Genomic DNA, 130672 nt, shown 5'->3' on the forward strand with positions numbered 1-130672 from the left:
CCCCTGATAAATGGACTGATAAAAACCAGAGAAAAAGCCCGAGAAGTTACCTGAGAAGCCAGTGGACAAACAGTCCGAGAGATCTGCTTGCAGCGTCTGCAAGATTTCCAACCGGGTAAGAGAGGCCAGGCCGGTTTCCTGAGTGAAAATCTGAGGAATTATTCATTGTATCTTTGTACGTTTGCAGATTGAGCATGAGGTCAACCATCAAGGTCGTCTGCACAGACTCTGTAGTAACGCCTGTTTTGTAACATGGCGCAAGATTCGGCAGTTGGCCATGAACTGCTGCGAAGGCTGCGGCCTTTATTGCAATAGCAACTCGGGGTCCTGTCAGACGCTCACAATTGAACGAACAGAGCTGAACTTCTGTGGTCCCACATGCGTCAGTACATACAAACAGGTTTGTCTCAAAGCATTCCCTCTCACATGTTTGCTCACCGACGACACGGCAGGATAAACTATAAAACGCTGAGAAAATATGCAGCAACATTAAATCCAGATCCAGGTTCGTCAAGCGTTGAAATGTGTTATTATCCAGACATGCAGGAAGATGGTGGAGTGTGCCAACTGTCACAAGGCGGCGATCGTGGCGTCCACCCTCATTGAGCGAGATCAAAAGGGCAAAATTCAACTCTACTGTTCGAGCGCTTGCGTGGAACAAAGTCGACCAGCCCAACACATCCTTAGTGGTGAGTGACGCAGTGAGAGTCCATTATTATTAATAAATTTGATTGTAGCATGCATGAAACAATCTCTTCTGTGTCAATGTAAGTGCAGGACTGTGATACTGGAAAGTCCAGTTTGATCAGACGTACACAGATCACATGACCTTTGTTAAAGCGTGCTTTAGAACCCACAGCGCTGGTTAGTACTTGCGTTCTAAGGTGTCTTCATTTCCCGCAGGTGCTGCGTTTCCCTGCTGCCACTGTAAGGTTTCAGCCGTTCCTCAGTACCACCTGGCCATGGTCGACGGCACCATTCGCAATTTCTGCTCCTATGAATGTGTTCTGACATACAGGGTATGTTAGACGGGCCTTTTTGATGCGCAATTCCAAATGGTGCAATGTCTGTTTTCATGTTTCTGATATTCTTGTCAATTTTCCTTGGTGTTTGAACAGAAATCCGGACACACTCAAATTCAGACCTGGTGAATGGAATCTCCCCTTGCAGGGACCATTCTGTACTCAGACAAGGATCCCCTGCCAACTCACTCCCCCCGTCCCCCAGGACTTGTCTTCAACCCCCACCAGGGTCACCATCCCAATCACACCTCGGTGCCCCCACTGGTCCCGTCCTGCACGGCCCTGTCTTTTCCCTCCCTCCCAGGCCAAGCTCAGGCCAAAGCACCTGCAGACGTGCTGCAGAAACCAGCAGAGGGTGGGGCCAGTGACCTTTCCAAGCTGACCTGCCACCAGTGCAACAAACAATTCACCATTAAACCAGTGCTTTTCAGTCACCAAGTAAGGAAATAACGGGGGCGTAGTTGAACTGAAGCCCACACAGCTAACGGCATCATCTCTTTCCGTTCTGCAGGGTCGCATCTCTATGTTCTGTAGTCGGACATGCTGTGACCAATATAAAACCCAGAGGAACATCTTGGCCACGTGTGAGCACTGTAAACAGGAAAAGGTGTTGTTTGACACCATCAGCTATAACCAACAGGACCTAATGTTCTGCAGTGAAAGTGAGTAAACATCAGTTTTGGCTAATGCACCTGTTGAATTATGTCTTAATAGTGGGACAGATATTTGAGCAAAACATTCACCACAGCGACACATCGTGGGCTGTAAGGAGAGGGTTCTCCATCTCATTCTCGGGACATGGCACCAGATAAAGTGACTTCTTAAATTTTTAACTGTTTTTATTCTGGGGAAACTAGTTTTTGAGGGTTTTTTTCCTTGAAATTTAAGAAAATTTTGGCTTCAAAGGATTTTAGTCTGAGCTTAGTTCCTCTTTGAGCTCCAGCTCTTGCTGATGTCCTTTTCCCAAACATGGCCCATTTAGTAAATTCAAGCAATTTAACAATTGAAAATGGTGAATTTAAGATGCAGACTCCAGGCTCCCTGCTGGATAAAAATGCATGTTGAAAAGGTCATTTGACTTGGATTTTCCTCCGCATCTCAAGTTGGAATTTTTTTATTAGTCTGACATTCCTTGTCACATTTTGCAGTCTGTGTGCGGAATTTTGCTAGTTTATACGATGACATGAGGATACAATAATAGCTCTGTAACTACCGTATGTTGAGTTTGTCCCCTTAACTTGTGTTCCAGACTGTAAGCTGCTCTTTAGGTATGAGCTAACATCTCGTAATAACGCCCATCCCTGGCGTCCCTGCACTTACTGCTCTGGCTTCAGCCTGAAGATGCTCCACAGCCACTATGGAGGCAGAATGGAGGAGTTCTGTAAACCCCACTGCATGTCCCAGTACACTGTGTTGTATTATGGGGTAAGGAGTCTCAACACAAGTTGGCATGTAGTTGAACTGGTGTGTGTTGACTGTCTATTCCTAATCTTTCTTTCCCTTCTCATGGCGCGCCCCATTCAGATGGCGAGATGCGACGGCTGCAGGAAGCAGGGCTACATGACCGAGAAGCTGCAGTGTTTGGGGTCTGTCCGTAATTTCTGCAACCTGTCCTGCATGCTGCACTACTGCTACATGCATTTTGAGAAAAGCCGCCACAGCAACGGTATTGGAACGGAGCAACAGACTCCAGCAGGTGAACCGTTGCGTCACACCGGGCTTGGGCCAAGCAACTACTGCTAGAAACCGCAAATTCAGTTTGGGTACAAATTAAAACGGCAATCTGTTCAGCCGAAGTGTACACCCAGGACATGTAATGACGATACAAGCCAGTTTAAAAAAAATTCCGCAACAAAATAAAACAAAACAAAATTGGTTCTAACTTAGGTGTGCTCATCATTTTTTCCAGCTCCAGTCCACTCTAACCATTCCTCAAAGATGAATCCTGTCATAGCTGATGTGGTGTCACTGGCCAACGGCTCTGCCGCTCAGCCCAGTGTGTCAGCAGATACTGCTTTGACTGGTTAGTTCATACACGTAACCACGTGGGGCGTTCTAGAACACCAAGTGTTCCGTATTTAGACAGCAAGACTTTTCTTTCACTTTTGCCACCTTAGCACAGTGGATGTAAAATGAGGATTTGCAGAGATCGGGTTGGTCAATGTCTACTTAAAAACAAGTGAAACCTTTGCGTTTCCCTTTCTCAAAAGCAATTAAAAACATTATTATATGTTTGTTCAGTGAACTCCGTTTATACTATCAGATTCTTGTTCTTTTTAGGGGCCCTTCCATCCGCCAACGATGGCAAGAACCTCGACCATGTGAGTATATACACGGTACTAACCCTGACTCCAAAAGATGACTACGAAGCTGGTCTTGGATGGACTTAGAATCGCTGTATTTTCGTTGGCTGTGTGCAGGGCCAGCACCCAGACCGATGCTATGCTAGTGCCTATATCCCGCCGACGTCAAATGAAGAACAAGTCGGTTTTGTGTCGGCCCTTCACGACAGACCAGGAAAACCTTTTGCCAGTTGTCAGAGAACTTCGATTGAATCGTCCAGGTACTACTACCATCAATACAGATGTTTGAAACAAAATGATTTTCTGCTGCGTTGAATCAATTAAGGGGCAGCGGGACACGGCAATGATGTTCCACTCACAATAAAGAAATTAGGCTTATGATGACACACATATAATGCACCCAGATTTCTCTTTACCTTTCACTTGAAATATACAACTGAATAAAAAAGTTAGGCTTAAGTGCACGGCGTGTAAACCTTTTAAGTGAGCGGACTGATTTTGCTGTGTGTTCAAACGGCGCTCAACCAGACAAGTTGCTGATTGTGGTGTGGGTTAGCCCAGATGTTTAGCTTGTTAGCGGAAGGTGTGCCTTTCGCCAGGAATGGAGTGAGTCGTGAGGCTAGGTTCTCTTCAGGTGTGCTGGCTGCTTAAAGAGGCTTCAAAAGCTCTTTGTAACACTTTGTCTTGAGCGTATCTCAACTCCAGGTGTTAAAAAAGGCAACTGTTTAAAAGGTATCATTTTGCTAAGAAAACATGATTTTTCGAATACATTTATACATGCACTAGTAACAAATTTGCATGATTACTGAATTCACAGCACGCAGTAACATACCAATAATCCTCTTGAGCTGTAGTAGCATTTCTAGTAGCCATTCTTTTCTTTTTTTTTTAACGCCATGATGGTGTGTGCTTTTGTACACACCGTCAAATCCATTCATTCATTTTCTTTTGGTTCATTCCGTTATTCATTTTTCACAACCAGCTCTTTCAATAAGTGCACCAGCTCAGCTAGATAGCTCCTCGAACCTCAGCCGGACGTCTGCAGAAGCATCCACAGCCCCAGCCACATCGCCAAACCCACCTGCGCGCCTAACAGGACGCCATTTTCTCGGGAAGCGGGAGAGCGGCTCTGACTGTAAGGTGTGCTGCCATCACAAGAGGAAAACGGCGGCGGAAGAGGAGCAGGAGCAAAAGAAACAAAAGATGGAGGAGGCTGGCAGAACCTCGGATGAGGAAGAGACAAATGGACTAAACCTGGATAAAGTGAATGGTGGAGACAAAGAGAACTGGGAGAGGAGTGAGAAACAAGGGAATCAGACTTTGTATTACTGTAAAACATGTTCAGGAGAGCCCAGCCTCTGTCCTGTGCCCTGTTTTGAAGTCTACCACACCAGACTGATCTACAGAACAGCACCTGAACTGGAAACAAAAGGTAAGTCCTCGCAGTATCACAGCCCACTAAGACTTGCTTATTTAATGTGGAACGTGCTAAATCCCCCCCAAAAAAGTGCCAGCTAGCATCGCGTTGATATTGAGCAACATTAGAAAAACTCACATCGGTGCTTCTGAATGAATTGAAAGCACTTGTTAGGAGGTGAAGCGCATCACACATTTTTCTTTCCACAGCCTGCTGATCTGGGGACAAGTTCTGCCGCACCTCCCCCCAGCTCAGAGACCACCAGGACGACTGCTGCTAATCATCACTACAACATCCAGCTCACTGTGTTTTCGTGGTTATCCGTACAGGCTGAAGTCAGAACCTCCGCTTAAATCAGACAGAATTAGACCCAGCTGTATCTGCACGCCATCGCCATGGAAACGACATAAAGATACGAATCACGTGCAGATTAAAAATTTCCCAAAATGTGCCGTTCGTGATGATAAATATGGGTCGGCTCAAACTAATTTGGACAATGCAGGGCCAGAGGGTTTGTGGTCCAGGAGGCGGACTCCCACGAGCAGCGAGGAGGTCACTGCAGTGACAAAGCTTCAGGAGGGAAGCTCACGCGGACTGAAATTGAGCTCATCCAAGAATGTTATTCAGGAGGTGTTCTGGATACAAAGCTGCATCATTTTATTAAAGAGCAACTGTGTTTCCGTGCCACTGTGGAAAATCTGCACACGAGATACGCAAATGCAATATAACCAGTTTTACCTCACCGATTCCTGTCAATCACCCCAAGCTTTTCCTGTTATGCTGCTTTTATCATGTGTTTTTAAAAGCACATTTCAAAATGGTGGTTGGTGCTATGGGACACCATCAACCTTCAGTTGTTTTATCCTAACAGTTGCTGGTAAATAACCTTTTCCAGCATGGCCGATTCTTTCCAGACATTCCCAGAATCTTTGAGCTATGACTGAGCTCCCTTTACAAGAGTTGGGTCTCTTTCTAACAGTGTCGATCTAAAAGCACAGGTTTTAAACTTTATTATAGGTTTTTTTGCTGGAGGGTGACCCACATGTTCAGTTAGAAAGTCTGCAACAAATTGTTTCTGTGATGCAAGCAGAAATTATGGGGGCTGATTGTTTATAAAATCACTTTTGGAGTCACATTTATGACTCCTCCATGTTTACATTTTTAAGTTATTTCTGCTGCCTGAGGAAGTCAGCTGTCTGTTTACATTTATTTGTCATCTTTTTGCATTTCCGGTGCTTTATTATTTCTGTAGGTAAGAGCCTAAAACTGCATGTTTGTGTGTCCTTGTTCTATTGGAAGAAAATTTGGTTATTGTTGGATAGCAGCTTTCATTTTTAAATAATGGCGGATAATGAAATGGAACTGAGGAGACTGTAAGAAAACAGACACACGACCGGTTGTTTGTTTTAATCTATGCAATTTCTGGATAACAGGCAATAAATATTTTCCACATAAGGATGAATTTGATTTTTTTGTTTTGTATAAGCAACATATGGGCCAGCAGAGGAGGACCATTCTGAAACATGTCTTCTCAGATCCAAAAATGTCTTCTGTTTGCCTCAGGAAAGTCACACCATGAGTCAATAAGCTACCCCTTGATGCTTCTCCAGTAGCAACAGGAATTTACACTGGTGCCATTAAACAGCTCTTACAAAGCAACATTGAAGGGCAGCTTATTTTTTACATAAAGATGTGTCAGCGTTGCCTACCAGCATGGCTGCTCACCACTCGTCTTGTCCACGTCTACCTCTGTGTGTCTCCCTCGTGCAGCATTGTCTCAGCCCTCAGGTAGCTCTGCAGAAGGAGAGGAGAAAGTGAAGGTGGTAGTGGTGCCAGTCCCAGTGCCGGTCTTCATCCCAGTGCCTATGAACCTGTATTCCCAGCACACACCTGTTCCAGTGGCGATGCCCGTACCCGTATGTTTCAGTACTTGTGCGAGTTTGCTGGGCCACAATAATGAACTTGTTTAAAGTTTTCATCTACCGTTGTGTTTATTTTTGTTGTTTTCTTACAGGTTCCAGTACCCATGGTGGTTTCACCGCTGGTCAAGGACATGCAAGGACGCAGCGGTCCAGTTTGAGCCTTATCAGCGAGGGAGGAAAAAGCTATACAAGTGCCTGCTTCCACTGCAGGTTGGGTCTCGTTCTTGACTACTTGGCGGTTCACACTTTAATAAATTTTTTGGTTTTTTTCCCCATCCTATTGGTGCTCAAAAAGAAAACTTTGGGATCAGAATGTCCGGTAGAAATGTAGTATTAAGAAGCATGTTGCATGTTTCCTTCCTCCTTCTAGATTTTATATTTTGAGTGGTAGCTCAGGCTGTTGGAGACTGGGTTGAGAATCAGAGGGTTCTAGGTTTGAGCCCCCAGTGCAGACAAAACAAGGAAGGTGCCAGAACACCTTCATAGCACTGCTGCGGTACCCTTGAGCAAGGTACCAAACCCACAATTGCTCATATTGGGCTCTGCGATGACCTGGCGACTAATCCAGGGGTGAGCCCTGCATTGTGTACCCTCCCTGTGACCCCGAAAGGTTAAAGTGGTTAAGAAGACAACAACCATGCTGATTCAAGATTTTAAAGGTTTTCACTTTAATGAGCAGAATTTAAGCTCCTTGTTCTTTTTCCTGAACAGCTGAAACAGACCAGATGGGTCTGATATTGGAAGATCAGAGGCCGTGGGCGCCGATAACCAATGAAAGCGTCAGGCGCGCTGAAGCCGGCCCGCCAGTTGCTACAAGTTCAGAGGGCAACACGGAGATGAGCGATGCCAGAGCTAACGCCAGGCTGAAGGAGAGCGCCACGACGAGTGAGCCACCTGCCAACAGCACCTCCCATCAACCCCGTCCTCTCCAATGATGGACTTGGAGACTGATTTCCCATCTGGTGAGACCTCACGCAAACTGAAGTCTGCTGCAGATCTCCATTGTTGTATTCGTCCACCTCTTCACCACCCACTTTAGTAGTATTCATACACATGCGGCTACTCTGTCTGTCTGTGAGCGTGCACAGAATCGTTTGAATCAGAAGCCGCCGGCACCACAGCGGGGAGTAAAGAGACCCAGAGACTGTTTCACCAGCAGGAAACGGGTACGACCACGCTCACACCCCTTAACCTTGGGAACCTTTTCCTTCTCTAGTTTAATTACCGTGAACACGCTTCTCCCTCCATTATTATACCGTTTATACACCGAACTGCATTCCACTGCAGTAGGATATAGGCGCAATCCTCAAGAGCCCAATTTTGGACCCTAGCAGCTTTGCCACAGCGCCATCTACTCAATTGAACAACTAAGGACACATTTCTTTAGCAAGTCCTCAGCACACTTGTGAGTATTGACTAGAAAACAGTTTTATTTATTTGTCTATGAAAGTGGAACAGTAATTCCGAAGCATGTCATTTTTCATGACATAAACAACAGTTATGGGAGCGTATTTAATCTATTTTTGGATATTTATTCAGCTAAGCTTAACTTTGAGTATGTGAGAGCAGGTTGTTATATGTACTGTAGCTATAAAGTCTATGAAGTCAACGTATCTTCCAGATTTACCACTTTATCCACAGTTACAAATGAAACATGTGACACTGACTAAGGTGTTTACGTTTGCATGTAAATGCATGCTTTATGTGTGTATTAAAGTGATTTAGGGGATGCACACTTCTTTTAATCCAGAACATTATATTCCAGATGTATTTTATTTTGTATTTTGTCTGACATTCTATCTCCTTTTTTTAGAAGCACCATCCAAGAGAGGCTTTGCGTCACCACCAAGGAGATGATTGCTGAGTAAAGACGTAACTTTATATACATGAACACCCATTTATTAAAGGCACTTTTGTTAAATTTTGTTAGTTAAAATATGCAGATGAAAATTAAAAGTAGAAATGAATGTGATTCATGTTACCAAGTATTGGATTAAATGTTATGATGCTGATATAACATGTTATGTTATATAACCCACTGCTGTGTGTAACGCTGTTAATGTTGGTGTTTCCATTGCTGTCAGCTGCCTGAAACAAACCAAGCATAAACTTCTGCCTCTCCTTTGACGTTGGCATTGTTCATTTTCGCTATTTGTTTTAAACCTTTACATCTGTTATTGACGGGTCAAATTACTTATTGCTTAAGGTTCGTTTTTCACTTTTCTAAGACTCACATCAGATATTTTTGTCTCTTCAGGTAGTTTTCATATTGACGAGATTGTATTCACTTAATTAAAGGACCTAAATTGTGTTCAAAGGTTCTAAAACTGGTTAAAACACTTAATTTTTTTAGAATAATCTCTACCTGTAAGATACAACACTTTGTTTGGCCTGGTAATCTTGTTTTTCAAGTTTTTATTTCCAAGAACTCATAAATGAATCACACGTAGACTTAATTGCACCTATCCCTCCAAACACGTTAATATCCATAAATGTGAAGTAGTCCTATAAAATGATGATTGATGTGGATTGTTTAACTTGAATTGTACCATTAGTAGAAATAATTAACTGTAAAGTCGTGATTTCATTGATTCTAAATACATTTTTGAATGTGTGCTTGATGCTGTATTAATTTCTAAAAGGATTTTTAGAATTTAGTGTCCTATTAAGTGTTTTGGGTTAATTTGCTGCTTCTGTTAAAAACCGATAAGGCTTTTTATAAGCAAGATCTAAAGTATTTAAAGATTCAATATTTTATTTTTGTAATATATTTGCTTTCACATTAGTGTTGCTTATGCTTTGAACTTGGTTTACTATGGAGGTCCATGTTTACAGATGTAGATGGTTTGATGTCATCACTGATTTTGATTACATGTATTTTGAAAAAAAATCTCTCCCTATATATATATATATATATATATATATATTACTGTGAATAATCACAGACAAGCCTTTGGCTTATTTTTTATTCTGTCTATCCAGAGTCGAAGGCGGACCGGTCTGTCGGACCGCACCGCCACGTCGAGTCCAACCGCCTCCAAAGTGAACCACCTGTATGGGGTTAAAGCCTGGAAGAGCTGGGTCCAACAGCGGGACAAACAGCAGCCGCAGAGTGAGTCTGCTTTCTACTTCCTGTCCCTGCTTGGCTTCTCTCTTTCCAACTCGCTGACTGTTCACCATTATTACGGTCTGGTCCATCCAGTAGATGTTAAAGAAGATATCCTTGAGTGCAATTCTGTGGAACTAAGCTTCGCACTAGCTCGATTCATCCAGGAGGTTAGGCGGCCGAACGGGGAGACGTACAGCCCAGACAGCATCTTCTACCTGTGTCTGGGGATTCAGCAGGTACCAACACTCATTTACATCCGGAAATTGGCTCTATTGCTGTGACTGTGCGTCGATTCCTCACCTGCTCTGCCTGGCTTTAATTGGACAGTACCTGTTTATGCAAGGCCGGATAGAGAACATCTTCACCGATCCACTCTACAACCAGTTCACTGTTGAGATCACACAGATGCTGCGAGTCTGGAGGCCTAAATTATTACCTGGTGGTATGAATCTTAACCAAATGACACATTTCCATTCAAATTCTATCAGCCAACCATTGTTGTATTCATGCTTCAAAGCTTTAAATCTCTTTATAGCTATAATTAAGGTCCACATCTAAAGGGATTGTCATGGTGACAATCTTCCATTGTCTCTATGGAACATTTATCAGTTACCTTTGTTCCCTCTTAAACTTATATTTAACAATGGTTTTCTCTTAACACCTGTTTGTGAATATGGACACATACCCTACATACCCTGGACCATCAGTATTTATTTCTTCCTCAAGGCGGTGTTGTCTCATCTCGTGTTGCCGAATCCCACCTGTGGGAGTGTAAGCAGTTGGGCGCCTACTCCCCCATCGTGCTGCTCAACACGTTGCTTTTCTTCTGCACTAAAAAGTTTGGTTACACCACCCTGGAGCATCACCAAAGGCTTTCTTTTACCAACTTCACCCGCTGCTCCAAAGCCTGCAGCCGAACAGGCAAAGCGAACTACCTCCTCCACAGAAGCAGCACCGCCACACCACACAGACAGGAGACGGGTACGGAGGGTAACACAAATGCCTTTTTGCTCGTCCAAAATCAAAGTCAGGGTCTTAAACCTCCTTTTCCTTGTTTGCAGAACATTTGAGAAAGCGGCAGACGGCAGAGGAGCTGGAAATGCATCAAAATGTGACCAACCCCCTGCAATGTCCTGTCAGACTGTACGAGTTCTACCTCTCTAGATGGTGAGGAGTACACACAAGCATTCAAATTTAGGCTGCTTACGCCTCTGAAAAAAGCATCCAGTATCTGTAATGTATGGGAGTGAATGCCTCTCCTTCATGGTTGTCTTCTCTGTAACAGTCCAGAGTCAGTCAAGAAGAGAACTGATGTGTTTTACCTCCAGCCTGAACAGAATGTGCACACGCACAGGTCAGTCCACACATTGTTTACAGCGAGTGATGAATGACTATTGTTGGCATGTACAGTAGATGGTTGTTCTGGTAGATTGGAGAAAGTGCTGCAATAGTGTAGACAATAACAAGGCTCCTCAATGAACAGATCACCTGAAAATTAAAGCCTGTTATCTACTTCACCTTCACACGTTTCGCTCTCCATTAAAGCTGGAATCCGTGATTTGGTTTGCAACAAAAATTGCTCACTTACAGGAGATCTTGCCTCACAAACTGATAGCATCACGAGCGGAAGGTGAAAAAACTCCAGTCACTGTAGGACACCTACTGTCCATCACAGCTCAGAGAATCAAGAGTAAACCTACCTGCTCCCTGATCCCAATCATTGGGCAGGACTAGGGTTCTGCACTAGTAATGCTTCAAGCATGCTCTGAAGTAACCATTTCCATTTCTTTTCAAATACATGAACAAAAAATAGTGACTGTATTCTCTTTAGTGTAATTTTTTTAATGTGTTTATTTATATTTTATATTCATTTCTTGACCTCAACAGCTCCCACTGGTTCACTTCCCAGCCTCTAGAGGGCGCCACTCTAGAGAGCATGCTCACCCGTATCCTGGCTGTCAGAGAAGTTCTGACAGAAGTGTCCAAGCGTCGATCTTCAGCCACCACCGGCGGGGAGAGTTTACAATGAGACGGACTAGTGCCCATGCACATTCACTTTATTATCTTTTCTGCAGGAGAAAGGTGGCTTCACTACAATGAAAGGACATTTTGTCACAACGCGGACAATTGCAACAACTTTCTGACCCTTTGAACTGCGTTGGTGGTACAGAATCTTCATTTCATGCCCGCCTGTGCCACATCGGTGTGGTGCGCTCGCCTTTGTGGCCTGTGGCAGGTTTATTCATCATGAACATCAGTTTTTATGTGAGAACAGGCAGTTCTGACAGATGAGCACTTATATCCAACAGGCACAGTCAGATCACCTCATTAACAAGCCTGACCTGTTTTTAAATTTCCCATGAGTCTGAATTATAATCAAGTTAGTATTTATTGTTATTGGTTACAGGTTTTAAAGGGTGTTTTAAACATTTAAACTGCCTTCAGCAGATATAATGTGCTTTTGAATATGACCAAATCCTTTATTTATATATGGTACCATTTAGAATTTGGAATCTGGCAGGGAATAGCCCCATCTCACCACCGGAACCCTTCATCCAGACAAAGAGAAATGATAATCCATTATTACTTTGAGACAGGAAGCTCAGTTTTACGAGAAAGAAAAACTTTAAATGTATCCTAACGTGCGAATTGAAAGTTTTTGGTTCCACCTGCGGTGTGAAGAACATGCTGTAACCTGAGACCACACTGTCACAGCAGCCTCTATTGGACTTTGTGACATCCTCAAGCCAAAATAATGCACAAGTCAGCCAAGATTATTCCCTTTTATTGTGTTTTTACTCTACATAGCAATAGAAAATATGGAGTAATATTCCTATTTTTCCTTCTATTTCCTGTTTATCACGTGTCTCTCTTCTCTTTTCTGGTCCAAGTTCTCTCACCCTCCCTGATTCTTTTCATCTCGGTGTTGAGAACTGTTGAAACAGTTGAAGCTGGGCTTCATTTCTTAACATGGATAGATTTCAGAGTATAATAATGTATATCAATTTTACTGTTTTTAGAAATGCATCAGACTTTTGCTTCTTCCATGTTTGGCAATGTCTTCAGCACTTTTTACATTTTTGTCAGTCTCTCTGTCTGTCCCCCCCCCCCCCTTTTTTTTCTTTTTGCCATCGGCAGCGATAATAAGTGCTCTGATGCCGTGCCTAACACATAAGCCACTGTATGAGCAGCGGTGGTAAGGTTCACGTTTACTGCTGCCAAATATCTGTAGCCGGTGGTAAAAACTGTAGCCGCGGTGATGCAGAACTGGTGATAAATGGAACGTCCAGTTGGGCTGTGAGACAACCGTTACAACACAGTCTTCTTTTTTTAATACAACTGTCCATCTGAGTTCAACCAGGATATAAAAACAAATATGCGTTTAGTCAGAGATATACAGTGAGATTTAAATTTATCATGTACTGAAAACATTACTGTTGTGTTAAGGGAATAAAGGACCACGTGGATCAATCACAGAGGTGCTTCATTGTCTTCACAGCTGTTTGTTTCATGGGTTATCATTTAATTTGTTACTATGTTGTCAATGTGACATTGACCCTAGAATCCTGTTTTATGTCTATGTTGTACACTTTAAACTACTTGTTGGTGGCCCAGTCCAGAAGTTGGCGGTGAGTCGTGCCGAGATAAAGCCTTAACCGGAATCGCCACCGTCCAGACATCTGTAAGAAGACTGATGTCTCGAAACAGCGCTGTGTTGTACACTGGTGCAAATCCAATCCTTGTTGTTATCACTTTTCCTGCTGTAATCACACATAAAGCTCTTCAGACAGAAGGTGGCTGAAGTCAGTCACAAACTGCATATACGTCCATTTAGTTAATATAATAAGTCTCCTATTCTTTGTTTATCTCTTCGCTTGCAGGGAGATAAAATTTAACAGGTAAAACTGAAAGAAAATGTGATCATGGGAGTGTAACTGAAGTATGTGCAGTTTTCTAAACGGATTAATAAACTTCAGTTATTTGTGTGAACGCTCTGTTTCTCTAATATTCAAACGCTCAGTTTAGGCTTCTATGGAGAAGCGATACTGCAACTAAAATCCTAATTTCACTGTCATAAACTATCAGCACTGTGTGCGTTTTGACTCCTAAAAGGCATAAACGAGGACTTTACTGTTCTTTCTGTTTTGTAGCCCAACCTGGCCTTGACTGCATGATATAAACTCCAAAAATCGATTGTTAAATTTCACGGGACCATTAAAAGGGAGTCTTTAATTGTTGCACGAGTCTCAACTGTTAATGTTAAGTGCTCACTTGACATCCTGCAGATTGTTCATTAATTCTCACGTTGCGTTCACGGACCCCGATAAAACGTGCGTTTTTCAAACTGCGACGGCAGAAAGGTGAGTAATTGGGCGCCGCCGCCCTTATTAACTCCCCGTGGTTACATTTGAACGTCGCATCCCCGCCCACATCATTAGTTAGCTCAGGTATCAGAGCGGGTACGTTTTCTCTCGTTTCCGCTTTTCTGGTTAATTAATTAATTGATTGACTTCTGCATACTGAAAATTCCCGTTTACGGTCACCTTTTGTGTAATATTAGTAGCAGAGTTAGCTTAACCTTGGCTAAAGCTCAAAAGTGTTAGCTGGCTCACCCTTCCGATAAATCCCTCCTAGTTATCAATCGATAATTTAATGTGTTTGATCTTACAAAAACGATAGATTCATATGTAGATATTAGACGTAATTTCTGCAAACTGAACGCTGGTCTTTGTTTAGCCTTTGCAGCCAGATGTCTACTTAAAACGCGTCTTAGATGGAGCCACCAGCGCCATCGAACCCAGATTAGAGAAGTTCTCACCAACTAATTAATTCGTAAGTGCGAGTCTGTACTTTAAGCGTTCTTGTCCTGTTAATTCCGGTCAAAATTCAAACTCACGCCTAAAAGGCGACTAATTTGTGTGGCCTTAATGTCAAATACACACTGTCTCTACAGAGAAATGAGCAAAAAAAAACAGTGTCTGTTTCCACAACGCTAAAGAAGACTGGTTAAAATCTATATTCTTTTTGTTTCAGTTCACAACATGGCAGGACACTGGCACTATGGAGATGTGCCTTCAAAGTGGAGGGATAATGGGTCCAGGATGCCTTTCAGGTTAAAGTGGGACCAGGTTCAAAATCAAGGCCGTGCTCCAGGAATAAAAACCAGATTCACCTTTGACCCCTTGGACGCAGCTGATGAGTGTGCGTCTCAAAGCTGGGGTCCATTTCAGCCCATCTTACCCCCAGTACCGCCCAGGCAAGCCGTGAGAAGAGTAAAACCAAAAGAAAAGTGTGTCAGTTGGAGAGATCTGGAAGAGGATGAGGGTTATTTCTCACCCTTCAACAAAGATTTTAATGCTTGGAATAAAACCTCCCGCTGTGTTTTCTCTGGATCTTCCTCCAGCCCTCTACTCAACCATAAAACCTGCTTCCGGCCTGGAAGTTCAGAGTCGGAAAGTCATGGGCAAACACCACCGTCTCGCCTAGACGAGTTCTTGGCAGACGATGGTCACATAGTAAGTGGGTCGATTTTGCAGCCCCTGAATGCTGCTGTTGGCTCTCTAGATGATGACCGATCCGATACAGGCCTCCCAGTGCTGCAATCCTCAATGTGTGCCAGTGTCCGAGTAGAATTAAATTGTGGTAGGGAGCAAAAGAGGCAGGTGTCAGTGGAGGTGCAGGAACACATGTTGGAGACTGTCCATGGGGATTGGACCACGCTTGTTGAGCAGGACTCCACTCTGGACACCAGTTATGAGGCCACATTTCGTCTACAAGTGAAGGTAACTTGTCATTTTCAGTTTTTACAGATAACTGTGCACAGTATTGTATTCAGGTGCAACTTTTGTATTATTGAAGGTAAAATCTGTCGACTTGCTTCCTGATCAACCGACTAATTCATCAGGAAATCCTTCACGAGATACCATGGACCGACGGTAATACGCCATCTCGCCACTAGGGGGTTTCTGCCACTCCCTTGAGTGGTAATACGCTGTCCCGCCACTAGGTGGAAATACAGCACCATTATAACGGTATTGAAGGCATGACAAACCGGTGGAACTCAGAGAAATTAGGCAACTAATATACTTTAATTATTCAATGTTTTCCTTATTCAGCAGCGAAATGGACTGGGCACATGAGAAACGCGTCTATCTTGATTCAGTCAAAAAACACGTCAGTGGCAATCAAGGAGGGCGCAAGGGTAGGATTTTGTCTCAGCTCTGTGCTTTTTACCCAGAATATTCCTGTTCTTCCACAAAGATAAGGTGATTTGGCAACATGACGACTCATTAGCGGAGCTCAATTAATGACTGCTTCAGTTGCTCATTGGGCTTGTGTGTAACTCGGTGTTGAAGTTCTTAAAGGAAATTTTTTTCCTGGATATTTGAGTGAAAACAAACATTCTTTTACTACATTAATATTCTAATTTTAACTTGTTTTGTCAAACTTGTTTTCCAAAATACCCCCCAGCTTTCTGTATTTGAGAACAGCTAGTGAGTGTTTTAATATGTATTTTTAAGTGTTTTGATATTTTTTCCAGTTAAAAGCTCTTTTATCTGCTAGATGTGATGACCGAGCTGCTGGACCTAATGACTGAGACCAACTGCCCTCCAGGCAGCAGCACTTCCCAGCCGCAGCATCCCTCTGACCTCACATCCAGGTACACGGCTGTCGCGGCGTCGAAAGTTGTGTTTTTTGTCATAATCTTACTTACGGAATTGTCTGATTTGGCACTTGTTTGTAGGAACTACCAACGACGTTTTCGATACCTGAGACCGTCGGTGACTCTGCAGGAGTGGCAGCTCAATAACTGCCGGACAGGGAAGCGCTTCGCCAACGTCTTGAAAGACTTTCGGAGTCATTGTAGTTATTCCTGATTACCAGCTCATGCTTTTGCTATATGAGCAGCCAAAGCACTGTTTAAGCTCTTTTTGTGTGTGTTTGTTGTTGTTGTTGTTGTTGTTGTTGTTGTTGGAATAATCATGTTTTTTCTAATGTGCTTGTTTATTCTTCACGAATGGTTTGGTTGTTTTTTGCATATAGAAGCTCTGCTGGAGGTCAGACGTTGGGTCACATTCCACAGCGGACACGCTACAGTTCTGTAGCTGTATGCTGTGAATCAAGAGACGCTTTTGGAATTTGAGAGAAGTCAAATCTGTTTTGCTATTTAGAATTGACACAATGGTTCCAAAATTCTTTTATTTTTTGGTCTCAGAAACTGGCAAGATCTTTTGTTTTCTGGTCAAATTTAAGAAATGCTCAAAATAAAGCCCTGCCTGTTCCACCAGTTTTTACTGTGGCCACTTTGTTGCTGTTTGCAGAGTCTTGGTAGAACGTCGGCGCTGCACAGGTGCAGATGGGCAGACGTATGGAAACCCACTTTCCAGCACGGCTCTCATCCACTGAATAATTCAGGCTCTTAAAGTATGCATGCAAAGCACTCCTGTCTGCACATAACGTGGGGGAAGCCTGTTTCCAGCCTTAGGAGGAACATAAGCGAGTGAAAGCCCGATGACACGTTCTGTGACGGGTCTCGCAGGACCTCCGGGTGCGGGTGGGTTGGCCTTTTTCCTAATGCGCCCATTTGCTCTTTATGATCATCGAAGATCTACAGCGCAGACTGAAGAAGTCAAGAGCTTAAAAACAGCTGTGGAAAATAGTTTTATTGTTTTGAAGCATACACAAGTAAGCGTACACCACATCCTTCATAATAAGCAGAATCTTGTGCATAATGGTTAAACCATGCTAGCCCTCTTGAAGCAACTGCGGTACGGTGAATATAAACACGGCACCAGTCATTTTTCTGTAATTCCTCCTTCCTTTTGTTCACCTGTCTATCATGGGATAGTCCAACCCCTCAGTAATAAAAGACATCGAGTTTCTCAGTATGATTCTGGTGGAAATCTGCATGTTTCTAGAACTGGAACGGAACTTGTCTGTGAGTAACAGTCGGTAAAACCAAACGAGGCTGCCTTTTTTTGTCACTGCAGTGTATAAAACAGTCATGTATAGATGCTGAACTGGTTTAATAGTCTTAAATGAAATTGGTGGCCCCGTTATGGGGTTTAGAAAACATGTTCTGGAAGCTAGAAATGACTCAAACGAGGGCGATTTCCACAGTTCTCCAGCATCAGAGTTGGGTGATATTAAACTGCAGGAGTGTCCGCACCATTAAAGGCTTCATGGACATTTTTTGGAAGAAGTTTGCACTTGTGCCAAGAGCTTTAAAAAGGACTGACAGGATGCTGAAGGCCACAACCGTTAAGGGGTTGGGATTTGGACGGATACCAGGATAATCAATCTGCCTGCAGTGATGTCGGGGGACAGATGGTGATGACAACATCTGGAGCAGCTTCATATTTCCCCAGAGGACCTTGTCAGTCTTGTCAAATGTCCCTGTCAGAATGAGTGAATGGATGCGTTTCAGGGCGCTACGCAAAAGGTGAGAACTGGACAATTAGCTATAAAAACAGGATGTTCAGCGCTGCACATTAAAATAGATCACTGGCAACACAATGGGTGGAAAGTGAATATTTTAGAATACAACAGAATGAAGTTGCTTTGACAGTTTTAACATTTAAATTCTTTTTATTTGAAGTATGTTTTGCAAATGTAGCTCCTGAGAGATTTACTGTTTTTCCATTCCTTTGGGGAATGACGGTGAGAATTACTTTTACTGGAAATTGTCGGTATAGAAATCATCCAGAAATGTATTTGGACTTTTGTTGCTGAAGGTCTTAGAGAAGTACTGAACAGTGCATCATGTGGCAGAGCACAAAAGCATAACTACGCAATGAATATATTTTGTTTTCCATCATTAAGCATCGTATGAATTGCTCCAGGCAGGGGGGGCCCGATCCAGTCCTCGAGGGAAACAGAAGAGCCGGGTTTTACTCCTACCAGGTAGAAAAAGCTTCCTCTAGGAACTTGGTAGAAGACAAAACCCAGCTTGTCTGTGGCCCTCGAGGACTGGATCGGGCCCCCCCTGCCTGGAGGCTGCCCACAGCGTTCATTACGTTTTACTTGACTGGCCTTTGCTGGAAATATGGCCACCATAGACAGGTCTACTCTCTTCAGATCATTACACATCGCAAAGTCTTACCTTAAAAATGACAGCACAGTGCTATGAGACGGCTCCTCTATGAAAGCGACGTAATAAAATCGGGTTTAAATAAGTCGTATTCTATGTTAGCGCTCAATACATATGAGGCTCCTCAACAAAATGTATTTACACATTGAATGTCGCAGCTCGCGTATTCACACATCTGGACGTATGAAAGCTAAGGAGTTATGGCCGGTTACGTTGAGTGTTTCCCTTTTATCCCACAATGACTGAAGATAAACTGTCGTTAAGGCAGCACTACTGAGATTGAATGGGCCCTCAAACACACCCTTTACCGTCCACAAATCCACCTCGGCCACAGTGGACCGTGCTGGTCACTTTTATTTTGCCATCTTCAGTACAAATGTTGGCTTTGTGGTTTATAAAGTCTTGATAGAAGCCCTTCTGTTCATGCCATGAGGATAAAAGTCAGGGTGGAGTTAAAGTTTTTCAAAAGCATTGACATTTTTTTTTAAATTTAAATTTCTTTTCCTCAGACGGAGTAAATGTGCGCTCTGTTCGTGTTTTCATTGCATGCTGGCAGGTCTGCCTCCAAGAATTTCCCGTTATTGCTGAGCTACCTTCACCGGCCACTTTATTAGGTTCAGCTTAAAGAAGGTTGGACTCACTTTGACCTTCAGAACTGCCTGAATTCTTCATGGCACGATGGGAATCTCCTGGGCCACCACATCCCAGTGGTGCTCTAGTGGACAGAGATCTGGTGACTGTGTCATGTTCCAGAAACCAGTTTGAGATGATCTGAGCTTTGTGACATGGTTCATTATCCCCCTGGAAGCAGCCATCAGAAGATGGTCCACTGTGGTCATAAAGGGAGGAGGATGCTCAGGAACGATACTCAGGTAGGCTGAGGTGCTGAAACAATGCTCAGTTGGTGCGGAGGGGCCCAAAATGTACCAAGAAAATCCCCCCACCCTGAATTATGCTGTCCTGTTCTTGGCTGACAGGAGGGGAACCATCTTCTGCTGCTGTAGCCCATCTGCTTCAGCATGTTGTTCCTTCAGAGATGCTGCTCTTCACTCCTTGGTTGGAACCAGGGGTTGTTTGAGTGGCTGTTACCTTTCTATCATCATGAACCAGTCTGCCCAGTCTCCTCTCATCCCTTTTCCTCAACACAACTGATTTTGGGACCATTCTCTGTAAATCTGGAGATGGTTGAGGGTGAAAATCCCAGCAGATCAGCAGGTTCTGAACTACTCTAAACAGACCATCTCTTTTTTTCACCATCCTGCTGCTAGTTTGAACTTCAGCAAGTTGTCTTGACCTTGTCTACATGCCTCCATGCATTGATCTAAAGATGTGATTGGCTGATTCGCTGTTTGTGTTAGCAAACAATTGAACTGGTACCTAATAAAGTGGCTCCGACAAGCTCTTCAGCGACTCCACAGAAAAGAATCCTTCTCCTGTAAATGTCCACGAAGTCCAGCCTCATCCGAGCAAAGCCGTCCATTATCATTGCTTCTGAGATTGTCCTGATCGTCATCGAACAAACCCGCTCGGCTTGTCTCAGTCTATATCTACGCGCAGATTACAGATGCCCTCAAGTATAAATGGATGAAATTGATCATGAAGCGTTTCTCCTCGAAAAGTGTAGAAAATTGCATGTGAAGCGAATATGCAGAAGAGATGAATGTACAGTTTTGTCACGTGTTCGGGTGCGACCCAGCAGCTGGAAACCCCTGGGTTTGGGGTCAGTTTTCACAGGAAGCCTATCTACAGATCCCCCGCCACTGCAGCCATCCGGCCCTAATACCTGCTGCCTGCGGCGGTGTGTGGCAGCTGCGGCCCACATGGCGGCCGCGCTGAAGTTTCGCCACAGTGCTGCAGACTCTCTGAAAGATGGGACGGACCCCTGGAGATGAGCCGTAGCGCTGGCCCTCGTCCTGATAAAACAGGTGGGACCTAAACATGGGCCTGGACGCTTGTGAGAACAGTTTGGGTTCACAAAGATCCATCCTGGCAATCACACCCTCGATGACGTTGACAGACGTTATCCTGCTGTTGTTGTTGTTGTTGTTCTTGGGCATCTGCAAGAGGGAGAATGTATGAGGTCCAAAAATGACCCCCACGCCATCACCGAAATGCTTCTGCGGTCATGTGTCGTGAATACAGTGTTGCGATTGGTTGACTATACCTTGCTGCGCAACAGGCCCCTGTCGGATGCTCAGGTGTACTGCACTCAGAAGAGTTTTTGGCTTTGTCCTTGTTGTTGTTGGGTTCGTTGTCTTTGATGATGTCGTACTGGCGACAAAAGAGAGCGATCACGCCTGTGAGGAGAGGCAGAGTTAGACTGCTTTGACACAGAAATCCTCCCTGCGATGGGACTTTGGTGCATTTTCCTTGATGTGTCCTCACCTGCCCACATAATGAGCACCACAACGATGATGATGAGCTCCCCTGCCCTCAACTGGGTGGTCTGGCCCACTTCCTCCATTGTCACTTCGTCTGAAGAAGTCAACACAATGTCGTTCAAAATACACTTATACTACTTAAATGTTCTTTTCATGGAAATGTAATTGAAATATAACACAAAACCAAAACACTTCAGGTCAGCTCAGATCTTCTTTTAACATCAATCATCACAATTACTGTAATTGGCTCTTATAAATATGCTCTTATCTTGCCAAAGCTTCTTCCAAACTCTGTTTTTGTATGTACCACCTTAAATGTTGCCTTCAGGTGCAGATGGCAGTGTGTCCTAATGTGTCCTCACACTGTAATAAACCAGGTGCTGGATTTTGCCCCGTGACCTTCCTACAAGCTGGATGTTCTCTCCTCTGCAGGAGGGTGGATGAATTGTCGAAAACTAGAATTTTAATCTGACCTCCGACCACGGTGCATATTGCTAAAGCCCATCGTGAATGATTTAAGACCAAAGAAGAAGCAAGCGGGGATATAATGAAGTGAAATTGTAGGAGCCTTGCTCTTTTATGCTTTCACCTTTTTCAAGCGTCTGAACTCCGGACCCTGGCTCATCTTTATCTCTAAAAGCTTCGCAAAATGTTGTAGTTTGTTGACAGTAACGTCGAAATAGAGTGATTCACAGTTAATGTCTGTTGACCTTCCTGACCTGACGTTCGGAGCACGAGGAGCAGGAAACTCACCGAGTGACGCGCTATTGCTGTTAAAATGGGTTTTTGCGATATGAACAGCATTTCCTGGGTAAAATAGACTGACACAGAGCTTGGCGGAAGATCGGAGCCGTTATCGAATAAGACAGAGCTGCCTTGTAAAAAGCATGTGCACATTATGCTGCCTCAGCTGAGCTGAAACAGGCAACACAGCAACAATTTTATATAACAGCAGATGTTGCACATTAGTTACAAGTGGTACTGTTTCCATCTTCATTATTAAAGGTCAAAGACATTCTGCCATTTTTCTCTGCAGATGTTCTCCGGCTCTGATAGGTTTGATGACATCATCAGTGGACGGCCATTTCCAAGGCTGTCTAGAGATGATGGACTGGACTCCTGCGCTGACCTTCACCCCAGCCTGAGGTCCTGAGCTCTGTGGATCAGGACATCACTCAGGACATCTCTGTAGTGCTGCTGTGAGGGCTGACCTTCTGAACATTCTCCCGTCTGCACAGAGGCTCTGTGGAGCTCCGCTCCACTCAGCTCAGGGTGACTATTGAGTTTTTAGTCAATCTGTTTCCAAGAAGAAAATCAAACAAAAAAAACCCCTCATGATAACAAGAATTAATCACTGATGGTTTTAACTATACAGTAATATCCTACTTAGTCAAATTTAAGGGCTGATGGACAATTTTAAAGAAAGAAAATATCAGCCATGCCGTGACTAAAGTCCATTTACCTTGGTTTTTGTTCAGGACTTTCCTGTATTGTCCACACGGTTTAAAGTCATCCTTTCGCCAGCAGTTCTCTGCACCCTCCTATCTTTTTCGGTTTATCCTCTGCAGACACGGAGCTGCTGAGCACCCACGGCTGCCTCAACACTCCGTCCATTCACAGGTCGCCGATGTCGTCTGACACGGCACGCACATTTGCACTTTCAGAGATCCAAAGTACTTCAGCTTACTGAAGCTTTTTTTCAAATGATTTTTTTTTATATTTCATTGATGCAGTATTCCTCTGATCTAAATCTTTATTCAGCATCTTTATGTGGCTACTTATCTGGCTACCGTTATGTCGAATAAAGGCAAAGATTAGAATTTTAATCAGCCCGCAACCCATCCGTATGCATCTGTGCTGATTTGTTTGATCGAGACTTGGTCTGATTTCTGCTGTGTTCTACAGTTAAAAGATCAGGAGGGGGGGGGGGGGGGGGGGGGGGGGGGGGGGGGGGGGGTGCTGTGATTGAAGGCTCCTTATAGGCCAACCGGCGATCCTTATACTCAAGTGGGATGCGGAGATAAAAGGGGATCAACGCAGAAGTGATCAACACACATCAGCAACGATAAAACACCATCAGCAGTTTTGGAGTTGTGGGGATTTATCAGAGAGCATCGTTCCGCCTGATGACGCCTGCAGACCAGAGAGCCTGGACACGTTCAAAGGTTCTCCACAGCAGAGAGATCTCGTCTGTCCTTTAATTAAATGCAGTGGGTGATATTTGGAGGGCGCCCAGAGTGGCAGGAGCCCCACGCTCCAGCAGCCTGTAGCAATAAGCAATTCCACCGATCGTTCAACCCCTCTCGCCCAGTATTAAAATCAGCTTACTATTGAGCCAATACACAAAAGCATCGCATCGCCATTTGAATGAAACTGCTGCAGACATATTTTATTTAGGAAAAACTGAATTCTGAAAGGTGGGATCATCTCCTGATAAAAAGTCACATGTTCTCATTTGAGATGTACTAGATTTACGGGCTGCTTCCGTTCTTCCCTGGATTCCCTCTCTCTTTCTTGTCTATTCCCATCCCTCCCTCTATTCTCTGACTGTTCGCACCTCTCGTTTACAACTTCGACACCCAACGTGTCTCATCAGATCCCCCTGAAACATTGAACGAGACGATGGGAAGACCTGTAGGTCAGCATGACAGGAAGGATTAGGAAGGCTGCGCAGCGGAAGGAAGGACGTCGCCCTTCTTTCAATACTGGCATTTAAGGACTGTCCGTGCGAATTTATGCCACGTGAAAGGCAAATTTATATGCCTCTTTTCAACATTTACAAGTTTATTTTCCTGTTAATGAAAAAACAAATACTCACATGTCAATTAATCACCCTTCTGCAAAAACAATAACGTCACATTAATGAGACCATAACTAAATCACATGATGGCGACAATCACCATCCCTCATTTGAAGGGGCGCGCATATTTCCGTACTTCGAAATGTCGCCTGAGGAACAGCAGGTCCGCTGCTTCATCAGGTCTCATTGTTAGGATAATTAAATAAGCGATGCTTGAGAAGCTGCCCTCATTCTTGATTGCATGACGGAATCGCGATTAGACTCAGATGTGCAGGAGAGTGTGAGCGTGTGTTGAGTGTCTGGCAAATTTGAAAAAGAAAAAATCTGGTTTTAGTACAGTGAATCAGCGTGTTGAGGTGAGAGCAATCGTCTTCTGTGGGAAGAGAGGAGCAGCCGCTCAGGAGCCGCAACCACCGCAGATGACTTAAAACGATGTTAATAAAAACATACTGGATGCTCTTGTTCGGGATTGGACTGCTAAAGCATCGATTGGCTTCAATGCAAACTCAGGCTAAATTTAAAACACAAAAAGTCCCCTCATATTTTCTCCAAACATCTCTAGATCTCTATTGGTCAAGAGGCCACAAGTTTTTTTTAGACTGGTTCATTGTTAGTTGTCTTAACCCTTGTGTGTGTTCGGAGTCTGTGGGACCGTTTTTTCACCTTTTATTGAAGAAAAATGATAAAATTAATTAATTTTTCAAACTGAGACTCACTGACTTTGGCTCATTTTCTGTGAAGAACATATATCACCTCTCATTTTGTTGTGCACCTGAATGGGTTAAATTTCAAGTTCAAAGAAATAAAAGTCAGTAGTTTTGAAAAACCTTGCTTCACTTGTAAATTGGTTTCCACTCATATCTTGTTTTTAATTGATTTTCTTTATTATGTTTTAAATAATAAGTTATAAATGTGACCTAACAAAGGTAAAGGGCAAATATTAACCATATATATTGTTTATACTGCTTGTAATTGGGATAAGGTAAACATCTGTTCAGTATTTTAACATAAAAGTGTTTGATTGTGAGGCATTAAAAGCCACAAAATGCAACGGGTCCATCAGACCCACAAACGCTGGATGAGTAACAACAATATGAACATTACACAAGGGTTAAATGCTGAAATGTTAAAGCAGAGCTCTGCTCCACTGTTGCAGCCTCTCTCGCTGCAGTTCCACCAGCAGACCCATCGACCACCTCAACTGTAGCTGAGGTGGTCGATGGGTCTATCCAGTAACACAAAGGTTATTGGTTGGATCCCAGTTTTACAAGGAGAACAATCACACTTCGAGGGATGAAATAATACTCGTCATTTGTTTTGCAAAGAGAAAATATACATGTTGACTTTTATGAGACAGAAAATACATGCGGCAGTTAAATCTGCATCATGGAACTTTTGAGGCTGATGTAACGCTGATGTAACGAGGTACAACAGCTTTCCATAATTGTAGATCCCTATCCCGAGAGAACAAAAACAGTCGTTGTTATGACAAAATGTATTCTTTTTTAATCCTGAGATAATGGAATAATGAGGAAATTATCAGAAAATTGAGCTGTTATTTGAGGTAAGGAAAATTAGTACAAGAAAACTGACACTGTTATCTTTTTATTACAAAATAATAACTTGTAATCAAGAGAAGACTGACATTGTTATCATAAGATAAGAAAATAATATGTCGTTATTACGGGGAAAAGAACTTTGCTACTCCAATATAACAAAAGAACAAGGCTTTATTGTGAGATCATGATTGTGATATTGTGAAAACACTGCTATCTTGAGGAAATAAGTCACTATCGCAACCTGTTTCGTCCAAATATATTAGAATAATGAGTTCGGTATCACAGCAAAAGCAACATCATCATCCCAAGATATCGTAAGAATGTCTTTATCTCGGGAAAATGGACTTTGTTATCCAATGATAGCAAAATAGCCCCTCATCATCATGACAAAGATATGATGAAGAGGGACTATCTAAACAGGTCATTTCATTTACTTGAAAGTCTACTTTCTGGCAGGTGACGCTCTGGTCTATGAGTGTTACATCTGAGGCCATGAACAAATCTGTAAATGAGTGTAGCATCATATACAAGTCCTGCACTGCCCGACAATGCTTGTATTTTCCTGCGTGCCTAGCTCGCTCCCATAACAGCGGCTCAGACTCCTTCTGGCAACACAACCTTAGAAGTATTAAAGTATTACTGGAGCTCACATGAGAGATGAGTGTAAATGTGAGGGAGACTAGATGCAGCAGGTTTTCAGCCAGAAGCACATTGATTTGCCACAGGGACAGAGCGCCTCCTGTCCGTGCGATAAATGCCTTTTATCATTCTGGTTTACTGGCAGGTTGTCCCAGATGCATGCAGGGTGAGGCACACTAACGCACCGTGAAGTGTGCAACACCCCCCCCTACACACACACACACACACCGATTTTATTCTCGAGTGGTGGTCAGCAGTTGCGAGCCTGTAGAAGCGCTTCATTGTGAAATTTCATTTCACGCTTTGTCTGTCTATTGATTTTATTGAGTCTTTAGAAAGAATCAGTCAAGATATTGTCGAAGAGCCAAGTCGGCTCTGCGCCCCACATGCCTTCTGTTGGATATAGTGCTGGAAGTAGAATTCATCCTGCATGCTGTGCATTACCTTTGCTCTTAGAAGCCTGCGTCTCGGCTTCCTTCGGTGTACGGAAGCGCAGGGGTTCGCTCACCGGGCTTGTCCCGGACATGCTGATGGATTGGACGTGCACGATATAGTCTGTCTCTTCCTCCAAGTCCCATAATGCACAGGATCGCGTGGTAGTGTTGACTTCCTGGATGAATCGAAGCATGCGCACGTCTTTCTTCTGTTGGGGGGGACGACATGGGATCAGTGTCATTGTCGCGGCCGCTGGGTTAGAATTACAAATATAAGAACAATAAACCATTTGATACCACTCGTCCATATTACTGGCAGTTATTGAGTAATAACAATGTCCAGATAGGGGTGGGGGTAGCTCAGTCTGCAGGGGACTGGGTTGAGGAGGGTTCCTGGTTTCAACTCCTGAGTGGACCAAACAAGGAAAGTGTTCTGGTAGCAGAGTGAGCACTGCTGAGGTACCCTTGAGCAAGGTACCGAACCCCCAGAGTCTGCCTGCCTTCCCCCATATGCCTTCCCATAAGGGATGGGCCCCTGCACCCTCCCTATGACCCCAAAAAGGAATAAAGCAGTCAAAAAACAATGTCAAAATAGTAAATAATAGAGTTTATCTGTCTTTTAAACTGATGTTTTTAGTAAGAAATGGTGGTGATACTGGATTATTGCGTTTTGTAACTATTTCAAACCATATATGTTCTGTATAGCTGAGCCGACGATCTGCATTCTGATATTAAACCACTGCATCACGTAACACTGTCAGAACACATTACAAGGTGTCCAACAGCGCGTACGAGTGTACGCACGCTTGTGTTCCCATTACTGTAGATGCGTGTGAGTTTATGTTTGTGTCAGGATTAATGGAGGAGTTCATGCACAATGTGCCCGTTTTCACAGGGCCGTCAGAGTCTGTCAAAGAGGACAGTTCAGCAGCGTCCAGGACAGCGCGGCAGCTAGCATTACTGCTGAATTATTAATCCAATAAAAGCAACACGTGCACAAGTACGGCTCACCTGCTGTGTGATGGCAAAGCCGATGACGGGGTCTCCCTCAGGGATGTCCCATGTCACCACAGCAGAGTTTGCTTTCACCGCGGTGATGGTCACATTGACGGGAGGCGATAAGCTATCTGCAAACAGAGGGAAGGAGAAAATCTTCTTATCACCCACAGTGTCTGAAGCGCACGAGGCGTTTCTGTCTGCCATTCTAAATACCAGCCCCGTCTACCTCCGTGCACGGACCAGAAGCACACTTCTGCATGAAATCAACTTTTTTGCATCCCCAACTCATTAGTGGATCATTTATATAAGTACTAAAGCATATCATTACTCATGGCCTCTTGTTTATGTTTAGATTAGGCTGATATTAAGATTATATTAATGTTGCAATATATCATAGCTGCACTGAAAGTGCAGGAGCTGGCAGTGCACCAGCAAAATACCACCTTTGTGTTTTTATGGGCTCAAGATTTCCCCTTTAGTGGACATTCTTAATATGAACAAACCTTTTACAGTCATTATTTTAAATATTAACGGCTCCTTATCTTCGAGGGCTGCATTTTAATGACCCTTTCTGCCACACAAAGAGCCACTGGTGCAAACAGCACAGACCAGACCATGTCCAGGACGTAGGATTGCATCTGATGTGGTTCATTATGCTGGGTGATGCCATAGAACGAGCCAGGATCCATCCTGAATGTTATAGTAATTAGAGTTTAAGTATATAGTGTATCGTGTAAGTATAGTGTTATTTTAAAGAACGCTGGACTCTGTTCAGGCACAATCCTCCTAAGGATTACTCCTAAGGGCTTTTAGGAGTAACTGATAATCACAATATGAGAAAGATGGATGCTGGTGACCGTCGATGATGCGACCTCTCTCCCCAGCGGGATATAAATCTAATTCAAGCTCCAGCGATCGCGCTCAGTCAGTTACAGACCAGATTAACGCTCGCTTGCCTTTGACGGACTGTACAAATCACGCAGTCGGTAATTACAGGATGATCGGCTGCTGAGGCGCTTGTGCACACGCTGGCTCGCTGGAGCGCGCCGTATTCGGAGAAAAGGGCCCTGCGTAATATTTCCAGCCGGTTGCGGCTGACGTTTTGAAGAACGAGCGGGCTAACGGCAGACGACAGGACGGAGACCTGCGGCCTCTCTTCATCATTGGACTCTCACGCGTCTGAAATTGCTTGTTTTTTTCGCTTACCATGGGTGTTTGTTCGCTGCTCCTCAGATGCCCCAGAAGCACTTACGTGTTATGCAGAGGGGGCTGCAGCATTTGCAAATAAAACCCTGTTTGCCGAGCAAACCTCTGACTTCTATTTAAATCTCTGTGACATGAGCCGTTCATTTTGTGCTTACTTTTTTTTTATGTATGCATGTTTTGCATATTTCAGGACATGCAGTAGCGTAGTTCAAACCGAATCATCTTTTCCAATGGAAATGTTTGACCAGTAAACACTTTTAACATGAATATATGATCTTAGAGCGAGTGGCCCCTATCAATTAATGGCACTTTGATCCGCGTGCTGGATAATGGAAACCAGAGTGTCGGCGCTCTCTTGTCTCCAGCCTTTGGAGTTCATCCATTGTTGCGTTTAAAGTCACTTAAATCCTCCGTAAATGTCAAGATTAATGACAAAATGCACCGTTGCAGATGGCTGACAGGTAGTGACTCCTTCCAGTCCGAGTTAATCCCCAGAGTTCCGTGCCCCGGAGTTTTTGCTCATTCATCCCCGTGCTGTAGTTGGCGCCGTTGGCCTACAGACGTGTGCGTAAGAGATAGCACTCATTAAACAGCAGACAGATGTCTTCATCAACTCGCTCCCGCCCCGGTGGAAACCACCCTGAGAGGTGAGGGGTGACTTTGAGCCATGACGCATGTCCCTGGTGTGAAGAGTGACAGAGAGTTGCTTCTCAGGTTGAGGATCAGGAAACGTGACAGCTCCCTAATATCCTCATTCATTACAGAACACACTGTGTTTTGTGTGGTGTGTGTGTGTGTGTGTGTGGTGTGTGTGTGTGTGTGTGTGTGCGTGTGCGTGTCTCTGTGTGCAGTCAAGGGGAGTAGAAGGGGAAGAGCAGGAACATGCAAGAAGTCTTGAACACACACACATGCAGACACACACACACGCACACACACACACACCATGGTGCATGAAGCCTGTCATCGCTAAATAAAAGGCTTACCGTCGCTCCAAACTCTAAAAGAGACAGGATCAGGACACCCACAACCTCCTCCAGCCATTCAAAACCAGAGAAGTTTGCAGCCTGCGGCATCACATCTTTTAGTAGATGTTTTGACTCTAGAAATTATGTGAAAGTGGAACGCTGAAAACTTTTAGCAACACAGTAAATCCAGCTTTGAGGGAGTTAGAACTGAGGCAGACGTGTTCTTCAGAGCAGGAAGATGGCGGTGGATGCAAAAGTGATAGCCTGGATGTCCAGATCTGCCCCGGAAGGGTTCAGAATTAAGTATTGAACACTCGTAGTGTGCTCACGTGTGTTTCAGAGAGGCCGCTTTTTCTTTTCTTTCTGCATGTTTTTCTGTGTACAACAGAGGCATCACATAATCACACCCAAGGGTCTTTTACACCACTGCAGAAAAATGAGCTCTGAACACACAGGAAGTGAATTATCTCACCCCAGCTGGACAGTTTTGCTGGGGTGTACAGACATATTTTACCCTAATTAAATGTCAAAAGACCTTGTTTAAGGATCAATTTAGCGTTGTGCACACCAAGAGTGTAAGCTTGCTAAATCAAAAGTCAATAGAAGAATGAATTAGGCTGTATATTGGAGAAGCCGGCCAGCTCATGCTTTCATCTCATACATAATTCTGCTTCAAAACAAGACAGAGGGACGGGGCAATGCAAATTTAATTCTTTAATTTCACAAACGATCATTAAAAGCAAGTGAAAAAGTGAAATGCAACCTCTCCTCTGGAGCCCACGACAGCTTGTAAAATAGTGCATGTCAGACACTGGTGGCGGACATGAATATGACTTGCTGTGTCTCTTCCCATATTGGAAGCATTGTGTTAGGTGACTCACAACAGCACTACTGGGTATTAAACACTTATCTCCACGCACAGCAGTTTTAGTTTTTGCTGCCCCCTTAAAATCACCCCACCTCATTCAGTCCATTCTCAGTATCCACCGCTATAAAGAAGGTGGCATATTCCAATTATGCAGCTTCTGGCACTTTATTCCTATAGATAACAGAACAAGAGTGACAATAACTCGTGTTATTATATATACAATGTAATTAAATGGAAATGAAAATGTCATTTTAGAGCATGACGATGCTAAATGTCTGAACCACAACGTGGTGATGTATTCGCTGGCATGGTCACCCCCACATAGCAACAAGGTTCTGGATTTGATTCCAGCAACAATCTGCATGCACCTGTGTGGGTTTTGTCTTGGTTGAATGAACATTCTAATTTGCCCATCATCACGAACGCGAGTGAACGACGCGCGTGCGTGCACGACCAGAGAAGTGGCCCACCCTCTAACCTGGTAGCCGGACTATGCATGTGGTGTGTGTGCATTTGGTGGGGGCAGGGGTACTGTGAGACTGAGAACAGTGATCAAGCAAAGGGGAGAGCATGAACTCCACACAGAAATGCCAACCTCCGTCCCAAACCTTGCTGGGAGGCAACAGCACTAACCACTGCACCACTGGGCTGCCTCCCTATTCTGAGATTTATTTGTTTTACACGTATAAACATATCAAGCATTCTGTGTTTCTCTGCGACTCCCTCAGCTTTTCAAGAATCTAAACACCGTTTTAATGCCTCGGATGGCTAACCTTGACCCGACTCCTGTTTTACATTCCTGTCATCTATGTAGCTGGTGTCAATGTGCGTTTTTTTATAGCATTCCACAACACTGTCAACATCAACAATATTTGAATTCCAGACGAGCCAACACCAGCAGCCGCTCTCGAAGAATGGCATCACCCACGTTCGCCTTTTTGACAGCTGAAAACCCACACTTGCATGTAAACAAATGAATCTGTGCTGCTGAATGAAGCAAAAATGCTTTGGCATCTCTGGTACTGATTTATTTTTTCAAACAGCACCTCAGACGTCTACCTGCACACATTTATTCATCCGTCCTCTATAATGTTTTATTATAGCAATCTTTGTAGTTCTGCTCAGAATCGAAGCTAATATCACTGAATGCGAGCCTTGAATGCAAAGTGAAATCAACACATTTTTGTGGAGCTCCGGGAGAGTAGTGTTGCCAGGAGAACGGAACGCTTTAGCTTTGTTCTGTCTGTGCTTTTTCTTCATTGAGAAACTCAAAGAAGCAATTTGAAATGGCGAAAAGGCAGAGAGGTGACATTAGGTGGTATCTGAGCAGCAGAGCAGTGCTGCTGCTCAGATACACATGTGACAGTAAATAAATGAAAGAAAAAAGATAGAGGAGCTTTAAATCAGCAGTGATTTTAAAGGGAGGATGGGATTTTGTTAAATGGTTTTACTGGTTACTGACATTTTTGGGGTCATTCCAGATCCAAAACTCTCTAAAAGTCTGATGAAACATTATTCAAAGGAGAAAAGTGCTGCCTAAGGGGAAACAAAATAAGAAAATCCAAGCATGCAAAACAATCTTTGATGTTATTATCTGGGATTTACTTTTAATTGTCTTTGTTCTTTAGCAGTATCCTGCCTTTAAAAAAATCTCACTTCTACAATGCCGATCAAATGCCGTTTGTGGCAAAACAGGTTGAGGAAGCTGCCGTTTCCCATCCAAAGAGATTTCATTTGTTTGGTTGAATTCTAACTCTGACAACAGTGGTGGACTAAAGGGAAGAACTCAAGATAAGGGAAAGCACATCCTGATCATTTTGTACATAAAATTGATTTATTTATTTTTTTAAATTAGAGTTCTGACAGGTATTGACAAAAGAGATCACATTACTCCTGTACTGGCGTCGCTTCATTGGCTGCCCGTTAAATTTAGAATAATTTTTAAAACCCCTTCTTTTGACCTACAAGGTCCTCAGAGGCCTAGCTCCACCCTACCTGGAGGAGCTAGTGATACCTTACCAGCCCAATAGACCGCTCCGCTCTGAGAATGCTGGTCTACTTGTGGTTCCCAGAGTTTCCAGGAGTAGAATGGGGGGCCGGGCATTTAGCTACCAGGCCCCCCTGCTATGGAACCATCTCCCTGTCCAGGTACGGGAGGCTGACTCCATCGCTACTTTTAAGATCAGACTCAAAACCTTCCTCTTTGAAAAAGCTTATTGTTACTAATTCAGTAGTTCCAGTTACTATCATAGACAGACAAACTATCATACTTAGGGGGGTCGTCTAATCGTTAGGTCACATCTTAGCTATGCTGTTATAGGCCAAGGCTGCCGGGGTCCGGAAACATGATCACCTGACAGGCCTCTGTCACTCCACTGGGTCATGGTTTCCTCTCCTTTCCTCTCCTCATCAAGCAGACTAGTTATGCTGATTCTTGTGTAGTTTTTCTGCTTCTCCCCCCCCCCCCCCCCCTTCTATTTATTTACAGGTATCGTCACCCTCGGAGCTGCATAATGACCTCCGGCCCCGCTGAAGTGATTGTATATCATATTTTTTGTGTGTGTTTCTGTGCTCTGTGCCTCTCCTCTCCTCTCCTCTCCTCTCCTCCTCCTCTCCTCTCCTCTCCTCTCCCCTCCTTCTCCTTTTCCTCTCCTCTCCTTTCCTCTCCTCTTTCCCCTCCTCCTCCTTCGCCTTCTCCTCTCCTCTACCTCCCCTGCACTCTACTTCTCCTCTCCTCTACCCCTCTCCTCTCCTCTCCTCTCCTACCTATCCTATCCTCTACCTGTCCTCCCTCCTCTCCTCTCTCTTTACCCAGCCGGCCATCAGCAGGAGGGTCCCCCTACATGAGCCTGGTCCTGCTCAAGGTTTCTTCCTGTTAAAGGGGAGTTTTTCCTTGCCACTGTTGCTTGTCTGGGGTCAGGCCCTGGGATTCTGGAAAGCGCCTTGAAACAATTTTGATTGTATAAGACGCTATATAAATAAAGATTGATTGATTGATTGACTGTATGGGTCAATTCATTGATTTTCTTTATGTTAATATTCCCTTCTCCAAGCTCAAACCTCTTAGGCCTACTGGGGAATTGCCTGCTGTTATTAATGACATCATTCAGATGGATGTTTGAGTGCTGGTTTACATTTTAAATGGAAACATGAGATCAACTGACCACTTTGAGTGGTCATTTACACAAGACATAGTAAAGACTTCACCAGAACATTGATTTTACAATGTTGGAGACACCCGCCCGTGTGGACATCGATTTGGCCCAGTTTTTTTTTTTTTTTTTTTTTACAGTGCAGGTGTTTGGCAGCATCTTAAAATGAACTGGCAGACAACGGAAAGAATTGTGTGGATGCCAAAACAAACACTTTAAACTTCTGCCTCTGTAGTAGCCCCAGCGTGCCTCACTGAATTACAGTTCTGGCATCTATAAGAAGCATATTTCAGAGTGTAAAATAATCCAGAATGTCTTGGGCTTATGGTGACACTTCAGTGATGCATCTATAGGGTGAAAACCAAAGCAAGGTGCTTCAACTGTATTTAATATTTAACTAACTAAATTATAGATTATATTATAATTGCTGGAAAGAGAGATGCTCTTCTTTGTATTTAACATATTAAAGTGATTTATATAAAACGGGCAACTGATTAGTTCAATTTCCACAAATCATGCAGGTTTATACTGTATCTAAGTTTTAAAAAAAACGTTTTACATAAATTACTAAAGAAGCTGATGTCATCACATCGTAATCTTTGGTTTAATTACTCTATATCTTTCTGTCTTATTAAGCAATCAGCTGCATGGGTGCTTCATAAAAGGCCCGAGATTTTAATTTTAGCTGAGAGAATTATTAAAGATGTTAATGTGCAGTTGAATGTGTGTTATGAGGGACCATGATGTGTGTGTGAGAGAGAGAGAGCGGGAGAGAGGAGGAAGAGAGAGAGAGACAGAGAGAGAGAGAGAGAGGTCCCTCATCAGTGAAAAGGTTGAGGAGTGGGAGGATGCCAAGCAAAGCAGAGGTGCATTTTAATGGAAGGAGTGTGTCAGGGGCGAAGCGTGCTGTGCGAGTGGGTGTGCATGCTAGAGTTGGTATTGTAGGTCCTATAGGTATAGAAGGATATACTGTATATTGTTATTCAGCACAGAAATCAGGCATCTGTGATGTGAATGGGCGCCATTCCTCAGAAATCCTGTTTCCAGCAGGAATGGGATGGATAAATCATATTTGGAAGATGATGAGGAGCACACAGGTGTTGTGCTGACTGTGTTACAGTCACCTTGGATATGTGCGTTTACCTGTAGGGAATGAGATTCAAAGGTCAATTAGTCACACGTTTTACACAGAGGAACACGCGAGAACAATGTAGCCGTTGCTCCATCAATGCAAAGACAAGTCTTGCTCAAATACACCAGGCTCCCGTGTTCATCTGCACACACACACACACCACACACACACACACACACACACACACACACACCACACACACACACACACACACACTCAGCCGCCAACAAGAACATCAGACTACGTAACGTCTCCCATCAATTCATGCCTAAAACCAACACAAAGCTGTGCTCCACACACCTGCTTCGCTCCTGTTCACCCTACAGCCGGATCAGCCGCTCACCTCCTCATCTACTATTGATGGATGCGTCTCCCCCTAATTGCACGAATGCAAACTTACCCGCTGTGACTCCGTAGACGCAGAAACAACCGAGGACGAGCAGCGAAAATCTCTCCATCGTTCGAACGCTCGGACGACGTGCGGTCCCATCTACTCCGACCGGGGGTGTTAACTGGTGCGCCGTGGTGTGCAGCTCGGCATTCGGTCCGTGCGTATCGTCGCGACTTGCAAAATTGGGGAACGGTGACGGCTCCAGCTCATTCAACACCCTCCAAGCCCCCGATGTGCCGAAACCCAGCCGCCAAAACGGGCGTAACGACACGCTGGAGCTCCGGAGCTCCCGGATCCTTCTGCTGACGGTGCTGTGGAGGCTTCCTGCTGCTGCAGAGTGAAACGTGCTGGCTTTGAATATAAGACTTTCCCTGTCTGCTACTGACTCCCTAAGTCTTGACAGTCAGTGAGAGAGAGAGAGTGAGACAGAGTCTCTAATGCTTTAAAAATCAATCATCAGATGTCAAAACACAAATTAAAGGAGGACCAAATAGAAATACCCGATTCATCTACTTTTGACCATAAAAATTATGTTTCCTCTGATGGAATTGCTCCGTCTCATCCTCCGGCTGTGCTGCCCATTTGCAGCCCACTAAGATGAACAAAGTGGCCCACGCAAGACAAGACAATTAAAGGACAATGCTCAGCTTCTAGCCACTTTCCCAGGATATGTTGCGACTTTACCGCCTGTGCGTGCAAAGTCTGCATACTGTACCAGCTGCTGTGGTGGTGAAGTCATTCGGGGTTGGTTTGTTGTCGATCCAAGAGCCAGCTCTGTCCCCTGATGCGTCACCCAGCAGTTAACGTCAATCCAACCTGCCGCCTCTGGCATGCTTTAGAGAACTGCTTGGTCTCTCCCCCCTCTACTTCTCCCCCTCTACTTCTCCTCTACTTACCCCTGTATCAACATGGGTCCATGTGATAGAGAGGGAAGGACAAAATATCATCTATCCACCATCTACATAGAAAATACATCTTAGTGTCAAAGTCCTACAGGTAAAAGAGCACTCAGAAATCAGTGAAACAACGTCAATTACATATTTGCAAATGTGAAGGCATTCTCTGGCCTTGATGAGGCTGATTTTTACCCGAAGGAAAGAATCTTCCAGCATTTGTATTGAAAGAGGAACAATGAATGCCAAGAACTTACACTCCAAACCTTCCTCACAAACATTTAGCATGGCTGTTCCTGCCGCCGAGGTCGGGTTTTTCACATTTCTGCTGCCCCAGTTAAAAACTATGAATAAAATGTGCCACTTCGACTCCTCAAATACAGCCTGCTTTCAAAGACCTTCAAAACTGTATTGCTTGGAACTAATTTTTCCTCAAGTGTAATTAACAACGGTCCCAAACTGCCGTCGCTGAGGCAGTTTTACAGCGTGACCTTTGACAAATGTAATGAAATAATCATAGATCAAACTTTTTTTTTTGTGGTTTTACATTTCCATAGATCTGTTTGACCAAGAGGGTAAGCTCTAGAATCCTGTTGACATTCACTTATTTATTTTAATTGTATAAAATTAATGAGCTCTGCAGCGACAGACAAATGCGCAGCTCTGATTAAGTATCATTTATTTCAACTAAAAATGAATTAAACACACTTCCACATTCAAGGGTAGAAATTATCATAATTAAAAGTAATTTTTATAAAACATTTTTTTGCACTCTCTTGCTCCCCACTTTATCAGTTTAATACAGCTTAAACAGGTAAATAGTGCCAGAGACAAATATGCTGTGCCAGACTGTGTCGGAGGGAAGACTTGATGGCTCCACAGAGGTTGCAGGCCTGCTCTATGCTCTATTCCATGAGGAGGGTAAGGTGTCATAGGTTGCCCTGATTACAATACTGAGTTGGGCCTGTGGTGGCTTCCAATGTGCCCAGCTCACTAGCCGACTCATTGATGCCCTTGTGCCACCTCCTTTACCCTGTAACCTTCATCAGTCATCTTAGTATCCTGACATGATAAGATCCTTCTTTAACTTCTCACTGGCTCTGGACCACAGGATGGACAGGTTACCCTATCCAACGGCGGGACTCTGCTGACAACCTCCTGGCACTGCCACCTTCCCACTACTTTCTTCACTTCCTCTTCTGCCCTCCACTTCCTTCCTGTCACAAGGCACCCATGTCTCTCACAATGTTGTCTATGCAGTCCTACAGCTCCATTGCTAGCCTCACCTCCTCCTGCCTGAATTCTGTTAGGATACACTTTAAAAGAAGCCGGAGAGTGTTTACCATAAAGACTTGCTGGTAACAGGCATCTTTCAGTCCCAGCAATTTACAGATGAATGAGTTGGTCTACTGATGGCTTTTGAGGTAACTTCACACAGCTTCACTTTTCTGGCAACATGCTTGAGTCAATCATGGCCAGGCCCTCTGAGAGCTGCTAAAGATGGCCTTTCCCATGTCCTTGTCTGAGAGGCTTGAGTCGTACTGCCTTCCTAGACTTTGATGGGCTGCTCTACAATGCGGGGGATGACATCTCAGCCAATGGTGAAATGTGACGTTTAGTACCAAATACAATGATTTTGGTTTTGTCCAAAATCAAAAGAAATTTGAGCTCATCCAAGACTTTATGATGTTAAGACAAGCCTGGAGTTTTACTCACTGCTCCATGATCTCTGGTTTCATAGATACATGAAGATCAGTGTCATCGTCATTGCAATGAAAATTTGTTCTACGCTGCCGAATAATGTTTCCTAAGGGAAGCGTGTACAAATTGTACAGAACTGGTCCAGGTACAGTACCTTGTGGAACTTTAGAACCCTTCTGTATGAAAAGGAAACATCATCAGCGAACTGGTACCTATTTGATCAATATGACCTATGATCTAGTCTTGTTCCTCTAATTCAAAGGACATTATCAGTCTATCAAAATCAAACATATCAAAAAATGCTCCAATGTTCAAAGATGCAATGATCAAATTTATCAATAGCAGCACTGAAGTCCAGTAGAACCAATATAGAAGCAGTTCAAGGTATAAGATAATTGGTAATTTCATGTTCCAAAAACTATATTTATGAGGATCTGAGCTTTGTGACATGGTGCATTACTGTCCTGTTCTTAGCTGACAGAAGAGGAACCAGCTGTGGTCTTCTGCTGCTGTAGCCCATCTTCTTCAGCATGTAGGTCCTTCAGAGATGCTAGCTGCATTAACACGTTATTGAAATGATACCTAATAAAGTGGTTGGTGAGTGTATATACGCACATTTATGTGTCTATCCATATATTTATCTCCCAACAGTATACAAAAGAATGTTGTAAAGCCCTGGAATATGCACCGGCACCTTCCCCTCTATCCTGCAAGGAAAAGATCAGTCAAGAAAAAATTTAAATAAACAAAACAAAACAAAGGTGAATATAAACTTTGAACTGTCAATATGTAATGCATTCAACTTGATCAAAGATTTAAAGTCTTTTATTTGCTTTGATCCTTTAGTTGCAAAATTTCAAGTGAACTACAATTTATATAATTATGTTTTAGTAATTTGTTAATAATACAGCTGGGGGTAATAATAATAATAATAATACAGCCTATTGTCTATTAATCACGACAACCAAAAATAACAGAACACATGATAACCACCTCCAATTAGGTGTAAGTGAAGGCAACCAGTGAACAAGGTGTCCATTTTATATAAAAAAGAAGGACAAGAAAGTCAAGAAATAAAGAGGGAGGAAGAGGAAAAGCCAGACAAGCTAAAGAAGAAGAGAAGAAAACGGGCACAAACAAGTCTTCTTTCTAAACAAGCCGCCATGAATGAGACGAGACAAGAGATGCAACAGGTTGCCTATGATCACCTGGCAGAAATAAGGAAGGAGGAGAAAAACCAAATAGCTGAGTTGGAGCAAACCAGACATGCCCTGAATGTGGAACGGGAAAAGGCTCTAGCAATTGAGAATACGAAGCAAGAAGACGAGAAGGGTGCTGCATTGATGAAGAACAGAGACTATAACATCTGTTTGAGGAAGGAAAAGAGTCAACGTGACCTGCTGGAAAAGAAAATGAGACGTGCCTGGGTTGTGGAAAAGGACGATGCTCTAGAAGCGGGGAAGATGCAGGAAGAATTGAGGAAACCATATCAGGGCAGAGACCTTAAGGAATACCAAGAAAGCACTTCCAAAGCTGACAAAAATAAAAAAACAGGACAAGAAAGAGAAGAAATAAAGAGAGAGGAGAAAAAAGCCAGACAACCTAAAGAAGAAGAGAAGAAACGGCTACAAAAAATTCTTGCCACCAAACAAGATCCCAAGTGTGACAGGAGACTAGAGATGCAACAGATTGCTTTTGATCACCTGGCAGAAATAATGAAGGAGGAGGAAAATTATATAGTTGAGCTGGAGCAAAGCAGATATACCCGGAATCTAGACAACGACAAGACTGCAGAAGCTGCGAAAAAGAAGCGAGACGATGAGAGGAGGGCTGCAATGGTTAGCAACAGAGACTATAATGTCTACCTGAGGGAGGAAAAGGGTCAACGAGACCTCCAGGAAACGAAAACAAGACGTGCCTGGGTTGTGGATAAGGATGAGTTTCTAGAAGCTGAGAAGATGGAGGAAAATCTGTGGAAAAAAGTCAAACAGTTTCCATGGCGAGACAGTAAGAGATACCAAGAAATTGTCTCCACAGTTCACATTCCAACTAAAGAGCAGCAACGACTGGCACAAGAAAAGGAAAAAATGAGAGAGGAAGAGAAGAAAGCCAGGGAGGCTAAAGAAGAAGAAGAGAAGAAACAGATGCAAAATAGAAATGTCAACAAACAAATTTCAAAAATAGAGAGATAATGCAACAGATTGCTTTTGATCACCTGCAGCAATAAGGAAGGAAGAGGAAATCCAACTGGCTCAAATGGAGCAAAGCAGACATGTCCGGAATCTAGAAAAGGTCAAGGCTGCAGAAGCTGAGAAGAGGAAGGAAGAGGAAGAGAAAAGGGGCGCCTTGGTTAAGAACAGAAAATATAATGTGTTCTTGAGAGAGGAAAAGAACCAGCAAAACCTCCAGGAAAAAATAAGGAGACGTAACTGGGCTATGGAAGAGGACAAGGTTGGAGAAGCTGAGAAGCTAGAGGAAGAATTGAGGGAAAAAGGAAAAGTCAATTCAGTACCAAGACAGTAAGAGATACCAAAAAATCAGCCCTAAAGCTTCCGTTCCATGTAAAGATCAGGAACGGCAGGAAAGGGGGAAAAAAAACGAGAGCGGAAGAGAAGAAAGTCAGACAGATTCAAGAAGAAGAGAGTAAGCCGACACCAATTGGTCTTACCAGCAAACAACTTGTCAAGAAGCGACAGGAGATACAACAGATTGCTTTTAATCAACTGTCAGCAATAAGGAAGGAAGAGGAAATCCAAATGGCTCAGCTGGAGCAAAGCAGACATGTCCGGAATCTAGAAAAAGTCAAGGCTGCAGAAGCTGAGAAGAGGAAGGAAGAGGAAGAGAAGAGGGCCGCAATGGTCAAAACCAGGAAGTATAATATATTCCTGAGGGAGGAAAAGAGACAAAGAGGGCACCAGAAGATGCCTTAAAATCTTTTTTCATACTGTTTTGGTAAGAGACGATGCTTAGTTATGCTCAAGTGTAATAGGCTTTTAATTGGTGCCAGACTGTCAATGTGTTTATCATTAGCTTTTGGTGGACTCCATGAGTAACAACCCCACACCTGCAGGTGCATTGTTATAAGAAGGCAAATAATTTCTTTCTGCCTTCTGTATGTTCATCTGGTAAACCATTATCTGGTACATAAATATGCAGAATAACAATAAAAACAACCCTATAAACTTATTTTACTGGCATGTTATGAGACTGAAATCACTTCTGTTTTTCTTGTAAACGAGTGCTTTGACTGCTAGCTGAAGTATAAATGTGACAATAGACATTACATATTAACAGGTTAATTAACCCAGTCCTATTAGACCTGTAATACAGCTGGGTTTTCTGTCCTACCAGGTAGACAATTCATGTACTTGAACCATCATCCACTGTTGGCTTACCCCATTTTATCAAGTATGTATCAAACATACCTGCCAGCATTGGGTTGCAAAAGACAGATTTTCTGGAATTGTGCTCAGACTGGTCTACACACAACATCCCTGTCCCATATAACCCTACACTACAAACTATTAATGAGCTTTAAATCCATAGCTTCAATGAAATGTGCCACAAAATGATGTGCATGTCCAAAAATCGTGAGGGTATGTGAGCATCTGTGTTGCGGTGCAATCGGGAATACCCTAAGCAGGAAGTTCAGGAAGTGTCACAGTCCAGTCATCCAGCTCTCAGCATATTTCCATTGATCCCACCCCGCTCTGCCTGCCAGCCTCGCCCACCTTGCCTCAACTCACCTGTGCACACAGCTGCCTCTCCTCACATGCAACCAGCCCAGAATAAACTCACAACTCCATTACCTTCCCAGTACCAACCTCGGCTCTCCCCAATTCGCAGCCTTGTGTCCCTTACCAGGATTTCAGCCTCTATTCTCCTGGTTCATATTTGAAACTTTCTGACAGATCACCTGGTCCTGCCTGTGCCATCCTCTTCAGGTAAGCTTTGAACTCTCTCCATTGCTGCCGGGTTCATAATTGTCATTAGAAGAACTATAAAGTCTCCTTGGAGCTAAATATTCACAACAAAAACATTGCGGTTAACACCTCATGTAAGACATGCATCCAGGCTCCAGACAAAAGTGAAATGGGAATAGATAAGAGAGAAAATAGATAAGGAGTGAATATAACTGTCTTTTGGAGAACTATTGTTCCTGGTAAGAGAGGAAAACCCTACTGATTGCTGGGTTCATAGGACTGGGTTAATGGATATATTCAGTAAAATAGCCCCTTCAATTATACACAGCGCTACCTGCTGGTCGTTGTTTACCAGTAGGTGGCGCTGTGAGTTTAATCGTGAGTACTATGCGTGACGCTTGTATGATTGCTCACCTGAGCAGTGCTTCAGGTGAACGCTGTGCCCCCACTGTACCAGCCAGAATCCCAGGGCTTGACCCCAGACAAGCAACAGTGGCAAGGAAAAACTCCCCTTTAACAGGAAGAAACCTTGAGCAGGACCAGGCTCATGTAGGGGGACCCTCCTGCTGATGGCTGCTAACTACAGACTAATCTGTTACAACCTTCAATTGACACTATTCCCTAACAGTGACATCATCATCTGCATATATTTTGATATATAAGGCTGCTCAGATGGGACACAATTGATGGGTTTATAAACTGATTGTTAATGTCAGCTGGTCCTTAACCTCTTTTATGGCGCCTGTCTTCATTTTCGGAAAGTATAATTTAAAACCTCAGTTATTTGAGCCACCTCAGACTTTTAATAGTCCGTATAATTTAAAATTAGTGAGGCATGACGCTCAGCCATTATCACCTTCATTCACATGTCCATACCTCATCTGACTTTGCACCATGACCACATTTATTCTAAACTGTCCAACCAGCAGTTATTACCAACAGCCTGTTTTCATTTGCAGACAACGGGTGGATCGAACCATCCTCAGAAGTGCCTGTATTGTTTTTGAAAGAGACTGTGCGTTATGAAATGCATGTCGCTCACTGGTGAAGACTGGGACCAAACAGGATGTTGCCAGTGCAGGGATGAAGGGTGAAGAGGTAAAGTACAGGACTTTGTTCCTGTTTCAGCTTGATAGGATTGGAAGTGGCCGAGGGAGAGGAGATAAACCAAAACGTCAGCAGAAAGTGCTGGGAAATGCATGATAAAACTGTGAGAACTTTTGTTCTCGCCGCTTCTTCTGCTGCGTGAAAGCCTTTGCTGACAAGATATAGGAGGAGCTCGCTCATGAAGCAAACAGATGTCTGGCTTCATCCTTTTAATCCCATTACACCGCTGAAGATTTAGAGTTCATTTGTTCATTTTTAGCTTTGTGTGGAAAGGCACCCGCATTGGAAAATGGGGCAAATCTGAACTGGCAGCATCCGAGTAAATGAAAGCCTCTTATGGCAGCGCAGAAAAAAAAAAAAAAATCCAATACATTTTAGCAGAAAATATAGCTCTGTGTGACAAGCCAAGTGTTTGTCACTTTTAGCTTTGATGGATGAAAGCAAATTCTGCCTGTGTGCTTTGTTGATGCCCCCTATAAAAGCTGAGCTGTGCAGGTTCAGACAGTTTATATTTGTATTATTTTGACGTGGATCCCTCACGCGCTTTGTGATTACTTTGATTATTTACACCTTGTTAATTGTGAAAGTGGGCCGGCTTCTTCAAGGTCTGCTGAACAAGGTTGTTTGGGTCTTCACACAGGAAATCGGGCTGTCTTGAGTAATGAACATCCTAGATCCAACTGTGAATCAAGTGTTGTCTTTACAGCACAGCCACCACCGTAACCTTTAAAGAACGCTGTGAACAGGCCGGCTGTGATCATATCAGTCTGTGTTTGTTCAGCCGAATGCTTTCGTTAGTTACAGTGGAGGGCGAATGTGCCTCCCTTGAGATAGGAGTCAATTTAAATGATCGTGTTTTGCATCTAAGACAACAACTTCACCCCACCCCCACCCCCCCTCCTAGTCAATTCTGTTGCAGCATGTAAAAAGAAGTAAGACGAGTTTGAGTTTGAAAGGGGAAATGTTGTTTGTGGCACAGTCCAGTTAAAATGGGATGTCTAGAGTTGCATTTGTCTTGAAACGGAGCCATCAACAGTTGCCATTTTATCAGGAAAACTGCCAGCATTAAAGCAACACATTTGTCTTCTCTTTAAACCTTTTAAAAGATTCCAAATTCCATCTAAACCTGAGTCTTTTTCATCATTTATTGGTAAATGTCCATTATATTGCATTTTGTCAGATAATGGCTCAGTAATATGCATTATTTATTATAAAACACAATAATTTACAGATAATATAGAGCATTTTTTTTATATTTGATTATTCTAACAAAATAGCAGCTCAGACATGATTTATTAGGGATTGGTCTGATTCTCAATATTGCCACAGTCATCTTCCCCAGCCATCTGCTGTATGATCTTTGCACACTTTATTTTTATTCCTTTTTACTATCTCACCATACTGTTAGGAGTTTTCCCTCCGTACCTGCTCATTCAGATGCCTGTGCCGCCCAGCCTGCTCTGAGGAAGAGTTGTTCTAACTTTTAGTCTTTTAGTGGGATTCTACTGGCAGCTTTCAGTAAAGTCTGGTCAAATCTACGATCCTGCGTGTCTCTGCTTTTTGGGGTTCAGTTCCCGTCTGCCGCTTTTAAACACATACAGTGTAACTAAAAGCTATCCTTGTGTTTTGTGGGTCGGGGGGTGGTGCTGTGACATGTCACAGTTCTGTCATATCAGTGAGTTGGCCTTTGGTTTGGCTTTTACATTTGCCAGACTGACTCTGATCTCGGAGCATCGCGCCTTTCGTGGGCTTATCAAGTAAGTCGGAAGCAGGGAGAGCCCACCTAGCTGACCTTCCTGTCCAAACCAGAATCTCTTGCTATTTGGACATGCTGCATGATTTATTTTGTTCTTTGCAACAGCCTTTTAACTCGATGCAATCCTGGCTCCTGCTAAGTGGTTTCTGCAGTGCAGTTTTTTTGAAGTCTGTCAAATTATTCCGCTCTAATCCGATTATTCACAGGGTATCTGGATTAATCATGCTTTAATCATAATCGTGCCAGATAAATTTCAGTTTTCTCGGTTTTATAGGATAAAATGTGATGCATACGTTTATCCAGCTGTTGCACCCAAACCTAAAGCCCTGACAGGCACTTGATAATAGTGCTTTGATAAAATGAAAGGCTCTCCTGCTAATGTGAGGAAATCACTATGTACTGATTAATAGTTTCCAATTTCTCCTCCCCCACTTGCGGCCCTACAGCCACCAAGCTCCACTGGCCATCAGCATTAGTACAACGGGCTGCGCACGTATTAATTGTTGCAAAATAAAAGATTCCAAAAATGAATCATCCCACATTAGCTTTAACAGCTGTACTATTACGTGTTTTTCCTGCCTCGTCTAATTGATCGGTGGTTTCAATGCTGTAGGCGGCCCTTTATTGATTTGTTGGTCCCCTTTGAACTATTTTTTCATGATGTGGTTTGTTTGTGGACGTCTAACTTTGTGTTGGCTTGAAACCCTTATCAACGCAATGGGCCCAAAATGCTGTACCCAGGAAAGTGTTTTGGTTATAGTTTTGCTAGCTTTAGTCTACACAATATGAATATTCTCAGCATGTGAGCACCATTAATAACAAAAGCACTGGCCTCTCACCATGCAAGAGCCTGGAGAACACTCTGTTTATTGAGTGCCCTGATTTATAACCCAATAAAGTCAAACCTCTCATTTTCTGCTCTCCCAAATGATATACTACATATATTTAGCCCTGCCAATGACCAAAGTTCAAAAAAATAAATTCTGATGGTAAAAACACATTTGCATATTCCTTCTTGTGTTGATCAAACTAAACTGCTATAGACTGAAATTGCTCAGATTTAGGAGATTGATGAAAAATCTCTTAATGCTTTCTGGCTTTTGATGTGCACTGTCACTGAAGTTCCGGGGTATGAAAAAAATCACTTAAAAAGCAGGCATCAGTTGATGAGCGATTTTCCTATCTGTCATTTCCATGCAATAAACACTTTTGTCCCACTGTCAGATCCTGTCCCTGTTGGTCTGTGGCACCAGTAACACCTCCAAGAGTACACACCCATGCCAATAAAACCATGAGAATGAAACCCAGATTTTGCTCAACAGTAATGTAATATTGTAGTACACATCTTGAGAATGAAGGGTAGCCCTATTGAACTTACACAGGAGACAGAAACACCAATAAAAGCAACAGGAGAATAGAAATGTGCCCTCCGTGCTGCACAGTGAGCTTGTGTGGGTGGACTCAGTAATTATTGACAAGCCAGTGATGTGTTTCTTTCTAGAACAGCGTAGTCCTGTGTATCTCTTAAAAATGGCCCTTGTCTTGATAACGTTCTCCAAAGAGCGCTGACTTTGGTGTCTTCAGTGTTCTGCACAGCCTGTACCCGTTCAGGCCGATGTACGACCCGCCACACTTTGAATGCAAAATGTATACTTTTATTATTTACATATGCAAAACAGTTGATGATACAGATGATTTAATGACTAACAAGGTTCTGTGACAGCTGCTGACTGTGTGTCTGCGAAATAACTCAAAGGTTTGAAAATATTTTAATAAAAAAAAGTGTTGATAAGGCAACAAGGAACAAGGATGATTAAAATTCACTTATGTTCCGGATACTGGAGGGACTTTGACCTTTGATCTTCCAAAGATCTTTCAAAGATCAAAACCAAGGGCTGCTGATCATAAGGCAAACTACTGTGTAGTTTATTTCCATTTCCCCCTCATCTTTTGGCTCTTCCATAGTGGAGCGCGATCATTGCTAGTGCTATTCCTAAGTTGCTATAGTTACACATGCTATCATCCAGACAGTGAAATACTACAGGCTGCTCTAATAGATGTTCCTGTAGTTTATTAAAATGTGCAGTTAAATTCCTCAAAGTACAGAATACTGCAGCACTGTGAGTCTCACAAAAGCAACATAGTGTTTGCAAAAACGCCATTATTACCTGCACTGTAGCTGTGTCTGCAGCAGGTCTTTAAATGACGTGACTTTATGCAGAGCAGGATCCCTGCACATCCCAGCTGACTCTGGCAGCAGCTCCCTCATCACCACTCTCACCTGTCACTCACTGCCTCTCTCAATTATATGGCCTGCTAAGCACCGGAGATTTCCTACAAGGTGAGGAAGTGCAGTCACAACCGGCATAGCTGAATAACGCCCGGACGTACGTGCAGCATCTTCGAAAAAACTTTTTAGGGAGGCATGAAAGAAACGATGATGTGCAAAGAAATGGATCACAAAGGAGTTTCTCGTTGGGCCTCCTCTTCCTTTAACCCTCTTCTGCCCTTCCTTCCACACTATTCAGCAGATAAGTCACCTGTTTTCCCTTTGCTTTTATATGGGAAATACCAGTGTAGCCATGGCGCGTGTAACCACACTTTTTTTCCCTCCAATGTGCGATTATAGTGGAGAGAGTGGGATAGTTTGTTATTTAGGAAGGATGCCTCACTGGGGAACTGCAGCGGGCAAAGCATCAGCGCTCACTTTCAAGTGCGAGTTGAACCTGTAATCGAAAGGCTCGCTCCATCCAAACACCCCCTCAGTCCATTGGCTGATGTAACAGGTCACTCTTGAACACCTACTCTCTTTAGAACATTCCGATGTTCATCTTTTATTGAACTTGTGTTGCCCACAGGAGTAGTAGTAGTGGCATTAGGGGCTCTTCTCCTGGATGTGTCCTGACATCATGGTGGGATTCCAGCAGCGCTCAACACCAGAAATACAGTATAGCAAGATAACAGCTGGTGACAGCTGCATCTACCCCCCCAATGTCAGGGTTAAACCCCCAGGGGAGGGACCTTGAATTGCAGGTATGTGAAAGCTGAAGTCTTAACCTTTCACCTCTGCTGTTGTTCTCTGATTCCTTCGCTCTTTCAAAGAATCTGTCATTGACAAACCAACCAACTGATGGGCTGCTCTTCCCTTTTGGTGGCACAGGCTTATGGGGGGGGGGGGGGGGGGGGGGGGTTTGATTCCCCCCCCACGTAAAGGTCGGTGCTCGCCATCAACCTTTTAGAGCTGGAGAAAACGTTCAGAAGAGAGTTGAAATGTCTTTAAAATGCTCTGTTCCTTTTATTTAAACCTTTGACCTGCAGTCAAATCAATGATATTTACGTCTTTACATAGTGTCTAGTATGATTTCAATCACAAACGCAGCACAGGAATGTTCATCTACAGCCTACAACATATTGATGTTGACTAAAATTGTAGATCAATGGGTAAGGCCTCATAAACTATTTATTCCTCGTGTTGTAAATCCCTCCAGCTATTGACGATTTCGACTTTCTGCGGGCGCAGCTCACTTGCATGTGTAACATTTAAAATAGTCAATGTCAATGTTTCCTATAGCCACATATTGGAGATCAATGTTTACTGCTGATGTTCAGAAAATAATCCCAGTCAGCCGTGTAAGCACAAATCCATTTACCGTATTTTCCTGACTATAAGTCACACTTTTTTCATAGTTTGTCAGGGGGGGCGACTTGTACCCCGGAGCGACTTATATAAATACATTATTACAGAATTTCACACGTTCGTTATTTTCACACTGACAACAAGAGGGCGCTCTAGGGGCGTGTACCCGAGGAACGAGTTCCTTTAGTGACGCAGAAGAAGAAGCGGTGCTTCGTCTATGGAGTTAGACTTGATTGTTTGGTAAACTTGCTCGGATGTTCTTTATGCTATAGTTATCTGAATAACTGTTAATATTTTACGTTAACAAAGCAGACACGTACTCAATTCATTGTGGGTCATGTAGCTGAATTTGTTACGTTAGCATTCCGTAACCCTATTGCTAATCCATGCTAATGGTTTGCTAATTGCCTTTCAAGATGAAATGTATGTTCTTGGTCTCGGATTTTATCAAATAAGTTTTCCGCCAAAATGCGACTTATTGTCCAGTGTGACTTATATATCTATTTTTCTTCTTTATTATGCATTTTTTGGCTAGTGCGACTTAAACTCCGGAGCGACATATAGTCCAGAAAATACGGTACATGCCTTTAATGGTGCATTTCTCAGCTTTTCCATTTCAATTCTGGGCCACTTACACACATAAATGTAAAGCTTAAACACTTTTAGGAGTGTAATCTTTCTTTTGTTCTCTATGCTGTTCTTTGTCCTTTAGTGTCACTGTTGTTGTGACAAAAAGACATTCTTCATACCAGGAATTGTCTTTGCATGAAGACAAAGGAGAACAGAGGAGACGGGCGAAGAAAAGGGGGGAAAGTTAGCTGTTGAGACAGGCGAAGGGTCGCCGACAGTGATGAATGAACACAGGCGGCAGAGAAAAATGAGAGTGCAGGAATAATTATTAGAGTGACACAAACTCATGACGGCGGTTTCGTGGCAAGAAAGGACAAGGCAAGAGCGGGAATGGTGACGCTGGGCCGTCAGGTGAAGGGAAGTCAGTTTGACACTGCAAGCAGGCTAACAGTGTGTCACACAGAGGTGAGAGCAAGGCCCTCTCTCAGCATCACCGTGCTGAAAGGAGGCGTTCGGAAGTAACAGATGGTGGAAATATGTGAGCTTTTGTCACCAGGTCCCAGTGTTGTTAATGGCCCGAGTCGAACAGTTCCCAGTACAGTCAAATAAAATGATGCCGCAGCATTTTTGGATGGCAACAGAAGAGCCCGTGGATGCCATCCCCGTCATTGGTTGGGAAATAATTCATTCATATCTGGGAAAGTAATTTAATACCTGTAAAGGTGCAAAGCATTCATGTGTAATGGGACATGCATTTGCAGTGACACTTTCAACGATTTGCAACCACTCCACAAAAAATGTAATACAGAAATAAATAAAGTGTTACTTAGTTAAATGTAGGAATTAAAAATGTGAGTATGCTCAGGGGCTGCTGAAAACCTACTTTACTGATTGGAGTCTCTTTGGCACAGGGGCACAGTGCTTTTAATACAAATGAAAGCTGATGCTGATTTGCTTATACAGTATGTATATTTATAGTGTGTATATATAGAGTCATAAACACCCTTGAGTCCATGAATTGGAGACATATCCTTCAGAAACATGCAACTAATATGAGAGGGGCAATTAGGTAAACAGCTGTTTTTCCTATTGATCGGAGTAAATAGTCAGTCATTATTCGGCGTGTCCAAGCGTGATAAAAAGCTCATCAGCAGCTGATGGATAACAAAGCTATTCTTAACCAGCACCACTACTGTACATGTCACTTTGGAACCAGTCATAAACAACATACTCTATGAATTTGACATCCACCGGGCAGTCAACAATTAAACTGTCATTCGCATGAGGAAGGATTCAAAGCCACATTAAATGCTGTGCCAAGCTGTCATCCTGTCAGTGCCGGGTAGTGCACGCTGTGTGAGTGATGACAAGCATAAACAAACAGTCAGATTTGGCAACCGGCCGTGTTTCCTCTTTGCCTGACCTTGTTTACCCCTTAGAACTGCCGCTTGGGAAAAAAAAAAGAGTCTGAATGGACTCGAAGCTCTGCATCAAGGCAGACGACAGGAGGGACTAGAATATTAGTAAAAGATACATCAATATATTGATGGCAGAGGTGTCCTGAGTTTATGCTCATTGGTGTAAAAGTGTTGGACTAAAGTTGGTTCCTTTATACTCAACATCTTGCCTCGGGTGTGGCACGCCTCCGATGGCCTTCTGCACATCCTCGTCCTTTTGTCCTGTTTTCCCACGTCTCAATTTATGTCCCTCAGTCACTTTGGTTAAATTCAGTAGGACTGAGGTTGCAGGAAGGTTTAAGTCAGCCAAACTCGGGTCGAGGGAATGGGTCAGGGAGATCTTGGAGGTTGGCGAGGACAAGAAGGAGGACAGGGCATTTGTCCTCATTCTCCATGTGTATGTCTGTCTGCCATCATGTTGCGTTGTCATCTTCTCTGCCGGCCCTCCTGTCCGCTCCAATTTTGCACAACTTTCTGTGTTTAATTTACCATTAAAACCAAAGTGTATGTGTAACCATTATTGACCAAAGCACATTGCATTAAAAAAAATGCAAAAAAAGATGACAATTTAACCTTTTATTCAAACATATCCTGCGCTCTAATAACAACAATAGGCTCCGTTAAAATGTGCTTCACTGTCTGTACTTGAAGAACTATTATTCAGCAAGCTCTTAAATTGGCTGGTATCCAACCACGTTGCTCCTTCAGCGATCATCACACCTGTGTGAGAAGCTTGTAGCACCTGGTGTGGACCCTTCCAGCCATTCCTTTTCCTGGTGCTCAGAACCTTCACCATGATCCAGTCACCTGGCACAATGTCATGCAGCGGTTTGGATGCAGGCGATCGGACCTCTGCCTGAGATAGGTCAGAAGACAAATTTTTATCATGTTTATCTTCACAAACTGTAAAGGCGTAAAGGGTGGAAATAATGATGAATGTTGTCTCTATTTAAACGCTGGGATTTCCTGAAGCCATACAAATTTAGCTGTCGTGTAAAACTTGAGAATTTGGAGGTTTTGAAGCCATTTGAAGACAAGAACTCATTTTCTATTAATTTCCCATTGACGATGATTCCCTCTCCTTGGTGGTTCCAGATGATGGTATTAATTTTGCTGTCATTAATCAATTGCCACAACTTTGTAGGGAATTTTTCATTCAGTGAAACTCCCAGTGTTTGCATTTTTGATCTGTAAAAAGATAAAATGTCGCAATGATAGAAAAGAAACATATACTGTATAGATTTAAACTGCAAGATTTGACTTGTTTGGTGTGTTCTCTCACCTTAGGTGCACATTATTTGTTTGATCAACTGTTTCTTTCATCTAACTTCAAAGAAACATCAAAGAATCAAAGGCATCTTGCACATTCTTTAATCTTCTTTAATGGACCCCTCAGGCTTCCGTTTTTGGGAAACCTCTTGAACAGGGGTCGACAACCCATGGCTCTGGAGCCGCATGCGGCTCTTTGACGCCGCCCTAGTCGCTCCCCGGAGCTTTTTCAAAAATATGAAAATCGAAATTGTTTTAATATAATTTCTGTAGGAGGAAAAACGTGACAAACATTCTTACATTTTTCCAATGCTGTATAAATGTGTATAATAAATATTTATTATTTTTATTTCAACATTCATTCATTTATATTTCAACATCTCATTATAATGGAAGTTAAACTTAAAGCGTCATCTACAGCAGAGTGGTCACGTGATGCCTCATTCTCTCCAGGATGCTGCAGGGAACATAAACATTTCATCATGAATGCTCATTATGTATTCGTAGCCTGCTTATTATTTGGAAAGTAGGCTAATACAGCTAATATAGACACTTACAGCATATGTTGCCTTTATTATAAGGCCTATATAAGGCTTTTAATTTTTTGCGGCTCCAGACAGATTTGTTTCTTGTTTTTTTGGTCCAATATGGCTCTTCCAACATTTTGGGTTGCCAACCCCTGGATTAAAGAATGGGGGAGGCATCGGTCTGGTGAGAAAGGAAAAGGAAGGATAACAACGGACAGTGTTTCTACCATCCCAACACTGAAGAACAACAAACACAAACTTGTAAATGGTCAAGCGCTGCATTCTTTCTCTCCTCAGGGAGGTGTATCCTATCATATCCCAATAAGCATATATCATATTGTAATAAGCATTGCTCTCTTCTTTACAACTAGCTCGTTACACTAGGGAACAATTTAAAAAAAAAAATCTGTTGAGTTATATTTTGGCACTAAAATTGGCATGCTGATTCTGAAAATGAAATCAGTTTTTTTTCTCCACAGCTTCCTCTCCAGATTAGCAAAATTCCAGTGATTAGTTGTTGTACGACTTGTCAGCTGATTACCATTCGACTCATCTACAGCTTCTTGGCATCTTGTTTGTGCAGTTACAATTAAGCCGATGACAGCTGTGTGCAGCTCCCAATAGGTCAGTACTACAGTCCTACAGTTCAACAACTGAGATCAGTTTTGGATTCTGCAACCAAAAATTAGTTCAAAACAGCTGTCAGACCCAACTCAACAAAAATGGTGTTCCCCAGTGTGATTCCAAACACACGCACGTTCCTTCTCATAGGGAAGACCTCTGCACTGACAAGCAGCACTATGTTCCTAAACACAAAACACCATATGATTCAGTATCAGCCTCATTTCTGTTTTAGTTTTAGAGAATTGTTCTGCCCACTGACTTCAAGTGTCACTGTGATGGACCAGAGACAGAAGAGCAGAAAAACTGTAGGAGAGCTTTGGTTCTGCATGTAATGGATGGCTGGGGAGGATTCGTAGGAGCTACCTCGAGTTTCCCGTCCACTTTTACAGACATTTACAATTAGGTTTTGTCCGTGAGGCTTTAAAGTAAAAGTTGCAGCCAGTAGCTTTGACTGATAAATTAGCCACAGAAAGCGATTAGCCGAGATGTTTATCTATTTAAATAAAAATGAAATGGCGAAAAACCCACAGAGAAGGGGCCCAAGAAAATGACTTGCACAGTTTTAATGTTAAAATCAATGTTGTAATTGAGCATATTAATCATGTCTCCAGCTCCCCCATGGACCACAGACCCTGCTGTACCTTGTGCCAGATTGAGGCTCTAAATATACTCCTGTTCTCCTCCTCAGCACACACAGTAACTCACTTGTAACACTTTCTATATCTGTGTGTTATACCTCTGACTGAACCCCCCCATAGATTATTCATTCAAGCTCTGACAGATGGTAGAACATTCAGGCTGGTCTTTGCACGTTGCCATTTCACAGTATTTGCAGAACACTACAAATCTAGATGATGTTGGCTCCTGTTTAATAGTCATTTTATGTAGTTATTCTAGAAAAAAGTTGTTTTTAAAAAAAAAATGCATTTCCATTTAAAGGTGTTTGTGCCAGTAGATATGTTACAATGAATGATTTATGAGAAGGAGGAACATGCCAGGATAAATTGTGTGTGTTTGTGTGTGTGTGTGTGTGTGTGTGTGTGTGTGTGTGTGTGTGATAGAGAGCGAGATAATAAAGTTTTTGCTTGGTTAAAGGGTTTAACAAGATGTTTCTTAGAATGACAAACTGCAGGTAATGCAAATTACTATGGAAAGAAAAGGTTTTGCATCCTATAATAATTAACGAGCAGGTCCTTCATGATTGTATAAGAACCATTATTACTAACCCACCTTTCTTGGACAAAACTATGTACCAGTGCAACAGCAGAGTCGTCATATAAGTATAGCCAAAATGCTTCAACAGAAGTGCCCTCTTCAATGTGCCCTGGCCAATCTGCTGGTGTCTTCCGGCTATTGTGCCTCATTAGCAGGCAGAATGGAGCAGGATATTCTCCATCTGGCAGCCTTCACGATTGCACATAGCAAAAGCTCACACCGAATGCAACCAGGAGCAACGTGCAGCACAATTTGACACAGATTCTTGAGCCGAAAAGGCCGCAGTTCGACTGCTGCTCCCATTGAGTGCTTCTAACTCTGGTTGGAGGCGATGCTGCACCCAACAGGACACGCTTCTCGCTTTGTGCGCATTTTACACTTGCAAATGAGCTTTTTGTGAGTGTGTAGAATACATTGCCTTAGCCTCCCCTTTAAATAGAAACTCTGAATGACAGACTCAGCTGCTCACAGTCCTGCTGCCTTCAGCCGGAAGATACAGCATTTATCACTAATGAGACAGACAAATGAGCCATTCTTTTTGCAGTTCCATGAAAAGAATCTCAAAGATTAACTAGAAAACAAGTAATATGTCAAGGGGGCCCAGTTCTAGCCCCGGTGCTGACAAAAATTGTGGAATGTTCTGGTAGCACCACCAAGGTACCCTTGAGCAACGTACCAAACCCCCAAATGCTCACATTTGGGGGGATGAGCTGGAGATCACCCTGGAGTGTTCCCAGCCTGCACCCATATGCATCTGAGATAAGCTCCAGCACCCTTTCTGTGACTCCGAAAGGGATAAAGCGGTCAAGAAGAAGAAGAAGAAGATGATGTGTTCTGTCAATGTTTGCCTACTTTCTGTTGCCCAATCAGTCCATTGCTTTGTTGAGAGTTAAATATTCAGGTTTTGTGGCGCATTTGGTGCTGGTGTACTACAGGAACTGTTTATTATTAGCACAATTATTACAGATTGATTTGCCAAAACAAGAACAGGTTTGAAAGTTTCGCAAAAAAAAAAGGCAAAGACAGGGACACACACTTACACACTGCAAAAACACAATTTATTATGGTCGGTGTTAACAGACTATAATATCAACAGCATTAATTTGGGAACTACTGTAGAATCAAGAAATTATAGAATTGTTGCAGATTTGCTATGGTTAAGTGGTTCTTTCATGGCTTTTGATTCTGTGTGGAGTAACAGTTTTGCCTCTACTGTAGCTTAATTCAATGGTCTTTCATTGCATCACAGTTCAGATATGAGAGTTTGGGACACGAGCCCTAATTTTCCCACCAAAGTTAAACCATCTAGTGCTCATGATCAAGATCAATAATAAACTTTCATTAGCTACGCTGCCTTAAGCAACAAGCAGCGATCGTTTTTGAAGTATTTTGCACAAACACTACACATTTATGTAGACTTCAGCATTCCGAACAACCGCGAGACAAGAAAAATGGGGCAGAACATGCGACTGTATGGACGATTCCCTGTGTGGCACAGATGCTGGATTAGTGCTTTTCCATTCACTGGAGGGATTACACGGAGGGGGCGGTGAGGGCCGTATCTATCTGCACCGTGGCTGAGACATTCAAAATGATTTATGTTAGAGAAAAGATTGGACTACAGTGAGAGAGTGAGTCAGAGAGGCCACGCGGAAAAGAGTCTAGGGAATAAGAGGAAAGTTTATAATAAGGTTGACTTGAGTGACTGGGAAGTGGATCGGGTCCAGAATGGACAATTATTTGTTGAATTTGTACCTTGAATGATTTCTGGTTATACCTCTTTTTTTGCTTTATAAAATGAGTTGAAGGGATTCTTTTTATTTGGTTGCAACTAGTGTGATAGATAAAATGCAACTAATATGAGAGGTGCAATTAGGTAATAAAATTCTCCAAAATACAGAATCTCAACATGAAGCTCTAGAGAGGACAGTTACCTGGGACACCAGGAGATCGAATTCTCGATGGTCGTCCTCAACTTGTTTAAATAATGGGCTCCAAGGCTTGCTGATGCTAACACCACATTTATGTGATGATTTAACACAAAGAGAATCCCAGACTACACAAAGCGGTTGTAATTACAAATCGATTTCTTGCCAAAATGGCAGCCGCGGAAATGGTTTGAAGTGGAGAAAGGATGGGGAAGAATGGCTGGAACCATCATGGGAGGACAAGCTCCTGCTGGGGGTGTACCACACTGTGGTGGTGGGTTAGTGGAAGATATTTCTGCCCAAACACAACCATTGATTCTATATGTGACACAGGAGACAGCAAACAAGATGCACAGCCACAGATGTCTGAAGCCCTCTGTCCTTTTAAAGTTTAGGAATTCTTCGGGGATTGGTTAACTATTGATGTGACTCTGCCAAGTGGAGCCACTTTCACCACATCTGTTACAGCTGACCTAGACGGGTCAGAACTGAGTAATGGTAACAGTTGGGTAATAGATGTTAACAGCGGGCGAAATAGCGCAGTAACCCTCAAATCTCCTCGTCTGCGGGCAAAGAGGGCACACGATGATTTTAAAATTGGTACGTAGGAATAAATGATATTTGGGGAATAGCAGGGGTTTGTGAGTGTGAGTGTGTGTGTGTGGGGAAGGGGGGGGGTGGAGATGCCAGTGGTCCCCGCGATCATCAGAGCACTTTGCCGTATGACGCTCAAGCTAGAGAAGGGGGCTCCAGCAAATCCTAGGAACATCTGGGACCTCAGTGATAGGGACAGCTAAGGTTCTGTGTAGGACCAGGGAAAATGGATGAGCAGGAAAGTTTAATTTAGATGAGACACATTTCCACTGACTACGGGGTGAATTTACAGGGCTGTGGCAGGTGGCGCATTTTTCCACTGCAGGAACCACCCCAGAACGGCCAGTTATAGGAACATTTACATTGCCCTTGAGTCACTTGAACTCCTTTTCCTGCATTCTGGGAGGGATTGCTGGTACAGCCAAAGCATCTTTTGCAGTGGCACCACTGAAAATGGCAGCTCTAAAAAGTTACCCCATATGAGAAAAATACCCCCCAGGGAAACTCAAGATGTGAGCAGAAGGGAAACAAATTTGTTTTCATATCATCACCCAATACGTTCCAGGACTTGGATCCAGTGTGGGAACATAGATAACGCTGGGCCACAGGATCCTCTAAGGCAGTGAAGTACAGTGTATTAATAATGAAGGACGGCTATCTAAAATTCATATAGATGGACCAAAATAAAGTCTGCTGTTGAGCTCAGTGCAAGAATTACAAGAAAAAGTCAAAGCAGGATCACATAAATCATGATGGCCTGGTTTCCCTTCCGACGCCAGATCTTTTGAAAGCCTGCAAAAGAGAAATGCAGGTCAGTGGTGGTTTACATGGATGGAAGTCAGGAGGTTTGGAGGGTGGTGGGGAGGGGCTGTGTGACCATGATCAACACCAGCCCAGGCAACAATGAAGTATCTGGCACTAATTAATGAGTCTTCTTTTCTTCTCCACATAAAGGCCACTAAACCTGATGGGTAGACCCCTATTGATTAGGCTCCATCCACCAGGGAAATGGATTGAGAATGAAAGACCAAAGTGAACTTGGAATGGATTTTTACAGCTTTGCTGCAGTCCACCCTGTCACCAAGGAGTTCATTACAATGCACATTATCTTGATATTTACTCGCCGCCATGAATGTGTACAGTATAAAATGTTACAGCCTCCTGTTCCTTTGCCTCTGACATTTAAGTGGAAGCAAAGCTTTTTGATACAGGAACAGTTAGAGGAGGGCAGCTGTAATGTGTGGAGGATCACGAATGACAGAAGCACAAATTAATTAACAAATACAAGGGATATTTGGGCTGTTTATGCATATGGCATTTCATTTATTTTGTGGCAGGATAAGAAACAAACCTGTAAATGCAGGTGAGGCAAGTTTCTACCTTGACCTGACATAAGAATACAGAAGAGGAACAAGTAAAATGACACCAAAACGCTGGGTGGCGAACAAGCCCCCCAACCCCTGATCCTCCTGGGCGAGACATACCCCCACCAACTCTTTTTACTTTATTTATTTTTTAAATTTTATTATATCATGTATTTATGATTTTATCCATCCAGTTCTTTACTTGTGCATTTCTGTATTTCAATATTTATTTCTGTTTTTCTGTCACTTTATGCTAATTCGTTGGTTGATTTCTAGGCTGGATTATTATTTCTTCCAGTGCATTTAGCTACCAGCTAAAGACCCCCCCCATCAAATTATTGCTACACTTTGGTGCAGGACTGTGATACTGCAATTTTCCATGAGCTGCTGCTTGTCAGCTAAGATCATTTGCGCATGAGTTTGAGTGTGCATAGATAGCCATGATCTATGCTCACAAGAAATAAATTTGATAGGAATAAATTGGTTGGATGACCGACAGCTCGTCACTCCTGCTTTAAATTTACTTTAGCTCTGCCGGCCACATTAACATATGGCAACACAGAAATACATTTTTATTATGTATGTATTTATGTATATTTGGCTGTAAAGGATGGCACTGATGTTCTTACAAATATAGACAGTAGCGATGTTTATATAATTGGATTATTCTGTTCAGTGGGATTATGAGACAGATATTTTTACTCTGTATATATTTCTGACCATGTAAAACTTTAATTAGAAATGTTGCTTTTCTGTCACTGCTAAATAAGTAGCGTAAAGAATATAGAATTAGATTATCAATCAAAACCATAATTACTTTCTTTTTAAAACTGTGTATGCAGCTTTTTGAAAGAGTGAGTGTAGTAACTGCAGGTAAGACTCGTAATGATTATATTATTTTACTAATAGTTATGACAAGAATACTGTCATTTCATTTAAAAAAATGTATTTATCCAATATTTCGATTAACAATTCACAATATTTTTTAAATTTTTTGTTAGTTTATGTTCCACAGTAATAGCAGGAAAAATATAGAAAACCATCTCAATGTTGAAAGCAAATAAAAGCATCAACATACAAAACAATAAAAAAAAATCCAGTGTAGTAAAAAAATAAGTAAACAAAGACATCAATGCACAGAAGAACTAAGAGATCAGGTTAATGAGTTTGTTGTATCTTCTGCAATATCAACTGTTGACATGTCCCCAGGCCCTTCCATCACATGACAAATCTGTCCTCAATACATGACAAACGAAGAGATCTCAGATCTGGTGCTGATCATGTTTATGTTTATTGTATAGAATAGATCATCTCCTCTAAGGGGACAGTTCCAGATATCTCGCACAAACACCTTCTGACAGTTGGATTTCTGGTGTTTTTACTCTCTTTTCCAGTAACACACTTTCGTCTATAAATATTTGTTGACATTTTTTGATCTTCAACTCATCTGGATATAGATGAACATTTACAGTATAATAGGTATAAACAAATGTGGGACTAAGAGTTTTGAATCTCTTCAATATTTTTAATTGCGGTGTTTAATTTCCTGCCAGAACTATCGTATTATGGTAGGTTGCCAAATACATTTTTCCTTCTCACATTTAATACAACTATCAGTTCTATCTCTATTATATCAGTTTTCTGGAGCGATATATGTTCCTTTCAGGTAGTTCTCGACATGCCTCCTGTAACTTTTCTATTGAGCCGTCCTCCTGTAGAGCCTCTTTCCAGCTGTCCTGCAGATGTTTCTGTTCTTTGTCTACATGGCGTCTGTAAATCTTCCATATTAAATCCCTCCCTAAACAATCATGTTGAGTAATTGTCCTGTATTTGACATTTTTTGGGATGATCACTGTTTGATTTAGTGGGTTCTAATGAAGCTTCCCAGCTGTAGGTATATTGTTAAAAAGGCTATGGACCCTGCCGTCGCCCATTGTGTACCCTTCCTGTGTCACCAAAAGGGATGAAGCGGTTAAGATGATGAAGGGTCATGTTGGCATTTTACTATAATTACAAGATTCCTCTTTATTGAGATGCCAAAAAGTGAAAATATAAACAAATCTGTTTTGCGCATGGAAGCGGAAATCAACACATAATTTGGATCATGGAGAACAGCCACGTTTAAATGCACGTGTCTGTGCTTCTGAGGTGTGAGCTCAGTTGGTAAATTAACCCCGGCAGCAAATTTAAATCGCTTCCTCCCTTTTGTGCACACGTCTCTGGAACAGAGTAAATATATGTCCCGAGGCTCTGGGCACATGTTTGTGTTGAGCTGGTGTACCTAACACAACACATGCAGAGATGCAGAAGTGTGTTTGTAAAATAGTCTCGTATAATAAATGGAATTCCTTCTGTTGTGTAGTAATAACTGTGGAATCGTTTGGGAAACGGGAACGTTCATTCAGGAAGAATTATCGATCCCACACATTCATATTCTGCCGGTGCTACTTAAATTATTCCTGTCCTACCATCGTCAGTCCTGCAAGCCACCTCCAACACTAACTACTGTCAACGTTGAACAGGAATACTAATGTTCCCAGTGACGGGAGGACTCTGACACATTTCCAAAATAATAACCGCTTGTGACTTTATCTGGGCCTGACAGTGAAGCAGTGGAGATGGCGCCATTCTGGAGTCACACTTATTACAACAGCGGTGATAAAGGAGCCTTCACCAGGCGGTCAGAGGGGCTCATCACAATGCATCATTAATGCTGATGATGACTTAATTAACCTTGAGGGCAAAGCTAACCACTGTCTTTTTTTTTTTTTTTAATCAATGACACTACAATATATGCTGTATATTCTGTCTGGGGCTGTTTATCCAGATGTGTTCAGGCGCCACTGACTCCAGTGTGGAAGCGTCAACACTTGGTCGTTAGTGCTGTAGTCGTTCATCTCAGGGAAGTAAATCTGTGTTATAAGCAGAAATATATATTTTAATAGACTTATAATGAACCCTGTGAATCGAAACAATGAGGAAAAAGAGCACAGTGTGTGTGTAAGGAGACGTGTTTGAAAGAGATTGCGTAAGATTCACTGGATGAGTGTGTGTGAATGAATGAGAAAATAAATCCTTTCTGTTTTCATTGAATTTCTTCCTCTTACTCGAGTTATTAATGTCTGGGCCTTAATTACTTTGTGGACCATGTTGAGTCAACACTTTTATCCTGAGAAGGACTCTTTTCTCTCTCTCCCTCTCTCTTTTCTCTCCCTCTCTTTTTTCTCTCTCTCCCTCTCCCTTTTTTCTCTCTCTCCCTCTCTCTTTTCTCTCTCTCTCCCTCTCTCTTTTCTCTCTCTCTCTCCCTCTCTCTTTTCTCTCTCTCTCTCTCTCTTTCTCTCTCTCTCCCTCTCTCTTTTCTCTCTCTCTCTTTTCTCTCTCTCTCCCTCTCTCTTTTCTCTCTCTCCCTCTCTCTTTTCTCTCTCTCCCAGTCTTTAACAGTGAAACAAGTTCTTCACATGCGCTGTCGAGCATAATTTACAGGCGAGGTGCAAAGCATGAATAACAATGGAGGAAATACATCATTTTTTAAAATGTCACAGCCTCTGCCACCTCATTTCTTTCTTCGGGGAGCACATGCAGCATTTGATGGTTGAGGTGATTCATTTGAAAAAAGGAATGGAGGCAGTTTTTAAAAATGGCTGTGTTTAACTGTGAAGCGCCATTTGAGATCATTCTTCTTAAAACAGACTCAATGCATTACCACAAGCTGTACAACTCCACACTGGGTGTTAAGACATCATCTTATTAAATCCATGAATGACTGCCTTCAGCTTCCTGAGAACTGTATTTCACATTAGAAATGGCTCTTAGGAACACCTGTTTGCAAGCCAAACGCTCACGCGACACCCCATTCCCCTGAATCTTAACAACAGTGAACCTTTAAGCTGTGTTCTAGCAACCATTCAGTTTCCTAAATTAAGTTTGTTTAACATAGAAATAATTCAGAAAGATTTCAGTGAAGGCCAAACTGTTTTTTGCTCCACTACGAAGCTGTTAGGGCAAAGTAATGCTAAATCTTCCCTAGTCAAACAATTGTTGCCTCTTGCAGCCCCTTTTGGATTTTTAGTCCTTTTGTCATCAGTTAGTGGCATTACTATAAAAATGTAGTTATCTTTAGTTATCTATAAATATTTAGTTACCTAATGGCATCAGTGACATGCCACTGTATTAGTTTAGATGCCGTCTAGTAATCAGATCTCTTTTCTAAAAGGCTGATGATGTGACCTGTCCCTTCTGAGGTTCCCCTGGGATCTGTTTTGGGTCCCTTCCTGTATATCACTTCAGTAAAATGTAAAGAGACATTGTATTGATGGATGTGAATTAATTAGTAGTTTAAAATTCTATTTATTCTCTCTGCATTTTTTCCCTTCTTTTTTCTTGCCATTTGGACATAATAGATCGTTGTTGTTACCATAAGGGATTTAAATCACTGGGCTTGTAATGACAGAGGCTGGGATGGCTTTCGCTTCTTGCATTAGCATACACCAGTGAGCGCCGTAATTATCACTATTCCTGAATCAATGAGGTGTCCAATCAGTGCTCCAACTGATTACTTCACTCTTAGCCTCCAGTTCTGCTGTTCTTCCTGCTGTCTGCATGACTCCTGTAATTTCCCCAACCCCGCTCCTTTTAGGCCACTCAGGCAAAACCTCCGATTGTTTGACCTAAGCGGTGACGGTGGGCCGGTGTTGAAGGGAAAAAAAATCCTATTAAATCTTGAGCTGTGGCTCATGTCTCTCTTGTTTATCAGGACTGCCTTTGCATTTGAGCTTATTTCTGCCTCTGTACACAAGCACAATGGGAGCAGATAGTAAGAGGTAATCACCCTTCCATGGGAATGGATGTTGATTTTTAATCAGTTGCATCAGCAGGTCTTTACTGGAAGACTAGAACAGTTATTGGACATACTGTAATTTAATAAAGCAATTTGTCTGGCAAACTGATGACCAGTAAAGGTTCTAAGGCACTAGTCACCTCTGTGTATTTATTATTTTTTGACCATCCATGTCTTTTATTCTAATTTAATATATGGATGAATTAAATATTGTATTATATTATATTTTATATGCAGCTTTGGTCTGCAAATAAATAGAAATATTTAAATGAATCCCTTTTTGCTTGAATTTATTTACACTTACTGGCCTCAACCTGATGTAGTATAAAGCTTGACCACTAGTTGGCAGCAAAGCGTCAATGGGACGGAACACTTGCTCGGTGCGCAGTGTACTGTACATACAGTAGCAACAGGCTTTATTGGGCTTCCTCAGCTGCATAAAAACAGTTTGAGGCAAATTCCCAACAAGTCTAGAAGGAGATAAAGTAGGTCCTCTTGGGACTCCACATGTTAGCGGAGGTGGCACTCGATGAAAACCCACGTACAGTATAATAATGATAATGTGACACACCATCTGCTGATGACAATGACTGCTGTTTGATGGTGTGTGGGTGTCATCGTGTGCTGTGGCAGCTTTCTCCTGAGCTGGTCAGACTGGCCTCCGCCGACTTCCAGTACAGATGGCTTATTAGAAAAGTGTTTGATATAAATCCCCCATGCTCCCCTCTCTGCCTCCATCTCCCACCTCTCCGTCATGCTGCCATCCTCCTTTCATCACTAGAACCAGCTGCTCACATCGTACAAGTACAAGAGCTCACGCAGCAGGAAGAGAGAACTCCACCACAGTCCATCAACTGCAGGTGAATTGTTATTCCTTGAGCAACCCTTTGTAAGTTAAGCAGAAAGATATGAAAAAGTTGCATTGTTAAGAAAGAAATTTGAAATGCACAACGTTTAAAAGTTAGACCGTGTCCATCTTTTTTTCTGTAAATTTGTCCTCTCTTTCTCTGTATCAACCGACAAGTTTTGCTGACTTTGTTGACCTCTGACGCCACTGAACTAACTAGTTATAAAGCTATATCTTCCGAATAAGAAACTATGTGTGCATGTGTCTGTTACCCTCCACTTTCTGCCCTTTCCCCTTGCCCCATGTCCCCTCCTTTGCCTAGAGGTTTCCTCGTGTTAAAAGGTAGTTTTGCTGCCACTGCTGCTTGTTTGGGGTCACATCTGTTTCTGTAAAGCTACATTGTCACAGACACCGTATCAGTAAAGCTGAATGCTGCTCCTACAAGATTAAACTTGATCAACACATTAAAGAGCTAAACTCGTTTACTTGCTTGATATTTCTCTTTCCTTTTGGCACTGAAGGAAGCAGGCTGCCAACTGTGCCCAGCGTTGAGCAGGTGCCAACGTTTCTTAAAACAATTGTTTGCTGAAACCTTGGAAATTTGCCTACAAGAGGCTGCTCTGCTTCCCGCTGGGACTTGTTGCGGGGTTGTAAGTTTATTTGGCCACTTTAATCCCAATTGTATGACCCTTTTTTATGCTTTAATTTGTAAGCTGGATGCATTTTTTGATATTTCTAGAGTGTCCTATTTTCTTTTCCACATATAAAATGCAATATCGGGCATTTTTTAAATGTTATTTTTACAGTGTGTTAGTCAGACAGTGACGGTATGCTCAGCATCATCGTGTAATCATTGACACTGACATTAATAAAGTGCTCGTCGTGTCAGACCAGCCGAATTCAAAGATATTTTTACAAACACCTGAGTGAAGAACACTGATGTTTTGCATCAATCACAAGAACTTGGTTTCTGATAGTTAGTGGCTCACGATTCTCCTGAGCAGATTCTTGACAGGATTCATTAATATGATGAATATTCTTTGGTGCACGTTAGAACTGTGTCGATTTTCTGAGAATCATTAAAGGGTAAAATAAGATATTTAGACACGATCATATCTCTACTTTAACAATGCCGATATTTGGAGCAGCACGATGAAATAAAATTCCCACAGCTAAAATGCTGCAGTCAGAGGATGGCGGCACTAAACCTGAAAACTCCATATTATTGGTGAATATGCTTCTGTCATTACCCCCTGCTGCAAAGCAAATTTACTTTGCTTTGATTTTATCCTGAAGAGACATTTTAAGTTGATCATTGATTTGAGTTTTACCCATCCAAAATCATTTAGAAATGTAGCTAAAATAGCCTCCAGCTGAACAGCGAGCCAGCGCTGAGGCAGTTTCCCCACTGAAGCAGCCTGATAGTGACTCCAGTATGTGCAGAGGTGGCTGCAACTAGATTGTAGGGTGCAGCTAATGTGTCCGAATGCAGGGAGGAGGACCCTGGGGATGCCTCACCACTGCACAACTGTTATTGTGTAATGAACACTTCATTTTCTCAGTTGCAGGTTGAGGGTGAACTCATCCATCACCACAAGGAGTGTGAGACAGAGACAAAAATGCAGCCACTCTGGGACTCTGCATCCCTGCTCTGAAAATAGAAAAACAAATATTAGGAATCAGCTGTGAGAAATCACACTTTTTACTGACTCTCCTGCTTGTTCCATTGGACCAGGTAACTATGTAGACTTGTATGTTTTTAATTATGTCTGAACCCAGTTGGATATTTATCTGTGTAGTTCATACACCCTTTATCTTTGGTGCGCATAATCACTACGCTGAATGGCTGTTTAGATTATTCCACTGACTGCAGGTACAGTCAGTGGTTATTTCAGAGTGGTTAATAGATGAGGGACCAAACGCATCCCCTGGGAATTTGACCGAGATGTAGCTGGTAATGAAATGTGACTGATCTGACAGGTCCAGGCTCCAGAGAGATCTGGTAGGCAGAGCCTACACACCGTCGTCGGTTCAAGCTACTGGGTGGCTGCTTATAGTGGCAAGTTTAAAAGAATATATAATTAAATGCCCAAAGGACATGCTTCTCTTCTTAGTATTATCAAAGGGACTCATTAAATTAATTGTTCTTGTCTTTGTCCACACAAGGACTTGAACCGGGACCCTCTGCTTTTTAGCCCAGCTCCCTACAGACTGTGCAGCCACTAGTTTAAACTTAAACCTGATTTAGGGTAATTTCTTGTATTTCAACAATCATTTTTACAGAATTTTATTTGATTTCATTCTGATGACGCCTGGCGTTCTCATGGCCAAACTCTGGAGGAGCATCTGGTCTTGCGACCTGTCCCTTCCCTAAGCTCTTGAAGATCCTCAATGATCAGCAACCCGTCCTTGATCACCACAATAAGCACAAAACTCAATGGAAACTGGAGTTTTTATCAAATCGTTACTTAAAAACAAGAAAATAAAAAGAGGGGCCTTGAAGTTACCAGAAATTGGACCTGTTGTTCTTTGGGAATATGTTGTCTAAAGCGTTAAGACCAGAAGAGAAATACAGATTATAGCATGCTGCTTCCACCCAAGAACAAATACAAACGACTGATGCAATAATCAATGCAAATGATCAGATACTGATGTGAAGATAGTTCTGACCCTGTCAGCGAACCAGACATGTTTTATCTAATAAACTAAAATAACAAAAGGAAAGAAAAACAATGACATTAGCACCTCAGCAATAATTCATTTCTGAATAATGCAAATTTACAAAGCGCCAAATGTTCGCTTGAGCTTCCCTCCAGCTAACATTTTATTAATTTCCATGCATGTTACAAATTACTGTTCACCTGCGCAGCTCCTTTGGCAAAAACATGTAAAGACTTTGTAATTAACTTTGGTTAACTATCCCAGCCCAGCTTCCCCTCAACATTCCTGTCAAGGTCAAGGTCACTTTATTTTCCTCCTGCTGTAATTTGTTTTACAGCCAGCGGTGAATAAAAATCAACAGCACACACATACACAAACACACACGATAAATAAATAAATAACTAACACAGCAACCTGCACACAAGACATAAATCAAAATGATTTTAATGTCGAGACATGATGGGAAAAGGAACCAGGGGCGAACTTCTTTTTTTCTTTCTCGGCTGCAGTAATAGGTAATAGCAGTGATGAAACACCATTATTAACTTCCTTGAAGTTGTTTTCACATAATGCTGAGCACAGTGGTTACGGTCAAAACACCTCATCGCTGCTGATTCTGCCATATATGCTGTACATGGAGGCGCTCATCAACATTTTCAGGTTGTTTTTCTCGCTGTAAACCTCTGATCAGGAAAACATCCCTCTCTACTTCCACCACTCTCCCTGTGGATCCCAACCCACGCGGTCTCCCATGGATACCCTTACTCTCATCACCGTGGAGACCCAGAGAACAGTTACTGGTCCTGAGCATGAATTCCACACCACTGCCCCCCATTACTGTCATGGAGCAGCTTCATATTTCTGCCTCTTTAGATGACTTCTGAGCCCAATACTTAATACTGTTTCTGAATTCCTATTTTTTTTCCCAATGTTTCTAATTTGACAGTCGCTGTTATTTGACATCAAACTTATCACCTCATTAAACATTTAGCAACAGATGCTTTGCTGATGAGGATGCGATACAAAACAAAACTGAACTGCTGTATCCCAAAAACACAGAACATGCTAAATGAAGGTGTAAGCTAGTAAAAACCAACGCAAAACTCTAAATCTGAGTTTAAATCTGGATTCTTTTAGTGTTAGAGCAATGGGTGCTGACTGTGGCTGAGTCTTACTGCCTCTACACACTGACTGAAAGGAGAAACTAGTTGTTGTTTGGTTGTTGTTTTTTCCCTCTCTGCTCAATTTCTCCTTACAGATCACACAGCAGAGCCGTCCCCACAGCCCACAGAATAAATTGGCAGACAACTCATGTTGTCCTAATAGAAAGCATCAAACAGCTTCCATCTAGTGCCATTCCTCCAGAGTAATCTCAGGAAGTGGAATTCTCTTTCCCTATTTGGAACCCTATTTGGAGAGGTTTCCCGAGACGACTACATCCAGGAATTTTGTAAAATGTAACTTCAAGCTTCTAACATGATGGTTTTCTGCACATGTCCAGGAAATATTTGCACGCAAGATGAAATAATCCCAAATGCACAATTTACACATGTGGTTTTATTGTTTATTTTATCATCCCTGGAATCAGTGAAAGCACTGAATGTGTTTCATGTGATACAATAATCCTCATAGCCCCCAGCTATCTGACACTAATATGCTTACATTACAGTACAGAATACCCCAGGGCTCCTCTGTTGCCTGGATATGAGTTGTTGCTGAATTGCATTCAAACCCCTGAACAAATTTTCTCACATCTCAGCTGAGCTGAGCACATATCTGTGCACCATTTAGTCCTCATTAAAATGAGCCTTTAAGATTTTTTCCCCAAATATTTTGTTAGAAAAATGACTTTGAATAACATTAGCGTGGTCATTTAGCATGCCTCAGATGCACACATTTTCTTGTATCGCATCTTATATTTGTCAATATAAGGTCCGACGGCTGATGCACATTAGATTAAAAATTGAGTCATAGGGTCAAGACGTACGGCCTCCAGAGCTCAAAGACACAAATCTATGGAAGGCTAAAAAAGGTTTCCAAAATCACTGTGGCCATCATCCTGAAAGAACAACTAGGACTCTTCTCAGAGCTGATCTTCCAACCAAACTGGGCAAACTGGGGAAAGGGTCTCAGTAAGAATGTGAATGAGAATCCAGCGGTCACTCTGAGCTGAGCTCAAGAGAGAGCATGCAGGAAAAACAGACTCCCCAACTGTTACAGGTTTATATTTTCTGATAAAACCCCAAGTTATGTTAATATTTGCCCTTATATTTAAACCTTAAAAGGGTGTTTGCTTATGTTTGCAAAACCCTTTTGTTGTAGCTCCAGAGGCTGCAGCCAAAGCTATTGAAGCTGAAATCAGTCGAGAACTTTTATGTATTAATGGAAATGTGCAAAGTAGGAACAAATTCAGGTTTTACTGTTCATTATTTAACGTCTCCTCGAATATTATTTATTGCCATTATAATATTTACAATAAATTAGTCTTTGAAATAAAAATGACCTGTTGTTTATCTTTCCAAACACTGCAGATAAAACGGGCTTCGTGTCCTATGAAGGCTGAAACATGTCGGGCGTCTTTATAACCGCTCTACAGCTCCACGGCGCCCCCTGTCAGGATCCAGAGGAATTACATCGTTTTAAACGGGGTTTGGAGTGTATTGTGTTTTTGTGTGATGTAATGTTTGATCATTTGTGGGGGAAGCAGGTGTTTTGAGAATACTTTTATGAACACTTCACTATACAGGAACAGGATATGTGTGAACAATATAGAATCCTGTAACACCGCGCCTTTCCAAGGGTGATTGGATTCTCTCTCTGCCTCGCCTCTGTCTGGGTCACAGATTTGTTTATGTGCTCATAAACACACCATATTACAAGTCACCATGACCTTGTCGAGCCAGGGCTGGATGGAGGCACGCAGTATCACACAGATGAATATCCTGCTGCAATGAAATACTGTTAATCGGGAGCAGTTGCAGTTACATGCGGGGCCCTGGAGCTATATTATTGCATATACATGTTCCAGTCGTTTGTAGTTTCTCTGAATCAGAACAGCACCAAAGAAAGAGAAATCGAACACAAGTATGCGCCCCTGAAGCCCTTCTTCTGTTCTTCTCTTCATCTGTTTGCAAAAGGGAAAGTTGCAAATGGCAGCAGAATTAAAATGAAAGAAAGAAAGAAAGAAAGAAAGAAAGAAAGAAAGAAAGAAAGAAAGAAAGAAAGAAAGAAAGAAAGAAAGAAAGAAAGAAAGGCAGGCAGGCAGGCAGACAGACAGACAGACAGACAGAAAGACAGACAGACAGACAGACAGACCTTTCAGCCCCTGGAAAATGCTGCCTTTGAGCGGTAGATTTGGAGGAAATGAGCTGGGACAATAAAACAAACTACGCAGCAGTTGTCAGAGTGATCTATATAATTTTATGGCCTTCAGGGAAGAACAGGCCAACTTCTAGTGTTCTGACATTTAAAGGTATGAGTATCACACTGGAATTATCTGCTCGTGTCCTTTATGAAGGACTTCTGACTCTTTGTTTTGTTTTCTTCGACGCTCCTGCATCCACAGGAACGGCGTGATTAAGGAAGGTCGGGGGGGGATTGGCAGCGTTTCCTTATCACAAACAGCTCTGGTGTTTATGAAAGGCTTACTGTATTCACGGAGGCGTAAAGATGCAGATGTGCGTGCGCTGCTAAAGCCCACAGCTCCCAGCCTTTGGTTCAGAGTCCTGGTCATTTGTAATTTTCATGAAGCTGCATGTCTCCTGAGGACGAAGGCGTTTGCGGCCTGCCCTCGCTCGCAGCACCACCTCATAAATAATAGATGACGCACGTGTCGACCTTAGCCTTGGGCACCTCTTGAACCACGTGGCCACTATTAAATATAAAGATGGCATTTCAACAGAGATGATGTCAATGTCAAGTGAGTGAATTCTCCAAAAAGACAGTCAGCTTTTAGCTACTCCTCATCTACAGAGGTTTCGCATACTATCGCCTGTTATTAAGTTCTCTGGTATGTTTTATTTACTGATTGACATTAACGTCGTTGCTTTCTTCCATCCCATCCACCAGGATTAGGAGCAGACGTGCAGGGTGGTGGGTTGAAAACCCCAGCAAGTGGTGAAGTGGGTGGGCGAGTGGGTGCTTTCTTCAAAGGAAGGCTTGTCAGACATCCTCAGCCACTGTTTTCTTATGTAACTATGCAGCCGCCTCTTAACTCGACAACCGAATGTGCCTCATCAGCCGTCCTCTTTGGATTATTCACGAGATGAGGCACAAGGAATATGCTCCATCTATCAGACAGACAGCTTTAGGAACACTAACTCTGTCTTTTATGACCATTTTGTCTAACTTGATGGAGGAAATTCCAAGAGCGTGACTGAACACAGACTTTAACCTTAGATGACATGTTTGGTTGAAGCCACTAGTGGGCGCACTAATTGGGGAGTGCTGTATATCATTTTTTGCCCATGTGACTATGTTGACATGTCGTTAATCATGTCACTAACACTATCACAGGTAAAAATAGGTAAAAATTGATATGAAACTGTTCTATATAAATAAATATTTAATACTGGATTAACAATGTATTCAGTTGAATTTGTGACAACAGGGAACATTAGGAGCATGCGTGGCAACTTTATGGCGGTTTGTTTAACACAGTGAATTAAATCAAATCCAAAACTGTTTTCCCTGTATTGTTTCCCATGTATTTCTCACTGACGTGTCCCAGTGTCTGATTTTATAAGCTGTGACCGGTGTAATCGTGCCTCGCTGTCCCGTCACTGTGGTAAATTATCAGCCATACACATCTGAAGGCGATATAAAGTTCATACATCATCTTACCCTGCTGAGTCTGAGAAAGCGTCTGTTGTGCTCCCCCCAGTCTGTTTGTTTTGATCTCCCCAGGATCCCTGCTTGTGACCTTTCCACCTGCCCCACCCAAAGCCACGTACATTTTCTTTGAGGACAAAGGCGAGTTCCCCGATCCCGCTGGCTTCATGGCAGCAGAGCTGTCCCCAGGCCGCTCTACGCCGAGCTCCCTCGAAGGCTCATGTCCCGGAGGCTGCAGCATCAAAGAGGCTGGGATGGGGGGGGGGCTGAGTTGGACCTAGTTTAACCCTCCCATAGCCTTTGCATCACAATGTGTGGGTACGTTCCCACTCTTTAACGTTCACTTTCCTCATGATATGCGTATATCAATGACCCTCCTCAACCTTCTGTTTTCCCCCCTGCTGCCACAACCACCTATTAGTGGCGTTAAAGCTACTAGTGAATGTTCACAATCATTTTATAATAGTTTATTATATATTTTATTTATTAGCTTTGGCACTATGTCCATATTTGTCTTCTCAAACTGTAATGGGAGACAGTCAAAGGGTCAAAATCTTACATTTAGATGTCCAAATATTTAAATTGGAAGTGTTTAATTAGTGAATAACTACAAAATTCAAGCTTGGTTTTATTGTTTTATTTAGGCACAAATATGGCACGTATGATTAGTTTTATTATCATAGCAAAACAAAAGTTATAAAGAACATCCATGCTGAGATTCCGACATAGAGAAAAGTTCAGCGACATTTTAGATCGTGACAAGGTTCTTTAGAGAGCTTATGATCCCCAAAGCACATAGTGCTCCCCATAAATATATGCAGGCAGGTAATCCCTTTATCTCACTGCCATTTCCACTGAGACGGTGATTATCTGTGCTAGATGAGACCTTTTATGCAACATTCCATTCAAATGTGATGGGATTATTTCTCAGTTCCATCAGTGGGAACTGTCTGAGATTTCTCTCTTGCCATTGTAGTTCTCTAAATACTGATGCAAAAATATGTCGAACTAAGGGAAGACATGATTCATGCACCACGACATGACAACATAGCCGAGCATGATTCTCCTGCACGGGACTAAACCTCTTTACTCATGCTGATCTTCAACGTTACCGCATCTAAGATCTATTTTCCTTTAAGTTTGATGGCCGGAACATGAAGGCAGCACCCTGACACACTATGGGTGAATAGAACTGCTTTACTAAGTGCAAATGGCTTAACAACTGTGCAACAAGTGAACATTTCAGTGAGCAACCTTGACCCTGCACAAAGGGCAGTTGTGACATCATGTTTAAAGATTTTAAAGTCCCTATCTCTCCTTCTTTCAAGGCCCCCTTTCTCACATGATAACAGCACATATGACTATAAACTCATTTACACTAAAGGACCCTGTCAGTGCCTCTGAATGTCTACATAATGAAGACAAAAACACAACGCAATCCTCTCTTTTAGCTCTGACATCGAAATCTGAGCCCAGAGAGGCCCGGCCACAGTACTAGGAGGGGTCACGTTCCTGTGGTCCACATGCTAACCTGTGCCCTCGCTTGCAAATTCCTGTGCAAACAGAATGACAATGACGCTTAACATCTCAGCCTTCAGCAGAAGGCAATTGTTTCGTTGTGGTCACCTCCAATGGAAGGAGGAGCTGCAGAGGGCAATGGGCTCAATATTACATGAGTTTCCTCTTTCTCTGATGGCCAATAAACTTGTGAAAGGCCTGAAAGTGAATAGCTGGGATGGGGTCACTGAGGTGCACAATGGAAGCTGAGGAGAGAGGAAATCTAATCAGCTTGGAGATGCTAATTTTATGGAACACCAATTAAGGAGTTTCTTTATGACACTTTTTTGAGAAAACAAAACAAGGGATCTGTCCCCTCTTTAGGTGAGGCCACTGGTGGAGCGTCACCCCCCTTCTGTTTTTGCCTTAACCTCTGCAGCATTGAGCCCAGGCTCTAATGGGATGGCACCTCCTTTGTGCCTGCCCTCGCCCACATTGGGGAAATGAGGCAGTGTCTGTTTGTTGTTCTGGAAGGCTCTGTGTCCCCGTTTATCATTGTCATAGCACAGAAACACACAGAAAGAGTAGTATTTGGGGGGCTCTGTTGTCCAATCTGTCCCGCTTCGGGCTTTACAGCCACAGGCCCCACGTGGCGCGTACCCCGCCCTGGACCCATACATCTCCATCTCTGCCTTTCGGGCACCGACAGCCTTTGTGTTGGCTCACTCCAGCCGCCAAGATATGTGTCTGCGCTGCTAACGGGGGCCTGGGTACGGCTCTTAACTAGACAATGACGGGAGATCCAAGTACGCCAATGTTTAACCGGTCTGCGGCCTACTCACGCCCCTGCCTCCCCCTCCTGTGCCTTTGTGGACTCAGGGTTAATCTTTGATAGTCGAAAGTTGGGGCGCACCCCCGCCTGCCCACTGTCTCCCCCAAATATACTGTCAAACAGTCACTAGAGGTGTACTTTTATTGTCCTGGAGCTCTGTACTCTACCTTTCCAGCTACAGTACAAGGTCTTCTCATTGCATGACCCATAGATCCATTATTTAAATGAAAATTGTGGATTTAGCTTACTTGCAACTTAGATGGGACATTTTATTGAGATACATTAGAGCAGAATGTATCAAGATTACTTTGAAAGTTGAAAATTTCAAATGTTATTTATTGCATATTAGTATCTGCGAAATAAATAATAAGTAAATAGCTGCCTCTAAATGGTCATAGAGGATGTCCAATGAACCGAAAATTACAAACACGACACGATATTTTCTGCATTCAGTCCGTCTCCTACTGTAATCGGGTCTCGCTGCCGTTTGCATCTCATTTTGTTGTGTATGGAGTATTTACAGGCGCTCGTAAAGGCATGTATTGATATTTAATGCTGCACTCAGCAGGCCATGCTGTGCTGGGCCAAAGTTAGAGGCCTGTGCCTCTCTGCCACAGGAAAAGTGAGACAAAGACTCAAATTAATAACAAAGTGTTGTAAAACCTACACTGGGCCCACCTGCCACTGAGGGGCTGCAGCCCTGAGAGGAGGCAGAATTTGCTGCATTTTAATGATATCTATAGATTAATCCAGTTTAATGCATACATGAAAAACGATTGATTATTATATTATTAATATTGTTATTATTTCATTTGTTTTTTAAACCTGAATTTAATGTAAATATTTTCTGCATCTTGCCGGTGAATTTCCTTAGTTGTGTACAGAGGAACGAACCTAGAGGGGCGAATAACATTAGCAGTTGGGTAAAATTTGTACTTGAAACATCCGCCTATTGTGAATGATAATCACTGAAAGAAAGATATAAATATCATGGGTTGTGACTGCGGCTGAATATAAAGTTTTAGAAAAATGGGCATGGTTGCTATTCACATCTGACATGAAAAGAATTTGAAGTTATTTAATATCCCGGTTAAACAAAGCTTGTCTTAAATCTTATATCAAGTGTAGCCCCCCTGTTGGTTAAGCAACGGGGGTCTATAAACTGCAGGGTCATGGCCTAAATTTTATCTTCACTCCGAGCTAAGGCATCATTTACCCTGAGAGTCACAGTATTGGTTGCCCTTGTGTATCATTGACACATGAAAGACTTATTGACCTTGAGTGACCTCTAGATTTTAGCCATGCTGCATGTGCTACAGGAGCACATCTCCTCATCAGTATTCCTCTCCAGCCATGTGAAAATGAAGGTTTAATGTGCCCCCATAATCACCCACCTGAGTCCCGTGAGTGGGTGAATGTGTGTGCTTCCACGGCTCACAGACGGGGAACCGATCGGGACGGCAAAACCTCTAGACAGAAACGGATGGACAGTGATTAAAAAAAACCACGGCTTGGACAAATATGCCAAAAGGTCAAGTGGATGATGACGTTCACTCTTCAATTTCTGCGGCGGCTTGAAACTGAGCAATCATATTAAATAATGTTAAACTTTGCTTTCAAAGTCGTCAGGCGGCCAGACGACGAGTGTGCCTGTTTACCGGTAGCTAAATTGCAGGATTTTTTTTACTCTGCTGAGCTAAAATATAAAATAAGTCGACTGTGTGTCACTATCTAGTCTGATGCCTTCAAAAGACCGCTGCATAAAACAGCCATGCTTTACTCAGTGGGCCTGTGGAGATCGGAGAGGACCCGAACACATGTGGGTGCACACGCACTCATGCTGACCATTGATCAGCTCGTCAATCACAGTCCAATAAGGATAGCCAGTGGCCACCAACGCTCGGGTCATTATGTGTGGTGACCCCCGGGTCAGCGTTAAGTAGCTGGGGACTGGGCCCCGCACAAAAGGACAGCATCATGTACGATGCACATACAGTGGTGTTGCCGCTGGCTCCCATCTGAATAGACACATGGCAGACCTATCCACAGATGGGACAGGGACAAGGGAGGGTGTGCGTTGCCGGGGTGAAGCAGCACATGCGGAGGTAACTGACTGAAACAATGGTGCTGATGAAAGACAGTCGTGTCTGGGCTTTAGGGAGGAAGATTATTGGACGAGCAGGTCTCCTTTTTGTATCGGACTGGAGAGCCCAGAGATGAGAGGGAGGGGGGGGAGAGGAGAATTAAAAGGGACGAGGGGGGCAGCAGAAGTCTGCAAACCGCTCACACAAAGCCACCCCCATGCACCAGTGAGCAGCCAACTGTTCAAAAGTGTGACCAGCACAATGCTGAGCAGATACTGTGATTGTTGTGTGTGTGTGTGTGTGTGTGTGTGTGTGTGTGTGTGTGTGTGTGTGTGTGTGTGTGTGTGTGTGTGTGTGTAGAAGATACTGGATTTTATCAGAGGTGGATGTTGACCCCATTTCCTGGATCCCATTAGGTTCTTAACATAGCTGGAGCACACAGAGATGCACAGGAAGTTAATGATATTCTATCTGCTACACAAATTAATGCATATATAAAGTCACACAGTTACTCATACTGTAGATCACCAGAGGGCTGAGATAGGAAATAAATTAACTAGCACGGCATGAAAAAGCCTCTCTTTGACTTGATCGTGATTCTTTAATCGCATGTGAAACGGAGCACAATAACCAACGGTAGCTTCAGCTTGACTGCTAACACACACTCCACTAGTTTGACTTAAAAGCATTTGTTGGTTTGTCGGTCAGACTTTCAGAAATTGATTTTTTTGCACCGTTTCCGTGGGTTCAGCGTCCTCCAAAAGTCATTGAAGTAGAGCAGAGAAAGGAAGCGACTTCACTTCACTGTACTTTGCTGCCAGTCAAAAATATCTCAAAGCACGTTGGGGAATATTTTTTTGGGGTTGTCCTTTCGTCTCTGACATTTTTTATCTCTCTGCTTTAACGTGCACCGACTGTGAAACGTAAGCATTTTTAGGGTCACTGAAACCTGAAGGCCAACATCTTGACCTGGGACCTACACCTCCTGATGACAGTTTGCTCAGCAACCGGTTCTGGTCTTTCCCCTTTCACTCTCTCGTCTGTCTTTTCCACCTTCAGAGTCCCCCCGGGGTAATTGTGGGATAATTTATGAAGTTGTAGCAGCATGGAGCGGGCCAGTGTATGGGATGGCCTGCTGACCAAAGTCTATTCAGTCCCGGAGGAGTGGGCCTGGGTTTCTTTTATGCTAACCATAATCAGCATCTCTCCCTGGTCCAGGACCCCCTCCCTCAACCAGGACTCCCCCTCACCCTGCAGCCCTCCACAGCATGAAACCTCCCTGGTCACTGCTTGGATGAAGGGGAAAGTTATTGGACTCCTTAGTGACTCATAAACATCCTGGGAGATTTTCATTGCGCCTTTGTGTGTTTTTGTTGTGGCCAGAATAATGCAATTGTTTCAGACGGTGTAAATGAATAAATCACGGCGTGGTTTGCCCTGTCGGGGGACAACTAATAAAGGGCAGCACTCCTTGTTCTGGAAAACACTTGTCAGCCCGTTCAGATCCTCTGTGAAACAATTTTATATCTCTCCACAAAGACGGGACCTCTACGTTCCTCAGAGCCGCCGATCGGATCTCTTCTGCTGCTGTGATCTTCCTCTGAATCTGATGAGTGTGCAACATTTATTGATGACGGTTGTAAATAGAGAATGCTGTGAATAGTTGCCACATGTCCAGATTAAAGCTCAGCGTGCATGCGTGTGCAGAAGGGCTACCCATTGATCAGGCCAAACAATGACCAGTGGAGACAGAAGGAAGCCTTAAGGTACACAGAGCAGGTTTGCTCTTCAGCTTAGCAGTTTATTGAGAAATGATACACCCTAATCTGGCCTAATCCTCTGTTGCTACAAGCATATGCCTGTGATAATGCCCCCCATTTTCTGGTCACCTGAGCACTTTCACTGAGAGTTGGCTCAGTGAGGCGGTTGAGAAGAGGGGGTCTCTAAAACCTAAAGCAAAGTCTATCAGGGGGCTCTTGAATTGGATCAAGGGCCATGAAAGGTGTCACCCAGAGAAGAAAGTCAAACATGCTGACGCTGGGTTAAAAATTGAAGGATTATGTGGAAACATGGAGGGTCGCTATGCTTTCATTTGTAAAATACGAAGCTCTGCGGTCCTTGCGTCTCTCTGTGTGGCCTGTTGCTTCTGCAAACACATGAATAACAATAAGAATGGACGGGAGAATGGGATTTATCTGGCTCATGCATATAGTAATGGTGTAAGAGAAGCAGTGCTTACGCTCCTTTTTTCCAGCTAGGGTCTCTAACAATGATCCCTGTGGGTGCTCTGTAATTGTAACTTTATGCACAGCTGTTCATGGTTTCTGACTGGTTCCCACTTAACAGGAGCAATAATCTCACTCATTTAAAAACATGCACAACCAGTCAACAATTTGGAAAAACAACTTTTTTTTGGGAAAAGAAATCATTTCAGATCCTTTCAGTCTTTTTGGGGTTTGAGCGATGGCACAGAACCATCCAGAAGTCTGAAATACGGGGAAATACTCAAATGTGGATCCATCTAACACTGCTAATTGGGCCAGTTCCTCATTAACCAAGGACAGTCCAGCAGCCATGTTGGCTGTGCGCCTAACGATGGGAAGATCCATATGGTCCAAATAAATGGCCCGTGTTGGCTCTCAAGGTTCCCCAATTATAACATCACTGAATGTTGGCTTAGCCAAAGTTCCCCGTTGGGTCTCCTGATGGGGATGTGGCAGGGGGTCCTGAAGGTGCATTTGAGTCTCACGCCTGATTCGCTGCAGCTCTGTGTGCTCCAGTGTCTGAGAGGGCTTTAAATTACACACAGAGAACATACAGAGCCACAACTGTAACAAAGACCCTGTTCCGGACCCCCACATTCAACCGAGCCAACAAACAGGACAACAGTCACATCCAACTAGGCCCGTACAGTTTGATCAGTTGCACGTTTAAACAATGACTGTAAAAGATAGCGACAATGATGTCATCATCTGATAAAATTCAAAATTCAATTGATTTGGGTTTTTTTAATCATCCAATTGCAGCATAGCAACATTCTCCTCGACATTACTGTCTCTGTTACTGTCTGTCGTTACTCCAAGGCTGCATTTGTACTGTATCTTCAAAACAATGTAGCAACATTTTATGCATGTTGACAAAAATTATTTGAAACAAGTTGCTTGTTCAGTTTTTAGCGTGGATGCAGACATGCAAGTTAATTAGAAACTAAAACCAGTAGACTGGGGATGTGGCTTATTTTATGAATTTGAAAACAGATTAACACCTTACTGCAAATCAATGTGTGGTTTAGAAGTCATCAAAAGATAAACGCCCACTGCTTCTCCTGGCACTGGATGGACACATAGTCCAACCCTCATTTTTGTAAAATACAATGTGATTAATGTGGGAAAGAACTGTCAGAATTGAAGCGTCACAGAGAGAAATAGTTTCAAAAGGTGGTTTGATGAGGACTCAGAGGCGTGCTTTGAAATTCCACTAAAATATAATAAGAAAAACAAAGTTTCAAAATTAAAAACATTATGCAATTATGACAGACAATGAGAAAAAGTCCTGCTGGGCTTTACAGTTAAATGGGGGGGGGGCAATGCCATACCCCATCCTTTAGTACCTTTTAACTACCTCCTCCCCAACTGAAGCCCCCCTTTCTAGTGACAGTGATGTGATTTCACAGACTGTTTGGGGAGTCAAGTAAAATTTATCTAAACCCCCCTTTTGTTCTGTGCTCCTGGTAGAATTGTACCTAGTCTGCCATTAATGCTGCTCATACATGTTTAAGCACCTCAGATGGTGCTCCATACCTTTCTCTAGACTGTCTCATGGATACCATATGTAAATGAGGCCTTGAAGGCATCGTCTATCAGGTGTTGGGCAGCAGGGCCATTAAAAGTGCTCATGAGCAAATCTGATATTCGCACTCTCACTTTTTGCCTCTTTTTGAACGTTGCCGCGGTTTTACACTTTTGTTTCACGTCCGCGGAAAAGTTAGCACATTCCCAGTTAGTATCCGATTGTACTGTTTAACACAACGTGTTAACATGTTAACACACCCCTTTTGTTGGAGGGGGGGTCATCGTGATTGTGGCTGATTAAGGGGTGCAGGAAAGTGGTGGGGGGCAGTAAGAGTGTGTCCCTTCTGCAATTGGCCGTGGCTCTAAGTGTCTCATTATGCAGCTTTATTGTTCCTTTGTTGAACCGGCTCTATAAATTCCCTCTGCTGGGCCCACAGAGTGACAGTTTAGACTGCGGAGAGTCAGAACAAGCTGTGGTGAGACTGTGCCCTCAGACTTGGAAGCATTGGAGAGAAGAGATTTTGTTTGGTCTCGTCTTTTCATTTATTTATTTTATTGACCCCTTCCTTACCCAATTGAGGTCCACTGTTCCTCTGAGTTGGTAAAGATGGATTCTGACACCGGTTCCATCGGCAGCCGCTCCTCGTCTCCAGATCTGGTGGTGGATGACGCTGGGAGCTTTTTCTCTAACAAGATGTTCCAGACATACTGCAAAGACCGGGAAGAGGCTGCTCAGGCCATGACGGAGCACTGCCCCGGGGGCGGCAAGGCCAAAACCAGGTCCGAACTCAACAAGGACGAGGTGCAGGAACTGAGACTGAAGGTCAACAGCAGGGAGAGGAGAAGGATGCATGACCTGAATCAGGCAATGGACGGCTTGAGAGAAGTCATGCCCTACGCGCAGGGGCCTTCCGTCCGTAAGCTGTCCAAAATCTCCACTCTGCTGTTAGCTCGCAACTACATCCTCATGCTGTCCAGCTCCTTGGAGGAGATGAAGAAGTTGGTGGGGGACGTTTATGGCGGCGCTGGCATCCAGAGCCGCAGGGCCGCCCACCCTGCCGTTACGGCTGCTGCCGTCCCTGCAGCCCACCTGCCCCTGCATCCTTTGGCCCAGTCTCTGCACTCTTTGGTGGGTGGCGCACCGTCGGCTCTCTCTGCAGCACCTACAGCCGCTATCCCATCGCCACACTCGCCTCCGACAACCAGCTTCCTGGGGTTCCACTCTCCGGTCCCGGGCCTACTGAAGGAGCCACTGCACCTGACCAGCTCCTATAGACACTTCCCAGGCATGCCTTGTCCCTGCTCCCTTTGCCAGCCGTTGCCCACCACTACCTCCACATTGCACAATCTGTCTATGACAAAATGAGTTGGACGCTATTGCGACCGAACTTTTACCTTTTTTGGATCGTTGCTGGATCGTGTGCTGAACAGCTCCCAGAAGATTCTTAACCAGAGTGATGGCCGGTGCCAGGACTTTATTGTACATGCTGTATAAATATTTTCTGCTATATGAACTGCTGCTATTTCATTATGGTTCATTGATTTTACAAATGCACTCGGGTTTTATCCGCGTAAAAGAAAAACTGTAATTTATCTCAATTCTGTGGCGCTGAAATACTGTCAGAAATTGAAAAAGTCTGAACTATTGTGCAGGATTTCTATTTTCCTAAATTAAAAATTTGTTTTTCAAAAACTTTTCTCTACCTTGCATTGAATAAATATGACCTTTCAACTGTTACTAAGAATTAGATGCACATTTCTAAATCCAGTGACAGTTACAGAGTGAGACACACTTCTTTTAGAAGAAGCAGCAGAGAGGAAAAGAGAATTTTTAGAAAATGGTGCAGGTGGTTGCTAACCAGCTTTGGACAGATCGACCTCTAACGAGCTAAAGGGGGACAGAAGGATGCACAGAGGCTGAATGTGATGTTCTGAAGCTAAGGGACCATCCATCTTCACCTCAACAGGGTGTAGGAGATGAAAGGACGACACAACGGCCAGGATGGCACATCACATTTGTCTGACCTAGCCATGTCCTTAGCTCTAGGCTGACGGTTTGTCTCTGTCTCAGTTTTCTGAAACTGTTACAGGTCTTATTGTGGTCACTACTGTAAAAACACGGAGGATGCTTTACTCCCAGATGTGTATCAAAACCCACATCTTCCTGCATTTCCATCAGAAATCAAACACTGACTATTAAACCGTAATCGATGCACACTAGAACACGATTTGGTCAAACAGTCCAACAATAGCTGCTCTTCACTTAGCAACAAATCAAGCATGTAAACTACATGCTTATCCTCCCACGGCTGACAGATGAGTTTGAGATCACGGCAGAAATGAAGAGATGTTACTCATTCTCACCCACCCCACCTTCTCCTCCTGAGAGCCCTGAATAGGACCAAACAATGGCCATGCGTGGGACACAAAAGCTGGGGGTGTCCAAGCTCTCGTGCCTGGGACACAGACCCCCTCCATTCAATCTACATTTCATCATGGTAACAAGCGCTGTCGGGCCAAAAGCCCTGACACCCTCTCTCACCACAAAGGCTGTTAGCTCTAATATATGAGGCTATTGACACTGAAAGGAGCCCCCGTCAGTACTCTGGGATTGTCAGCTGTGGGATGTCTCAGTGGGGGGAGGCAGCTGCCAGCCTAACCAAGCCGCGGAGCTTCTGTCGTGGGGACTGGCGTTTCTGCGTCACCTGGTCCGTGGTCCCTTGACACAGAGGGCCCTCCCACATACACCCCCCCCCCCCCCCCCCCCCTCTCTTATTTGGACACAGGTGGGAATGGGAAGCAGAACACATTGTGGAGATTAGTGGGGAGCCGTCTCCCTTTGCTCTAGGTAGATGATTAGAGACAGTGACTCGTGCAAAGCTGGTGTTTCCTGATCGACACCAGATGGTGGTAACCCACAATGTGGCATCATCAGTCTGCAGTGTGTGTGTGTGTGTGTGTGTGGGTGGGTGTTATGTGTAATGGATATGCTTCTTAAATCATACAATATGGGCAGGCCCTCTGTGTGTCATTATGGTCAGCCAGTGCTGTCATTAGGGGGCTCTTTAGCATATGCTAAGCAGCCGTGGCAGCACCGGTTTTCGTAATTTTAAGCGCAAATAACTCAAAAGATTCACAATAATCACAATGAGAAAAGGTCAGGGCAGGTGATTTTGTCATGTTTGTTAGCAATGGAGATCCTCAAACTGAGCAAGTTACGTGGCTTTGGCCTATCGGGATTGACCATAAACAATAGCAGTTTGTTGTTTTGTCACCTTTACTGTTCATCAAGTGACTAATTTTGTAATTTTGTTTAATTTTCCCATTAACAGAACATATTACAATAATGTGTAAATACAACAAGTTACTATTTTTAATAAATGGGAAAAAAAAACAATCATGCAATAATAGCTTTAGGACTAAATATATAGAAATTAGAGTAAGAAATGATGAAGATAGAAATTACATAGAAATATTGAATTGGAATATTGAAAAATACTAAAAACAGTTCATCTTAAGCAGATATAATATGCAAGAATTGATCAAATGCAAGTAAATCCTCTTAAATATGGGATGCAGCGATGTGGGTTTATTCGGCATCATGTTGACAGATGGATGAGTTAACTGCCTCAGATGCTAATAAATAGAGAAACACTTGTCCCAACTTGGCTGCATTGACAGAGTTAATTAGGGGACTGAAAGATCCAATTAAGAGGATGGAGGGGCCAAACAGGGGAGACATATTGAGGGAACATAAGCACACATTGTGTAGCGTCTGGATTACTAGAAACTTCAATTAAGTGAGGAGACACTTCCAGAGGCTTGTTGCCTTTTCTTTTCCATTTTGCATAACAGCCTCCCTTTCATTGCCCGGAATATTGATGAGGGGAAAGCACAGCTGCTTGGGGTCGACACATATGCACAATATGGTGCACACGTAACGTTCACACCCACATCCACAGATGCACTTAATGCACGATTAATGATCGGCCTCCAACAGACATTAGCTTGGTCATGTGCAGCTTATTGGTCAGATTTAAAATTAAATTATCTCTTACAGATCTATTTGGAAGAAGGATTAAAATAGTGGTAAAAGTGTTTTTTTATCTTAGATATGTCAAATATAGAATAGATTTTAACTTGGGTTGAAGATAATAAAACGATTGCATCATAAATTTTGATATTCTTTATTTTTTCTTCTGAGTTGGCAGATCATTGGTTGATTGGAGCACAGGAAAACACAGGAAGCACAGGAAAACAGACAAAACAGGATTTCCCACATAAGATACTGATCCTTATGATTTTTGTCCCAGCTTTGAGGGGGATAAAAAGCCTAAGTCATTTGCATCTTAAGGTCATAACTGATTAAATAAATTAGTCTGCAAGTGTGGATAAATGTGAGGGACATTTTAAGCTATTTAGGAAAACACAATATTTTCACTGTTCTCATAAAAAGATTAAAACTTGTATTGATTTTCATAGATCCTATGCTGCTTCGCTATGCGTTGCTGCTTATCTTGATCCTCCGCAGCCACCGTAATCATCACAATAGGTTTTTTTTTTCATTTCCGAAAGCTGATAAATCTAATTTCCAAGGTTAAATGAAGGAACTCTGTGGTTCAAACGAGGTTAATTAATATAATAATCGTATTTTTGTGTGTCACATGTTCTTTTTCTTTCTTTCTTTTTTAAGATAAGCAGCCGGGTTAAAGTTCAGTAAATACGGATGATGTCATCGGCTGAAGATGGCTGAAGGGTGAGAGTGAGCTCACAAATATATATATATATTTAGTTTTTATATTAGAGCAAACAGAACCAACATCATTAGACGGGAATATGTGGCACCGCAAAGTGTTTTATTCTAACACTTTGTGTTGACGACAATCGGTTCAAACGCCGGCTTTTATAGCTGCGAAATCAGTCCAGGAAGTGTTTGTTTACCAAAACACCACTAGCATTAGCACAGGGTTGCCACCCTTTAACATTAAAGGCTTTTAAAGACTCACTAACATCAAGTGATTTTAATTTCCAATTAGTTCACGTTTGATTCCGCATCTGGTATTTGTGAGTGAGAAGTTAGCATTGGCGCCGCTAACTGCCGTTAGCCAACAGTTAGCTGTCAGTGTCCGACTTTAGCCGTGTTGATTTCGTAAAATGTAACGTGGCAAAATGCTGCGATTGTTCTATATATGTATCTGACAGCTTCATCTAAAGCAACTGTTTTAATTACAGAGAAGCGTGGTGGGGAGGCTGGTTTCAGCAGAGCTTCCAGGCCGTCAAAGATAAGGTGATTTACCGAAGGAAGTGGTTGTTTGCGGATTCGTATTATTATTGTTGCTGCTGTTGTTATTTGCTCTGTTGACTGATAGAAATGGTTGACTTTTCAGCTTCTTCCGTTTCAAGAAATTACAAGTTATCTGTGTAAATAAACGTATAACTGCTGAAAACGTAACAATTACCAGTTGTAAATCTATTTTATCCCTGTCCCCGTCCCCATGTTTAACATCACCACACAGACAGTTTTCAAAGCACCTTGTTATAATAAATGTACACATATTTATTATAGTCTGATTTATTCTACTAGTAAATATTATTTTTAAGCAGCGTTTTGCTATTCTTTATGTGATGGTGCCTTTATGTGGTGTTGTATTGTAAGTGATAGCTTTTACTCTGGTTGGGGTTTTTTGTCATGTTTTCCTACTCCACATTGGCTTTAGTTTCCAATGCAGGTGTTAATGTTAAAATTGATCTCGATGAACCCTCTTTATTCTTTGCAGTCATCTGAGGCCTTGGAATTCCTAAAGCGGGACCTGACAGAGTTTTCCACTGTGGTGCAACATGACACAACGTGTTCTCTTGTGGCCACAGCAAATGCTGTCCGGAGCAAGCTTGCGGTAGCCTACAGCTATTTTTCCTTTCTTTTTTTGTTTGTCTTGTGACACTTCTTATTTCCGTTGACCTACATCATATGCACATCTTTCATCTAACTATAAGACATTGATTGTCTCCCCTTTCTGATCTGGACCAGACGGAAGGCTCATCAGAGACCACAGAAAAGCTAAAGAAGGGCATCTCTGGATTCTTGGGGGTGATCTCAGAAACACTTGCGCCACCCCCAGATAAAACCATTGACTGTGATGTGATCACACTCATGGCAACACCAACAGGGACTACAGAAGTCTACGACAGTTCAAAGGTGACATTGATGTTTCTACGTTGGTTGTATCAGTAGTCTAACAGATGATTTAAAAAATTCACGAAGATTCCAGATAGTGCGGTTTCAGCAAACTTAGCATTACTGTTTAGGCTTACGTTACTACCCTGTTAATCCAGTTAAATGTTGGCAGACCATAGTAACCTTTGAAACAACTGCATGAAACCAAGAACCACAACAACCACAACAATCATGTGGATGAAAATCAACTCACTCTATATCTTGTTTGAGTCCCAGGCAGCAGATAAACAGCAGTTGCAACAGGGTGAACAGGTGTCACCTTTTAGATACTGCTTATTTCAAAATACCAACTCCCCTAACTGCGGTCTATTTGCCTATTGTCATAAATTTCATTCATGAAGAAGCGCGTCCATTGAAAACATCGTGCCAGTCCTAATGAGCAGCACTTGCGTGTGAAACCAGAACCACAGCTAAACATGCGTTTACCTCGCAGGCCCGTCTTTACAGTCTGCAAGCAGACCCGGCGACATACTGCAACGAGCCTGATGGTAAACCACTGTGACTCTTAATCAGTCCTTTTTGTGTGATGGATTTCACAATCTGTGTCCTGTGTGTCCAGGACCTCCAGAGCAGTTTGAAAACTGGCTGTCCACTTTCAGAATGGAAGAAATGAAAGGGGAAATCTCAGAACTCCTGGTCAACAGTCCCTCCATACGAGCCTTGTACACCAAAATGGTATCTTGTACTTATTTGGCAGACACCTTTGTAACAAGCAATCCTTTAAAAACCAATTTGCTACTCTTTTCCCGTTAAGGTTCCGGCAGCTGTTGCGCATTCAGAATTCTGGCAGAGATATTTCTACAAAGTCTTCCAGTTAGATCAGGTAACAACAACTCTTCCTAATCTCGCTATCTTTGTCTCCGCCTAGTGGGCAGTTGTCTGAATAACAAAAATAAACACGTTAAATAGCAAGCGCTTTAGCAAAATTCAATGTGTTACCCTCCTAAATCATTTAAAACAATTTTCTTTTTTATTGTGTTTGAATTTCAACATTAAAAGAAGCTGGTGACTGCATCAGTAGTTAATTGTAAGGTTAATTTATTCGCTCGGCATTCAAGAATCCATTTTAAGAGACCATTTATTAGTGCTCATAATTTTCCCTTTAGACTGTAAAGGTAAACTTGTAGCTGCTAAGAATCTGTATGAAGAAAAAAAATGACATCTTACATTTTTGTTGTATAATAAAATCTGAAGATATTGTGCTTGTCAGGAGGAGGCCAGGAGAGTGGCACTGAAGCAGAGAGCAGAACAGATTGCAAACACTGAGACGCTGGGCTGGGAGGAGGAGGAGGAAGGTGTGCAAGCTTCAGATTCAAATCGAGGATGAAAAGAACGAGATTAAACTTCACACCGCCGTCTTTATCTCCCGTCTGTTCCAGATGACTTCCTCGGTGCCACGTCATTGCCTCACCCCACTGTCGCAGCCCATTTGGATAGTTGCTCATCTTCGGCGGGAAGCGGCGCAGCCGTGCTGAGCCCCGGCGAGGAGTGCGACGCCGCCCTCTCTGTCAGCAGCGACAGCATCAGCCTGCCGACGCAGGTGGAGGTGCGGCCGCAGGCCCCCATCGCGGAGCTAGCCGAAAAATTGACAGAAGCCTCCGTAGAGGACGATGCAGATGAGAGTCGAGAAGAGGAGAAAGGTCTGAAGAGCGAGCCACCGGTGGTGGTGCAGGTCATAACTCAGCCCGAGGTCACCGTCGACAGCACACCAGCGCGCCCTTCTGCCCCCACCTCTAAAGCAGAGGCGTCGAAGGAGGAGGGGCCACAGGACCTAAGAGTGTTCGAGCTCAACTCCGACAGTGGGAAATCTACACCCTCTAACAATGGCAAGAAAGGTATTAAGACCTTTGAAGTTCAGAGTTTAAAGCTAAAGCTGTTAGCATCGTTCAGACTAATATACGTGTATGAGAGCGCCTGCTAACAGCGGGGAATCGACGCCTCTAAGGTTCGGGGGTCGGTATGCAGTCTGCATCACAGCAGGAATTTTGAAGCCGTGTATTTGTGTTGGACCTGTAGGTTCCAGCACTGACGTGAGTGAGGACTGGGAGAAAGACTTTGATTTGGACATGACCGAAGAAGAGGTCCAAATGGCCCTCTCTAAAATCGAATCTTCTGGAGAGGTATGTGTCTTTTTAGGACTTCATTGCTTTATGCCCAAAGTAAAAGCTAAATATCAGGTCAACTCTGGATTTATTTGTTTTGTTATTTACAGCTGGAAGAGGACTGGGAGAACTGGGACTGAGAGACACTTCAGCACCAACTATCCCTCCATAATGCTAGGTCTCAACAGGCGAAACCATGCTAGATGTATTTTAAGTCTTTGTCCACACTGTCACCATGTCATGGTAGTTGGTAGAGGAGTTTCCACCGTGTCTGGACCGAACTGGCAAACCTGTTGAAGAGAACAACAGAAAGACGGAGAAAAGGCCATTTAGCCGCTCTGTCGGTTTAGGACACAAGGTCCACTTGCGAGGGAGCTGTGCGGTCTGGGGATATTTCCTAATGAGTCTTTTGATCTAGACAGCATTTGCCAATAGTAATAGACAGAAGTTGACTTCATTCTGGTCTGTAATGCTTAAGGACAAGTCGCAATATGAGACATTTTGCTGCAGCAGAGGAGAGGCTGCATTTTCTTTTTTATTTACCTTTATGACATCAAATCCCATCATGTATGCTGGGCATTGGATTAACAGCAGGCTGAAAGATGGCCATAAACTCCTAATGCTGCTTGAGCCCTTTCTAGGAGGAATTCTTTCTTTTGTTGAGCGGTGACGGTAATTCCCCTCTCATCGGTTCTTTATCTCATGTTTATTATGCAAGAGAGCTTTCAACATGGGAGGAAAAGAGGGAGTGATTTGGCCTTTTTCCCCCTCAGCTAGCACCTTTTCATCCGTTTTATTTTCAATTTTGCATATATGGCCTTGCGGTGTGATAACGTTTCTGTAAAGTTTTCCTCATCTCAAACACGGCCTGTGCGTCTGTCGTCATCACTTCCTGTGGTTTGAATCATCATTCTTAATTATGAATTTCTGAGCAGCATCTGTTGACAACACATATTTAAATATTTACATAAAACAGCTCAGTGCCAACTAGTCCCAGGAACAACACGAGGACGCTTCACTCTTTTCTGATTTCCTTCTCCTTTTTCTCTTATCTAAAAGAAAAAGAACATAGAAATATGCTATTTATACTACATTGCTGAGTTCCTGTGTCGTGCTTTGGTTTGCATGTCTGTGCAAAACATGGTGCAGATGTTGGCTGCCGAGTTTCTGTCTGGTAAATACTTTGGCTGTTCTGCAGGTTTTTGTGCTCAGACAGTGTTGCATGTGCCGCGTGTTCCGTTCCCAATCGACACTTTGAGCTGATCCGACACGATCTGCACACAAAGCTGTCTTGTCTTTCTTTTTCCATCATGATTGTCCAAACTACCATGGTCATTAAAGAATACGTGCATTACAGAGTAACTCGGTGTGATGATTCTCTTTCCTGTTGACTCCAGAAAATAAATCCCAGAGTGCACTGTTGACACTAGACGCTCGGAATGGTGTGTTACAGTGTGCTGCAGTGGGAATCACCAAAACACCAACTTCCTCACCTCAACCAAGTTAATATATATGTTTGTCGCCTTGTTCTCTTGTAAAATACCAAACAGGAATGCACCCAGTCCCTTGTGTTTAACAACTTTTTTTTAAAATTGAGAGCTTGACCTAATGTTTTATGAAGCTTCAGTTTTAGACAAACATATAAACCCTATAACTGAGTGTTGTTATCAACGTTTTTACATAGTAGACTTAGTTCACAGTAAGCAAATTAAGCACAAGTATCTCTCTCTCTCTCTCTCTCTCTCTCTCTCTCTCTCTCTCTCTCTCTCTCTCTCTCTCTCTCTCTCTCTCTCTCTCTCTCTCTCTCTCTCTGTCTGTCTGTCTGTCTGTCTGTCTGTCTGTCTGTCTGTCTGTCTGTCTGTCTGTCTGTCTGTCTGTCTGTCTGTCTGTCTGTCTGTCTGTCTGTCTGTCTGTCTGTCTGTCATTATCGCCAGTTGTCATTATACACATTGGCCACACGGTGGCGCTGTTGCTCCATGTGTGGAGGCGTCCGTGACTCCCAGGCCTCGACGGTAGTATCCGTCTCACACACAGGGGTTGTCCACATGTCCTTTGTTCATCCGGCCATCCTTTATGTGCCGAGTCTCCGTGGATCTGTCCCGTCTGTCTCTGGTGAAGCGCCTGGTTTTGACTGAAATCCTCAGATCTGATCTCTAGTGGGCTAGTGTGAGTCTGTGGAGGACACCTGTGCAGCAGGCTGAACGCAGATGCTGTCCCTAAAGATGGCTACAGCCTCACTGGTCCCCCTGCTATCACACAAGCGTATGGGGGTGGGTGTGGTCGTAGGGGGCATTAAGCCACTGTGTGACACAACAGGCGACACAGGACTGGACTGAACCGGTATCACCATTCTGAGCTCAACCCCCTCCTTTCAACCTTTTTCCCTCTTTGATTTTTAATAAGAAATGTCCCTGTTCTTCATTTTGCCTTTCAAACCATTTAAAAAATCAAATCCCATAATTCCAGGTCAAGCAGGACTTGAATTCAGGACATTATTACCTGGTCTTTCTGATGGAATATTTTACAGTCATCTGATAGGTGCTTTAATGTCTTACTATATATTTAAAATTTGAACTAAGAAGTTCTTAAAAACAAGCTGGATTGAAGAGAGTTCACTCGGATTTTAAGGGAAGACACAATTTCTTGAGTTTCAGAAGAAGTCTGGCTTAATTTGAGCATGAACACTGACACTGAAATAACCGTGTAAGGAGATTTAAAAATGAGTACAAAACTATTTGGTCCATTACACCTGGTTAAACTCTTCACACTGTTTCAGTGAAGTAGAAAATCCTCTAAAACTGCGTCCTTTTTAAGCGTATCATGGAACTGCATTGGCTGCTCCAACAGGCCCCAAAAAACACGGACACACACTTATACATTTACATTCCTTCTTACTGGGTTCTCACCTTAGAGGCCTGACTCAGCAGAAAGGCTGTAAAGGAATTTCCTGTTGGAGCCCACCGCTCCCTGGGCCGGGCCGAGCCGGGCCGCTCTGTGTGTGTTTCCCATTAGCATCAGCTCTCCCCAGAGTCGACCGCGCATTATTTCAATGTGGACATTGAGGGATGTGCGTCCCAATCAGACAGAGAGGAGATATACGTCCCCCCCCTCCCCGAGGGGATCCTCTCAACCCGGCCCAGTCCCAGTTTTGCCCCCTAATCTATCCTTGACCGGGCACTTCCTGCTTCTCCCTCTGTCTTTTCCACTCTGATTTCTAACACGTACGCGCCACCGCGGCCACTTCTACTGTCAAACGCACGCACACGTGCGCTCAGAGTCAGGTTGGGGTCATTGTCTTGAGAAACGAGCTTTATTTCGAGAACCCTGAAGGGTGAAACCCTGTAACCCCCCCGCCTTTCAATAAGCACAAAGGAGCCTCAGAGGGAGGAGGGAGGAAGACCCTGATGGAATGTGTTACCAGGGTTCTCCAGAATGAATTGTCCTCGGATTCACATGCATTTTGGGAGCAAGCATCTCTGGCCTTTAACTCGGAGCTCTTAGATTGACCCCCCCGCTGTCTCAGGTGAACTGATGTCCACAGTGCGCGTGATGTGCACTCGTTGCAGAGCGTTCTCTTTCCGAAATGCGTTCGCCTCAGGGAGGAAGAAAGAAAAAAGCTTCTAAAGGGCTCTTGAGATGCCTGTGGATTTTTCCATGACAAACTATCGTTTCCCAATGTCAAGTGGTGGGAACGGGCTACTTTGTTTGTATGAAGCTGTGTCTGGGAGGAATGTGGGGTTTTGTCAGGGAGGGGACGGTGGGGGAAAGTATGATAACTCCCACTCTATTCAGATTTATGGTCAAGACAGAGGGGCTCCTCTGGATGCACGTCAAGGGACCGAGGAGAGCTCCGCCCCCTCACTCCAGGCCTGCCAAAGCAAATGTTTATCCGAACAACTCGGTGCTATTCTTTACATCCTCGGGTCTGTGTCTGTTACTGGGGAGGGATCGCCGTCACAGCCAGGCTTCTACGCAAGTCCGGCTGAGTTTTCAAACGTTACGTTTCGCACAGTCAATTCAAAATCTGGTCGAAGCCGAAGGAGGTGATTCATTTTCTGGTGCGGTGAATTGAAAAGCACCAGTCGGCCGGACTCACACTGCAGCAGCAAAGCTGACTGAACGAGCTGCAATTTCATGTGTTTTTTTGTTGTTGGAACATCTCAAACTTACCTCTGACCTAAACCAGTGAACCGATGAAGACAGCTTGCAGAATTCTGCAGCCCTGTAGTCTAAAGATACCAATTTTCCATCATGGCTGTTGTTTCAGGTATCTTCAAGGACGTGCATGGATGTGCCTCCGAGTGACACATCGTCTCGCTTCTGATCTTCGGTAGGACAGCAGATGTGTGACCTGCTAAAAATCCACATTCAGATTAGTCCACGCTTGAAGCTTCTAATTGGGCTTTTGTTCATTCGATGCAATGTGTGTGTGTGAGCAGCACCTGAAAACACGCCCTTTCAACCGATGAGTAACATTTTCAGAACTCTTCAAAGCCATTTGAACCAGGATGAACCAATTAAAAAGAATTTGGACATCGCGCCTTTTCAGATGTAACCTTTTCTTCCTCCAACCTCTCAACGGCTACGAGTGAAACCCCCTCTCTCCTCACCTCACCTCCTCCTCTCTTCATTGGTGCCCCGCTCGTTTATCCGTTCATTTATTCTGGGCCTTCTCCGGGGTGCCAATGGGCCCATTCATGTCCCTGTCTTTGTCTCCCCTCCTGGTTTAATCGGGGCGACCACACACTCCCTTGGTGTCTAGTAACTGAAGGTGAGACGGCCTCGATGAGGACAGTGGGGCGACACCGGCCTCACAGTGGTGGACACCATCGTATGAGTAGAAGCCAACGCTCGCTAGCTGCTTACAGGAGTCTGCCTTGTCAATTAGAAAATGCTCTCAAGAGAAAATGTCCTTTGCACAGCTTGAGTTAAAGGAATCAAACCCTGCAGCTGGAGCTCACTTTTGGGACAGTGAACGGTGAAACATGTTACTTCGAGGAGCTGTGATGCATCCGAACAGTAAATTTCTCTCTTTAGCCCCGCTGATTCTCAGTGAGCTGCAGTGGGACGTGGAGTGTAGACAGGAAGTGTCACTGGTGGCTTGCAGAAACCAACAGAAAAGTGGCGACAGTCAGATCTGAGTGTATGCAATAATGATTTAAAGAGCTTCATGTCAAGAGGTATTTTGCTGCTCAATCCCTCCAGAATGGGGAAGTTGGCTCAACAGCTGGTTAAAAGTGTGCAAAAGAGATGTGATTATGGGGGAAAAAGGGGCAATATTTGGAGCTAATCCTTATTTTCATTTGTGTTCAGTGCCAACCGTTCAGCAGTGAAGCTCATTTAGGGCAAGTAGGGAGGACTGAACGACCCTGGCCGGCCTCAAAGAACTCTTTCTCCTCCAGTGTACCAGTCCAGGAGATCTGATTGACGCTGTCAGTGTGCCATCTGCCCCTCGACAAGATTACACGGCGCACTGGGCCAAGAAATCCTCCTGTTCAGCAGATTAAATATGAAATATAGGGCAGCGATGGTGGCACCGCCGCCGCCTGGATTTACTTGTCTCTATATTTGTGTCACAGACAAAAAAAAAAAAAAAATCAAAGAATCCAGGTGTGTTCCTGATCCTTATTCTTTCATTACATTGTGATTTGTTGTGTGGCTGTTTTAAATCTGTCACACCTTTGCTTCCTCGCATCTATTTTTTTTTTAAAATTGAATGCTGCTTAATTTCACTCGTTTGGTTTGAATTAAAAAATCAGTTGAAGAATTGGACTGGAGGGAAAGAGAGAGAACCCAAAGAAAGCCGAGTGCGAGTGAAGACAACCACTTAGTCTGAAAATGGTTACTATGGAAACTGTGTCTTTCTTGCCTCTCCTGTGGTCTATTTGGAATTGCACCTTTTTTCCCCTCCCCTCTTTCTGCCCAGCAGTGGGTCAAAATTAGCACCGACCTGCTGCCGTTGTTGCCGCCGACTGCTGCTCCCGGAGCTGCTCGACTTTATTCTTCTGGTTTCAGTGTTTGTTGTTCACAGCCCAGAACCAGCTGACCTCCATGCGACATCAGCAGCACTCTGAATGTGCACAGGGGAACCGGGGGTCCTGGGGGGGGGGGGTGGGGGGCACCTTGGCTGCAAACGTCTCGCTTCCATTTTTCGTTTGAAACAGTCCAGACCCGCAGCCGTAACCTTCGCCATCAGAGCGCCACAGCTGTGTACGTGCCAGAAACGTCTCAGGCCTGCTGTGTGACCTGAATTCTTTTTTCTCTACATTGTTCCCATTAATAAAAACCACAGTTTATTCATGCAACGTTTTTATTTTTTTGTCTTGTTTTTTTTCCTATTTGGATCTGTCTAGATGTGGCTTCTTCCGCAGGCCACAATCACATGAATCATCCGTTTTCTTCTCCACCTCACATTCCCAACCCCCCCCCATCCAAAGACCCTTGCTGATCAGGTTCCCTCCCTCTGCTCCCCTTTAGCAGTTCATTAGATCCTGGACGCCAGGACGTATCTGCTGAATCGCACATTTTGTGGATTTCTTACTAAGAAATCATGTGGCACAATTGGATTTCCAGCGGTCACGGAGCTTCGCCTAAGTGCCGAGGCATCTTGGAGAATGCTCCTTTTCAACCAGCTGAATGCAGCCAAGCCAGCCGCCATCCCGAGCGCACAATGAGACCCTTCTCACTGTTGCCCCGAGGCCACGGTGCTAATGCTGCCTTTTAATGTCCGTTCCTGGTGATGTTCTTTCCAGACAGGAGAATCTAACACATGCATGAGGGAATGGTGCCAAGAGCACAAGTGAGGTATTGCACCGCATACTTGTATCACTTTATCTGTTCTTTTGTGCCAAGATAATGTAGGTTGTTTAGATTTGGCTGTTTATTTTGATTAAGGGGAAATACTATGCTTGCTGAGCACACTTGAAAACAGATTTTGAAAGACCTGTTGTATATTTATTAATCGTTCAAATAGTTAACTTGATTTTATATCGGGTTTAGTCTCTCACGCAACATTTAAGAAACTTTAAATCAGTGGGTTCCAATTTTTAAAGTGTTGCACAAGGGCTTGCTGCTGTCGCCAGTTCATACAGCTTCCCTTAAAGGACCTGGTTGCTAAAAATGAACATTATGAGTTTTAATATAATTTCCTGCTCACCATTTTTACCCAAATCAAATTAAAATCCAAAACGCAAGGAACAAACTGTTCCGTATATCCGACCCTCAGGTGGCACAAGTTCCAAAGTGTCACTGAAGTTCGGTTGAATTATCCAAAGAACTGATCAAAGTGAAGTGATGAAAAAAAAATATCATTGAGGCTAAATCAATTTACAAAGAGGAACTGGAATTGCTTTAGGCCATAATTTTCTATTTTCATGGACCAAATGTTCTTCCATGACTAAACGTTTGGCGACAGTGATCATCATTAGGCTGGCAGTGTCGCCTTTAGACTCGGCCAAGCTAAAACCGAAGAAGAGGAGAGAGAAGAAGCTCTGTGCAGGAACGTCAGACTTTTTAATACCGGCTCGTTTCCCTTCTCCAAAATGATGCATTCATATTCATGGCGCTGCTGCTACCAGAATAAAGAGCAATTCTTTTGAAGGTTAATGAACAGCTTTGGCATACTCACGCTACCACAACAATCAGCCTACTACTCACTGGCTACCATGGCAACGCACCCACTGTTGATTAATGTAGCAGCTAAATAAGAGGATAGAGAGATGACAGAGCACACCTATATGTGTTGATAGATAGATAGATGGATAGATAGATAGATAGATAGATAGATAGATAGATAGATAGATAGATAGATAGATAGATAGATAGATAGATAGATAGATAGATAGATAGATAGATAGATAGATAGATAGAAGAGAAATGCAAAAACTCATTATCAAGTGGTTTTCCTTCATGGATTTAATATCCACATGGATTTAAGCCCCATCATCATCCTTCATTCTTATTCAGAGCAGCAACTTGGCTGCCTCTCAGCACCGATACACTTTCTCTCTCTAACAAACACAAACATATGCACAGGCACACGCAAACCTGCTGCCTGCCAAGAGTGAAACCGTACCTCCGTCAGTCTGTTCAAACGGGCTGCGAGGCCTTTATTGTGAAAGGAGGAGTCCATCCACAGATATTGGTGCATGCTCTCCATTGCATGTTTGTCTGTGGCCAGCTGCATCAAGCTAATGCTTATCTGGGGTCTCGCCTCACCCCAGGGTCCTATTGAGCGTGCGAAACTAATCCCAGCAAACGGGTTCATCTAGACAAATGGAAAGGTAATGACACCTCGGGCACTCGGCCCTCTTCTTTTCTTTCGGCCATTTTTTTCAGCGGTTTCAGGTTCCTGCTGGGCTGGGGCTGAGCTTCTCTTTGACGAGTGCTTCATGCTACGATGCTGCTACTGGTGCAAAAAACAACCTCATTTTCCAAAAGCCTGACTTCCAGCTCACCAAATGGACTGAAATTCCGCACATTCAGGGTGACACAACCAGTATACGATGTACAGAACGGGGATTCCGTCATCATTGGTGGGTTTGGCTCATGTTAAAGTGCATCCTCCTCTGTCACCTGGGTTATTTTACCTCCAGCTCCACGTGCACAAACGATGAACGGATGCACGGAGAGACATCTTTTTTTCGCCTTCACTCCCTTGCGCTGAGAGACAGACTTTAGCCGACACATGCTGGTTCAAACGGGCGTGTATGAGAGAAGAAGCGGAAATGTTGGTGAGTGGGCTATTATGAGTAGTAACACATCAGGCCTATGAGATCCATCAGCACCGTGTCACCAACTAAATGAAGAGTAAACACAAACAGGAAACCCTCCGAGGCGGTAAAATAGTGTGAGCATCTGTAGCTATAAGGCTCAGAAGATGTGCTCAGTCCATTCGTATCCCTCCACCTGTTTGGGAATTAGTCCTCTGAAGAACCACGGTACAGCCCAGCTGCAGGCTCAGTCACGAGTAAGTGCTGCTCTGCTCTCTCTCATTCACATGGGCTGAGCGCTCCCCTGAGATGCCGATGTATGAGCTGGAATAGTGTTTGGCAGATGCAGTGTTTTACAGTTGAGGCTGGAGTTCCCCTACGCGCCGAGGCAAAGGATGATGACAGAGGCAGATAAACATCCAGACCTGAGACCTCTTGAATCTGACACATGCTGAAATCTATTGGAACACCTGAGAGATCTGAAACATTTTTGCCCCCCTAGAAAATGTGATTTCATCTCATAATGGTGGTGGAATCTGCTGCTCTGCCTGTACCTCCAATATTAGGTTTGCTCACCTTTTGCAGAGGTCGCAGCAGCAAAATATTTACATCTTCTGCCGCCCAAGACGGAGTCCTCCCTTCTGATTTTCCAGCATGTCTCAAATATACTCAATGTGGGTAAAGTCTGGACTTTGAGGGGACTCTATCTCAGCAGGTATTAAGACTCATCCGAGCAGACCATGTTTTAAAAATCCACTCTTGAAAATGTTCCAAAGGAAGCGGCGTCTTTCATCTTTTTACTCAGATGCTGGTTATACTTGCAGTACATGTCTTCATAACAAATGATCTTTGCAATCCCATCTGATGACATCACCCCTGAACGTGCACGAAGGCGCTCGGCTTCACCTGCTCACAGATGGCCTTCCCCTCATAAAACCACATCCTTCTCCCTTCTACCGTCAGGAGCACGACTCCAGACTTAATAAAGCATCAAAGCTGTGCTGCCCACTGTCGTGTCCTTTTTGTGATAGCGGTGCAGTCCTTTAATTGCCAGAGGCCTCACATCCTCGACCACTCCACGCTCCAAAGTAAAGAAGGAGTGCTGATTATTGCAAACATCCCCACCCTGAACTCAGCCTTTACACTTCTCATCCCGCTGCTCTCCCCCTTTACTGCACCCCTTTCTTTCTCTCTCCCCTCACCTACAAACTATTCATCCCCATGTGTATAGAAGTCCAAACCATTTGGATTTTGAATCTCGCCAGATGTTTTGTTTCTGCTTTTAGAGGATCGGATTAGTTTATGAGGTCCACTCCTTCAAATTCTTCACATGAACGTCGATGCTTTTCACACCCAGAGCCTGAGCCCCATGAGACTAGTGGAATGAATGCTTGACAATGGGTAGAGCTGCGTTTTCTGGAGAATCCTGCTTTTAGCAGCGGTGTCCCACTTGCAGGTGTTTTGCATTACAGCTGCAAAATGTCCGTCTTCTGTTTTCACTTGCATTTTTCCCCCCCTTGCTCATCCATGACCGTTGAGGGCAAACATGCGAAATGTAGCCCGTCTCATCGGTCTTTGTCTCCATCATTCAACTGTCACGTCGTCTGTGCACGCAGATTATGGAAAAGGCAGGATCTTATCGCTCGCCCTCCTCTCTCCCTTAATGAAAAGCCTGGCCCTCGTCTTTTATGTAGTGTGGGCGCGACCCAGCACTTATCCCTGCTGTCTGAATTCCCTGTCCAGGAGGAGCTGGTTGAAGAGAGGAGTCCAGGGTCCCACCGCACTACCCAGCTGTCTGCATGCCTTTTCATTGAGCCAGCATTTGTTTTAACCCACAGAGTCTGTTTAGCCACAACGTCCTCGGCTGAACGTGGCGTTCTCCACTGAAACTCTCCATGATCTCATTAGTAAGCTGGGGTGTCTGGAAAGATGCAAGCTTGGATGACCTCTGCTTGGTTCTGCAGGGTTCAATTGGGGAAACCATGCAGATGCATGACCACCATGGCCTAAATAACCTATCTATCTATCTATCTATCTATCTATCTATCTATCTATCTATCTATCTATCTATCTATCTATCTATCTATCTATCTATCTATCTATCTATCTATCTATCTATCTATCTATCTATCTATCTATCTATCTATCTATCTATCTATCTATCTATCTATCTATCTATCTATCTATCCTGTGTATTGCACACAGGGATGTTACAATTGCAATGGAAACCAAATAACACTGGGTTGAATTTGGGTTCCATTAATTGCCCCTTGGGGCACTTGGAACACGTTAGAGGCTGATTTGTTATTAAGTTTCTGTCAGTCGGAGGAAACGAAATGTCATCTGCACCATTCTTGGAACTGCCTGAGTGATCTGGCTGTGATGGAAGCTGGTGCTGGCCAGGAACCTCACATAAAAACTCGATGATGAACTCACCTTGTCCTATTTTTCATTGCACACAGGAAGGACTCCAACAAAATGTCCATCTGACAAATCTTGATTGGACTGGATTTTGTTTGAGGATCGTAAAGTAATTGGAGGTGGGAAGATAATGGGGAAGGTAAAAAAGAGCAGCCTGCCTGTCACTCCGATCCTGCATGAGCAGAACAATAGAAAAACATCAGCAGAGTCATGTGTTCCAGCTGTGCCCTCACACCGTGCATCACTGTAATATTGCCCCAGGGCCTCCTGACGATTGACTAATGAGTCTGCAGTTGAATCGGCTCCTCCCCGCCACACTTCTTTTTCTGTTTACAGACACTCTGGTTCCAGTTTTAGCATGCATACAGCCTGAAGATAAAATAACCTCCAGGGTGCAACAGCCAGTTCTCATCCTGTGTCTACAAGGTGCTGTGAGATACTTTCCGCATGTTGATCCCCGAGGGTACTTCCACTCAAGAATCACGAGCATTAGCGCTCGTGACTCTCAGTGGGACATCGTGGTGTCACTAAATGTTTACAGTTTGGATCAAAATATCTGAAGGTGAACATTTAGGACATATGTTTGATGATGTTTATACTCACATTTTTGCGCGACTGTCTTTGACTGACGCGTTACAGAAGCACTCCAACGCACGCAGCACCGACAGTGACCCTGTGAAGCAACAGTGAAACCGTGATAAATCGACACTTTTACTGTCAGCTTTCGTGTGCTAGAGTCCAGGCTGATTAAATCCAACAGGACATGGAATTCATTTGATGTTCCATGGACCATATGGCACGGTTTGACCACTGCCGCTTCTGGAACTCGCAGCCTTATTCTGGAGGTGCGACACGCACGACTGAATGTCTATGATAGCAATACGCCTACAACTGTTGCAGGAGGAACTCCTCTCATGCGCAACTCATCTCATGTCTGACTTTGATTCGCCTCCCTTTTCTGTTACCATAACACACAATCCAGACATCTGAAGGCTCCTCTGCAGACGCAGAGGTTTGAATTAGCTCTTGGATACGAGAGACCTCTGTCAATTGTGACAGCCTAGTGAACAGACACTAGACACCTGATTGCAGGGCTGGGGTGGGGGGATGGGGTCTTGGTCATCTTCTACTGACAAACGCTTTCTAGATTGAGTTACATATATGGACCTGTGTCAGTCTGAGATTACACGGTGATTTACCACAGAGACAAGAGCGTCACTACCTTTCATCTGCGGTTGCTGCTAGCAACAGGCTACAGCTCATTCCTGTATGTCAGGAATGAGAGACGGTGCCCTGACGTGATTATTATCTCCTGCATCATCGCACCCAGGCAGAAGACGCGAGGGTGGGAACGAACGTGCGGCAGTCATATTTTTTATCTCACACAGTGCTGGATTTATCAGTCTTTTTAGTCTTTGTGAATTTCCCTTTAAAGTAATTTGATGGATTTTCTTCAGCTGGTTCAAAGAACAATAAAAGCCTCTTTGTTCTGCTGTACACAAGTTATCTCATTGGCATCTTATGGCGCAGATGGCATCTCCTCTCCCAATCTAAAACTCATTCTCTATGTCCCTTTCTTTTTTTTATTGCATTCTCCACTATAAACACTCTAAAAGACTCTTCTGGGACGCTGGTTTTGATGTAATTCAGGAGCAGATAAAGCGATGATATGGTATCTGAAGGAAGCAGGCCTGAGAATGACAGCTCTCCAGACACAAAGACGGAGGGAAAAGAAAGGCAAAGGCAGGGACAGAGAGCGACAAGGATGGATGGCTGCAGAACTCCTCTTATAGGGAACAGGAGGAGATCAGATAGAGACCAAAGACATATACGAAGAGAGAGACTAAGCCAAGACATCGATAGATTCAGACAGACAATCTGCGTTATTAGCCCATGGAGACAGTGTGAGAGCAGAGCCACTCAGTTCCACTTAGTTTGATACACTCTCTCCTAAGCATTATATTCTGGTTCAGGTGAGGGAGGGGGGCTGTTTTGGTCTTATTGGAATTTACTTCCTGCCCATCATCCAGACAGAAAAGACGGTTCTTTGACATGTTTGTGTCATAATGAGGAAAAGGTGTAAGAAGATCAAACAGCACACGTTCCCCAAGTTGAATGTTAGTTGTCGAACAGTTCGCACTGGCCTGTCTTTGTCCAAAGCTGCTCTGAGAACGTCTTAAATAGATCATTATATCTGTTCCATATACATTATGTTGTCTGTTATGACTTCACAGCAATGGATTCAAGCACTGTAACATTATGGGTAGCGCAGTGTATAAATATGTGCATAAAATAAAAAGTGCAACATCAAAATGCAGAACCTAAACCTCGTCCCTCATCAAAGCGTAGAAAACCAGACCAGAGAGACAGAAGTTCAGGTCAGTTCAAATCATCTTTATTTATAAAGCGTCTCTAGGTGCTTTACAGAATCCCAGGGCCTGACCCCAACAAGCAAGGAAAAATTCCCCTTTAACAGGAAGAAACCTTGAGCAGGACCAGGCTCATGCAGGGACCCTCCTGCTGATGGTAGAGAGGGAGGAGAAGGGGGGAGGACAGGTAGAAGAGAATGGACATAAATTCTGGAAATACATTAGTGGTAATTACAAGAAGCTGTTAGTATAAGAAGGGGGGGGGGGGGGGGGTCATAAGGTTACTGTGCTACCCAGAAGGAAGATCTGACAAACTTACTACAGAGACTAAGTCTATAAGCTGAGATCTTTGCACTGATCAGATTTTACAGTATATAAATTTGAAAATCCTCATCTACACGGTCAGTTTTTTCTACTTGAAATGTCATAGAACAAAGTAACAAAATCAGGAATTTGCATTCCCCCTTTTTCCAACTTTGCGAAACACCAAGACAGAGTCAGAGAAAACCAAAATGCTAAAAAAAAATAAATTAAAATGCTGTGTTTGCATTTTCCCCTCGTTGTGTTTATCACCCTTGAGCTTTTGCATACACTCTGCAAACTCATCAACCAACAGTACACTATTTTGCTCATTAGAAAGATGCTGTGTTCAGCATGGAACATTACCAGATCCGTTTGCAGCTTTCTTTGGAGGGTCTTGAACCGAGGCAACAAGTGACTCCTTATTCACCTTCTTCTCTTTCAGGGTTCAGCAGCTGTCCCAGTGCTCTTTATCCTTCTAAACAATTTTGTTGGCGTCCCACAGACTCTCTGCAAACCCTCTTCACCTCTCGCTGTGCAAAAATGACATGAAGAGAGTGTAAAACCACTGCAGCTGCAATGTAACAGCTGAGAGTCGTATTAGCATTCAGTCTTCACCGTACATTAATTGGGGTTGTTGATTTGTGTTTGTTTCATCAGCAGATTCCCTCCTGCTGTACGGCCTCAGACATCAGCCCCTTAAGATCCGAGGCTCGCGGTAGCCCCGCTGGAACCTGCGGGGGGGCGTCTCAATGGGAGCACTTGTCATTCTGTTGTAGCTCTGCGTGTCTCCGACTGCTGGGACACGGGAACCTTTGGGGGCTTGGTCCCCCGGTCATGTCCCATCCCATTACAGCACAGCTTGGATTCAGGATCTCCGTCTGCTGGATGTGAAGAGGAAAAGGACTTGGATTTTTGCCGCAGTGCCAGGATTGCACTGCGTTGATCAATGCAACCCTCCCGTATCAGTATTCTCAACACAACCAACACCACGATTAATCAGTACCTGAACAATTCCCCTAAACATCCACTTGAGGTTTTCTTTCATTTCTTAGTTATTAGAAACATATTCACTTAAAGGTTATCATGAAGTCAGCATGGTGTGAAGAGCAGTCGTGTGAAATGGCTCTTATAAAGCACAACGGGCTGTTTAAACATCACCATAACAGAATAACACAGTCTGTCACAACTGTGCTCTCTCTCTGTCTCTCTCCTCCCCTCATGGTGTTGGGGGGGGGGGGCTCCCACACACCCCAGTAACAGGTTTGATTGGAAAGCATCTAGCCCCCAGCAACCAATCCCCAGCAATACCACACATTCCCCCAAACCCTCACGCTAGGTTTCCGTGGCAACTGTGGTGGTGGTGGTGGTGGTAGCAGAGAGACTCATTTGGGTGAACCAGACTGTAGTGATGATGGGGGTGGGGGTGAGGGGGTTGCAGCGGCTGCAGCCCCCCCTCCACGGCGGACAGAGAGAAAGAGCAGAGGTCGAATTTAACAAGCGGGTGAGTTTGTGCACGACGGTGATGTCACATCAGATCGGATGAGCTGCAAGTAAAATGGACACTTCGGTGCTCGGGATGGTTTGAAAGGACAGCAGCCGACGTCCCCCTAAAGGGTCTGGTGCTTGCTGACATCTGGACACATCAGTGAAGAAGATTAGACAAAAAACTCTCCATGTCTCAAGCATATAGAGAGTGAAGACCTGGATGCAGAGACGCACATAAGTGTGTTTTAATAAAGTCAAAGCTTCAAGAATAAAGATTTAAGATAGTGTTTTTATTTATGTGTTTCCTGTAGCTTCAAGCTTTTTCTCCTCATTGTGGAACAATATTAATTCTGGCACTGAAATGGTCGATGATCTGGCTGCCTGACTTGGAGCCGGATATCAGCAGCTTCCAAACTCTGGATTTTTAGGAGATTACTGACTTCAAACCAGTTCTTCCTGGTCACCGAAACGGAATCAACTGCTGCATTTCTCTCCATGCATATTTATAAACCCATGTGTACCGTGTGGGAAGGGAAAAAAAAAGGTTTACAGAGAGTGAAAGAGAGCGATTGCAGTCACGCGCGTGTTCGTGCACGTTTGTGCTGTCCCAGCAACCTTTGTTAAATGTGAGCTTAGCCCAGAATCACCAGTTTAATCTTGCCACCATTTTGTTTTCTGGTGTCCATGACTCTTCTCTGTATCTCTCATGGCAGTCAGAGCAGCTTAACTTCCCCGAATGGTAACCATGGTAACACTGACAGAGGTTTACCGGTGGTCATGCTGACGTCTGGCACGCTGAGATGTGGCTTGGAGCCAGTTTGGGGATGAAGAGAAATTATGGGTTTGATTTTTATTTTGTTTTCAGGGATGGGGTCTCAAATTCATGATGATTCTTCATTAACCACAAAGTCAAGTTGCAAATTTTAACTCCTCAATTTGCTGTATTTTTATCTAACTTGATGTCGCTCTTGTGTCCATGTCTTGTGTCTTGTGTCATGTGTTGGCGGTCAGATTTGCCTTCGGGGGGGTGCACGTGTCTGACAGTGATCATTTGTTCTTACAATCAGAGCTGTCTGGTCCTGAGAAACCCAGATTATTCTTTCCTGTGAGGTGAGAATTCTCAAATCTATTTGTCCGCCATCTTTACATTGATGGGATGGATTTTTTCCCCTCCCTCATCTCCGTCTCTCTCTCTCTCTCCTCCTGCTCTAACACACAGGAATTGTAATTTTAAAACCGTTTGGTGTAAATACCACTATTGTGGAAGGCATAATCAAACATTCATGAGGGAGAGGGATCTGGGGAGAGGCAGAGAATCTAGGTCATGGATGTGCTCGCTCAGATTGACTGCTGCTGTGCTGAGTACTCCATTCTCTCCTTCTAAACCTTCGCTTTGTCCTCTCTTGCTATCTCCATCCTCTCGTCTGTCTCTCCTCTCATTTGTATTCCTCTTCCTTCTCTCCCACCTCTCATCTCGCCGTAGCTCTTCTATACCTTACGGTTGGACTCAAACATGCGCATTTCTCACCGTGAAACCCGAATAACGATAATAATGGAGGGAATAACTGGAATTCCGACCACTTTGTATCTCAATAAAATTCAAAACAACAAAACCATCTGCAACAGCCCTCTTGACCATCATTAGTCAAAGAAAAGGTCGCCTTATCAGTGCTTTAACAACCATCTCCAAGCCAACTGTGACGTACGGAGCAAGGCATTAGTGGACGGCAACCTTGTGAGCCTTATCTACGGTATTAACTGCTCCTCAAGAAACATCTGCAGCAGAGAACAAAAGGTCGAAAAATCGTAATCCGCCTGCATTATTCACATATTCCATTACAAATACAATATTGTGTGTTTGCTGGAAGCATTATTGCAATAAGTAGGCGCAAAGAGTGACCAAAAAAAAAAAAAAGGCTCAGCAGTTGACCGTCTCGGGGCAGGAGGGACACGTCTGCGGCTGCCATTCCGTTGTAAACTCTGTAAAGGATTATTGTGTTGAGATGGATCAGATATTGTTACAATGCTCTTTAAAAAAAAAGCAGAAAGACTGACAACAGAAATCTCAACAGTTGTTTGTTATCTTCTCCAGCCAGAGCCCGGCATAAAGACTGCAGTCAACAGGTTAAATGTTATTTTCCTACTCAATAGGATGGGTGGAATGATGTCATACTGCTAGCATACTATTATAATTGGAACTGAATTATGCATGAAGTGTGAGAGCAGCAGTTTTTTCAGCCTGAATTTCACAAGCTAGTTTCCGACAATATTCTCCGAGTTGTTCTCTGCCTTTGCCTGTTTTCATTTGAGTATTTTTTGACTTTAATACTGGTCTCACAAGATCCTAAATCCCCAGATCTGTCCATCATGCCCCTCTCTCCCCCTCTATGGAGTATTAGAGGGTCTGAAGCCTCTAGAGAATCCAAACCCAATGGACCCACTGGCATTGAACTCTCTCCAGCTAATCCATTTGTATGTTTTCAATTACATACAGAGAGCAAGTGGACAGTAAGCTCTCAGTCTCTGCCTGGAAAACGCCGTCCTTTAGTGACCTAAATTTCACGCTGAAGATGTTGGGGGGGGACATGTGGGCAAAAATAAATAAATAAATGGTTATCGTGTTTTGCTCTGACAGGCAGATCGTCTGACAGCCGTGCCCCTGCGTGAGGCAGTGACTCAGTTTTTTGTGGCAGTAGCACATTCCACTGGGGCTTTATTACTACCCCAGACTGTAGCAAACCTAAAATCTTCCACGCAGACGTGTGAGGGAGCTTTGACCTGAGTCAACGCATAAGGGGAAAAAAATTACATGTATTGAAAAATAATAAAAGATATTGCTTGGTTAAGAGGTCCGGGCTAGAGCCACATGAAAGAATAGGACCACATCAATGTGGATCTAAGTCCAGCTCAAATCCCTTTACATGATTATTGTTCCCTCATTTTAATCCCTCTCCTCCTCCAAGTCTCTCCATGTCTGTCCTCTTTCCTTCTCCTCCTTTTCTCTGCTCTTGATTCGGCTCTGCCAAACTAGAAATGTCTTTCAAACCCACCCTAATGTCCTCCTGTCAGCAATCTGACAGGGACCATGTTGCCATGCTCATCTCTGGCACCTCCAGAATCAGTCCAGAGGGTTTTAGATCTAGAGTTTAATGCTGATGTGGTTCCCCTTCTCACTAGACTCGTGCCATTTGCTTTAAGCTAATCTGCACCTCTTTTCCATTTTCCTTCCACATGACACCAGGGCCGCTCTTCCACCCGCCCCCCGCTTCCCCTCTTTACTGTTGATGGCCTTTCTCCCTGAATTCTCCCAACTTCATCTTACCGTTATTTCATTTTTTTTTAAAGAGACCTTAGAGCTGGACTTCAGTTTTGATAAACCTTATGTCACAGCTCACACCTGTGGTGCAGATGTACCCAAAAGGAACGACTGAGGACCCACCCAGCCGAGAGAGGGGATGCCTTATTGTGACGCCGTGCCTCAAACCAACTGATACCTGCTATTAGGTTTTTTTATCATAGATTTTTTAATCATAGATTTTCACTGAGCTTTTCTAACACACTGAGCGGGGAAAGAGGTGCTGGACACTGCATATATGCGTTGGTGAGGTGTCACACATTTCTCACCTTCTCATTCATAAACTTCTACTGGTTCAAATTTCTGCCACCCGCATCGTGGCCACCAGAACCCCCTCCTGTCCTGCAGAAACTCCACTGGGCTTCCCATCGAACATCGCATGCATCCCACTTTCAAATCTATCAACCATTTACAGAAGCTCCTCAGTACTCCTTTGTGGTGTACTCTCAGATCCTGCCCTTCAACCCAATACTCCCTCCAATCTGCCCACCACCGTGGGGTCTAGAGCCTCTCATCCTCTCAGCTGAAGGTCAAATCCTCCCCTCGCCACATTCATATCCGGCCTCAAATCTTACATTTCCACCTCGCTTCTAACTCTAATGGCCATATTTCGATATAAGCCTGGAATAACCTCACTGACTTTATCTATTACCTCCTTCCCAACTGCTCTTTTTTGTGCTTTTGAATTTCTATTGTAGCCATTTATTGGTTTTTTGCTGTTACTGTGTTTAATTGTTTCTTATTTTTTCATTGTTGTGAGGTGATCCTGAGTGGTCACAATAAACAAATTGTGTTATTATTGTGACACAGAAGAATCCAGTGATTCTGCAGAAAACCTGTGTTGTCACTTGTTTTTTGTTCTTTGTAATGATTTGTGCATGCTTTAAACTATTTATTAATCCCTGTTTTATTGTAAAAGGGTACCCAAGTATGCCTGTCCCTTGCTTCTTTATCAAAGAGTTGGTTGATGATGCAAAGCAAAGGAGTGTGGAGGAGGTGAGACCAACAATGTCCCTGTGAACTGTTGGAATGATATGCGATTGTATGAGGGTGATAAATGTTGGAGGCAGTGGGGGAAGGAACGCGGATCCAGAAGGAGTGCAAGTGTATGTACATTAAGTTCACACGTGAATGCTTGGAATGCATATTAAGATAATAAGTGTGTTTTCATGTTTGCATTCCTTTCTAATCTGGAATGTATGATTGTCTGCTGGCATTTAAATGTGTGTTGTTGCAGCCAGAGCTGGCCCCCTTGCCTTCCTGAGCCTCCCCCAGCAAAAGCCTTAAACACAGACGTGTATTACACTCACATGCATCAGTGCTTCTTGATGTGTGTGCTTCAACGGGCAGGGCAAAGTTTTTCATGTTACGATCTTTGTGTGTGTGTGTGTGTGTGTGTGTGTGTGTGTGTGTGTGTGTGTGTGTGTGTGTGTGTGTGTGCGCGCTCTCCTTCGAACCAGTCTCCTGCATCCGTAATTGTCAGTCTAATGCCAGGGAGCAGGAGGTTATAAAACAAAACTAGTAAGCATTTTGCAGTATTGTCTGTTGAAGATTAAATGTTCAGTGTTTCACAAAGGCTTAAATGGCTTTGAGACATGAAGGTGATTTTTGTTGTTGGAAAAAATGGTGATCACAATTCAAAGCACCAGACATGTGCTCCTGATGAGGCCATGTCGGTGACAAGTGTATCCAGAGTCACGACTCCCTGGCCAAGTAATGGGTGCCCAGAGAGCAGCCAAACCTCACAGGTGACCAGTCGCCACTCGCTAATGATATTGGTGATTTGGTTTACCTCGGGAATAAAAATGATAGGACTGTGTGCGTGCGTGCGAGTGTGTGTGCTTGCCAGACCAAACCATCGCCACCTGCTCAGGAAGCGTTTGTAGGGCAGCATGTGTCAAATAATTACATTAACACATAGTAGATCGCTGGCTGATGCCATGATTGTGTGTGTGTGTGTGTGTGTGTGCGTGTGTGTGTGTGTGTGTGAGAGAGAGAGAGAGAGAGAGAGAGAGAGAGAGAGAAAGAGAAAGAGAGAGCTTTGTCAGCTAATTAAATTTTGTTGTGCTCCATCGGCGCTATTTTAATTCATCTATGTTGCCTGAGGCTGAAATCCATACAATGAATTTCATTGTTGACTGACATTTAAATAGTGGCCAGCCTTAGTTACGGTACTCATTGAGTTGTCAGGGTCTATGGAGGGATTGATACCAAGCTCTACCAGCATTATATGCAAGAACAACACAAATTTATAGCCAATATCATTTTGATCATTATTTTTCACAAAACAGAAAAAAAAACATTAAACGCTTTTGTTAACACAAAGTCAAAAATAGTAATTTCCTTAAACTCGATAACCCAAATGTTGCACTCATGGAGGAAATGATAGACAAACACGTTCACACAACGGCACAACTTGGCCGCTAAGCAGGGTGCTTAGCTGGACCAACAGCTGGGGAAGGGAAAACAAACACAGGGGCCACCAGTAAATCACCCCCATCCAAAGCTCCTCACTGGGGATCAGATGGCACCAGGGGGCCCTGCAAGAAACAGCAGACAGGGCAAAGGCCTGGGAGGTGATGAAGAGGGGAACCTGCACTCGTGCCCACCAAGACAGATCAGACTGAAGCTGCTGGGAGCCCAGGAGGCCAGAAAACATAGAGTTTGAACATATCAGCTAATTTGTCCAAATGTCAGAAATGACAGGATGGGTGGAGGAGAGTGGAAAACAGGGACACCGAAAAATCCAACAAACCTCCCTCTCTTCCATATCCTTCTGTCTCCCCTTCACGCTCCTCCAGTCACATCGTCCCCAGTGACAGGAAGTAGAGTGTTTGCCCTCTGACCCTTCAGGAATGTTTCCTTCTCCGGTCCCAGCAGCAGAAACCGGTGCTACCTCCACTATCGCAACTGCGTTTTATCTCCATGGAGTTTCCCCACATTTGCCTCACAATCGCCGGCCATCTGAGACCGAAAGTGGGCCAAACTGTGCTTCTGATGCCATAAGACAAAAGGGGCCCGTGTGTTCCCATGGTGCGGAGCCAACGTCTGTGTGAGGTACCGCACCACATCGCTGGCTGAGCTGCCTCTGGTCGTAACGGTGAATGGACAAAGTCTACGGCTCATTACTTTACAGACTCCGCTGAGGCAGCAGGGTCGCGCTGACTAATGGAGATAAACTTTTCAGCTGATGAATAGGGCATCCCACTGCTGCGATGGCCACAGTTCCTGATTATTCCTTCGATGTCCAAAGAAAATTGATGGGCTCAGATCTGTAGATAAATTGAAGTCAAATGGGACAAAAAAAAGAGAGACATCCTGGCCATTAAACTTTTTATATACATGAGTCTGCACATCCTCAAGATTTCTTCCCCTTTTTCTTCAAGTAGGCTCTGGGTTTCTAAAAAAAAAACGTCTTGACCTTAACAGATGCTATATAAACAAAACTCCGGCAAACTGAATTATTTTGAGCAGACAAAAATTAAGTTCAGATACACACTTAATAAGAATAGCCACTTAAAGAAACCACAGCTATTCTAAGCATTAAAATGTCCCTGTTGCTTTATAGTCATTAAACACGACAGAATGTAACCTTTATGCAACTGAAGGTCTATTATGAATTAACACGTATTGGCTGATTTTCCATTTTCTGAACAGTGATGGCTGAACACTGACTGATGAAGAATGGTTGGATGGGTGATGCGCAGCCTCCAGACGCTCTGTTCTGCTGCAGCAGCTGCCGACAGTAATCACTGTGTTTAACACCGGCACATCACTCAAGCACGTTCATGTGCACAGACTCTCCAAACACACTTAGTCAGTAATAACTGAGGGGGCTGGTGTGCTTTGGCACGGCGTCATTACTTCTAATACCATTAAAATGGCATTATTCGTTTAATTAGTAGTGCTACGTGTGATTTATCTGGTTGAAATTGAATTCCATTGACGTTTTAAATTTGCTGATTACCTCTTCTGTAAGAAAATAATATAAAAATGCAACGTATAACCCACACTGGTTGTGACGTAAAGACATCTACATGGAAATACAATATTATATGCTAAAAACAGCAAAAAAAAATTCACGTGCAACCTGTAACCAGATTTGTTAAAGTATTCCAGGAATGAGGTGTAACATTTCAAAGAGGCAATTAGACCTACACACGCGCACGTACCACTGATTCACACCCACATGTGAAAATGATCCGCAAACAGGCTCAACGCTCTTCAAATGGGAAAGCAAAACCAAACACATGCAAACAAGCCCGCAAATCTCCACGTGGACCCTGTGGCTAAAGATTCTGACCCATTTCGGTGAACACTTCAGGCATCAGAGTTTCAGGAATGCTCCGTTTCCTCTCATCACCTATTGGATCCAGATGAGACCCAGGCGTCCCTCGACGATGGCCCTGTCTAAACTGTTCAAAATTGAAAGCAGATGTAGGCTAACGTCAGCCAAATGTAACTCAATCACAAAAACCGTCACGGCATTGCTGGCTTTTGGATTTCCATACGCTGAAGCGAGCGATTTAGTACAAAAACTGTTCTGATGCTCATGTGCTGGAGGGACAGTGTCAAACGTGTCAGTCTTAGACGCCATTTCATTTTAAACAAAAGCTGTCAATCACGGTGGTATCTGCAGCTGCAGGACTGCGGCGTGACCTCATAAAGGGGAGTAATGCAGAGCAGGACATAGACTCCTCCCTGGCTCAAACATTGTTACAGATTCACATGAGACAGGAGAAAGGTGGAGCATCCTGTTGACGCTGCCTCAACTGGAAGGCAGCTGGACTTCTTTCTCATCCCTGAAGATGTTTCTCCTTCGATCCGTCAGGCCTCTCCAGCTCTAGAGTGTTGGAGTAATGGGTCATCCCAGAATGGTTTAGTCCAGTTTACGATAGAAAACACCAACAACACTGTTACAGAAAGAAGCAGATCAATGAATTGATGTCTGTTGTCATTCAAATGCTCTCTTCACCATCATTATTATAGAGTTATACTCTAAATAGGAGGGTTTTTTTTAGAGAGATGTGGTCTCTCTGGTCACAGGCAGCAAAACGCCTCTGAATCAGTGTTGGCAGACAGAAATTATGTCCATTTTTGACATCACATAGAAAGAATGGCAAATTGCTAATGGAAACATGTCCTTTAGCGTTGTTTTATAATACATAATCGCAACAATCACCATAAAATCATCTCTAATAGATTCCATTTCATTGTTTTCAGTCCATTGGGTAAAACATTGGAGGGGTTCGGCCAAGCGGCTGGAATCAGTTTTACACTCGCAGGATGCAACAAGTGGTGATTTCGCATGATGAATCCAATAGGATGAGGCAATTCTCTTCATTCCAGTAATCCCAGCATGCTGTTTTCTTCTACAACTCCAGTCTACCTCCATTTTCACAGCACATGGTTGAAAAACTCTTTTCTGTGGCCATTTTCTCTGTTTTTGCTGTTTTAAAGCCAATGACATCAGCAAAACATTCCATTAATCCTGTATTCATGGAAGCGAAGGTGATGTTGATTTTACGTTGGCGTCCTTCGCAACCATTTGCCTGACTCGGTGGTTCCAAGGTGGGAATATCAAAGTCCTAAAACCATCACAAAAGCAACAACTTCTAACTGGCAGAGAAATCTGAAGATTCTGCTACCGTATAAAAGGTCAATTAATTTTTCCAGCTTCTAGTGGGTCTCACCGCTCTAACTCTGGTACATACTGCTGTCTTTCATGAAGGTTGATGAAACCTTGTGACACTTGCTAATGACACACACATACACACACACACACACAAACACACACAGAAGAAGAGCTCTGCATGTCCAGCTAAAAACACACAGGCCAGTGTCAATGATTTGATGTCTGTTGCTGTCAGAGGCCTGGATTTGATATATATGCTGTCAAAGCTTTATCTGCCTGTCGCTCCTCTTGTCGCTCCCCTCCCTCTCCTCTGTATGATCCGCTCTTCCCCCAGCCTCGCCTCCAGCAGTTTCCAATTAAGATTAGGGCTCACAATGGAGGGCAGACAAAGCTTTTATTTGGCTGGAGGTGCTGCATGTGATCTGATAACAGAAAAAAATGGTGTAACCAATGCACAGAAACAATACATTTTTACATATAAGATCAGCTTTAGCTTCAATTTTCAGTCAGTACAGATTTTAGGATTACTTGGAAACAGAGGAATGAGTCATTTTCTGCCTTGAATTATGAATTAGTCCAGAAGGAAGATAAACACTAACCATTTGTATAGATATCTGATTCTGGCATATTTATAGTTTGAAAGGTTTGTGTCCCTTCACTTCAATAGCGCAATAAACTGAAAAGCATTACAGAATATGCATGTGGATGTTACTCCAGGGGCAGATTTTAAAGCATTTCCTTAAATCAGATGTCATTTGCATATTTCTAAATGCTCAGTCTGAAACCAAAGAAGTCAAACAAGATGAAACACAAGACTTTAATATTTGCATTTATCATCATTCTAAAATCCAGCATGAATATAAGCAAGATCGGGCAGTTTTCCTCAAATTCCCCAACTGAACTCTTCCAGCAGCACAGTTTACAGAATCTTTCCCCAAACATTTGCTTCTAGTCCCACGACACCTGCTCTAGTCCCAGGAGCAGCGCTGTCCCTCTTTGCCTGGATAACAATTCATAGAGCTGGTCTCTGCCCTATGTTTGATCAGATGCATTTTCATAGGTTGCTGTGAATGTTTTGGCTTTTTCTTGGCTCATCTGTGCTCATTTACTAATGTGCACGAAGCGCCTATTGATGCCGCTAACGCCGCGAGCCGTCGGCCAGCTAATGGACGAAGCTGCTGTTGGCGATCTCGACCTCCTGACCTCTGCTGGGATTGACTGACAGAGCGGGGAGAGGATCAGAAAACAGAAGGAGAGGGTTCGCTACAGTACATACCAAACATCCCAAACGCTGCAAACAGTCTGAGAGCCTTGAGCCAAGAGACGCCAATCTCATTGGGGAGTTCTTCAGAGGGCCTGGGGGCAGGGCAGCAGGATGGAGGACTAGGACACACGGGAGGATGATTGATTGAAATTGTAGTCTGAAAGGACGGCGCGATCAAGGGATTTGCTTTTGCTGGGTGAAAATGTGTCACTTGTTGAGTGATTTCTCAATATGGATTTAGTTTTAATAAACCCCCCAGGAGAAACACGAACACTGCAAACGAAACGCACGTTTTCACAACACCCGCTCGTGTCAAGCTCTCGTCAAAGCGCTGTAGGCGGAGCTGCCTTCTGTCACCGCGCGTTGACTTATGTTTTCCAGTGGCACCACAGAAAAAGAATCTTACATTCACCGCAAAAGCACAATGGGGTCAAACCTGCAACCTCCCCCCACCTCCAACCGCCCCCAGCAAGACATGTTTGGTCATCGATTCAAAACCAAAGAAAGAATTACATGGTTACGTTGGACTGGACATCTGTTGTAAATCAGAATGGATTCTCTAAGTTTCTGTTTTTCATGCAGAGAATTCCTTTCTTGGCTCTGACAGCAGACATTTTAAAACCAAGAAAACCAAAGCAAACATTTGCCGTTCCAGGTCCAGGACAGCAATGCAGCCAGTCTTGGAGGAAATGAGAGGACCGCATTTAGATTTTGCTGAGCTCAAGAGTTTTGCGTTACTAAAGAAAGACGCAGCATCTCAGGACATGGTGGAAGTGATGACAGTGAACTCGCTCCAGAGGAAGAATTCTTTTCTTGAGTCAGCTTCTGTGATGGCGGACGGAAAATTCCCCCCCTGTGTTGCACCACGAGATGAGCGGGAACCATCAGGGTGAAGAGAAGGAGTCTAAATTCATGGAACAGCACCAATTGTCATTATTTCTTTCTGATTACCCTTTGAATTGTAGTGCGTACTTGCATAGATAAGAGAGACATCAAATGGCCATTGGATGAAACATATTACCACGATTTGTAATTTGTTCTCATAGTGACACCTAAAACTACATAAAAACATGGAAGATGGATGCAAACAAGTTTGAGCCTCACCCTGTGTATTAAGGACTTTATGGTTTTTCAGAGAAGAGTTTTTAATACAGACACAGGACATCTGGAGACAGCTGTTCATAGGTGTCTTAGAACTGTATATGTGACGTTATCTGGTGACTGGCCACGCCCACTCCCGAGAAGACTTTGGCGGTAAATTACGCTAAGGAAAATCTGCTGTGGTTACATCTGAAAACAGCAGCTGATTGGTTGACTGTAGGGCAGAGACACCCTGAGTTGCGTCTGCATTTCTGTGCTATTTCTATACCTCTCTGCTATTTCTATACCTACTTGCAAAGCAGAAGCACATAAAAAAAAAAAAAAAAAACATTTGTAAACTCTGCAGTTTAAACTCTGTTGGTTGCCAGAAGCCCAACCTCAGCTAGTTTAGTTTGATTTATCATGAGTTGGAACGCGCAGGCTATGGTATAGGCTATGTTTACAACTGAGGTCAGCCTTTTAATTCTTCTTCTGGTATTACAGTTTAAATGTATCGCCAACAAATTGCAAGTTCATTTTTCATACTTTTGCCAGTAATATGTCTTGCTCAAGGTTTCTTCCTGTTGAAAGTGAGGTTTTTCCTTGCCACTGTTGCTTGCTGGGGACCCTGGGTTTCAAACTGTGACAGATGCTATCAAAACAAAGATGAGTTGATCACTTCAACTGTTTCACAAAGATTATTTATTCTGTTTCCAAAGCCAAATAAAAGTAACAATTGGAAGAAGAGTTAGCCAAAGTGTTTCTGCCTGCCACAGAAATCACATCATACATGCAAATATTGGCTAACACAAGTAGCTGCTAATGGACCAGAGCTGCACTGAATGGAATTAGGTCATCTTTAGCCTTACATGCCAAATGGCTAACCTAAAAAGCGTGCATGCATTCATACACATGCAGACACAGTGGCACACTTTCACGCATACACGCATGCTTACATAAGTGTGGCTAAATACACCCAGCAGCACATATTCCTAAAAATGAGGAAACGACATTTGCACGTTTTTTTACAAAAGTGTCCCATGACAAAGATTCCTAAGCACGATTGTCATTAACAACACACTCCAGTCTGTGGGGTCAAGTCAGGATCCATTCTTTAGACTCCTGTAAGACTGTGGTTACCATACTGCTGCAAGATGTGTAATATGACATACCGTAAATGTAATGTAGGCAACAAAAAAAAGTACAACAATTCACTCAATTTATGCAATACTGGCATCACCCACATGACCACAAGAATCTGATTCATTTCCTGGCTGAATAAATTTAGTAACTCCATACATATCGATGATGGCGTTCCTACATAAATACATGATAATGATACTCTCAATGGGATATCAGCAGTCTGTAGGGGGACTAGGCTGAGAAGCGGTGGGTTGTTGGTTCAAGTCCAGGCATGGACAAAACCAGAAGGCATTCTGGTAACAGGGACACATTCAGGACACATTCAGAGCATCACTGATGTACCCTTGAGCAAGGTACCGAATCCCCAAATGCTCACTTCGGGCCCAGGTAGAGCTGGGGGTCACCCTGTTTAGGCCCATATACAGCTGGGATCCTATATGACCCCAAAAGGGATAAACATTCTTCAAGTGGCTTATCTATTTTTCAATATTTCTCAACCATTTCAAGACACATTTTTATTCACACACATTTTATAAAATGTTTTTAATGATTAGCAGTTATTCCGACATTTGTACTTTCTTCTCCTTTGTCTTTATGTTGCTTTTTAGAATTATGTGACATTATATCGCAGCACACATCAATTCAAAGGGTGTACATGATTAAATGAGCTAAACCATCCATGTTGGCAAACTTTATAACTTGCCTCTAATCCTAAACTTTCCAGCATGCAATGTTTACTTTAGCGCTGATGAGGAATGTCCTTTTTATGCAATCATCTGTTTTATCCTTTCAGTGCTGGCTTATCTGACCATTGAGAACATCAGGATAACAAATTTAGCACTTTTGCCGGACGCTTTTGTAACAGACATTTGGACAATAGGGCAGACAGTCTGTCGCTTGGCTCCTTCCCACAGTGATGTGACCGAAGAAGAATCATAAAGCATTTTACATAAGTAGGCGATTGAGGAGGATTATCATGGCGGCGAACACACACATGGCCGTGCACATAAACATAAACATTAGCAGCAGAGGACAACAATGCCCAAGATGTGATTTGGGTCAGTCGATTGTGGACGGGTCTTTTAATGCTAATGACGATCGAAGCCTGTCCGTCTCAGCTGCGTCACCTTTGAAATCTGAGGAGATGCTCATCAGCAGACATCTCCTTTCTGCTTTGATGTGAGGGCAGATGAAAGGGTGGACAGAAAGTCTTGTCTCCTCTCCAACGGCGGCGGAAATGCTGTATGAGCAGGGTTGTGGGAATGCCAAAGCCAGCAGCAAGAAGCTCAGCAGGGCGCCGAAGGCCTCCTTGGCAGGATGCAGGCAAAGGGGATTGTGGGAAATTACACGGGATTAGAGCGGGCGTCTAATGCCCTGATCCAGCAGGACATTTTCATCAAGAAACAGGGCTGCTGGACAGGCACAAAGAGAGCGAGCGAGAGAGAAACCCCAGCCGACCCTCGGCTCCTCCGGATTAGACTGTGCGCGAAGATTTCTGCTCTTTGTGTTGCTTTTTGCAAAGTGGCACTTCTTTTCTGAGCTGTCTGCATGCAGAGAGAGAAGCAGAGGCAGGAGGATCCTGACGGGCAAACGTCCCGCTGTGCGAGCCGTGGCTGGGTCTGTATGTCTGTAGCCCCTACCCCTCTCTGGCCCTTCACACGAGGTTTACAGCGTGGGAGAATTTCAGCAACAGGAAGTTCCTACAGACCCCCTGAGCTCCACACTCACATCCTCTCATCAAGTATTTTAAGATTAAGTCAATTACCAGGGAAAAATTCGGAGCCCCATATTTCACCATTTTTGTTAAACATTAACATTTACATAAACCATAATGCAGGATGACGTCATAACAAGCTTATCATAATCGAATCTTTACATATCTGGTAGCTACAGGAAACAATTCAGTTCAATTCATCTTTATTTATAAAGCGTCTGTTAGGATCAAAAGTGTCTCTAGGTGCTTTACAGAATCCGGGGGCCTGATCCCAACCAACAACAGTGGCGAGGAAACTCCCTTTTAAGTGGAAGAAACCTTAAGCAGGATCAGGCTCATATGGGGGGACCCTCTTGTTGAGAAGGATAAGAAGGGGGGACGACAGATAGAGAAGAGATCAGATGAGATCAGGTGGACAAGCGGAATTATTTGTCAGAGAGTACTTTAACAGAAACCTCTCAGTGGCACATACAGTTATTCTTTCTACTTAAAGTACACATAAAGTTTGTAGCCCTCTTCTTATTTATTATACAGTCTAAAAGAGAACGACTAACAGTAGGCATTGTCCCACTGCTGTAGCTGCTCGGAATAACCGTAAAACTAAAAAACACTATATTTTTGAGAAGGAGGTAATGTGACAGCTACTGCCTCAATCAGGGATCCTTTCACTGAGGCTAACCCTTGTATGCAGACAACCTCATTAAAGGTATTCCAATTAATTGTATTAGTTTTGGGTGTGAGTCACAATATGGGGAGACATTAGCTGCTTGGCAGAGGTCTGCACTCTCCAAGTCTTTTGTTTCTAGTGTTTTAATGTGTTAATGGTGCCTTGTTATTTGGCAGTAGCCGGTATAATCCTTTTGTATTCCTAATTCATCAGTGACGTCTGTTCAAACAGAGTCGTCTCCACATCGCAGCACCGTGGGCTATGAGGTAAGACGGTCCATAAATGTGACAAAGAGTGACGGAGCCCTGCTGCTTTTAAAGACAGGCTGTAAAACCAAACGCCTTTACTGCCACTTCACTTGGTCCGCGACATTTTGACTCAAACAGCTCAACACACATCAATGTTGGTTTCTTGAAATCAGCAAAGGGAAATGAGAAATCTTCTGTCTTTAGAGGACAAACTAAAATCCCAACATATTTGGGCTACCAGGTGGTCCCTTTTCCAACTAGCTTGCATATTCTCTAGTTGTCTCTTTTAAATTCTGTGGGAAAAAACCTTCATTACCCTTGTAGTGGTTTACAGCTTCATTAAATCAGGCTCAACGCTGCCTGTATAGACATGATTGCATTGTGTAATTAGTTACCGAGGGATAATCGCAAGGTCACTGAGTCTTATTGTGTGTTATGTGATTAAAGGTAAAATCTTCATTTGACTTCTACGGCATTGACCTCCCTGACTTACAGAAACATTGTCAGTGCTTAAGAAATAAGAGATTAAAAAGGGTCTGCAGAGAAGTTAAACATTACATGTAAATGAATGTAGTTTACACAGGCTGAAATTGATCAAATTGTTAGAACAGGATGGAATTGTAAAAAGTGGCAGAAGTTAGACGATGTTCTGGCAATTCAACAACCAAAGGTGGGAAAACTAAAGATGCTTTTTCTTCTTGTTTGTGCCAAATGGGGAATCAAATTCAAAAGTGAACATCTCTTTTTAAATAAATAGACACCCTGGGTATGTTCATTCACAATTGTTGAATGGGATCCTCCCTGAGTGGGAGATGATTCTGAAGCTGATCTAGTGCCGCGTGATGGATGACAGTTGGTTTGGGGACAAGGAAATTAAACATCATGAACCAACATTGAGTCACAAATATCACTCACTGCCTTCAACTTCCTTGAACTGTGCTGTGGTCATGAACTAGATCTCTAGATTAGAGCTCCTTTGTTGTTTTTTGCTTTAACTGCTGAAGTGAACAGGAAGCCATACAGCTAGAATAAAATATTATTATTATATATTAATATTATTAAAACAAAGGAAGCACTTCTGTGTCGTTTTAGTCATGAACTCAAGTACATTTCCTGCCAGTTGCCTTAAATGAGCAGTGATCTTACTCTCCTGCATCTCACTACCCTGCCTGTTAATTTCCTGTGTGTAATCAGTTTGTTATAATATATCTAAATGTTTTTGTTGTACATTATATTGAAATACTGACACATATGGCGCTGATCTTACATCACAGACACTCTGTCAACCAACATAGGTTTGAGATCCTATAATTCTGGCTTACAACTCTTTCCAAGTACTAAAATATGCAGACAGGAGGACTTTCCAGCACAAAAACCCCACACAGGCGGAACAGCCAAAATAGAGACAGGGCACAGACGGTCATACTGTTTAAACCTAAAGACTGTGGTCGTCGTCTGTCTCCTCAATCTCCAGGAACCCTGTTACGTACTATTGCACCACCCACCCTGCAAGGAATCCAGGAAGTCCAATAAAATAAGTGGATAAAAAGGGAGATAATCATTCCTTTTTAGAGCGACGCCTCAATAAACCCAAAGCAAAGAGTTTTGTTTTCCATATGTATACTGTAACACGGCTAGTCTCTTATATTTATGTATTCCCTCCCTAGTTCTTATTTTTCCCCCACCACAAAACCAAGGTCATAAACTCTGGAATCATAAAATCAACATGGTAACTCCTGAAGTATTTGGTGATAGCACAACAGTCGTTAACACCTTCCCTTTAAACCCCAGTTGACCACAGAGGAGTTTCACACCGCCACATTCATGCTGCTTTGGCAGGGCTGCTGAGCAGGTGAGTCACATTTCTGTCGTATTTCGCAATATTCTCGACACAGGAAGTGTCACAAGTTGGAATTCAGCGTGTTGGTATGGTTACGATGGAGTTTTGGTTTTGTTGCGAGTTGAAGAGGACATTGTTAAAAAAAGGGTTATATTTAGAAAAGGCTTTTTCTTTTCATACAGGCATCAGAGAGCGTTACTGATCGTACTGTTTCTCCTGGGACTACTGTGTCACAGCTGGCAGGCTGTTTGTTCTTCCCCAACAACCAAGCCGTTTTTCAAACAACGCTGAAGCACGAATGTTACCCCTCTCTCACACAAACACACACCGGCACACACACCAACCCTCGCCAATCCTCTTGTTTGCATTCCATGCTGCATGACATCACCACACGGAGCTTTGACCCCGTGAGTCGATTGGGTCGCTGCTGCAGAATTGCTGATCAGGTCCAAAGATCACAAACTTGTGCCAAGAGGTGACATCAACATGTGCGGCGGAGCCAATAGCTGTGCGACGCACGATGACACAGAAACAACATCCTATTTATACACACACACACTCACGTGCAGCTCTTAGCAGATGTCGTATGAAACGCGGGCCTTTACTCCATCCAGCTTAATAAGTTGTAGAGGATGTGAAACAGCTGTGATTAAGCTGGAGTGTTACTAAGAAATGTGCTGTGTTTGAACCTTCTTGCTCTGTTCCACGCTGACATCTATATGTTTATCTTTGTTTATTTGAAAGGGGACGATACAATTTCATGAAACGCATGATTTCACTTGGTTTAAAAAAGCCAGAATCAGCCAAAAGGCAAGTTTTCATCAGCAGTTCCCTGGCCATGACTTTAAAAGCAATAAAATGCATCTACAAGGGAAAAACATGGTTAGACACCTGACAAGCACCAATACAACAAACAACATACACACAACAAACTGCCAAAGGGAGCCCAGAGCACACAAAACACAGACAACACAATACAAGATACACATTCAAACACTCACTATACAATTACAATAGACATCACGACTTATGGCTTAATCACAATATCTCTCAGATTTGATGCCTTTGTTTTGCCCTGTCATTATTGGCTGTAGAGACAAATATTGAGCTATTACAGCATTCAACATTGCACACGTGGGTCCTCTGAATAGCAATTTTTATTTTTGTGACCTTTATATATGAAGTAATATCACGCTACCCAAGGACCTGTAACAACGGGGTGTGGTCACACACCGTCTGCCAGGGACGAGGACCTAATGCATTAATGAGTTACCTTTTGTTTGCTCAACTCTATAAAAGCTTTAATTGCGGAAGAAGATGGAAATCCAATGACTGGAGTGAAGTGGGCTTTTGTTTTTGTCTTTTTTAGTTCTTAACTTCAACCGAATGAGCAGTGAAGTCAGAAACATGATGGTTGCTATTGAAATTCAATTCAACTCAGACCGTGGGGTTGGTATCAATAATGTCTCCTTATCTATGGCAAAGAACACACAGAACAAGTGTGAACTGGTGCTTAGCAACTTATTTGAGATGGGTGAGTATTCAGTTGACTGAATGAAATCTAAACCACCATCAGTGAGTGTGTGGATGAGTCCTCTCCTTGTAACCACATATCTGCTGTAGCCTCTTCGGTTCCTGGAAGAAATAAACATTTTCAGCTCAATGTGGGTCTATCTTCCAATCAGGGCAAGTTTTTGGGGTTTTTCTTTTAACTTCTTTGTCAGAAACAGGGCATTAATTAATCAATTGTCCCTGAAACAATGGTAAACAAACTTTAACTAACCCGACTGAGTGCTTCCCACAAACACTCGCAGTAAGCTCAACAGGGTGCTGCTTTACCGCTTTAGTGATGAGGATAAAAGCTGTCCCAGTGGCCTCCACATGACTCTGTGGAAGTAGCTCTTGGGGCTAAGCCTTCATCCAAACTTTGACTGTATTTGGAACAAAGGGCCGAGATGCTAAACAGCCATTTTGATTTACTCGCTGTCGACCGTGGGCTCTGCGTCCTCTCTAAAGTCATTAATCCAGAGTCTATATGAAACCCAGGCCTACATACAAAAGAGCCGCTCACAATCTTTTATTTTGAAGCTTAGAAATCTTTCCAATTTTAAATCATATCAGCTCCTGCCTGACAGTAACCAAATCCATAACCGTCTGCTGCTGCCGCAGTTGGTGCGACATATTTAAAGACTCGCTTGTGGGATTTGTGGATTTTGACAAGTCAGGCATTTGCGTTCTGTCCTTGAACTTCCCCTGACACAACCAGGAAACATTTTCATTTTCGGTTTTGTATTTGTGTTAATTTAGGGACTTTTTACTTTTACTCGCACCTGGAGATTTGTCAAGGCATCTGTGCTGAGGAATGGTGGGAAGATGGGGACTTTTCCCTCACCCAGCTCTGTTCAACAGGTTCCCCTTATGGCGAGAATAAAGACAAATCTTCTTCTGCTTTTGGTTACCTGTATTTTGAATGCGAGTGTGGACATTTAACAGCCGATGGCGCAATCCTTAAAAGGAAAGGCTTTTGCTCTTAAGGGCGGCCCATGTTTGGGAGTGGGGGGGTGTGTGGTAAGTCACTGATGGGTGAGCGACAGCCTTTACAAATCGTCTGGTTAGTCACTGGGCATTACTGTTAACATGCCCTGTGGCTTGGCATTGTTTCCACCAAAGAAGTGATGTGAAACATCTCATCAGAGGGAACATTCGTGTCTGACACACTCATATACAGACTGCCACGCTGTTGTTTCGCAAAAAAAAAAAAACCCACCCATCCTCCATGGTGCCTGTTTGCAGACCGGTTTTGCCTGATTGAGGCTTTGGCTGGCACAGACTGGGGGAGGAGTCTGGGTGTCTTCCATTAGGCTTTGACTCAGCATTCTGGCAGTGAACTTGTTTGGTGGCTGCAGAGGAGGGCGAAGTTCCTCTCAGAGCTCAGAAACAGGAGAATACGTTAAAAATAGAGTTTGATTGTTTTTAGTGTTTCTCTTTAACTCAGTATATGTTCTTATTACTTTGTATAAACTTCCTATGGATGTCAGAATAATAATAATAATACCCGTATGACATGAATATAAATTAATGAGATTGGCACTTCAGTTTAAGCCTAAGGTCAGGACAATTACAGTTTTACGTTAAGATTCTTTAAGTTATTTGCTCAACATATGATGTCAGACTATTGTTCACCATTGCAGTAACAGATGAGTTAATGGGGAATTCCTCAAACATCTTCACAGACTGTGCTGTTTAATAACCAGAATTACTTTTCAGGGGGAGGAAATGGGCCCTTTCAGATTTGATTGCAGGATAGGAATAATTTTAAAAGACATCCCTGAGTTTATATCCTAAAATATAGCATATATAACATTTAACATATATAACTTATTCTTTCCCAAACAAGGAATTTTGTTTTGTCCATTTAACACTGTGTGTTCTGAAAATTCAGAAGCAATGCAGACGTAATAACTGGCTGGTCTGAGGTAAAAACTGATGAACCATTAGGCAAACTGGGGCTCAGAACTGGAAAAAGGAGCTCCATTCATGAGGGATTCAAACTAGCGCTGCTGCTGTCATAGGGAGAGCTGAGGTCGTGTGGGCATCTGGTCAGGGAGCTCCCCATATGTCTCCCTGAGGAGGTGCTTCAAGCACGTCCATCTGAAAGGAGACACCACGGCAGATCCAGGACACGCTGGAGAGATTATGTCCCCCAAATTGAAATGATGCCCCCAGATGATTTAGAGATTATCCGTACATTTTGGTGTGGGGAGAGAGTTTTTATCAGCGCTGCAAAAATGGGGAGATCTGTTAGCAGCTGCATGCTGAACAAGAACCATCACAAAACTGCTTTGGTTTGACATTTTTTAGTAAAGATGCTTCTTGGACTTTGTAAATGGGAGGCGCCTGTGTTTTGACAGCTTTCGGTCTATGATGGAGAGGGAAGAAGTAGGGGAGAAAGAGACGGGAAAGGGAGTGGGGGTAGGTGGGTGTGGCAGAGAAGGAATCTGGGCTGCTCAATGTCACACTAGGGAGGACTGCAGGGAAAATAAGGGGATGGGGGAGGTTAGAAGGACAAGCTTATCTGTGTGTTTGTGAAGATAGAGGAGAGCAGAAGAGCTGCATGAACCACAACAGGATGGACGAGTAAATCAAGACAAAAGACAGCGAAAACATGCACTGTATATACAGTATAGCTCCTTCCTGCCCTCTTTAAACACATGCACAAATCTATGTCAAGCAGCGCTGCAGGAAGGCTCATGGAGTATGGATATTTAATGAAATGCCCCCCCCCCCCCCCCTTCCTCTCATCCTCTACCAAATCTGCTCACAAGCACGAGAGTCCAGTGGAGGAGGAAGAGGAAAGTAGGGCACGTCTGCAGATTTAATGAGGCAAAAGCGCTGAATGACAAGCTTATGTTTTCTTCTCCAGCAGAGCTGCTCTCTTCCAGAGACACACGCCTCTCCCAGCTGACATGCACCCACAGAATTCAGCGTTAGTGACACCATCTTGGGACAAGCGCTAGCTTTTGTCAAATGTGGGTATTATTTGGAAGCTTAAGAGAAGGATAGGAGGACATAGAGCTCCATGTTGCCACAATCATATTTGATCGTTTTAGGATGTAATCCCATTGAGTAGGCTTACGCTGCATTAAATCCCCCTCCCCCCCCCCCCCCCCCCCCTTCCCAATACACAGTCATTTTAGATGTTTGTTAGGTCGACCCACAATTAGTCAGTCAGTCTTAACACAAGAATTCTGCTCGGAGTTTAGAATTTCCCTAAAGATGACAAGCTGAGGGACAACCCCCCACCCCCCGAGACTAATGGCGCTTGAGCGTAGCTCTCTGCCTCATCCTCTGAAAGACACTCTATTTTAGTAGATGTGCTAAAGCTTATTTCACCTGGGGGAATGGTGTGGCTCAAGAGCACAGACACACAGAAATGGGTTCAAATTTAGAACCTTAGCAGCAGGTTGCACAAGCCTTAAGACAACACGGGTCACCGTTTCTCCAGAAACAGCTGAATGTGTTGCTAGTTCCACCCAGAGGTGGGAATTCCTCCTTAATCATGTTTACCATTAGCAGTATGTTTTTCACCAAGTCATTGTATGTGTAACTGAAAACATGGGTTGTTTTTAACAAGGTCATTGTGGCTTAGTGACAATTGGCAAGCAGCAACATGACTAAGATGTTTGCCCAACAGATATCACTGACGCAGAATTCTGTGGAGTGTTAAATAAGTTGACATATCTGCATTCTTTCTGCAAGCAATCGTATCGTGACAATGTGGTGGTTTGAAGTGTGAAATTCTGGAGTCAGACAGACAGACAAAGTGGTCTTTCATACGCGAACCAACAAAACATGATTTCAGATATCCAATACCAAAGTCCAAAATCATATAATAAGAGATGTTAAGACTTAAATTAAAAACTTCCAACTTAAAAAACAGCAAAGGTCAGAAATCCAGCATATTGCCAACCTACCATTTACCTTCTAAAAAGTCACCATTTGCAGATTTATAAAGTCAAAGCTTTAGCAATACTAATAATTAGCAATACTGGGGCAGTATTACTCTCTAACCCTTGTTGCAAACAATAAACATCAACACTAAATTAAAAAACAATAAAAATAAGGGTGTGAGCTACACAATAGCGACAAAACCATTCAATCAAGTCAAATCAGTCAAATGGCCAAACAAATACATAGATACACACACACACACACACACACACACACACACACACACATACATACATACATACAAACATACATACATACATATTAATATCCTTCCATCAGATAGTTTTCTTATGGATAGTATCTACTGTTTATTCATATGGCTTCAGTGTAAAACCTGTCCCATTGATTAATACTGATAGGATTCGTAGTCAGCTAATATTTCAAGGGGACTTGATTATTGCTGTCTGTGTCCTGACGCATTTAAATTTTCTCTCCAAAATAAACTCTCATGCACACTCTCATCCTGGAGTCCAACAGAAATCAGATTATTGGACTTGCTTCACCACCACAGTCATAAGTGTGCATAGAGAATGCACTCAAACATCCTCAAAAGACACTAAAGAAAGCAACTTGCTGACTTGTATGTGTGTGTGTGTGGTGTGTGTGTGGTGTGTGTGTGTGGGTGTGGGTGTGGTGGGTGCGTGTGTGTGTGTGTTTGTGTTTTCCAAGCAATAATGTCTCAATGCACTCAGTGGCCCATGAGAAAATATAGGCCGAAATCCACTTGACTATATATATATATATATATATATATATATATATATATATATATATATATTCTGTAAATGAAACTGTCTGTCACCCTGTGCATAGATCTCTACATTGGGGGATACTGAGGAAAAAGAAGAAAGGGAGTGTGGTCAAAGCAAGTCAGCCACAAAGGCGGGTACTGGAGGGCTGTGTGGGTGGAGATCTGGGGGGCCTTCCATGCCATCATATCCCAAGGCATCCCTCTAAAGTTACTCACTGTCTGTGGCTGCTTCCAGCAGGTCTCACATCAACAAGCTCATTAAGCCACTGTAGTAACCAGATAGCCTCAACTGGACCCACATCATCTATGTACACACACACACACACACACACACACACACACACTGATGTGTGTTCCATTCTAAAATCATGTCCACTTGATAAACACACAATACTGTATTGTGTCAAACTGCTTGAAAATGGAAGATGGATAAACATTTCCTTCCCTTGTACAGAAATATCCAGAATACGGGCCTGTGTGTGTGTGTGTGTGTGCGTGTGTGTGTGTGTGTGTGTGTGTGTGTGTGTGTGCGTGTGTGTGTTTAAACTCCTGACAGGCTTACTTTTGAGCTTCTTCTTAAGTGGAAGATGGTTGTCAGCACTTCCTGAGCAGCAGATGACAGACCAGTTAGTACTCCATCAGCACTGTGATGGCTTATCAATGGTCAGGTGCAGAGTGCCCATCACACTGCCATCCTACATCCATGTCACAAATGCCACACAGAGATGCCATTAGGCCTCTCAGTCAGTTCACATCTTCATCCAGCTGTGCATTTTGACAAGTCCATGCATCTGCTGGGGCTGCTGCTATTACAGTTGCTGGATGTGAGTCCAGTGAGTCCAAGATCAAGAAGAACAAACATGGTGCTGCATTTACAGCACCTTATGCATTTTACATGACTTGAATGTTTCATGTGGTATTTTTTGTTAACACTTGATTATTGTTTGGAAGATTGCAGTTTTCTGATGCCCAAAATTGCCTTACTAACAAACAGGAACTGGAGTCAGATTGTTTTGTGACTTAATCTGAACCAGAACTGGAAAAATTCCATTGTTGAAAGACAGTTTCCAGACCCCACACAATGTGAGAGATAGGATGTGTTTGATAACAGATCAATTCTGAGAGAATTTCCAACCTTCTCCTGATAATACAAAGTGAGTCCACCAACATTTGACGTGGACATTGCAGATTTGGAACTGATATCAACTTTTTTCATCAAATGTTGGGACAGAAAACCTACACCAAACAAGAACAGTGAAGAACCAGTTATTACCATTTCTTTTATCTGCATTTAATGTACAATCGCACTGATTTTCTCAAGAAGGAGACTGAGAGCCCCAAGGACACTGACCTAAATGGATGAGGCCAGTAATGGCCCCCATACCCTAGAGCACCATGTTGTCTTGACAGTAGAGTCTCTGGGTATTCACTCATACTGATCTGCTCTTAGTCGACCTGTCATAAAACAGGCGAGGAGTCAGAGGAGGTTTGATGTGCCGTGAATTGCAGGGGGAAGTGGAACCCAGTTACAGGAAAGGACTGATGCAGAAAGAAAGTGTGGAGTGGCAGAATGAGGAAGAAACCACAGTGAAAGTTGGCCCAGGAGATGCCAGAAAGCAACAGAGAAAGTAAAAGGCACCCTTGAAATGTTGAGAGACTGGGGTGAGCAAAAGGTAAAAAGATTAATGATTGGGGAAGCGACAGAGTGCAAAAAAAGTGCAAAGAGAGAAAAAGCCAGGGGGCTAATGGGCTTGTGGCTAATCAATCCTGAGTGATGACCACTTTACCATGGGCCAGGCTGACAGATGGAGACCATCTCTCTGCTTTAGCTCTCCCCCGACTCCCCAAACTCCTGACTCATGGTGCCAAATCGTCACCCCTTCTGTGGACCCTCCCCCTGAAAAACTGACATCACACACATACAAACAACACATACACAGTCAGCCCAGTCAGAGTGAGTCCAATCTGCCAATTCATTAATCATGTGAGAAATGGCCACATTAGGCGTGGGGCAGTTACTCCTGAGCACCACATCAGTTGTACATTGATTCTCCAGGACAGACGGGACTACATGACCACCGCACCACTTGCTATAGAGAGGGTGTAGTTAGTGAGTTACAACCCGTTACAAGCTGATGCTACTTTTTGTGCTCAGGGAGTCTAAAACAGGAGGAAATATTACTGTGTGAAACAGCGAGAGATGCATTTTCCACATTACCCCGCAAACCCACAGCATGCAGACAGAAATGCACCAAAGGATAATAAATGGTGGGGAATAAATACTATTTAAAGTATCGTGACATGTCCTTTTCCACCACATGATACAAAGTCCTCTCCGCTCACGCACTTTCGTTTTTCAGTGGGAAATTCTATCCCCAATCTAACACCTATCGAGCGCCATGTTTTTGCATTCAAACCATGCTTTCAGATATCCGTGCAGGCCAAAAGATACTAAAACAACAAACCGCTCCCAAGCAGCGACCGTCAGTGAGACGGGTCATCACTGTCCCATTTCACTGTATAAGTTCAAAGATGATGATGATGATGTCAAAGATACTGCTCAATAATCTATTGTTATTGCTCAGTATGTTTTTGACGGAATTCCTTATTGCTATAGAAACCAGAGGTTTTATTTGCAAAAGAAAACACTGAAAATTGTTGTGGACGTTAAATTATTGTTTACAATGCAAACAGTTTCCTCTGTACCACGTTTGTAGGGTCATTACACAAATTGGGTAGTTCATAAAACTGGAACTAGAGCTTCAATATTAGATGTTTGCAGTCAAGCCAGGGAGGAGAACTGGGCCAAGCAGGGAACCAGTGTCATAAATTGCACTCTGCTGGGCCCCTCAATGAAGATTAAAGGGGTAGTGAGAGCGGCCCAGTGACGGGGCTGCTCGGGCAGAAGGTGGGTGGCTGTTATCAGCTCCAAAATGACAGCATGAAGCACAGGAGGAGGTCGCTGCTGAAAGATATTCAGCAGTTGTTGGCAGGCATTATCAGCAGGGTTGCTGCCACTGGGTCATGCTCGCACACACTTAAGTCTCTTATGCTGCACTTTCAACAGCTGCACGGGTGCAGTTGTTACTCCATGCCTGTTAACTTCTGCAACTGCATTTGACTTTATCTGCATTCATTCAGAACCATGTAAAGGCCTCTGCAATATGGGCCGTGTCCTTTATGTCCTACAGCTGCCGTGTCCGTCAGTCAGTCTGTCAGTGAGACATTTAGTCCAGCAGCAATTCAATTGTTCCCCTCAACTCAACTAAGGACGGGATCTTTCGCTTCCTGAGCCATGGAAAAGGGTCAAGCCACACATGGTACAACCCCAGGCTGAGCTTTGGAAAAATCCAACTATGCTCCGGGTTGGTGAGCTCGAAGGTCGAAAAAAAGGCAAAGAGAGGGGAAAAAGAAATGGATCTGGCTGGAAACAGAGAGGGAAGCTGAGCAGGCCATTTTCCATAAGCCAGCACACACTTTGGAACACCACCTATTGAGACTTAAGTCAAAACCTGTCCTGCCTTACAGATTACGAAGGATTCTTTCAAAGCATATTAGTTTTCAGAGGTTGCATAGTTTCCTGGGCTAAATTTTCAGTGTTGACTTAGCCGTGATGCATATGATGTAGGACCACAGATGTTCCATATAAAAGAAAAGCACCTTTGAGTCTAAAGGCTTCAAATCCTTTGACATTTGAAAAGTCTTCCCTCTTGGTACTGCGTGAAAATCACCTGCTGAGCTTGATAATTGAATGGAGCTATTCAGCTATTATTATCTCGGTTAGACCTCGGGAAGGCAGACATGCTCAAAGGGAGACTTTGGTAATTAAGTTAGCTGATTATGAAGTTGATATATAATTAAATTCACAGGAAACTGTCTGAGAATTGTCACTTTTTCCATTTCTATCTTCATTTGGTCTTTGAGCAAAAACGTAATCATCTACCCATAATGTAGTAATAATGGCCTGTTTAATTATTAATTACTCTGTAAGAACATTTCCTTCCTTATAATGTACCTCTGAACACTGTTTTTTTATATTTTCACACTTTGAATTCTGACTATAAATTCCAAGTGTAAATAGCAAAAATATATATATTCTATTTCATGTCTCACCCACTAATACCTTTTGGTTCGAAGTGCATGATGGTAAAACACGATTCCCTATAAACATCCATAATCAGTTAGCTGCCAGTAATAGCACGGGGATTATTTAGTAAAAACTTCAGCTCTAAGCTGCGTTTAGACCGAGCAAACCAGGTAAAATCAGCCCATTACAGGACATGTTGTAAAAGACAAGCAGCATGACATCATAGTGGTACAACAAACAGTTTCTTTCCATTAAAGAAGAACTTGCTGAGGAAGGTGTTTCAGAGATCACCATGTTTCAATTTGCATTGGTATCCATGGAGATATGACCAGAAATGAGCAGGAATGAGCAGCCGGTCAAGACCAGTAAAGACACCGGTGCAGGTCACCATTTGGGCAACAATGAGGCATCTTTATA

General features: G+C 43.3%; 7 protein-coding genes and 1 long non-coding RNA gene across 8 annotated transcripts; 6 read left to right on the forward strand and 2 right to left on the reverse strand.

Moving 5' to 3' along the window:
• The first annotated feature begins 26 nt into the window (after positions 1 to 26).
• LOC115248831 (zinc finger MYM-type protein 4-like) lies at positions 27 to 1151 on the forward strand. The gene is made up of 5 exons (XM_029832710.1): positions 27 to 115; positions 188 to 400; positions 539 to 689; positions 904 to 1019; positions 1119 to 1151. Exons 2-5 carry the CDS (start codon positions 278 to 280, stop codon positions 1149 to 1151), a joined length of 423 nt encoding a protein of 140 aa, XP_029688570.1. The 5' UTR covers positions 27 to 115; positions 188 to 277.
• Positions 1152 to 3614, forward strand: LOC115248832 (zinc finger MYM-type protein 4-like). Its single transcript, XM_029832711.1, has 7 exons — positions 1152 to 1460; positions 1534 to 1684; positions 2272 to 2447; positions 2547 to 2718; positions 2932 to 3045; positions 3303 to 3343; positions 3444 to 3614. Exons 1-7 carry the CDS (start codon positions 1152 to 1154, stop codon positions 3612 to 3614), a joined length of 1134 nt encoding a protein of 377 aa, XP_029688571.1.
• A 3775-nt stretch (positions 3615 to 7389) lies between these two features.
• Positions 7390 to 13763, forward strand: LOC115248833 (zinc finger MYM-type protein 3-like). Its single transcript, XM_029832713.1, has 9 exons — positions 7390 to 7443; positions 7753 to 7830; positions 9647 to 9776; positions 9867 to 10009; positions 10101 to 10215; positions 10500 to 10754; positions 10835 to 10940; positions 11059 to 11127; positions 11661 to 13763. Exons 1-9 carry the CDS (start codon positions 7390 to 7392, stop codon positions 11800 to 11802), a joined length of 1092 nt encoding a protein of 363 aa, XP_029688573.1. The 3' UTR covers positions 11803 to 13763.
• A 389-nt stretch (positions 13764 to 14152) lies between these two features.
• Positions 14153 to 17063, forward strand: LOC105417897 (uncharacterized). Its single transcript, XM_011614505.2, has 6 exons — positions 14153 to 14233; positions 14808 to 15556; positions 15633 to 15709; positions 15890 to 15975; positions 16338 to 16434; positions 16519 to 17063. Exons 2-6 carry the CDS (start codon positions 14816 to 14818, stop codon positions 16649 to 16651), a joined length of 1134 nt encoding a protein of 377 aa, XP_011612807.2. The 5' UTR covers positions 14153 to 14233; positions 14808 to 14815; the 3' UTR covers positions 16652 to 17063.
• A 2469-nt stretch (positions 17064 to 19532) lies between these two features.
• On the reverse strand, positions 19533 to 35556 carry LOC101070961 (fibronectin type III domain-containing protein 5-like). Its single transcript, XM_003962319.3, has 7 exons — positions 35400 to 35556; positions 27689 to 27804; positions 26688 to 26886; positions 21250 to 21339; positions 21034 to 21161; positions 20648 to 20921; positions 19533 to 19579 (listed from the first exon to the last, which is right to left on the reverse strand). The coding sequence occupies exons 1-7, from the start codon at positions 35455 to 35457 to the stop codon at positions 19533 to 19535; spliced, it is 912 nt and encodes a 303-aa protein (XP_003962368.3). The 5' UTR covers positions 35458 to 35556.
• Positions 35557 to 47352: 11796 nt separating this feature from the next.
• On the forward strand, positions 47353 to 81027 carry LOC101071191 (oligodendrocyte transcription factor 3-like). Its single transcript, XM_029827768.1, has 7 exons — positions 47353 to 47556; positions 47629 to 47803; positions 63574 to 63652; positions 65202 to 65374; positions 66992 to 67757; positions 68832 to 71448; positions 79915 to 81027. The coding sequence occupies exon 7, from the start codon at positions 79942 to 79944 to the stop codon at positions 80698 to 80700; it is 759 nt and encodes a 252-aa protein (XP_029683628.1). The 5' UTR covers positions 47353 to 47556; positions 47629 to 47803; positions 63574 to 63652; positions 65202 to 65374; positions 66992 to 67757; positions 68832 to 71448; positions 79915 to 79941; the 3' UTR covers positions 80701 to 81027.
• A 2905-nt stretch (positions 81028 to 83932) lies between these two features.
• LOC101071420 (BSD domain-containing protein 1) lies at positions 83933 to 89033 on the forward strand. Its single transcript, XM_003962321.3, has 11 exons — positions 83933 to 84090; positions 84567 to 84621; positions 85112 to 85228; positions 85363 to 85530; positions 86003 to 86057; positions 86129 to 86244; positions 86324 to 86392; positions 86780 to 86864; positions 86949 to 87404; positions 87586 to 87689; positions 87782 to 89033. Exons 1-11 carry the CDS (start codon positions 84080 to 84082, stop codon positions 87809 to 87811), a joined length of 1266 nt encoding a protein of 421 aa, XP_003962370.2. The 5' UTR covers positions 83933 to 84079; the 3' UTR covers positions 87812 to 89033.
• Positions 89034 to 101713: 12680 nt separating this feature from the next.
• LOC115248866 (uncharacterized) lies at positions 101714 to 102619 on the reverse strand. The gene is made up of 3 exons (XR_003887591.1): positions 102479 to 102619; positions 102096 to 102356; positions 101714 to 102005 (listed from the first exon to the last, which is right to left on the reverse strand). It is a non-coding gene; the product is annotated as an uncharacterized lncRNA (long non-coding RNA).
• Between the last annotated feature and the right edge of the window lie 28053 nt (positions 102620 to 130672).

Source organism: Takifugu rubripes, chromosome 2, assembly GCF_901000725.2.
Source record: "Takifugu rubripes chromosome 2, fTakRub1.2, whole genome shotgun sequence".
In the NCBI taxonomy this organism is placed as follows: domain Eukaryota; kingdom Metazoa; phylum Chordata; class Actinopteri; order Tetraodontiformes; family Tetraodontidae; genus Takifugu; species Takifugu rubripes.

Excerpts from the sequence above, each read along its gene's own strand:
- LOC115248831 (XM_029832710.1), top strand. The coding sequence starts at position 278 with ATGAACTGCTGCGAAGGCTGCGGCCTTTATTGCAATAGCAACTCGGGG. Across the intron at positions 401-538 it reads GCGTCAGTACATACAAACAG|ACATGCAGGAAGATGGTGGA; the intron begins GTTTGTCTCAAA and ends GTTATTATCCAG. Across the intron at positions 1,020-1,118 it reads AATGTGTTCTGACATACAGG|AAATCCGGACACACTCAAAT; the intron begins GTATGTTAGACG and ends GTGTTTGAACAG.
- LOC115248832 (XM_029832711.1), top strand. The coding sequence starts at position 1,152 with ATGGAATCTCCCCTTGCAGGGACCATTCTGTACTCAGACAAGGATCCC. Across the intron at positions 2,719-2,931 it reads GGAGCAACAGACTCCAGCAG|CTCCAGTCCACTCTAACCAT; the intron begins GTGAACCGTTGC and ends CATTTTTTCCAG. Across the intron at positions 3,046-3,302 it reads AGCAGATACTGCTTTGACTG|GGGCCCTTCCATCCGCCAAC; the intron begins GTTAGTTCATAC and ends TGTTCTTTTTAG.
- LOC115248833 (XM_029832713.1), top strand. The coding sequence starts at position 7,390 with ATGGGTCTGATATTGGAAGATCAGAGGCCGTGGGCGCCGATAACCAAT. Across the intron at positions 10,941-11,058 it reads GAGTTCTACCTCTCTAGATG|TCCAGAGTCAGTCAAGAAGA; the intron begins GTGAGGAGTACA and ends TCTCTGTAACAG. Across the intron at positions 11,128-11,660 it reads CAGAATGTGCACACGCACAG|CTCCCACTGGTTCACTTCCC; the intron begins GTCAGTCCACAC and ends TGACCTCAACAG.
- LOC105417897 (XM_011614505.2), top strand. The coding sequence starts at position 14,816 with ATGGCAGGACACTGGCACTATGGAGATGTGCCTTCAAAGTGGAGGGAT. Across the intron at positions 15,710-15,889 it reads CGAGATACCATGGACCGACG|CAGCGAAATGGACTGGGCAC; the intron begins GTAATACGCCAT and ends TTCCTTATTCAG. Across the intron at positions 15,976-16,337 it reads CAATCAAGGAGGGCGCAAGG|ATGTGATGACCGAGCTGCTG; the intron begins GTAGGATTTTGT and ends TTTATCTGCTAG.
- LOC101070961 (XM_003962319.3), bottom strand. The coding sequence starts at position 35,457 with ATGGAGAGATTTTCGCTGCTCGTCCTCGGTTGTTTCTGCGTCTACGGA. Across the intron at positions 27,805-35,399 it reads CGTCTACGGAGTCACAGCGG|ATAGCTTATCGCCTCCCGTC; the intron begins GTAAGTTTGCAT and ends CTCTGTTTGCAG. Across the intron at positions 21,162-21,249 it reads GGTGCTCATTATGTGGGCAG|GCGTGATCGCTCTCTTTTGT; the intron begins GTGAGGACACAT and ends CTCTCCTCACAG.
- LOC101071191 (XM_029827768.1), top strand. The coding sequence starts at position 79,942 with ATGGATTCTGACACCGGTTCCATCGGCAGCCGCTCCTCGTCTCCAGAT.
- LOC101071420 (XM_003962321.3), top strand. Across the intron at positions 85,229-85,362 it reads CTGTCCGGAGCAAGCTTGCG|ACGGAAGGCTCATCAGAGAC; the intron begins GTAGCCTACAGC and ends GATCTGGACCAG. Across the intron at positions 87,405-87,585 it reads CTCTAACAATGGCAAGAAAG|GTTCCAGCACTGACGTGAGT; the intron begins GTATTAAGACCT and ends TTGGACCTGTAG.